Genomic DNA, 144,179 nt, shown 5'->3' with positions numbered 1-144,179 from the left:
ATCCTGATAATGTGAAAAGTCTCTTATAGCATATCCTTTTAAGCTCGATATGAGCTTTGGATTGGAGAAAACTTTAAATCGATGTTTGGCTTACCGTCTAGCGTCTGCTGTCTCCCTATTGCTTCAATGGAGCTTTAAATATTTGCCGGCTTATTCAGTCGCTCCATACAGCAAGCTGGTTTAAATTTCGCAGGAGTTCCAAAGATCGCAGGAGTTGCCACTCTGTTCCGCAATTTCCTTTGGTGCAGCTTTCGACGATAAGAATAGTTAATCCTTTACTGTAGAGATTTTCTTCTGTATGGCCATACAATATTATCGGAGGCTTTTCAATGCAGGTACATCACTTGTTTCACCATACCATTTTAATGATTATCACAAAATGTAATGAGATCTGAAAGCACGTGTTATAGAGCATGAAAAGCTGAGCAAATTGATACAGTATATAGTTTTGTGGGAAAAGATTCCGTAAAACTTGTAATTTATATAAAGCATCGGCACAGGGGGGATGTTTTCTCAATGATTGCTAGCATTGTGTGTATAAGTGTGCATAGAGACATAGCTGTCAGTCACCTCCTCCCTGTATCAATGCTGTTTACAGGGCTGTAAAAAAGCAGAGATGTACAGTAAATGTATAAATTACACATTTTACTGAATCTTTTCCCACTAACCTATATACCAATTTGCTCAGCTCCTCCTGCTCTATAACTTTATGCTTTTAGATTGCATTGCATTTTCGGGTGACAGGTTCTCTTTAAGCACATGTATGGCCTAATGGTCCTAACTTTCATTCTTTGGGTTACCAAAAAGAGTGTGCGGTACACTGTTGTTTTCTTGATATATATGCAGGACAGTTGATTGGTTGTTGTTGGTGTTCAACATGCCTGCTAGATGAAGATGTGCACCACTTGTGCAATTAGCGGACTTTGAAAAGGGTCAAATAGTGGGAGTTCGAGAAGCTGGATTGTTCATCTGTAAAACATTGGTGATATAAAACAGAAAATAGATACCCCTATATCTAGGCATAGATACACAAGATCTGTGTGATAGAGGTCATAAGACCATCCCCCAGAGGGGGAGATCTAGACAAAATGATCCTACAGAGAGAGACAAAATGGATATTTAGATTGAAAACTGTGAACCCCCTGGGTTTAAAAGAAGGGTGCATACAGTATGTTTCATGTACACTGGCGTAGCTATAGTGGTCGCAGCGGTCGCAATTTCCCCTAAGGCTACTTTCACACTTGCGGCAGAGTGATCCGGCAAAACGTATGCCAACTGATGGCATTTGTAAAACTGATCAGGATCCTGATCAGTTTTAAAAATGCCTGATCAGTCAGAAAAATGCATTGAAATGCCAGATCTGTCTTTCCTGTGTCACCCGGCAAAACGGATCCGGCATTTATTTTTTTCACCTTTTTTTTCAGTCAGACCGGAAGGATGCATCCGGCATTCCGGTATTTTGAATAACGGATCTGGCACTAAAACATTCCTATGGAAAAAAATGCCTCATCCGGCATTCAGGCAAGATGGAAGAAAACTGTTAAAATGGCTGTAAGTCAGCATTCTCCACGTGCTGCCGAACACTAGCCGTGCCACTCGCTCTGCTGACCTGCTTCAGACTTGATAAAGGGGTCAGTAGTGCCCCGAAACGTGTTGTCATCAAATAAACTGAAAACTACTAAACAACCGCTTGTAAAAGTGCGCCTCCTGCTGTCCATACGTTTGACCTATAAGGTCCAGTGTTCTTTCATTTCTACTACCTCCTGATAAAATGTATCATAGGGTACAGTCCCACCTGATAAAATCTATCATAGGGTACACCGCAGTACCAATATACCTTGCAATAAATGAAAGAACCAACTGGTCCTACCTCATCTAGCTTGTTGCTGGCGTGTTGTTATGATGTTCTCTGGATGCGGAACAAGGTCACTTTGGTGATAGAGAAAAAAAAAAAATTACATAAGGAAGGGATCGTAACTGTCCATGTTAAATTTCCAGCAGGGGACGTTGTGCTGCCCTGTAAGACCGAGCAATCCCAATGTATAACAGGGTATTCTATGGCATTTCCCCTTAGTACTACTACACATTACTAATGCCCACATTGTGCCCCCTCACAGTAGTTATGCCCACCTTTGTGCCCATCACAGTAGTTATGCCCACCTTTGTGCTCATCACAGTAGTTATGCCCACCTTTGTGCCCCTTCACAGTAGTTATGTCCTCCTTGTGGCCCCTCACTGTAGTTATGCCCAGATATATGCCCCTCACAGTAGTTGTGCTAGATTATATGCCCCTCTCAATAGTTATGCCAGATTTGGTGCCCCCTCACAGTAGTTATGTCAGATTATGTGTCCCTCACAGTAGTTATGCCAGAATATGTACCCCTCCCAGTAGTTATGCACAGATATGCCCCCTCACAGTAGTTTTGGCCAGATATGTGCCCCCTCAGTGTAGTTATTCCCACTTTTGTGCCACCTAACTCTAGTGATATTCTCCTTATGACCCCCCTTTGCCCCCCAATGCCCTCTCCAGACTCCAGTTACATGAAAAAACAAAACACAATACCTGCTTCCCTGATGCTGCGCTGCCACACAAATCACGCTGCTGGCTGTACAGGAGGCTGATTCCTGGGCTTTCAGTGCTCCTATCACAGCCAGCAGAGCAATGTGCAGCCTGAGGGGGGAGCACCAGAGCTCAGAGGAAATGTGAACCAGGGAGCAGAGGGCTCCCTGCCCCCCCCAGTGTCTGCACCTGGGGCAAATGCTGCTTCTGCCTCCCCTCGCTACATTCATATAGAGAATATGAGTTTGCATCAATGCTCTGTATGTTGCTCCTCCATTGAAATATTATATCTATCAATAGTTTTTTTGTTTAAAATAAGAAAAGATTAAATTCCTTTTTATGTGAGAGGACTTTAATAATGTAATAAACATTAGTATGGATAAACATAGTAGGAGTAATGAAAATAAGTCACAGCTAACTCAATTTGGGAAGCAGGAACTAGATTGGTGTGATGTTTGGAGGGGAAAACATTGGATCTGAAACAATATTCATCTTTTTCTAAAACTCATGTATAGATATGTTGATAGGGAATTCAACAACACTCCAAAAAGTGGACAAGGTTTACTATAGGATGACATGTGGTTTGTCACATCAGAAAATGTTGGCAGTCAAGGTAAACAAAGGGCTCAGTGAATTTCCTGAAATTCATTTCAGGTCCAATTTTAGAATAAATTCATTCTGGACTGAAAATTCTCTGAATGCTAAGACAGCATTGGTAATTTCAAAGTGACAGTATCATTGGCAGTGGCATCATTAGGCAGGTGATAACTAGCCAGCCACCGCTGTCAGCAATGGCAGATCTATTTCCAGTACCCTAGCCGTTGGGGCATCTGCAACATTTAAGAGGGATATTTAGGAACCAGATCCAGATCTCATGTGCTGCCAACACTCCAGAGAGACCATCAGAATTCACAACACTTCAAGAAAGCATTAGTGTGAGAAGACAGAGTGATTAGCAACCTTTACAAACACTGCTGCAAGGTGAGGGATTAAAACACAGACATCTTCACCTACCTAAACAACCTCCAGGCCAGACAAACATTATTATTATTATTATTATTTATTATTAAAGCGCCATTCATTCCATAGAGCTGTACATATGAGAAGAGGTATACATACATAATACAGACAATTGCACTAATCATAAACAAAACGAGTTACAAACTGGTACAGAAGGAGTATACAGTATTACAACTACTGTATATTCACAAGTGCCTGCTAGCACCAGTGAATTTCCACACAACCAGCTACCATACCTCCTTATCTGGAACTAGAATCTAAATATTCAACAAATGCAGTGCAACCACAATGTTTCTTCAACTGTCCCTAACTACGTTGGCTAGTTGGACCTGGCGGGGAAACATCCAGAGGGATATCGCTGCTTGATGCAGATTAGCAACTGATCCACTGTGTGGCATTTCTATGCCAGGTTCATTAGGTGCAAGACAGCCTGGTGGTGCTTCAGCTTACACATATGAAAGAAGGGAGGGGGAGTGGAAGCAATGTCCTACCCTGTTTCTGTTCAGAACTGTAGGATGTCCATTGAGGAGGCCTTGTTGTGGTGCATTGGTGCAAAACACTGACCCCATGAAAGACATGTACTGTCCCTGGTCATAACAACTGCTTTATGTGTTGATGATAACTTGCTACACAGTGACAATTCCAAGGAGTGGTCAGTGGTCTCTGGCAAGTGAGAGTACAAGGCAGGAACAACTGTCTTTGACAAATATTGTCAGCTAGGTATCCTCCATTGAGGCTGAGCACACACTGCCAGCTGCCTAAATGCAATGGAATCCACTAAGTGGTAGGGACATTACTACGAGTGCCACTACGACCACCACCAACACAGCTATGCATTTCAGTCATATCCTCAGCTATGCCTGATCATCCTCTACATTTCAGTCCAAAAGCTGACAGTTCTCATACATCTGATCAACATGAATGCTATTTTGAATTTCTTCCTTTGACCCAGGGTGTGTTCTCTTAGGAGAAAAGAAGGCACCCTACTATGAGAGGTCAATGAAGACAGAGATGACGGAAAGATATTGCTTTTATCGGCCCTCAAATTAACTGTTATGGAGTGGGAGCAGGAAGATGTACAAAACACTGGATCAAAAGCACTGCGAGTGCTGATGCCTTCTCAAACAGCTGATCAGCAGGGGTCCTAGGTGTCGGACCGACACAGTTAAGATATTGATGACCTATCTGGAGGATAGGTCATTTGTATAAAAATCTTGGAAAACCCTTTTAACAGTTGTCCTCCTCTATATATTAATTAGAGACAACTGCAGGAGAAGGAGGGGGCAGAGTATGGCAGCCTGTGCTGGTCACCAAAGAGTCAGCTTTTGAGATGGTATTTTGTGCTTCTATTTGGTGCTACTGTGGCAGTATTTTGTGCTACACTGTGGTATTTGGTTTTCCTGTGGCTGTATTTTGTGTTGCACTGTGATATTTGGTTCTGCTGGGGCAGTATTTTATGCATCATTGTGGTATTGCTGACCTCTCCTATTTGTGTTGGTCAAATATTCTGTCAATTTGGCCTGTCTACATCCTAGGGCCACGTATAGGCCTTTTCCAAGGCCACTTTAAGTTCCCAATCTGCCCCTGTCCACAAGGACCAGACCGGTTGCATACGTATAAACAAAAATATCTCAGGAGTTTCCAATGAAAAAGAGGAACGAGACAGGGATATCCTCTGTCACCCCTGTTGTCCGCCTTAGCAGTTGAGCAATTAGCTGAAATGTTGCAAAGAAATAAGGAAATTAGAGGGGTTAAAAATAGAATGCACAATAAAAAATAATGTTATATGCAGATGACATTTGATATTTTTAGGATATACAGTGGGGTAAGGTCCAATAGACAATAACAAGATTTGGTAGTACTGTATATCAGTAAAAACTGTACTGATGCCTATGCATTAATTAGTTAGAAAATTTTAATATTCCTTTGGTAACTCTAGTTTTAAAAACTTAGGGTTACATGTATCTAAAACTATGGGATAAATTTAAACTTCAGCATATCTCATATTTAAAACTATAGAAGACCTATTCAGAGATCTTCTATTTAATAAAAAATAAGACCTAGAATCAGCCTCCAAGTAATGCAGAATAGTAGGCATCAAGGTGGGGTTTCTATTCCCTTTTTTTAAAAATGTTTCATCATTTATTGTGTCAACTATTAAACTAATGAGCAATATACTTTTTGCATTTACTAGAGAGGGACGCCAACACTTCATATAATGTAAAAATGTTGAAAAGTGTTCAGGAATACTTGTGGCTCATCTGAGCTCAGCATTATTGCTCCTATTTGGAGAAACTCTAGATTTAATAGACTGTACAAACTAAGAGTTTGAAATATGGGAGAAAGGAGGATAGAGGACATTATATCAACTATAACGTAATAACTCACTGATAAGTGCAATGCCATTCTGTGGACATCTTTATCTAGGCCAATCAAGATAACATCAGAGCTGTCATACCGTCATCCACATTATACACCTATTATTATACTAACGGATAACTTTTTCCCATCATAGCAGCAGTAAACAAACAATGGATTACAGGTCTACATAGGAGTTGTATTTCTCTGTTATTACTGCTACAGAGACAATATTTTAATATGCTATTTAGAGATGAGCGAATTGAAGCTGATGAAGTTGAATTCGTTCCGAATTTCAGGGAAAATGTGATTCTGAACGAATGCGAATTTCCTTTCGCTTCGTGGTAAAGAATCGCAATTTTTCATAACATGGCAGCTAGCCGGCTACAATGGCTGCTAAAATGGTGGCTTCACGTGTGAGGACGTGGGGCAAGGAACTCTGGGAAGGTGGGATGACCCATAATGCCATGCATGCAGCCAATCAGCAGCCAGCCAGCCCAGTGATGTCACATCACAGTGGCCATCTTAGAGTCTTCCATTCACTATCGTACTTTGTTCAGGGACAGACGTGTATGCAGGCGCTATGGAGAGTGAAAGAAAAACTAATTGTAAAAAAAAAAAGGAAAGAAGCGATTTACTAGTGCAGGGAAAGGATAGTGAGAGGAATCATTTCACAGGCAGGGAGAAACGTGTGCAGATGCTAGGGAGAGTCATAGGAAAATCCTCATTGTCAAAAAAGCGATTTACAAGTGCAGGGAAACATTACTTGGGGATCCAGATGGTCTCATAACACAGCTCTGTCATTCCAGCAATTAGTTATTGGGATGCAAGTGCTATGTTGAAAAGCCTTTAGTGGCTTTTATCTGTGGAAAAAGATAAATATATACGCAGGTAACTTTTGCTGTTAACTGCGCTGATATCATTTAGTGGCCTATTTAAAAAAATTGACTAAGTTCATATTTGCTGTTATTTGTTTTAAAAGCATTTCTTGTCATATTTCAGTACAATACGAGAAAAATAAACGCAGTTCACATTTGGTGTTATTTGCACTAAAAGAGTTTATTGCCATATTTCTAGAGAAAAAGAGACTAAGTTCATATTTGCTGTTATTTGCGCTAAAAGCGTTTCTTCTCATATTTTATTCCAGTATGAGAAAAATAGACTAAGTTTACATTTGGTTTTATTTGCGCTAAAAGTGTTTATTGTCATATTTCTAGAGAAAAAGAGAAAAATAGACTTAGTTCATATCTGGTGTTATTTGCGCTAAAAGCGTTTCTTGTCATATTTCACCACAATACGAGAAAAATAAACGCAGTTCACATATGGTGTTATTTGCGCTAAAAGCGTTTCTTGTCATATTTCACTCCAATACGATAAAAATAGACTTAGTTCATATTTGGTGTTCTTTGCGCTAAAAGCGTTTATTGCCATATTTCAGTAGAAAAAGAGAAAAATATGCGCAGTTCACTTTTTCTGTTATTTACTCTGAAATATTTTAGTGGCCTATTTTAGTCCAATACGAGAAATATATACGCAAGTCACGTTTGCTTGTATTTGTTTAGCAGTGGGAGGTCGGGAGCCAAACGTGCCCGGGGTAGACACCTGCTTCGCAGCAGCCTACCTGCCTGGGAAGTAGTGGTGCAGGGGTTCACGGAGGCAGTGGTGGTAGCAATCAGTCAGTCTGGACTGTTGGGGGGGAAAATCACCTACTCAGCGGTGTGGCAGTTTTTTTCAAAGCGCCAGAGGAGGTGAATGTGGCCATAGGTCGCATCTGAGGGCAGAAGGTGAAGCATGGCCAGGGTGCCAATGTTGGCACTATGGCCCTGCGTCAACATATGCAGCGTCGCCATACAGTGGCCTGGGAGAACCGTTGCTCCAATGTAGTGGTCCAGCCTGCCGCACCAACCGCTACATCACCCAATGGCACGCACCCAGTTTCAGCAAGTCAAGGCTCCAACACCTCAGCCGAAGGGAGCTGTCTGTCAATCCCATCTTCTGCTGGTCCAAATGCTCCTGCTCCTACTCCTCGTCAGTCAGTCCATCAGCAATCGATCACAGAAGCGATTGCCAAGAGACAACAGTATTCGTGCACGCATCCAACGGCGAAGAAGCTGAACGTGCTCCTGTCCAAGTTGCTGGTGCTTCAGTCCCTCCCTTTCCAAGTGGTGAACTCTGCACCTTTTAGAGAACTGATGGCTTGTGTCAAGCCGAGGTGGAGAGTCCCAAGCCGTCATTTCTTAGCGAAAAATGCAGTACTATCCCTGCACACACATGTAGAACAGAAGGTGGGCCAGTCCTTGAGCCTGTCGGTGTCTGCCAAAGTGCACGGCAGCACCGACGCGTGGAGCTGTAACTACGGTCAGGGACAATACATGTCCTTTACGGCCCAATTGGTAAATGTGGTTCCTGCACAGCCATACCAGCAACTTGGACAGGTCATGCGCTTCCAACTCCACGTTGTCACTCCGTTGGTCCTGCGACAATGTCCGCCTCTGCATCCTCATCCTCCAACATGTCCTCAGCCTCCACTGGAGGGACAAGTCATAGTGCCCCTCCAGCATACCAAATGTGCAGGGCTCGGTGGTGTCACGCTGATCTGCACCTGGCTTGCCTTGGCGAACGGAGTCACACAGGGGAGCAATTGCTCCGTGTGATGCATCAAGAAATCAAATCCTGGCCTTCTCCCTGACAACTTAAAATCAGAACTATGGTGACCAACAACAGGAAGAACATTGTGTCGGCGCTACATCAAGGAAGGCTGAACCATGTGCCCTGCGTGGCACACATGTTCAATCTGGTTGTCCATCGGTTCCTGAAGTCTTTCACCCATCTGCAAGACATCGTAAAAATGGCCAGGAAACTTTGCATGCACTTCAGCTAATCGTATACCACAAAGCACACCCTCCTTGAATTGCAGCGGCAGAACGGCATCCCCCTAAATAGGCTGATCTGTGACGTTTCCACCCTCCATATGTTGGACCGACTATATGAACAGAGAGAGGCCATCAACGATTTATTGATGATGCAAGCGGATAGGAGTACTCCCCTGTGTAACTTTGATGTCAGCCACTGGCAGCTCATGCGTGACACCTGCCATTTGCTCAGGCCCTTTGTGGACGCCACTTTATTTGTCAGTCGCCAGGACTACGGTATGAACGTCGTCATTCCACTGCTTCATGTCCGGGAACAGATGGGGTAACAATGGCTGGTCAGGGGACAGGAGCATTGCGCCTCGATCTCACGGTCACATGATGTCACTACCAGAGCTTTGGGACGTTCTCACAGCTCTGTTTCTCCACCCCTGTGATGATGTCACTACTAGAGCTGGGAGGAGTTTTCTGTTTCCTTCCTCCCAGCTGCGTTTGATTTCCCTGCCTTTATATTCCCCCTCCTCCTATTGTGGATTATATTTCTCATTTGGGTTGTAGCTCTTGCTTGAGTATCTTCCCTTGCATGCTATCCTTTCACTGGACCTGTGTTCTGCTGCAGCAAGTACTCCGGATATTGCCAGCCTGTCTTTGGATCCGTCTTCACTGCGGCTGCAGCCCCTTCAGCTAAGTGTGCAGACATTGTTGTGTATCTGTGTGTTTTCTGACTGGATCCGAGGCGACCACGGTTCCCTCCATATACTGATCAGGGCACCGGTGGCCGTGCCCCTTCCACTATTGTAGGGGTTACAGTGGTCATCAGTCTTAGGTACGCGGGCATGCCTCCTTCCACCATTTGGATCCGGGCATGGGCTTAGCAGCATAGGGAGAGCTTTCGAGGGTCTGACAGGGGTAACCCTTTATCCTCCCTAGCTTGGGTCCGGTCAGTAGCTCTATTTTCTGTGCATGCTCTTGTTGCTCACATACAGCCGTGACATTATAATCCACCAAAACCGTATTTTTTTACATGGATCCGCTTTCTGGCCTGGTTGACCGCATGCAGGGTCTTTCTTTGGAGGTAGCGGATCTCCGTCAATCTATGACTCAGCTTCAAGCATTGGGCTCTGCTCCGGCCCATGGAGTCTGTTGCGAGCCAAAGGTCTCACTTCCGGAAACGTTCTCCGGGGGCAGTGAGAGTTTTGTTCGCTTCAGAGAGGCATGCAAACTCCATTTTTGCTTGTGTCCACATTCCTCTGGTAATCAGGAGCAGAGGGTGAGGATTGTCATCTCCCTGCTCAGGGGTAATGCTCAGACTTGGGCTTTTTCGCTGCCATCAGGGGATCCCTCCCTTCGATCCGTGGAAGGATTTTTTGTGGCCCTGGGGCAGATATATGATGACCCGGATCGTGTTGCTCTGGCCGAATCTAACTTACGTTTTTTATGCCAGAGCAAACTGTCTGCGGAGCTTTATTGTTCTGAATTTCGGAGATGGGCAGCTGATTCAGGTTGGAATGATGCTGCACTCCGGAGTCAGTTCTGTCATGGTCTCTCAGAGAGATTGAAAGATGCGTTTGCTTTCCATGAGAGACCAACGTCCTTAGAGTCTGCCATGTCATTGGCGGTACGCCTTGACAGGCGTCTAAGAGAAAGAGACGAGACCTCTCTGTCCAGCCATTGTCAGTCTAGGGGCAGTGGTGCGGACTCATTCAGTGTGCAGGGGCCTCATCCTGTCTCGCTCCCCTCTGAGGAGGAGCCCATGCAGCTAGGTCGACTTGCCCCTGATAAAAGAGGATTTAGTCCTCAGAGTATGGTGTGTTTTTGTTGTAGGGGCATAGGTCATTTGGCAAATGTTTGTCTGTCTAGGAGATTCTTGAACTGTACTAAGAGCGATAATAAGAGAAAAACCTCAAAAGGTAAATCATCAAACTCTGCTTCATCTGCTACTTTGGGCAAAGTTGATGTAGGAATTGATGCTTTTCCTCTGACCTGCAGTTCCCGTTTTCTCCTGTCTGCCAGGGTGGCGCTAGAGAGCAAAGTAATTTCTTGTGAGATTTTTGTTGATAGTGGAGCGGCCTTCAATCTTATTGACACTCAATTTGTAGCCATGCATGGTTTTCAGGTTTGCACATTAGAAAAGGATATACCTGTTTTTGCTATTGACTCTGCTCCACTCTCACAGAGATCTCTGAAGGGCATTGTTCACTATATCCGGTTAGCTGTAGGTGACACTCATGTAGAGGATATATCTTGTTTTGTCCTTAACGGATTGCCTTCTCCTCTAGTTTTGGGGTTACCCTGGCTCACTAGACATAACCCCACTATTGATTGGCAAGGAAGGCAAATAAATGAGTGGAGTGACTTTTGTAGAGAGAATTGTCTTACAGCGACTTTTGCAGAGGTGTCTACTAAAACTGTGCCATCATTTCTCTCTGATTTCTCGGACGTGTTTTCCGAGAGCGGTGCTCAGGAGCTACCTCCTCACCGGGAGTTTGACTGTCCCATTAACCTCATTCCCGGCGCCAAGCTGCCAAAAGCTCGCCTCTACAATCTCTCACAACCAGAAAGAATCGCAATGCAAACCTATATCTCCGAGAGTCTCGATAAGGGGCATATTCGTCCCTCAAAATCACCTGTTGCCGCTGGTTTTTTTTTTGTTAAAAAAAAAGATGGCTCTCTGAGACCTTGCCTAGATTTTAGGGAGCTGAACCGTATCACGATTCGCGATCCCTATCCCCTTCCTCTGATCCCGGACCTCTTCAACCAAATTGTTGGGGCCAAGGTTTTTTCCAAATTGGATTTGAGAGGCGCGTACAACCTGGTCAGGGTCAGAGAGGGGGGTGAATGGAAAACGGCCTTTAATACCCCTAACGGGCATTTCGAGAATCTCGTTATGCCTTTCGGCCTGATGAATGCTCCAGCCGTCTTTCAGCATTTTGTTAACAGTATTTTCTACCATTTAATGGGGAAATTTGTATTGGTGTATCTTTTGATGATATTTTGATTTTTTTCCCCTGATGTTCAGACCCATCAGGATCATCTTTTTCAGGTTCTGCAGATTCTGCGGGAAAATAAATTGTACGCCAAGCTGGAGAAATGTGTTTTTATGGTATCGGAGATTCAATTTCTGGGTTTTCTCCTCTCTGCTTCTGGTTTTCGCATGGATCCGGAGAAGGTCCGTGCTGTACTTGAGTGGGAGCTTCCTGAGAATCAGAAGGCATTGATGCGCTTTCTGGGTTTTGCGAACTATTACAGAAAGTTCATTTTGAATTATTCCTCTGTTGTCAAACCCCTCACTGACATGACAAAAAAGGGGGCGGATTTTTCCTCTTGGTCGGAGGAGGCGCTTGCAGCTTTTTCTAAGATTAAAGAGAGTTTTGCATCTGCTCCCGTTTTGGTGCATCCCGATGTTTCCTTACCTTTTATTGTTGAGGTGGATGCTTCCGAGGTGGGTGTGGGTGCGGTTTTGTCCCAGGGCCCTTCTCCTGCCAAATGGCGACCCTGTGCCTTTTTCTCTAAAAAACTCTCCCCGGCAGAGAAAAACTATGATGTGGGAGATAGGGAGTTGTTGGCCATCAAGTTGGCTTTCGAGGAATGGCGCCATTGGTTGGAGGGGGCCAGGCACCCTATCACCGTTTTTACCGACCATAAGAATCTGGCATACTTGGAGTCGGCCAGGCATATGAATCCGAGACAGGCCAGATGGTCTCTGTTCTTCTCCAGATTCAATTTTGTCGTCACATTCCGCCCTGGGATCAAAAATGTGAAGGCTGATGCTCTCTCTCGCTGTTTTCCGGGAGGAGGAAACTCCGAGGACCCGGGTCCCATTTTGGAGGAGGGGGTAGTTGTTTCTGCTCTATATTCGGATTTGGAGGCCGAGGTCCAGGCTGCCCAGACTGAGGCACCTGCCCGTTGTCCTTCTGGGAAGTTGTTTGTGCCTCCTGAGCTACGTCACAAACTCTTCAAGGAGCATCATGATACTGTTCTTGCTGGTCACCCCGGGAGTAGAGCCACGGTAGATCTCATTGCTCTGAGATTTTGGTGGCCGGCTCTTCGTAAGTCGGTGGAGGGTTTTGTGGATGCTTGTGAGACGTGCGCTCGCGCTAAGGTCCCTCGTTCACGGCCTTCAGGTTCCCTTCTCCCGTTACCCATACCTTCCCGTCCTTGGACACACCTGTCCATGGACTTTATCACGGATCTTCCTCGTTCCTCAGGGAAGTCGGTGATCCTGGTGGTGGTGGACCGTTTTAGCAAGATGGCTCATTTCGTACCTTTCCCTGGTTTACCCAATGCTAAAACGTTGGCGCAAGCTTTTGTCGACCATATTGTTAAATTGCATGGCATTCCCTCTGATATTGTTTCTGATAGAGGCACGCAGTTTGTGTCCAGGTTCTGGAAGGCTTTCTGTTCTCGCCTGGGGGTTCGGCTGTCCTTCTCTTCTGCTTTTCACCCGCAGTCGAATGGTCAGACTGAGCGTCTCAATCAGAATCTGGAGACATATTTGCGCTGTTTCGTGGCAGAGAACCAGGAGGATTGGTGTTCATTTCTCCCTCTTGCTGAGTTTGCTCTGAACAACCGTCATCAGGAATCTTCTGATAAGTCGCCATTCTTTGGTGCATATGGGTTCCATCCGCAGTTTGGGACATTCTTGGGAGGGGCTCTTTCTGGTTTACCTGAGGAGGAGAGATTTTCCTCGTCTTTGTCTACCATTTGGCAAAAGATTCAGAGTAATCTTAAAAAGATGAGTGAGAAGTATAAGCGTGTGGCTGATAAGAGACGTGTGCCTGGTCCGGACCTGAGTGTGGGTGATCTGGTGTGGTTGTCTACAAGAAATATTAAACTGAAGGTTCCCTCCTGGAAATTGGGTCCCAAGTTTATTGGGCCTTATAAAATCTTGTCAGTCATCAATCCTGTTGCCTTCCGTCTTGATCTTCCACGGGTTTGGAAGATACATAATGTATTTCACAGATCTCTCTTAAAACCATATGTCCAGCCCACGGTACCCTCCTCTTTGCCTCCTCCTCCGATTTTGGTTGATGGCAATCTGGAGTTTGAGGTTTCCAGAATTGTGGACTCTCGCATTGTCCGCAGTTCTCTCCAGTACCTCGTTCATTGGAAGGGTTATGGTCCTGAGGAGAGGATGTGGGTTCCGGTGTTGGACATTAAAGCCACTCGCCTCATCAGGGCATTTCATAGGGCTCATCCTGAGAAGGTGGGTCCTGGGTGTCCGGAGTCCACCTGTAGAGGGGGGGGTACTGTCACTACCAGAGCTTTGGGACGTTCTCGCAGCTCTGTTTCTCCACCCCTGTGATGATGTCACTACTAGAGCTGGGAGGAGTTTTCTGTTTCCTTCCTCCCAGCTGCGTTTGATTTCCCTGCCTTTATATTCCCCCTCCTCCTATTGTAGGTGTGGATTATATTTCTCATTTGGGTTGTAGCTCTTGCTTGAGTATCTTCCCTTGCATGCTATCCTTTCACTGGACCTGTGTTCTGCTGCAGCAAGTACTCCGGATATTGCCAGCCTGTCTTTGGATCCGTCTTCACTGCGGCTGCAGCCCCTTCAGCTAAGTGTGCAGACATTGTTGTGTGTCTGTGTGTTTTCTGACTGGATCCGAGGCGACCACGGTTCCCTCCATATACTGAACAGGGCACCGGTGGCCGAGCCCCTTCCACTATTGTAGGGGTTACAGTGGTCATCAGTCTTAGGTACGCGGGCATGCCTCCTTCCACCATTTGGATCCGGGCATGGGCTTAGCAGCATAGGGAGAGCTTTGTCCTCCCTAGCTTGGGTCCGGTCAGTAGCTCTATTTTCTGTGCATGCTCTTGTTGCTCACATACAGCCGTGACACATGAGCCCTGTGGGGGCTGAACTGGAAGAGGAGGGGGAGGAGGACATTGGAGCACAGGCAATGTGTAGCTAAATAGGTGTTTTTTCTACTCAACTGGCAGGACAGGAGGAGCAGGAGCAGACAGAGGAGCTACAGGACGATGAGGAAGATGAGACAGAAAACCCAGACACACTGTGGCAGTATGTAGTGGAGATGGAGACAGGGAATCCCTCCGAGTCACTTGCACGAATGACCCACTGCATGCTCACTTGCTTGCATAGTGACAGGGATGACTTCTGGTTTTCAACCTTCTTGGACTCTCGCTACCGGTCCAGAATGGGGGCCTTTTTTACACCCATCGAGAGGGAGGACAAACTAAACTACTACAAAGACATCCAATATATACAGATGGCCACTGTCTATTGGCTTCATCGTCCATCCTCTCGCAGGTCTGACCGGGGGGGCCCTCTGTGCTCATGTTCCACTGCCATGGCTGCTGGGGAGGGGTGGGGTGGCAGGAGCAGTACCAGCTCTATCAGCAGCAGCCTGAGTCTAGAGTCGCCGATGAGTAGCTTTATTCACCCGCATAGTGAAGAAACTACTCCCCAGCAGCAGCAGCTAGACCTGGAGCAGGACCTGAACCAGCAGGTGGTGGCATACTTGGACAGCACCCTGCCACCCCACATTGAAGATCCACTGGACTACTGGGTAGCCAAACTGGATTTGTGGCCACAACTAGCAGAGTTTGCCCTAGAAAATCTGTCCTGCCCAGCCAGTAGTGTGGCATCAGAGCGGGTGTTTAGTGCGGCGGGGGCCATAGTTACCCCAAGGAGAACTCGCCTGTCCACCCAAAATGTGGAGAGACTGACCTTTGTCAAGATGAATCAGGCGTGGATCAGCCAGGATTTCCAACCACCAATTCCTGATGCATCAGACTAGATCATCCATGGTGCCACACCAACACTTTGATACAAGAAACTGTTTTCTTCCTACTACCTGCCTCAGCTACTACTTTGATGCTGAAACCCGCCTGATGCCACACATCTGATGCCAAGAGCTCCAGCTCCTTATTTCACCCACCTTTTTCAGCGGGTACTGGTATTGCCACCAACCGCCTCACTCTGTTACCGGGTCACTTTCAGGTCTCCTGATGCAGCTGCTACTGCCATCTCCAAACTATGTCACCTTGCCACTCTGTGGTCACCTGCTGCTGCCATCTCCACACTGTCACCTTGCCACTCTATGGTATGCTCCTGATGCTGCTGCCATCTACACACTATTTCACCTTGACACTCTGTGGTCTCCTCCTGCTGCTGCCATCTCCACAATATGTCACTTTGCCACTCTGTGGGATCCTGCTGCTGCCATTTCCACACTATGTCACCTTGCCACTCTATGGTATCCTCCTGATGCTGCTGCTGCTACTGCCATCTCCACACTATGTCACCTTGCCACTTTGTGGGATCCTGCTGCTGCCATCTGCATGCTATGTCACCTTGCCACTCTGTGGTCTCCTCCTGCTGCTGCCATATCCACACTGTCACCATGCCACTCGCTGGCCTCATCATACTGCTGCCATCTACAGACTCTGTCATTGTGTCACTCGGTGGCCTCCTCATACTGCTTCCACCTCCAGACCCTGTCATTGGGCCACTCTGTGGTCTCCTCATGCTGCTTCCACCTCCCCACTACTGTATGTCATAGGTCCACTCTGTGGACTTCTCATGCTGTTCCCACCCTCCCCACTTCATGACTGGTCCACTATTTTGGCTTTCGGCCTGGCTGACATCATCATTTATTTGACCTTTCTTCTGATCTGTCAGAAGGAAGGAAAAATGAGACGCACAACGGATCCTGTCTGTGTAGCAGCTGTAAGGCCTGTATGGTCCCATCAGAACTGGCTTATGATTTGGTAGCCAAAAGCAGAAGTGGGTATAAAACACAGAAGACATGCAAATATTCCATTCACGTGTCATCTCTGTGTTAGATCCACTCCTTTTTCTTATTTTTTTTTTGGCATTAGCAATACTGATGGATTATTGAGCAAATGCTGATCGAGTGAAGGCGTATGCTCCACAGACAGGATCCATTTTTTGTGGGTTATTGTTCTGACGGATCATAGGAAGGACAAATTAATCAGTGACGTCAACCAGTGATGAGCGGCAGTGTTCATATTCGAATTCGCAATATTTCGCGAATATTTCGTAGAATATTCGAATATTCGTTATATTCTCAGATATTTTTTTTTTACTATAAAAATCGGCAAGGTAATGATCGTGTAATATGCAAATTTTCGTATTTTCGAATATTCGTAATATTCTAAAACAAGAATATATAGCAATATAGCGAATATTCGAAAAAAACGAATATAGAGCAATTTAGCTAATATAGTGCTATAATCTTCTTTGTCTAATAGTTGTAATTTTTTTCTCATCTGAAGTTCAGATTTGCAACTATAAAAAAAGATTATAGCACTATATTAGCTAGATTGCTCTATATTATTTTTTTTTCGAATATTCGCTATATTGCTAAAACAAGAATATATAGCAATATAGCGAATATTCGAAAAAAAAAGAATATAGAGCAAAATTCGCAAACACTACTCCTAAAGTCAGGTATATTGCAGCCTTCTTATTGGCCCACAAGCTAGAAGCAGGGAGGGACCATGTGTACTGATAAAAAATAAAAAAAATCGAATATAAAAAAAAAATCTAATATTCGAAATTACGAATATATATCACTATATTCGAAATATTCGCAAATTTTGGAAGTACCTATATTTGCGATAAAAATTTGAATATTCGTGATCAACACTAACTTCAACACAAACTTACTGCTGATACCCTCTCCACTCTGTCGGGGGGGGGCTCTACTTGTATAATAGTTTAATAGAACAGGTTCTGTTAAATCAGCTGACGAGGGTGTAAAAGGAGTGTGCTTCTTCTTTACACTAACATCGACTTGTAAGGCTGAGTTAAAGGGAACCTGTCATAAACTTTATGCTGACCTTACTGAGGGCAGCATGAAATAGTGACAGAAATGGTGATTTCAGCGGTGTGTCACTGATGGGCTAAAAGTAAGTGGTTGCTGAGAACCAGCATCATAATCATTGCAGCACAGGCCTGGAAAAGAGTCACATCTACCTGAGAAGAGTCCTGGTTATACATAATCTCCTGCACTCCCTGCCCATCTGCTGATGATTGGCAGTTCTCTCCTGGAGAGAAAGGGAGAAAACTAAGTAGAAGACTGTCAGTCACCAGCAGGTGGGCAGGAGAGCAGGAATTGATGAATAACCATGATTGTTCTCAGGTGGCCATGACTCTTTTCCAGGCCCAGTCTGCAATGATTGTGATGTCGGTTCTCGGCAACCACTTACTTTTAACTTTGAAATGACAGACCGCTGAAATCAACTCGCCTGTCTGTACTTTATACTGCTGTTAGTATGGGCTGCATAAAGTTGATGACAGGTTCCCTTTAATACTTGAGTTATTTGGATGGTTTTGGCCCCATGACTTCCCAAATAAGTGAAGTGTGCAGTGTGATTCTAATAGCAACGCCTGTCATCTGCATGTCATACTGACTGACCGTATTATTTCACTACCCCAGCACACACCCTATGCGTGTTACTGCAAGGCACAGTGTTCTACACCCATATAAAGGCTCTATGCAGCCCGGAAATAGCCTTTTTTTAATCGGGATTCGCTGTGAATATATTCGGATTGGAGCAAATTTTTATTTCTGGAAATTCGGCAAACCGGCCAAATCGAATTTTGGAAAAATTTGCTCATCTCTAATGCTATTGTACTGCTGAAAGAAAAACAGTTACAAATTCAAAAAATATATATATATATAAATATTGGGGGAGATTTATTAAACTGGTGTAAAGTAGAACTGGCTTAGTTGCCCATAGCAACCAATCAGATTCCACCTTTTATTTTTCACAGCTCGGTTGGAAAATGAAAGGTGGAATCTGATTGGTTGCTATGGGCAACTAAGCCAGTTTTACTTTACACCAGTTTGATACATCTCTCCAATTGAGTATAAAAATACACCTTTCTGACAGAAGTGACACTTTAAATTTAGAGATTCACAAAATTGCCTAAGATGTCTGGTAAATACCAGTTTACTTATTAATTAACCCCTTAGGGACTTAGGACGTACCGGTACGCCATGTTTGCCGAGTCCTTAAGGACTCAGGACGTACCGGTACGTCCTAAGTTTAAAAGTAGATTGTGGCGCGGCGGGGGTTAATAGGAACAGGATGCCCACTGAAATCATTCAGCGGGCATCCTGTCACAACGCCGGGGGGGTCATGTGACCCCCCCCGTATCGGCGATCGCCGCAAACCGCAGGTCAATTCAGACCTGCGGTTTGAGGCTTTTACCTGCAGTTGCGGCGGGCAGTGCCATCGTTTCCCCATGCGGCTGTGGGGGGGACCCGATGGCATGGAAGGCAGCGCAATGTCTAAGAAAGGCATCGCGCTGCCTTCCGGTGACGAGCCTGTGGGATCCAGCCCCCTGGATCTCACAGTCCGGAAGCTGTATGAGTAATACACACAGTATTACTCATACAGCCAATGCATTCCAATACAGAAGTATTGGAATGCATTGTAAAGGATTAGACCCCCAAAAGTGGGACAAAAAATAAAGTGAAAAAAAAAGTTGGAAAAATAAAGTTTTCCCCCCAAAAAATGTATAGTTTCAAGTAAAAATAAACAAAAACGTCATTTTCCCCAAATAAAGTAAAAAAAATTGTGAAAGACTAGGGGAAAAAAAAAGTATACATATTAGGTATCTCTGAACCCGTATCGACCGGCTCTATAAACATATCACATGACCTAGCCCCTCAGATGAACACTGTAAAAAATAAAAAATAAAAACTGTGCTAAATAAAGCATTTTTTTGGTTTTCACCTTACATCACAAAAAGTGTAATAGCAAGCGATCAAAAAGTCATATGCACCCAAAAATAGTGCCAATAAAACCGTCATCTCATCCCACAAAAATCATACTCTACCCAAGGTATTCGCCCAAAAACTGAAAAAATTATGGCTCTCAGACTATGAAAACACTAAAACATAATTTTTTTTTGCTTCAAAAATGAAATCATTGTGTAAAACTTACATAAATAAAAAAAAGTATACATATTAGGTATCGCCGCATCCGTGAAAACCTGGTCTATAAAAATACCACATGATCTAACCTGTCAGATGAATGTTGTAAATAACAAAAAATTAAAACGGTGCCAAAACAGCTATTTCTTGTTATCTTGCCTCACAAAAAGTGTAATATAGAGCAACCAAAAATCATATGTACCCTAAACTAGTACCAACAATACTGCCATCCTATCCCGTAGTTTCTAAAATGGGGCCATTTTTTTGGAGTTTCTAATCTAGGTGTGCATCAGGGGGGCTTCAAATGGGACATGGTGTCAAAAAAAACAGTCCAGCAAAATCTGCCTTCCAAAAACCGTATGGCATTCCTTTCCTCTGCGCCCTGCCGTGTGCCGGTACAGCTGTTTACGACCACATATGGGGTGTTTCTGTAAACTACAGAATCAGGGCCATAAATATTGAGTTTTGTTTGGCTGTTAACCCTTGCTTTGTTACTGGGAAAAATGGATTAAAATGGAAAATTTGCCAAAAAATTGAAATTCGGAAATTTCATCTCCATATGCCAATAACTCTTGTGGAACACCTAAAGGGTTAACGACGTTTGTAAAATCAGTTTTGAATACCTTGAGGGGTGTAGTTTCTAGAATGGGGTCATTTTTGGGTGGTTTCTATTATGTAAGCCTCGCTAAGTGACTTCAGACCTGAACTGGTCCCTAAAAATTGGGTTTTTGAAAATTTCTGAAAAATTTCAAGATTTGCTTCTAAACTTCTAAGCCTTGTAACATCCCCAAAAAATAAAATATCATTCCCAAAATGATCCAAACATGAAGTAGACATATGGGGAATGTAAAGTAATAACTATTTTTGGAGGTATTACTATGTATTATAGTGACTGCCACTACAGTGACGGGAGGCTCGTTATTTGCTGCACGCACGCTATCTGAGGCGTGCAGCGTCTTTAGTCAGTAGATCAAAGAGTGTTTGGCGAGATTATTGCGCACCCACCATCAAGGTCGCAATACACAGTGTTGGCCAAACATTCTGATCAATGCTCCTGATGAATTACCGACAGTAGTCAGAAGGGAAACGCGTCAAGCATTAGACTGCAGTATAGATTACACGTGCAGACTGACTCTCGTCCCTTTGCTGAGCCCCAACAGGGAATACTCCTTCTATTTTCTTGTCCTATACAGCACTGTCCAATGGGTCCACAGCCCTGGGGGTTTAGTGCAGAAATATTTTTAGGACTGTAATAGGAGATACCCTTTACAATTCACACTCCTATACATATTAGGAGTTCTTGTGGTAGGGTGCACTTAAGAACCAGCATATTATTGGTCTGTACAAAGTTCCAGTTCACCCTATCAGCCTAAATGTAGAGACAACTTTTTAATATAATAAAATAAAGTGTTTTTTAACATACTTTAGTTAGGCAGTAAATAATATGTATTATAGAAGTAGAGAAATTGAAACTTGGAAATTTGCTTTTTTTTTGGTAAATTTTTTATTTTTTTTTATAAATAAAAATTATTATTTTTTACTTCATTTTACCAGTGTCATGAAGTACAATATGTGACGAAAAAACAATCTCAGAATGGCCTGGATAAGTCAAAGCATTTTAAAGTTATCAGCACTTAAAGTGACACTGGTCAGATTTGCAAAAAATGGTCAATTCCGTAAGGTGAAATAGGGCTGAGTCCTTAAGGGGTTAAAGGTGGCTTCACGGCAGCATAAATCAGATCCCTATATTGGAGTTAAAGAGTGAAAACCAGCGGGCCACCAGGATAGCGCCCTCAGGACTAACCCAAAGCCAACCGATGTTGGCACAGTGGTTCCACAACAGCGGAATAGGAAGCAGAGCGACACCAAGCCAACCTGAGAGACCGTGTGTCAGTTGAAATAAAATGCACCAAATGAGATAAGTCCTATAAGTGACAGTCCAATATATACAGTAAAAACACAAAATAAAATGGATATGAAACCTGGTGTTCGGGCATACAGCCTTGTCAGAATCAAATATACAACACAGGAAACATAAGATATAACATAAAATATGCATAAACAAAATCCTTTAGCTGAAATAAAAGGGATAAAGGCAGGCAACAGTGAAACAGTTTCACCCTGGGTGAGAAATGAGTTCCAACATCTTACAGCAGCGTGCACCTCACTAGCATTAACAGAATTGGGACAAAACTTTAAAGGTAACCTGTCACCGGGATTTTGGGTATAGAGCTGAGGACTTGGGTTGCTAGATGGCCACTAGCACATCCGCAATACCCATTCCCCATAGCTCTGTGTGCTTTTATTGTGCAAAAAAACCTATTTGATATACAGGGAGTGCAGAATTATTAGGCAAATGAGTATTTTGACCACATCATCCTCTTTATGCATGTTGTCTTACTCCAAGCTGTATAGGCTCGAAAGCCTACTACCAATTAAGCATATTAGGTGATGTGCATCTCTGTAATGAGAAGGGGTGTGGTCTAATGACATCAACACCCTATATTAGGTGTGCATAATTATTAGGCAACTTCCTTTCCTTTGGCAAAATGGGTCAAAAGAAGGACTTGACAGGCTCAGAAAAGTCAAAAATAGTGAGATATCTTGCAGAGGGATGCAGCACTCTTAAAATTGCAAAGCTTCTGAAGCGTGATCATCGAACAATCAAGCGTTTCATTCAAAATAGTCAACAGGGTCGCAAGAAGCGTGTGGAAAAACCAAGGCGCAAAATAACTGCCCATGAACTGAGAAAAGTCAAGCGTGCAGCTGCCAAGATGCCACTTGCCACCAGTTTGGCCATATTTCAGAGCTGCAACATCACTGGAGTGCCCAAAAGCACAAGGTGTGCAATACTCAAAGACATGGTCAAGGTAAGAAAGGCTGAAAGACGACCACCACTGAACAAGACACACAAGCTGAAACGTCAAGACTGGGCCAAGAAATATCTCAAGACTGATTTTTCTAAGGTTTTATGGACTGATGAAATGAGTGAGTCTTGATGGGCCAGATGGATGGGCCCGTGGCTGGATTGGTAAAGGGCAGAGAGCTCCAGTCCGACTCAGACGGCAGCAAGGTGGAGGTGGAGTACTGGTTTGGGCTGGTATCATCAAAGATGAGCTTGTGGGGCCTTTTCGGGTTGAGGATGGAGTCAAGCTCAACTCCCAGTCCTACTGCCAGTTTCTGGAAGACACCTTCTTCAAGCAGTGGTACAGGAAGAAGTCTGCATCCTTCAAGAAAAACATGATTTTCATGCAGGACAATGCTCCATCACACGCGTCCAAGTACTCCACAGCGTGGCTGGCAAGAAAGGGTATAAAAGAAGAAAATCTAACGACATGGCCTCCTTGTTCACCTGATATGAACCCCATTGAGAACCTGTGGTCCATCATCAAATGTGAGATTTACAAGGAGGGAAAACAGTACACCTCTCTAAACAGTGTCTGGGAGGCTGTGGTTGCTGCTGCACGCAATGTTGATGGTGAACAGATCAAAACACTGACAGAATCCATGGATGGCAGGCTTTTGAGTGTTCTTGCAAAGAAAGGTGGCTATATTGGTCACTGATTTGTTTTTGTTTTGTTTTTGAATGTCAGAAATGTATATTTGTGAATGTTGAGATGTTATATTGGTTTCACTGGTAAAAATAAATAATTGAAATGGGTATATATTTGTTTTTTGTTAAGTTGCCTAATAATTATGCACAGTAATAGTCACCTGCACACACAGATATCCCCCTAAAATAGCTAAAACTAAAAACAAACTAAAAACTACTTCCAAAAATATTCAGCTTTGATATTAATGAGTTTTTTGGGTTCATTGAGAACATGGTTGTTGTTCAATAATAAAATGAATCCTCAAAAATACAACTTGCCTAATAATTCTGCACTCCCTGTATATGCAAATTAACATAAAAGAGTCATATCTTACTTGTGTGACCAGAGAAGAGTCATATTTTCAAGCTCTGACTCATCTCGGGTTAATTTGCATATGTATCAAATCGGTTTTTATTCACAATAAAAGCACACAGAGCTATGGGGACTGGGTATTGCGGATGTGCTAGTGGCCATCTAGCAACCCATGTCCTCAGCTCTATACCCAAAATCCCGGTAACAGGTTCCCTTTAAGTAAACATCAGATTATACGCTTCCTTACGTCCTAGCAACAGCACAATAAAATACACTTACCGGGAATTGGGTTTCCAGGAAGTCTCCACGACAGCACACTCCGCCTTGCAAGAACAGGAAAAACACACCCAGAGAACTTAAAAAGACCCTCACCAGTATCAACTTTCAGTGGTTTACCAAAAATTGAAAAAGACAGAAGATGTATAAGCCAAACACAGAGGGATGTACGTCAAAGCTAATAGGATGTAAGCCAAAGATCAGAGACTAAGCAAAAGCTCAGTGACTCTTATCCAAAGCTTAGAGGCTCTAAGCCAAAGATCAGAGGCTGTAAGCCAAACACAGAGGCAGTAAGTAGGTCAAAGCTCAGAGGCAGCAGGCCAAAACCCACCTGTGGTAGCTACCTTACATGTAGTCATCCCAGCTCACTGGTAACCCGCAACAATCTTCGCATTAAAGATAACAATTTCCTGAACTAAAAGTAAAGTTTTAAGTCAAATAGTCAGTCTGCCAAAACAAAAGCAGGTGGCAGCTTACAAACAGAAGGCTCCTACAGAACTATAGACAGAATGCCAGGACAGAAAAGAATAGCCAAATCAGCAGCATAGGCCATGTGCCAATCCAGAAGCATAGACAGTGTGTAGGGGGATACAGTGGAAGCATAGAAGCGGCTACTATGGTCCCAACTCAGAAGGGGCCCACCTAGGAGGAGGACTGAAAAATTCAGGGTCCCCTCAACAGTATTATACAATGACATTATTTATAGTGGCAGTATTTACAGTGACATGACATACAGTATACAGTGGATATAAAAAATCTACACACCCCTGTTAAAATGTCAGGTTTCTGTGATGTAAAAAAATGAGACAAAGATAAATCATTTCAGAACTTTTTACACCTTTTAATGTGACCTATGAACTGTGCAACTCAATTGAAAAACAAACTGAAATCTTTTAGGTAGAGGGGAGAAAAAATATATAAATAAAATAATATGATTGCATAAGTGTCCACACCCTTAAACTAATACTTGGTTGAAGCACCTTTTGATTTTATTACAGCACTCAGTATTTTTGGGTATGAGTCTATCAACATGGCACGTTTTGACTTGGTAAGATTTGCCCACTCTTCTTTGCAAAAACACTCCAAATCTGTCAGATTGCGAGGGCATCTCCTGTGCACAGCCCTCTTCAGATCACCCCACAGATTTTCAATCGTATTCAGTTCTGGGCTCAGGCTGGGACATTCCAAAACTTTAATCTTCTTCTGGTGAAGCCATTCCTTTGTTGATTTGGATGTATGCTTTGGGTCGTTGCCATGCTGAAAGATGAAGTTCCTCTTCATGTTCAGCTTTCTAGCAGAAGCCTGAAGGTTTTGGCCAATATTGACTGGTATTTGGAACTGTTCATAATTCCCTCTAGCTTAACTAAAGCCCCAGTTCCAGCTGAAGAAAAACAGCCCCAAAGTATGAGGCTGCCACCACCATGCTTCACTGTGGGTATGGTGTTCTTTTGGTGATGTGCAGTGTTGTTTTTGCGCCAAACATATCTTTTAGAATTATGGCCAAAAAGTTCAACCTTGGTTTCATCAGACCATAACACCTTTTCCCACATGCTTTTGGGAGACTTCAGATGTGTTTTTGCAAAATGTAGCCTGGCCTGGATGTTTTTCTTCGTAAGAAAAGGCTTTCATCTTGTCTCTCTACCCCATAGCCCAGACATATGAAGAATACGGGAGATTGTTGTCGCATGTACAACACAGCCAGTACTTGACAGATATTCCTGCAGCTCCTTTAATGTTGCTGTAGGCCTCTTGGTAGCCTCCCAGACCAGTTTTCTTCTCAACTTTTCTACAATTTTGGAGGAACGTCCAGTTCTTGGAAATGTCACTGTTGTGCCATATTTTCTCCACTTGATGATGACTGTCTTCACTGTGTTCCATGGTATATCTAATGCCTTGGAAATTCTTTTGTACCCTTCTCCTGACTTATACCTTTTAACAATGATATCCCTCTGATGCTTTGGAAGCTCTATGTGGACCATGGCTTTTGCTGTGGGATGCGACTGAGAAAATTTCAGGAAAGACCTAGAGCAGCTGAACTTTATTTGGGGTTAATCAGAGGCACTTTAATTGATGGCAGGTGTATGCTGACTCCTATTTAACATGATTTTGAAGGTGATTGCTTAATTCTGAACACAGCTACATCCCCAGTTATAAGAGGGTGTGCACACCTATGCAACCAAATTATTTTAGTTTTTTTTTTTGTTTCTTCCCTCCACCTAAAAGATTTCAGTTTGTTTTTCAATTGAGTGGTACAGTCTATAGGTCACATTAAAGGTGGAAAAAGTTCTGAAATGATTTATCTTTCTCATTTTTTTACATCACAGAAACCTGACATTTTAACAGTGGTGTGTAGACTTTTTATATCCACTGTATACATGTAGGAAACAGATTAGGCTGTTGCCTGGCTGGTCTGAGAGAGCGAATTTGACAAGCCACAGAAGTCAGGGTTGCTGCGGAGGGAGGTGATAGCTGTTCAAAAATGTTCTGTGGGGCCCAGTAAGTTCTAATTACGCTATTGCGTGGCCAAGCCAGTAGCATAGGCAGTGTATCAGGTCAGAAGCAAAGACAGTACGCCAAGTCAGAGGGATAGGCAGTGCATCCAGTCAGAAACACAGGCAGAGTGCCAGGATGAAAGCATAGGCGGTGTGCCAGGTCAGAACCATAGACTGAGTGACAAGTCAGAAATCATTTTGGTTAAAACACACATACAAACTGACTCATGCTCTTTTGCTTCCTCCATGAGCCCAGGTGATGCACCCCTAACAATTATATGTGTATCTACGTGTGTGATTTCACCTATGGGTCCAATTATTTTAGTTAAGGCCTGGATTATACCTACTCGGACTCCCATCTCTTTTGAAAATACCCAAATATAGAAAGGCTTTATACTTCCAATGGGAGTGCAATTAATGTGCTATAGTCTCAAAAAACTGTATAACAGAGGCGATATCTACAAAAAAAACTTTCCGCCAGTCGCCTGCCGTGGTTCTGGCTGTGATTAAAGGGGTTGTCTCATCTGAGACAATGGGGGCATATTGCTAGGATATGCCACCATTGTCTGAAAGGTGCGGGTCCCACCTCTGGGACCTGCATCTATATCAAGAATAGAGCCTGGAAAGTGGTGGTTAGAGGACTCCGGTCTGGCCACCCCCAAGTGCTCTCCCCATAGAAGTGATTGGCTTTTAGCGCTAGGCTATTTTTGGTGGCCCCATAGAAATGATTGGAGCTCGGCTGATCAAGCGCAGTGCACCCTCCACCACTTTCAAGACTCTATTTGGGAGATAGGTGCGGGTCTCACTGCTGGGACCCACACATATCAGACAATGGGGGCATATCCTAGCAATATGCCCCCATTGTCTCAGATAAGACAACCCCTTTAAAGGCTATGTACACCTTCGGGGGCAATTTTTTTTTATGATCTCATTTTACTTATTTTGGGCTAAAATAATTTTTTCAATTGGTCTTTATTAAAAATATTGAGTCGTTCTGTCACAAAGGGGTTAACAGTTTTTTTTAGGTGTGTGAATCGTACTTTTTACTTTCACTTTATGCCTATCATCTAATAACCCTTATCTCTAAATTACTAAAAGGTCATAAGTAGGGATGAGCGAACCCGAACTGTATAGTTCGGGTTCGTACCGAATTTTGGGGTGTCCGTGACACGGACCCGAACCCGAACATTTTCGTAAAAGTCTGGGTTCGGGTTCGGTGTTCGGCGCTTTCTTGGCGCTTTTTGAAAGGCTGCAAAGCAGCCAATCAACAAGCGTCATACTACTTGGCCCAAGAGGCCATCACAGCCATGCCTACTATTGGCATGGCTGTGATTGGCCAGTGCACCATGTGACCCAGCCTCTATTTAAGCTGGAGTCACATAGCGCCGCACGTCACTCTGCTATGATCAGTATAGGGAGAGGTTGCAGCTGCGACGTTAGGGCGAGATTAGGCAGATTAACTCCTCCAAAAGACTTCATTCTGTGATCGATCTGCAGCTGTGGATCATTGAAGTGCTATTATTGACTTGCTCACTTTTTTGAGGCTGCCCAGAGCGTTTTTAGATCACTTTTTTTCTGGGGTGATCGGCGGCCATTTTGTGACTTGTGGTGCACCAGCACGAGCTATCACCAAGTGTATTTAACCATCGATAGTGTGCTTATTTTGTGCTATATCCTACATCAGCTGCAGGCTGAGCCTGTGTCACCGAAGTGCATTTAACCATCAACAGTCTGGTTATTTTTTGGCCATATACTACATCAGCTGCAGGCTGAGCCTGTGTCACCCAAGTGCATTTAACCATCAACAGTCTGATTATTTTTTGGCCATATACTACATCTGGTGCAGGCTGAGCCTGTGTCACCCAAGTGCATTTAACCATCAACAGTCTGATTATTTTTTGGCCATATACTACATCTGGTGCAGGCTGAGCCTGTGTCACCCAAGTGCATTTAACCATCAACAGTGTGGTTATTTTTTGGCCATATATTACATCAGGGGCAAGTTGAGCCTGTCACCCAGCGCCTAAAAAATAGACCTAACATTTCTAGTCAACCAAATCTGCACAGTTTTAGCTGGTCAAGTTATTTGTAGTGACCGTAAAAGCAGACTTTTTGTTCTGGGTTGAAAAAGCATTCCCAAATTTGCCATTCTGAAAATAACTAGTTTGTGGTATTTGAGGCCTACTTGAAATCTATCCCAAAAAGAAAATCTTACATTGAAGGTATTGATAGTGTCATTCAGAAAAACCTAAGACACACGCTAGCGTGCTGATAGAAGTGTCATTCTGTGATTAAACCTATAACTGTCACACAGCGCAAAAAAAAACAGGTCTCACATCTCTATTCAACCAAATCTGCACAGTTTTAGCTGGTCAAGTTATTTGTAGTGACCGTAAAAGCAGACTTTTTGTTCTGGGTTGAAAAAGCATTCCCAAATTTGCCATTCTGAAAATAACTAGTTTGTGGTATTTGAGGCCTACTTGAAATCTATCCCAAAAAGAAAATCTTACATTGAAGGTATTGATAGTGTCATTCAGAAAAACCTAAGACACACGCTAGCGTGCTGATAGAAGTGTCATTCTGTGATTAAACCTATAACTGTCACACAGCGCAAAAAAAAACAGGTCTCACATCTCTATTCAACCAAATCTGCACAGTTTTAGCTGGTCAAGTTATTTGTAGTGACCGTAAAAGCAGACTTTTTGTTCTGGGTTGAAAAAGCATTCCCAAATTTGCCATTCTGAAAATAACTAGTTTGTGGTATTTCAGGCCTACTTGAAATCTATCCCAAAAAGAAAATCTTACATTGAAGGTATTGATAGTGTCATTCAGAAAAACCTAAGACACACGCTAGCGTGCTGATAGAAGTGTCATTCTGTGATTAAACCTATAACTGTCACACAGCGCAAAAAAAAAACAGGTCTCACATCTCTATTCAACCAAATCTGCACAGTTTTAGCTGGTCAAGTTATTTGTAGTGACCGTAAAAGCAGACTTTTTGTTCTGGGTTGAAAAAGCATTCCCAAATTTGCCATTCTCAAAATTGTGGTGAACCGGAACAATGAGGAAAACATCTAATAAGGGACGCGGACGCGGACGTGGACATGGTCGTGGTGGTGTTAGTGGACCCTCTGGTGCTGGGAGAGGACGTGGCCGTTCTGCCACAGCCACACGTCCTAGTGAACCAACTACCTCAGGTCCCAGTAGCCAGCAGAATTTACAGCGATATTTGGTGGGGCCCAATGCCGTTCTAAGGATGGTAAGGCCTGAGCAGGTACAGGCATTAGTCAATTGGGTGGCCGACAGTGGATCCAGCACGTTCACATTATCTCCCACCCAGTCTTCTGCAGAAAGCGCACAGATGGCGCATGAAAACCAAGCCCATCGGTCTGTCACATCACCCCCATGCATATCAGGGAAACTGTCTGAGCCTCAAGTTATGCAGCAGTCTCTTATGCTGTTTGAAGACTCTGCTGCCCGGGTTTCCCAAGGGCATCCACCTAGCCCATCCCCAGGGGTGGAAGAGATAGAATGCACTAACGCACAACCACTTATTTTTCCTGATGATGAGGACATGGGAATACCACCTCAGCACGTCTCTGATGATGACGAAACACAGGTGCCAACTGCTGCGTCTTTCTGCAGTGTGCAGACTGAACAGGAGGTCAGGGATCAAGACTGGGTGGAAGACGATGCAGGGGACGATGAGGTCCTAGACCCCACATGGAATGAAGGTCGTGCCACTGACTTTCACAGTTCGGAGGAAGAGGCAGTGGTGAGACCGAGCCAACAGCGTAGCAAAAGAGGGAGCAGTGGGCAAAATCAGAACACCCGCCGCCAAGAGACTCCGCCTGCTACTGACCTCCGCCATCTGGGACCGAGCACCCCAAAGGCAGCTTCAAGGAGTTCCCTGGCATGGCACTTCTTCAAACAATGTGCTGACGACAAGACCCGAGTGGTTTGCACGCTGTGCCATCAGAGCCTGAAGCGAGGCATTAACGTTCTGAACCTTAGCACAACCTGCATGACCAGGCACCTGCATGCAAAGCATGAACTGCAGTGAAGTAAACACCTTAAAAACAAGGAAGTCACTCAGGCTCCCCCTGCTACCTCTTCTGCTGCTGCCGCCTCGGCCTCTTCTGCTGCTGCTGCCGCCGCCTCGGCCTCTTCCTCCGCCTCTGGAGGAACGTTGGCACTTGCCGCCCAGCAAACATGGGATGTACCACTAACACCACCACCTGCGTCACCAAGCATCTCAACCATGTCACACGGCAGCGTTCAGCTCTCCATCTCACAAACATTTGAGAGAAAGCGTAAATTCTCACCTAGCCACCCTCGATCCCTGGCCCTGAATGCCAGCATTTCTAAACTACTGGCCTATGAAATGCTATCATTTAGGTTGGTGGACACACACAGCTTCAAACAGCTCATGTCACTTGCTGTCCCACAGTATGTTGTTCCCAGCCGCCACTACTTCTCCAAGAGAGCCGTGCCTTCCCTGCACAAACAAGTGTCAGATAAAATCAAGTGTGCACTGCGCAACGCCATCTGTGGCAAGGTCCACCTAACCACAGATACGTGGACCAGTAAGCACGGCCAGGGACGCTATATCTCCCTAACTGCACACTGGGTAAATGTAGTGGCGGCTGGGCCCCAGGCGGAGAGCTATTTGGCGCACGTCCTTCCGCCGCCAAGGATCGCAGGGCAACATTCTTTGCCTCCTGTCTCCTCCTCCTCCTACTCAGCTTCCTCCTCCTCTTCTTCCACCTGCTCATCCAGTCAGCCACACACCTTCACCACCAACTTCAGCACAGCACGGGGTAAACGTCAGCAGGCCATTCTGAAACTCATATGTTTGGGGGACAGGCCTCACACCGCACAGGAGTTGTGGCGGGGTATAGAACAACAGACCGACGAGTGGTTGCTGCCGGTGAGCCTCAAGCCCGGCCTGGTGGTGTGCGATAATGGGCGAAATCTCGTTGCAGCTCTGGGACTAGCCGGTTTGACGCACATCCCTTGCCTGGCGCATGTGCTGAATTTGGTGGTGCAGAAGTTCATTCGCAACTACCCCGACATGTCAGAGCTGCTGCATAAAGTGCGGGCCGTCTGTTCGCGCTTCCGGCGTTCACACCCTGCCGCTGCTCGCCTGTCTGCGCTACAGCGTAACTTCGGCCTTCCCGCTCAACGCCTCATATGCGACGTGCCCACCAGGTGGAACTCTACCTTGCATACGCTGGACAGACTGTGCGAGCAGCAGCAGGCCATAGTGGAGTTTCAGCTGCAGCACGCACGGGTCAGTCGCACTGCGGATCAGACCCACTTCACCACCAATGACTGGGCCTCCATGCGAGACCTGTGTGCCCTGTTGCGCGGTTTTGAGTACTCCACCAACATGGCCAGTGGCGATGACGCCGTTATCAGCGTTACAATACCACTTCTATGTCTCCTTGAGAAAACACTTAGGGCGATGATGGAAGAGGAGGTGGCCCAGGAGGAAGAGGAGGAAGAGGGGTCATTTTTAGCACTTTCAGGCCAGTCTCTTCGAAGTGACTCAGAGGGAGGTTTTTTGCAACACCAGAGGCCAGGTACAAATGTGGCCAGACAGGGCCCACTACTGGAGGACGAGGAGGACGAGGATGAGGAGGAGGTGGAGGAGGATGAGGATGAAGCATGTTCACAGCGGGGTGGCACCCAAAGCAGCTCGGGCCCATCACTGGTGCGTGGCTGGGGGGAAACACAGGACGATGACGATACGCCTCCCACAGAGGACAGCTTGTCCTTACTTCTGGGCAGCCTGGCACACATGAGCGACTACATGCTGCAGTGCCTGCGCAACGACAGCAGAGTTGCCCACATTTTAACGTGTGCGGACTACTGGGTTGCCACCCTGCTGGATCCCCGATACAAAGACAATGTGCCCACCTTACTTCCTACACTGGAGCGTGATAGGAATATGCGCGAGTACAAGCGCACGTTGGTAGACGCGCTACTGAGAGCATTCCCAAATGTCACAGGGGAACCAGTGGAAGCCCAAGGCGAAGGCAGAGGAGGAGCAAGAGGTCGCCAACGCAGCTGTGTCACGCCCAGCTCCTCTGAGGGCAGGGTTAGCATGGCAGAGATGTGGAAAAGTTTTGTCAACACGCCACAGCTAAGTGCACCACCACCTGATACGGAACGTGTTAGCAGGAGGCAACATTTCACTAACATGGTGGAACAGTACCTGTGCACACCCCTCCACGTACTGACTGATGGTTCGGCCCCATTCAACTTCTGGGTCTCCAAATTGTCCACGTGGCCAGAGCTAGCCTTTTATGCCTTGGAGGTGCTGGCCTGCCCGGCGGCCAGCGTTTTGTCTGAACGTGTATTCAGCACGGCAGGGGGCGTCATTACAGACAAACGCAGCCGCCTGTCTACAGCCAATGTGGACAAGCTGACGTTCATAAAAATGAACCAGGCATGGATCCCACAGGACCTGTCCATCCCTTGTGCAGATTAGATATTAACTACCTCCCCTTAACAATATATTATTCTACTCCAGGGCACTTCCTCATTCAATACTATTTTTAATTTCATTTTACCATTATATTGCGGGGCAACCCAAAGTTGAATGAACCTCTCCTCTGTCTGGGGGCCGGTGCATAAATGTGTAACAGTGGCCTGTTCCAGTGGTGGGTGACGTGAAGCCTGATTCTCTGCTATGACATGAATACAGATTCTGCGCTGACATAAGGCCAGATTCTCTGTTACGGGACCGCTCTCCTCTGCCTGGGTGCCTGGGCCTAAATGTGTGACAGTGGCCTGTTCCAGTGGTGGCTGACGTGAAGCCTGATTCTCTGCTATGACATGAAGACAGATTCTGCGCTGACATAAGGCCAGATTCTCTGTTACGGGACCGCTCTCCTCTGTCTGGGTGCCGGGGCCTAAATGTGTGACAGTGGCCTGTTCCAGTGGTGGGTGACGTGAAGCCTGATTCTCTGCTATGACATGAATACAGATTCTGCGCTGACATAAGGCCAGATTCTCTGTTACGGGACCTCTCTCCTCTGCCTGGGTGCCTGGGCCTAAATGTGTGACAGTGGCCTGTTCCAGTGGTGGCTGACGTGAAGCCTGATTCTCTGCTATGACATGAAGACAGATTCTGCGCTGACATAAGGCCAGATTCTCTGTTACGGGACCGCTCTCCTCTGTCTGGGTGCCGGGGCCTAAATGTGTGACAGTGGCCTGTTCCAGTGGTGGGTGACGTGAAGCCTGATTCTCTGCTATGACATGAATACAGATTCTGCGCTGACATAAGGCCAGATTCTCTGTTACGGGACCTCTCTCCTCTGCCTGGGTGCCTGGGCCTAAATGTGTGACAGTGGCCTGTTCCAGTGGTGGGTGACGTGATGCCTGATTCTCTGCTATGACATGAATACAGATTCTGCGCTGACATAAGGCCAGATTCTCTGTTACGGGACCGCTCTCCTCTGTCTGGGTGCCGGGGCCTAAATGTGTGACAGTGGCCTGTTCCAGTGGTGGGTGACGTGAAGCCTGATTCTCTGCTATGACATGAAGACAGATTCTGCGCTGACATAAGGCCAGATTCTCTGTTACGGGACCTCTCTCCTCTGCCTGGGTGCCTGGGCCTAAATGTGTGACAGTGGCCTGTTCCAGTGGTGGGTGACGTGAAGCCTGATTCTCTGCTATGACATGAAGACAGATTCTGCGCTGACATAAGGCCAGATTCTCTGTTACGGGACCTCTCTCCTCTGCCTGGGTGCCTGGGCCTAAATGTGTGACAGTGGCCTGTTCCAGTGGTGGGTGACGTGAAGCCTGATTCTCTGCTATGACATGAAGACAGATTCTGCGCTGACATAAGGCCAGATTCTCTGTTACGGGACCTCTCTCCTCTGCCTGGGTGCCTGGGCCTAAATGTGTGACAGTGGCCTGTTCCAGTGGTGGGTGACGTGAAGCCTGATTCTCTGCTATGACATGAAGACAGATTCTGCGCTGACATAAGGCCAGATTCTCTGTTACGGGACTGCTCTCCTCTGTCTGGGTGCCGGGGCCTAAATGTGTGACAGTGGCCTGTTCCAGTGGTGGGTGACGTGAAGCCTGATTCTCTGCTATGACATGAAGACTGATTCTGCGCTGACATGAAGCCAGATTCTCTGCTATGGCATGAAGAGACTGATTCTCTGCTGACATGAAGCCAGATTCTTTGCTATGGCATGAAGAAACTGATTCTCTGCTGACGTGAAGCCAGATTCTCTGCTATGGGACCTCTGTCCAATTGATATTGGTTCATTTTTATTTTTTTTATTTTAATTTTAATTCATTTCCCTATCCACATTTGTTTGCAGGGGATTTACCTACATGTTGCTGCCTTTTGCAGCCCTCTAGCTCTTTCCTGGGCTGTTTTACAGCCTTTTTAGTGCCCAAAAGTTCGGGTCCCCATTGACTTCAATGGGGTTCGGGTTCGGGACGAAGTTCGGTTCGGGTTCGGGTCCCGAACCCGAACATTTACGGGAAGTTCGGCCGAACTTCTCGAACCCGAACATCCAGGTGTTCGCTCAACTCTAGTCATAAGCACTTAATTAAGCCATATTCTTATCAGTAAGATAAGAATTTAGCTTTTTTTTTTTTTTTATTTTTTTTTTTTTTTTAAAATAGTTAAAAAAAATTTCTGACAAAACAAAGAGAACTTACAGACATAGATAATAGATATTAATACAATCCTTACACCAACACAGACAATAGCATTATATCTTAACCACCTCAGCTCCCTTAGCTTAAACCCCCTTAATGACCAGACCACTTTTTACAATTCTGCACTACACTACTTTCACGGTTTATTGCTCGATCATACAACTTACCACCCAAATGAATTTTACCTCCTTTTCTTCTCACTAATAGAGCTTTCATTTGGTGGTATTTCATTACTGCTGACATTTTTACTTTTTTTGATATTAATCGAAATTGACCGAAATATTTGCAAAAAAATGACATTTTTCAAATATAACTACATTTCTATATAAATTTTTCTCAAAATTTATTGTTCTACATGTCTTTGATAAAAAAAAAAATGCAATAAGTGTATATTTATTGGTTTGGGTAAAAGTTATAGCGTTTACAAACTATGGTGCAAAAATGTGACTTTTACTTTCTGAGCACCTGTCATGTTTCCTGAGGTTCTACAATGCCCAGACAGTAGAAACACCCCAAAAATTACCCCATTTCGGAAAGTAGACACCCTAAGGTATTCGCTGATGGGCATAGTGAGTTCATGGAAGTTTTTATTTTTTGTCACAAGTTAGCGGAAAATGATTATTATTATTTTTTTTCTTACAAAGTCTCATATTCCACTAACTTGTGACAAAAAATAAAAAATGGGAAAAGTTGTCTTTTACAGAGATATTTATCTCACACAGTATGGGTATATGTAAAAATACACCCCAAAACACATTGCCCTACTTCTCCTGAGTACGGAGATACCACATGTGTGACAATTTTTGCAGCCTAGGTGCACAAAGGGGCCTAAATTCCAATGAGAATCTTTACGATTTCACAGAGCCTTTTTTACGCATTTGGATTCCAAACTACTTCTCATGCTTTAGGGCCCCTAAAATGCCAGGGCAGTATAAATACCCTACAAGTGACCCCATTTTGGAAAGAAGACACCCCAAGGTATTCTGTGAGGGGCATGGCGAGTTCCTAGATTATAATTTTTTTGGCACAAGTTAGCGGAAAATTATTTTATTTTTTTTCTCTTTCAAAGTCTCATATTCCACTAACTTGTGACAAAAAATTTAATTTTACATGAACTCGCCATGCCCCTCACGAAATACCTTGGGGTGTCTTCTTTCCAAAATGGGGTCACATGTGGGGTATTTATACTGCCCTGGAATTTTAGGGGACCTAAAGCGTGAGAAGAAGTCTGGAATATAAATGTCAAAATTTTTTTACGCATTTGGATTCCATGAGGGGAATGGTGAGTTCATGTGAGATTTTATTTTTTGTCACAAGTTAGTGGAATATGAGACTTTGTAAGAAAAAACAAAAATAAATAAAAAAAATCAATTTCCGCTAACTTGTGGCAAAAAAAAAAATCTTCTATGAACTCGCCATGCCCCTCAAAAGTGATCTTTATAGCGCCGTAGCGATTTTATGGTGTTTTTGCAGTGATCAGAAAAAAATAATTCTGTCACTGCAGTGGGGCGGACTGATCGCAAGTGTGCGCACAAGATCAGGCCTGATCGGGCGAACATTGCGTTTTTTGTAGAGCCTATAGAACATGTCCTATTCTTGTCCGCAATTGCGGACAAGAAAAGGCATTTTCTATATAGTTCTGGCAATGTGCAGATCCGCAAAATGCCGTGTTTTGTGGATCCGCGGTGTCCGTGTTTTGCGGATCCGCAAAACACATATGGATGTCTGAATGGAGCCTTACAAAGGGGTGATCAATGACAGCGGGGTGATCAGGGAGTCTATATGGGGTGATCAGGGGTTAATAAGGGGTTAATAAGTGACAGGGGGGGGTGTAGTGTAGTGTGGTGATTGGTGCTACTTTACAGAGCTGCCTGTGTCCTCTGGTGGTCGATCCAAGCAAAAGGGACCACCAGAGGACCAGGTATCAGGTATTTCAGACGCTGTTAACAAAATAGCGTCTGATATACCTTTCAGGGGTTAAAAAAAATCGCATCTACAGCCTGCCAGCGAATGATCGCCGCTGGCAGGCTGTAGATGAGCTTGTTTACCTTCCGATCCTGTGAACGCGCGCTCCTGTGTGCGCGCGTTCACAGGAAATCTCGCGTCTCGCGCCGACCGCCTAACGTCCCTGCATTAGCGGCCGGGAGGTGGTTAATCTCTACACTCTAACCTAATAAATTTAATCCCACCTGAACCCTTTTTTTTTTTTTTATTAAATTTATAACTACCACCCCCCTCCCTTCCACTCTAGGCTGCCGTCGCTGATAACCCAAACCCCGCCCCCCCCGACCGGTCCGCGGAATCCACCTGCTACAATGGAATAAACAGTCCGCTCCAATTCTAAAAGAAAAAAAGCGTGTTCACGTACCTCCCCTCATCCGTGTCTCAACTTCCTCATAGGACTTTATTTGGGACATAATCAGTCTCCACTCCACAAACGCGGGAGAGATGGGGGAGCCCCATTTCTTAATTATCAAGACCTTTGCAATCAAACAGCCCTTCAACCAAATTAGTTGGTCACCAGGAGAGTAAGAATTTTCTGGTGTATATACAGACCCAAAATCGCAGAAATCCTGTCCGGGGCAAAAGATTGGGGAAGATCCCCTTGCAGCGCTGTAAATACCTGCTCCCAAAACCGCCTTATCGCACTACACTCCCATAGAAGATGAATATTTCCAACATTGGGGCTACAACACTTCTGGCAAAACAGTTCGCGACCTCAATTCTTCGGAAACTTAGCCTGCATTTGCGGTGTATAGTATAATCTGTGCCAAATCTTAAACTGAATAAGTCTATAACTGGTTGCAGATACTACCTTTTTAATATTTTTTTTATATCTGTGACCAGGGAAGTGGGGGGATCTCAGTTCCTGTTCCCATTTATGTGTACTTTTAAAAGGAGTAACCGTGGACAGTGAATCTCGCTGTCACGAGGGTGTCAAGAGCCACGCCTGACTCCGTTATACCCGGGGTCAGGAAGTCGCAGTGGGTGGCTGCGCGCTCTATGTAGAAACATAGTGCTGTTTCTTTATGGTAGCTTTCTGGGTTTGCCTTGCAACCCTTTTTGGCTCACTCAGGGATCCGTAGCTCCTTCTCCTCAGCTGTTTCTTGTCCAGCACTCCCAACCTCCTTATATTCCCCTCTCACACTTCTCTGGTTGCCAGATATAGAGCTTCCTGCCTGGACTTCTATACTGACCCACTGGAGCTGTGTAATTGTGTTCCATGGTTGTTGTTCCAGAGTGTTACCCTCCGGATCCCTGTGGGCCTTGGTGGTCTGCTGTTGTCGCTCACCTGGGATTATATGTTTTGTCTGTATTGTCTGTCCTCTCCTTGGTGTTTTCCTTTAGTGTCAGTGGTGCGGACTAGTGATCCCACCGCCCCGTTCACTACACAGGGCTCATCTTAGGGAAAGCCAGGGTTTAGGCACGTGATCGGCGTACGGGTGAGGAACCCGTCTAGGGACGTCAGGGCAGTCAGGTGCCAGCCGCAAGGTGAGTCAGGGGTCACCACCTTTCCATCTCCCTTGGACAGGGCCTTCCCATTTCCCTCCCTTTGCGTGATGCCGGTCATTACATTATATCTGGCCCTACTACTTAGAATCCAGTATGGATCCAGTTGCTGCTTTGTCAGAGCAACTTCAAGGCCTGTCTTTGGAGGTGGCAGGATTGAAGGCGTCGGCCCTCCAGCAACAGCAGCAATTACAACAGACCGCAAGCCCAGCGGTTGCTACAGGTAACCAGGTTGTTGCGGAACCCAAGGTTGTTCTTCCTGACAGATTTTTTGGGGGAAGGGACAAATTTGTGACGTTCCGTGAGGCCTGTAAATTATATTTTAAGCTGTGCCCTTACTCCTCTGGTAATGAAGAACAGCGGGTGGGGGTTGTTATTTCCCTGCTGCAGGGGGACCCGCAATCCTGGGCGTTCTCTTTACCTGCTGATTCCCAGGCTCTCCGGTCAGTGGATGAATTTTTTGGGGCCTTGGGTCTCATATATGACGACCCTGACCGAGTCGCACTGGCTGAATCAAAATTACGGAGACTCCTACAGAGAGAGCGGCCAGTAGAGGAGTATTGCTCAGAGTTCGTAGGTGGGCTACGGATACCCAGTGGAAAGACCCGGCTCTCAGGAGTCAGTTCTGCTCTGGGTTATCCGAAAGGATTAAGGATGCGCTTGCGCTGTATGAGACTCCCTTTTCCCTTGATGCGGTTATGTCCCTTGCTATCAGAATAGATAGACGTCTTAGGGACAGATTGAAAAAACCGGAGCAATTGGTAACCCCTCCCAAGCAGCAGCTAGTCTGTACGGACTTAGACGAGCCTATGCAGCTAGGAGGAACTACTCGTCAGGTCCGTCCTCCTGAGGCTCGCCGTAGGCGTGGGGTTTGTTTTTTCTGTGGGAAAAGGGGTCATTTTATTCATGTCTGTCCTTCCTCAAGCAAAAAACCGTCGGAAAACTACTAACCCCAGGCTGTGTGGAGGATATCAGCCGGGGGGTATACGTTTCCTCCATACGAATATCGCAATTTGTGTTGCCAGCGGTTGTTGTTTTTGGCGTTAAGATGGAAACTATTTCTTTTTTTCTAGACAGTGGAGCAGGAGTAAATTTGATAGATGCCCATTTTGCCCTCACTATGGGTTTGTCTCTCTGTACGCTACAGAGACCTATTCCCATATTCGCTATTGATTCTGCTCCTCTGTCTCAGAGAAACCTCACTCACATTGTCCATAACTTACACCTTCGGGTAGGGGACCACCATAACGAGTTGCTTTCATGTTATGTTCTGGAGGGGCTTCCCACTCCGGTGGTGTTGGGTCTTCCCTGGTTGGTAGCGCACAATCCAGTGGTGGATTGGCAGGCCAGGGATATATTGGGGTGGAGTGAGCATTGCAGAGAAAATTGCTTAAATAGCAATTGCTTAGTCGCCTCCATAGCTACCCTACCTACATTTATTTCGGACTTTGAGGACGTTTTTTCTGAAAAGGGTTGTCAGAAGTTACCACCTCACCGTCCTTATGATTGCCCGGTTAACCTGATTCCCGGTGCAAAATTACCCAAGACCAGGTTATATAATCTTTCAGGTCCGGAGAGACAAGCCATGAAAGATTATATCTCCGAGAGCTTGGCTAAGGGACACATCAGACCCTCTTTTTCACCTGTGGCTGCAGGGTTTTTCTTCGTTAAAAAGAAAGATGGGGGCCTGTGTCCTTGCCTAGATTTCCGCGAACTAAACCGGATAACCATCCGAGACCCATACCCTCTTCCTCTCATTCCTGACCTGTTTAATCAGATTGCGGGTGCTAGGTGGTTCTCCAAACTTGATCTTAGGGGGGCCTACAATCTGATTCGTATTAAGGAAGGGGATGAGTGGAAGACAGCTTTTAACACCCCTGAGGGGCATTATGAAAATCTAGTCATGCCTTTCGGTCTGACCAATGCTCCTGCTGTCTTCCAACATTTCGTTAATGACATTTTTAGTCATCTTATCGGCAGGTTTGTGGTGATATACCTAGATGATATTTTAATTTATTCGTCTGATCTGAAAACACATGAGTTGCATGTCAGACAGGTACTGCAGGTCCTACGGATGAATAAATTATATGCTAAAATTGAAAAGTGTGTCTTCGCCGTTCAGGAAATACAGTTCCTAGGTTATTTATTATCTGCTTCAGGTTTCCGTATGGATCCTAGGAAGGTCCAGGAAATTTTAGATTGGGATCTTCCTGAGAACCTCAAAGCACTGCAACGGTTCTTGGGCTTCGCTAATTTCTATAGAAAATTCATTAAAAATTATTCGGTGATTGTAAAACCCCTTACTGACATGACTAGGAAGGGGACTGATTTTTCTAAATGGTCTGACGCCGCTAAAATTGCTTTTTCCTCTCTAAAAGAGAGGTTTACCTCGGCACCTGTACTATTCCAACCTGATGTCTCCCAGCCTTTTATTGTTGAAGTCGATGCGTCAGAGGTGGGAGTGGGGCTGTGCTGTCTCAGGGTCCGTCTACTGGCAAATGGCGTCCTTGTGCTTTCTTTTCTAAAAAACTATTTGCAGCAGAAAAGAACTATGATATTGGCAATAGGGAACTATTAGCTATTAAACTATCGTTTGAAGAATGGCGTCACTTTTTAGAGGGGGCAATCCACCCCGTCACTGTGATTACGGACAACAAAAACCTTCTGTACCTCGAATCAGCTAAGCGTCTCACCCCTAGACAAGCTAGGTGTCACGAGGGTATCAAGAGCCACGTCTGACTCCGTTATACCCGGGGTCAGGAAGTCGCAGCGGGTGGCTGCGCGCTCTATATCTAAAGATCATGGTGTTTCTTAGTTACTGTTTTCTGTGTTTGCCTTGCTATCCTTTTTGTCTCTCTCAGGGATCCGTAGCTTCTCCTCCTCAGCTGTTTCGTGTCTGCCACTCCCTACCTCCTTATATTCTCCCCTCACACTTCTCTAGTTGCCAGTTATAGAGCTTCCTGCCTGGACATCTATACTGACCCACTGGAGTGGTTAATCCTGGTTGTTGTTCCTGTGTGCTACCCTCCGGATCCCTGTTTGGCTTATTGTTGTCTCCTGTTGTCGCCCACCTGGGAATATATGTTGAGTCTGTGTTGTCTGTCCTCCCCTTGGTGTTTTCCCTTAGAGTTAGTGGTGCGGACTAGTGTTCCCATCGCCCTGTTCACTACCTAGGGCTCAGCTCAGGGAAAGCCAGGGCTTTAGGCACGTGATCGGCGTACGGGTGAGGAACCCGTCTAGGGACGTCAGGGCAGCCAGGTGCCAGCCGCCAGGTGAGTCAGGGGTCACCATCTTCCCTCTCACTTGGGCAGGGCCTTCCTCGTTCCCTCCCTCTGTGTCACGTATGTGATAGCCACGCCGACCGTGATATTATAACTGGCCCTTACTTTTTGAGAAAAAATAAAAAAAATTTATTTTTTATTTTTTGTTTGTTGTTTTTTTTTCTCTCTCTACTTAGAATCCAATATGGATCCTATTGATGCCTTGGCAGAACAGCTTCAAAGCCTGTCTTTGGAGGTGGCAGGATTGAAGGCGTCTGTTCTCCAACAACAGCAGCAAATGCAGCAGACCGCACCCCCAGCGGTTGCTATGGGTAACCAGGTTGTCACTGAACCCAAGGTTGCTCTTCCCGACAGATTTTCTGGGGGAAGGGACAAATTTGCAACGTTCCGTGAGGCCTGCAAATTATATTTTAAGTTGCGCCCTTACTCCTCAGGTCATGAAGAACAGCGGGTTGGGATTGTCATTTCCCTGCTTCAGGGGGATCCGCAATCCTGGGCGTTCTCGTTACCCCCTGGTTCTCAGGCTCTTCGGTCAGTGGAGGGATTTTTTGGGGCTTTGGGTCTCATATATGATGACCCTGACCGAGTCGCCCTGGCTGAGTCGAAGTTACGGAGACTTCTACAGGGAGATCGGTCAGCAGAGGAATATTGCTCAGAGTTCCGTAGGTGGGCTACGGATACTCAGTGGAACGACCCGGCTCTCAGGAGTCAGTTCTGCTCTGGGTTATCTGAAAGGGTTAAGGATGCACTGGCGCTGTATGAGACCCCCCTTTCCCTTGATGCTGTTATGTCCCTCTCTATCAGAATAGATAGACGTCTTAGGGAGAGATCGAAAATTCCGGAGCAATTGGTTACCTCTCCCAAGCAACAGTCAGCCTGTACTGACTTAGATGAGCCTATGCAGCTAGGCGGAACTTCTCGTCAGGTCCGTCCTCCCGAGATTCGCCGTAGGGGGGGGGCTTGTTTTTTCTGTGGGGGGAGGGGTCATTTCATTAATGTCTGTCCCTCCTTTCTCAAAAACAAAAGACCGTCGGAAAACTACTAACCCCGGGCTGTGCGGAGGATGTCAGCCGGGGGGTATACGTTTCCTCCATACGAACATCTCAATTTGTGTTACCAGCGGTCATTGTTTTTGGTGTTAAGACGGAGTCTATTTCTGTTTTTCTAGACAGTGGAGCAGGGGTAAACTTGATTGATGCCCATTTTGCCCGCACTTTGGGTTTGTCTCTCTGTACGCTGCAGAGACCTATTCCCGTATTCGCTATAGATTCTGCTCCTCTGTCTCAGAGAAACCTCACCCACATTGTTCGTAATTTACACCTTCGGGTAGGGGACCACCATAATGAGTGTCTTTCATGTTACGTTCTGGAGGGCCTTCCCTCTCCGGTGGTATTGGGTCTTCCCTGGTTGGTAGCGCACAATCCAGTGGTGGATTGGCAGGCCAGGGAGATATTGGAGTGGAGTGAGCATTGCAGAGAGAATTGCTTAAATAACAATTGCTTAATCGCCTCCATAGCTTCCCTACCTACATTTATTTCGGACTTTGAGGACGTTTTTTCTGAAAAGGGTTGTCAGAAACTACCACCTCATCGTCCTTATGATTGCCCGGTTAACCTGATTCCCGGGGCAAAATTACCCAAGTCCAGGTTGTATAATCTTTCGGGTCCCGAGAGACAAGCCATGAAAGATTATATCTCCGAGAGTCTGGCTAAGGGACACATCAGACCCTCTTCTTCACCCGTGGCTGCAGAGTTTTTCTTTGTTAAAAAGAAAGATGGGGGCCTGCGTCCTTGCTTAGATTTCCGTGAGTTAAACCAGATAACCATCCGTGACCCATACCCTCTTCCTCTCATTCCTGACCTTTTTAATCAGATTGCGGGTGCTAAGTGGTTCTCCAAACTTGATCTTAGGGGGGCCTACAATCTGATTCGTATCAGGGAAGGGGATGAGTGGAAGACAGCTTTTAACACCCCTGAGGGGCATTATGAAAATCTTGTTATGCCTTTCGGTCTGACCCATGCCCCTGCTGTCTTCCAACATTTCGTTAATGATATTTTTAGTCATCTCATCGGCAGGTTTATAGTCATATACCTAGATGATATCTTAATTTATTCAGCTGATCTGAAAACACATGAGGTGCATGTCAGGCAAGTACTGCAGGTCCTACGGACGAATAAATTATATGCGAAAATTGAAAAATGTGTCTTCGCTGTTCAGGAATTACAGTTCCTGGGATATCTATTATCTGCTTCAGGTTTCCGCATGGATCCTGGGAAGGTCCAGGCAATTTTAGATTGGGATCTTCCTGAGAACCTTAAAGCCCTACAACGGTTTTTGGGTTTCGCTAATTTCTATAGAAAGTTCATTAAAAGTTATTCAGTGATCGTTAAACCCCTTACCGACATGACTAGGAAGGGGACGGATTTTTCCAAATGGTCTGACGCCGCTAAAGATGCATTTTCCTCTCTAAAGGAGAGGTTTACCTCGGCACCTGTTCTAATTCAACCTGATGTCTCCCAGCCTTTTATTGTCGAGGTAGATGCGTCAGAGGTGGGAGTGGGAGCTGTATTGTCTCAGGGTCCGTCTCCTGGCAAATGGCGTCCTTGCGCTTTCTTTTCCAAAAAATTATCTTCTGCAGAGAAGAATTATGATATTGGAAATAGGGAACTGTTGGCGATTAAACTGGCGCTTGAAGAGTGGCGTCACTTCTTAGAGGGAGCAATCCACCCCGTCACGGTGATTACGGATCACAAGAACCTTCTGTACCTAGAATCGGCTAAACGTCTCACCCCTAGACAAGCTAGGTGGTCGCTATTCTTTACCAGATTTAACTTTGTAATCACCTATCGTCCTGGGGCAAAAAATACCAAGGCAGACGCATTATCTCGTAGTTTCCCTGGAGGGGGTAATGTTTGTGATCCGGTACCTATTTTACAAAGAGGAGTGGTTGTCTCTGCTGTGCACTCTGTTCTAGAGGGAAAGGTGTTAGAGGCTCAGGGGGACGCTCCGGCCTCTTGCCCCTCAGAGAAATTGTTTGTACCGTTAAACCTGCGTCTTGAATTATTAAAAGAACATCATAATTCGGCACTTGCTGGACACCCGGGTAGTAAAGCAACCTTGGAGCTTTTATCTCGTCGTTTTTGGTGGCCAAGGTTGCATCAGGATGTAATGGATTTCGTGTCTACTTGTTCTACTTGTGCACGCGCGAAAGTCTCTCATACACGTCCAGCAGGGTCTTTATTGCCACTTTTCATTCCCAATAGGCCATGGACACATCTGTCTATGGATTTCATCACTGACTTACCGTTGTCGGCGGGTAAAACAGTTATCTTGGTAGTAGTAGACAGGTTTAGCAAAATGGTACACTTTATTGCGCTACCCGCACTTCCTAATGCTAAAACTCTCGCTCAGGTGTTTATCAGTGAAATCGTGAAGCTTCACGGGGTCCCTTCCGATGTGGTTTCGGATCGGGGAACCCAGTTTATTTCTAAGTTTTGGAAAGCTTTTTGTTCCCGTTTGGGGGTTCACTTGTCCTTTTCCTCAGCTTTCCATCCTCAGTCGAATGGACAGACTGAGCGTACCAACCAAAACCTAGAAACATATTTAAGGTGTTTTGTGTCTGAAAACCAAGAGTTGTGGTCATCATACTTACCGTTAGCTGAGTTTGCCATAAATAATCATTATCAGGAGTCCACTGGCAAGTCACCATTCCTTGGTGCATACGGTTTTCATCCCCAATTTTGTACTTTCAAAGAGGGGGGGTCTTCTGGGGTTCCCGAAGAGGAAAGGTTTTCTTCATCTCTTTCATCGGTATGGCAGAAGGTGCAAGTTAACTTGAAAAAGATGAGTGGTAAATATAAATGCATGGCTGATAAGAAACGGTCGCCAGGTCCGGACCTAGGAGTGAATGACTATGTGTGGTTGTCTACTAGGAATATTAAGTTGAAGGTTCCTTCTTGGAAACTGGGTCCTAGGTTCATTGGTCCCTATAAAATAGTAGCCGTCATTAACCCTGTGGCTTTTCGCCTGGAGCTACCTCAGACTTTTAAGATCCATAACGTCTTCCATAAATCGTTACTCAAGAAGTATGTTCCACCTCTAGAACCATCGCCGCTGCCACCTCCTCCTGTTATTGTGGATGGTAATCTGGAGTTTCAAATAGCCAGAATTGTTGATTCTCGTCGGGTCCGCCGCTCTCTTCAGTATCTTGTGCATTGGAGGGGTTACGGTCCCGAGGAAAGAATGTGGGTTCCAGCGTCAGAGGTAAACGCCAACAGGTTAATTCAGACTTTCCATGCCTCTCATCCGGAGAGACCTGGTCCTGAGTGTCCGGAGGCCCCTCGTGAAAGGGGGGGTACTGTCACGAGGGTATCAAGAGCCACGTCTGACTCCGTTATACCCGGGGTCAGGAAGTCGCAGCGGGTGGCTGCGCGCTCTATATCTAAAGATTATGGTGTTTCTTAGTTATTGTTTTCTGTGTTTGCCTTGCTATCCTTTTTGTCTCTCTCAGGGATCCGTAGCTTCTCCTCCTCAGCTGTTTCGTGTCTGCCACTCCCTACCTCCTTATATTCTCCCCTCACACTTCTCTAGTTGCCAGTTATAGAGCTTCCTGCCTGGACATCTATACTGACCCACTGGAGTGGTTAATCCTGGTTGTTGTTCCTGTGTGCTACCCTCCGGATCCCTGTTTGGCTTATTGTTGTCTCCTGTTGTCGCCCACCTGGGAATATATGTTGAGTCTGTGTTGTCTGTCCTCCCCTTGGTGTTTTCCCTTAGAGTTAGTGGTGCGGACTAGTGTTCCCATCGCCCTGTTCACTACCTAGGGCTCAGCTCAGGGAAAGCCAGGGCTTTAGGCACGTGATCGGCGTACGGGTGAGGAACCCGTCTAGGGACGTCAGGGCAGCCAGGTGCCAGCCGCCAGGTGAGTCAGGGGTCACCATCTTCCCTCTCACTTGGGCAGGGCCTTCCTCGTTCCCTCCCTCTGTGTCACGTATGTGATAGCCACGCCGACCGTGATACTAGGTGGTCGCTATGTTTTACCAGGTTTAACTTTGTTATTACCTATCGTCCTGGGGCAAAAAATACCAAGGCAGATGCACTATCTCGTTGTTTCCCTGGAGGGGGTAATGTGAGTGATCCGGTACCCATTCTACAAAGAGGAGTGGTTGTCTCTGCGGTACACTCTGTTCTGGAGGGGAAGGTGTTAGAGGCCCAGGGGGACGCCCCGGTCTCTTGCCCCTCAGAGAAATTGTTTGTACCGTTGAACCTGCGTCTCGAATTATTAAAGGAACATTATAATTCGGCACTTGCTGGGCACCCGGGTAGTAAAGCAACCTTGGAGCTATTGTCTCGTCGTAATGGATTTTGTGTCTTCCTGTTCTACTTGTGCGCGCGCGAAAGTCTCTCATACACGTCCTGCAGGGTCTTTATTGCCACTTGTCATTCCCAATAAACCATGGACACATCTGTCAATGGATTTTATCACTGACTTACCTTTGTCTGCGGGTAAAACAGTTATCTTGGTAGTAGTGGACAGGTTTAGCAAAATGGTACACTTTATTGCGTTACCCGCACTACCTAATGCTAAGACTCTTGCTCAGGTATTCATCAGTGAAATCGTGAAGCTTCACGGGGTCCCTTCCGATGTTGTTTCGGATCGGGGAACCCAGTTTATTTCTAAGTTTTGGAAAGCTTTTTGTTCCCATTTGGGGGTACACTTGTCCTTTTCCTCAGCTTTCCATCCTCAGTCGAATGGACAGACTGAGCGTACCAACCAAAACCTTGAGACATATCTAAGATGTTTTGTGTCTGAAAACCAAGAGGTGTGGTCATCATATTTGCCGTTAGCCGAGTTTGCCATAAATAATCGCCGTCAGGAATCTACTGGCAAGTCACCATTTCTTGGTGCATATGATTTTCATCCCCAATTCTGTACTTTCAAAGAGGGGGGGTCTTCTGAGGTTCCCGAAGAGGAACGGTTTTCATAATCTCTTTCATCGGTATGGCAGAAGGTGCAAGCTAACTTGAAAAATATGGGAGGTAAATATAAATGCATGGCTGATAAGAGACGGTCGCCAGGTCCGGACCTAGGAGTGAATGACTATGTGTGGTTGTCTACTAGGAATATTAAATTAAAGGTTCCCTCTTGGAAACTGGGTCCTAGGTTCATTGGCCCTTACAAAATGGTAGCCATCATTAACCCCGTGGCTTTTCGCCTGGAGCTACCTCAGACTTTTAAAATCCATAACGTCTTCCATAAGTCGTTACTCAAGAAATATGTTCCACCTCTAGAACCGTCACCGCTGCCACCCCCTCCTGTTGTTGTGGATGGTAATCTAGAGTTTCAAATATCCAAAATTGTTGATTCTCGTCGGGTCCGCCGCTCTCTTCAATATCTGGTGCATTGGAGGGGTTACGGTCCCGAGGAAAGAATGTGGGTTCCAGCGTCTGAGGTAAACGCCGACAGGTTAGTTCGGGCTTTTCATGCCTCTCATCCTGAGAGACCTAATCCTGAGTGTCCGGAGGCCCCTCGTAGAGAGGGGGGTACTGTCACGAGGGTGTCAAGAGCCATGCCTGACTCCGTTATACCCGGGGTCAGGAAGTCGCAGCGGGTGGCTGCGCGCTCTATGTAGAAACATAGTGCTGTTTCTTTATGGTAGCTTTCTGGGTTTGCCTTGCAACCCTTTTTGGCACACTCAGGGATCCGTAGCTCCTTCTCCTCAGCTGTTTCTTGTCCAGCACTCCCAACCTCCTTATATTCCCCTCACACTTCTCTGGTTGCCAGATATAGAGCTTCCTGCCTGGACTTCTATACTGACCCACTGGAGCTGTGTAACTGTGTTCCCTGGTTGTTGTTCCAGAGTGTTACCCTCCGGATCCCTGTGGGCCTTGGTGGTCTGCTGTTGTCGCTCACCTGGGATTATATGTTTTGTCTGTATTGTCTGTCCTCTCCTTGGTGTTTTCCTTTAGTGTCAGTGGTGCGGACTAGTGATCCCACCGCCCCGTTCACTACACAGGGCTCATCTTAGGGAAAGCCAGGGTTTAGGCACGTGATCGGCGTACGGGTGAGGAACCCGTCTAGGGACGTCAGGGCAGTCAGGTGCCAGCCGCAAGGTGAGTCAGAGGTCACCACCTTTCCCTCTCCCTTGGACAGGGCCTTCCCATTTCCCTCCCTTTGCGTGACGCCGGTCATTACACTCGCAGTTTAGAATAAATCTGTGCGATTTTAATACTTTTCCCTGAGTGAACAAAACAATAATCAAAAAATAAATGTTGTTGAGTGATCATGTATTTTTTATTGGATGTAACTTCATACGCGTGTTTTAAACGTGCATACATAAACAAATCTAAAAAAGTGATGTTTGTAAAGTTAAAGTCCCCCTGGGGCTTTAAACTGATCTACGACAAACAAATGTGCCACTCTAGTGATACCCCTACGACTCCAATAGGTATGATCTGTTATTTTCAGAAATTCCAATAGGTTCCAATTTTCCCACAACGGGGTAAAGAAAAAAGCGTATGAGACCTGCAAAATCATTTTCAATTTATCCCACACCCTCTGTAGAGTCCTAGGAATTAAACAACAGTGTCCAAAGTTCTAAACAGTCCTGTTTCTAAATGAGTGAAAATATTCTCAAGTGACCTACCTATTACCTTAGAAAGATACTGCCCAAGTGCATTCTCTCTAAAATTGCAGCACCTCTGTAGCTGCGCGGAAAAAAATAACCTTGAAAGAAAGGAAGTAAAAGTCCCCCTGCTGACTCAGCCAACCATAGATACCTTTGCTTTATACGGACCCTTTTCCTCCCCCAAATTAGATTATTTATTAAGGTTTCTAATCTATAAAAAAAAATATCCTCTATCCAAATGGGGAAGGCACAGATCGGGTACAAAATCTAAGGCAAAATGATCATTTTCACCAAGGCAAGTCGATCAGGTTGCGATATTGACAATTTTTGCCAGACTCTAATTTTCCCCTTCACTTTGTCTAGTACCGGGGAAAGATTTAAATCATAAAATCTACTTATAGGAACACCAAAGACAATATCCGGACCCCGGAGCCACCTTCGGGGGCATTTCGGTTTAGCGGGAGGAGCGAGGACTTAGCCCAATTGATTAAATAACCCGACAGTTGACTGAACTCCTCTATCACCTGCATGACATACGGGACAACTTTCCAGCCCTTGTCCAAAAACAGTATGACATCATCTGCGTATAGCCTAATTTTGTCACTCTCTCTCCTGCTACTCCGAACCCCCGAATTTGACTATCTAAGCGAACTTTACAGGCCAGCGGCTCCATAAATAATGCAAATAAAAGGGGGGAAAGAGGACACCCCTGTCTCGTGCCACAATGTAACTTAATAATGGAGGAGTTAACCCATCAATATTAATTCGAGCTATTGGTTGGGTATATAACAATTGGGTCATCGCAATAAAGGTAGTCCCCAGTCGAAAATGGGGCATGGTCTGCCATAAAAAGGACCACTCCACCCTGACAAATGCTTAAGCAGCATCCAAAGACAGGATGGAGCAGTCCAGACTCCCACCTTACCTTCAGATTCAGATAAGAATTGAGCTTTAATGAGTGTTTATAAGATCAGAGATAAGGAGCTCATCAGGTGAGTTGCCTGACAGAACACAGTAAAAATTCAGATCCTGCTAGTAGATAAACTTAAGGCTGTACAAAGACACTTGTTCAACATTTTTAATAAAGGACAATTGAAAAAATTGTAGTTCAAAATGAGTACAATGCAATAATTTAAAGAAATTGCCCCCAAAGGTGTACACAGCCTTTAAGCAAAGGGATGAGTCTATAAGGAATCGTAATCCCCTGTATCAGACACTATCCTGTTTAAGTGCCCCTGGAGTATCCCCCCCAGACTACATTCACTTCATTGCAATACTCATCACCTGACAACAGATAGTTTTAGAGCTGCTTTGCCAAGCAAAACACGTCCTCTGTGACACTGGTTCAACTATTCCATGCCCCCATCAACTCCCCATGGAGCAGCGCAGGACATCAACTAGAAAGAAACAAGATACTACCCCTGTAGTCTAGCAGCTTGGAAATAGAGCAAGGCTCTTTCCCCTTCCCATGACAATCCCCGATGTCTTCTTCCCAGGGGAAAACCTTGTTGCTCCAACCTCTCTGGTGTGTATCTCTGGTAAAACAGGAAAAACACTGAAAGTGGAGGCTGAAGAGGAGCTTTTTGGGCTTGTTTTTCCTGTCCCTGCAGGGCAGAAGAATCTCAGATCTGCTGTGTGAAGGACTTTTATGCAATTGCCTATATGCTTCAGTTTAATTTTCTCACTGCAATTTTAAGGTCTATATTGTTCGGTTCCAAATGTCAAGAATGAATGTATTCGTGTACCGAACAGGGATGTTGAGATTATGTTTGTATGTGGGATAGAAAGTACTTTTCTGAAATTGTTAAAAATTGTAAATGTTCTGGCCAGCAGATAATTGAGCTGTGTGTATTGTTAAAACTCAATTATCTAGCCTGGCCCAGAGGAGGAGTTTTAGGACAATTGAGCTGTGTGTATTGCTAAAACTCAATTATCTAGCCTGGCCCAGAGGAGGAGTTTTATGCTGCATAAATTGTGAGTTCTGTGTACCAGTAAATCAGTCTTGTTCCAGCATTAAGTTTTGACTCATGTGTGGATTATTCGGCGATTCCAGGGATATTCCTACTCGTGGAATATTGGGTGATTTTCTTTTATGAGAAGAAGGGAATGCTTGACGGGGATATTTTCTACTAGCGTCACATGCTGTCATGGAAATACTGGGTAAAATGGAGCATTTAGCAAGAAGTAACCCCATAGGAAGGGGCTTTTTATGTGGCAGAACTTAAAATTGACCACCCAAAAGTAGGGATGAGCGAACCCGAACTGTATAGTTCGGGTTCGTACCGAATTTTGGGGTGTCCGTGACACGGACCCGAACCCGAACATTTTCGTAAAAGTCTGTGTTCGGGTTCGGTGTTCGGCGCTTTCTTGGCGCTTTTTGAAAGGCTGCAAAGCAGCCAATCAACAAGCGTCATACTACTTGCCCCAAGAGGCCATCACAGCCTTGCCTACTATTGGCATGGCTGTGATTGGGCAGTGCAGCATGTGACCCAGCCTCTATATAAGCTTGGGTCACGTAGAACTGCACGTCACTCTGCTGATTCAAGCATAGGGAGAGGTTGCAGCTGCGACGTTAGGGCGAGATTAGGCAGTGATTAACTCCTCCAAAAGACTTCATTCTGTGATCGATCTGCAGCTGTGGATCATTGAAGTGCTAATATTGACTTGCTCACTTTTTTGAGGCTGCCCAGAGCGTTTTTAGATCACTTTTTTTCTGGGGTGATCGGCGGCCATTTTGTGACTTGTGGTGCGCCAGCACAAGCTATCACCAAGTGTATTTAACCATCGATAGTGTGGTTATTTTGTGCTATATCCTACATCAGCTGCAGGCTGAGCCTGTGTCACCGAAGTGCATTTAACCATCAACAGTCTGGTTATTTTTTGGCCATATACTACATCAGCTGCAGGCTGAGCCTGTGTCACCGAAGTGCATTTAACCATCAACAGTCTGATTATTTTTTGGCCATATACTACATCTGGTGCAGGCTGAGCCTGTGTCACCCAAGTGCATTTAACCATCAACAGTGTGGTTATTTTTTGGCCATACACTACATCAGGGGCAAGTTGAGCCTGTCACTCAGCGCCTAAAAAATAGACCTGACATTTCTATTCAACCAAATCTGTACTGTTTTAGCTGGTCAAGTTATTTGTAGTGACCGTAAAAGCACACTTTTTGTTCTGGGTTGAAAAACTATTCCCAAATTTGCCATTCTCAAAATAACTAGTTTCTGGTATTTGAGGCCTACTTGAAATCTATCCTAAAAGGATATCTTACATTGAAGGTACTGATAGTGTCATTCAGAAAAACCTAAGACACACGCTAGCGTGCAGATAGAAGTCTGATTCTGTGATTAAACCTATATCTGTCACACAGCGCAAAAAAAAACAGGCCTCACATCTCTATTCAACCAAATCTGTACTGTTTTAGCTGGTCAAGTTATTTGTAGTGACCGTAAAAGCACACTTTTATTTTCTGGATTGAAAAACTATTCGCAAATTTGCCATTCTCAAAATTGTGGTGAACGGGAACAATGAGGAAAACATCTAATAAGGGACGCGGACGTGGACATGGTCGTGGTGGTGTTAGTGGACCCTCTGGTGCTGGGAGAGGACGTGGCCGTTCTGCCACAGCCACACGTCCTAGTGTACCAACTACCTCAGGTCCCAGTAGCCGCCAGAATTTACAGGGATATTTGGTGGGGCCCAATGCCGTTCTAAGGATGGTAAGGCCTGAGCAGGTACAGGCATTAGTCAATTGGGTGGCCGACAGTGCATCCAGCACGTTCACATTATCTCCCACCCAGTCTTCTGCAGAAAACGCACAGATGGCGCATGAAAACCAAGCCCATCAGTCTGTCACATCACCCCCATGCATATCAGGGAAACTGTCTGAGCCTCAAGTTATGCAGCAGTCTCTTATGCTGTTTGAAGACTCTGCTGCCAGGGTTTCCCAAGGGCATCCACCTAGCCCTTCACCAGGGGTGGAAGAGATAGAATGCACTAACACACAACCACTTATATTTCCTGATGTTGAAGACATGTAAATACCACCTCAGCACGTCTCTGATGATGACGAAACACAGGTGCCAACTGCTGCGTCTTTCTGCAGTGTGCAGACTGAACAGGAGGTCAGGGGTCAAGACTGGGTGGAAGACGATGCAGGGGACGATGAGGTCCTAGACTCCACATGGAATGAAGGTCGTGCCACTGACTTTCACAGTTCGGAGGAAGAGGCAGTGGTGAGACCGAGCCAACAGCGTAGCAAAAGAGGGAGCAGTGGGCAAAATCAGAACACCCGCCGCCAAGAGACTCTGCCTGCTACTGACCGCCGCCATCTGGGACCGAGCACCCCAAAGGCAGCTTCAAGGAGTTCCCTGGCATGGCACTTCTTCAAACAATGTGCTGACGGCAAGACCTGAGTGGTTTGCACGCTGTGCCATCAGAGCCTGAAGCGAGGCATTAATGTTCTGAACCTTAGCACAACCTGCATGACCAGGCACCTGCATGCAAAGCATGAACTGCAGTGGAGTAAACACCTTAAAAACAAGGAAGTCACTCAGGCTCCCCCTGCTGCCTCTTCTGCTGCTGCCGCCTCGGCCTCTTCTGCTGCTGCCGCCGCCTCGGCCTCTTCTGCTGCTGCTGCCGCCGCCTCGGCCTCTTCCTCCGCCTCTGGAGGAACGTTGGCACCTGCCGCCCAGCAAACATGGGATGTACCACCAACACCACCACCTGCGTCACCAAGCATCTCAACCATGTCACACGGCAGCGTTCAGCTCTCCATCTCACAAACATTTGAGAGAAAGCGTAAATTCTCACCTAGCCACCCTCGATCCCTGGCCCTGAATGCCATCATTTCTAAACTACTGGCCTATGAAATGCTGTCATTTAGGTTGGTGGACACACACAGCTTCAAACAGCTCATGTCACTTGCTGTCCCACAGTATGTTGTTCCCAGCCGCCACTACTTCTCCAAGAGAGCCGTGCCTTCCCTGCACAAACAAGTGTCCGATAAAATCAAGTGTGCACTGCGCAACGCCATCTGTGGCAAGGTCCACCTAACCACAGATACGTGGACCAGTAAGCACGGCCAGGGACGCTATATCTCCCTAACTGCACACTGGGTAAATGTAGTGGCGGCTGGGCCCCAGGCGGAGAGCTATTTGGCGCAAGTCCTTCCGCCGCCAAGGATTGCAGGGCAACATTCTTTGCCTCCTGTCTCCTCCTCCTCCTACTCAGCTTCCTCCTCCTCTTCTTCCACCTGCTCATCCAGTCAGCCACACACCTTCACCACCAACTTCAGCACAGCACGGGGTAAACGTCAGCAGGCCATTCTGAAACTCATATGTTTGTGGGACAGGCCCCACACCGCACAGGAGTTGTGGCGGGGTATAGAACAACAGACCGACGAGTGGTTGCTGCCGGTGAGCCTCAAGCCCGGCCTGGTGGTGTGCGATAATGGGCGAAATCTCGTTGCAGCTCTGGGACTAGCCGGTTTGACGCACATCCCTTGCCTGGCGCATGTGCTGAATTTGGTGGTGCAGAAGTTCATTCGCAACTACCCCGACATGTCAGAGCTGCTGCATAAAGTGCGGGCCGTCTGTTCGCGCTTCCGGCGTTCACACCCTGCCACTGCTCACCTGTCTGCGCTCCACCAACATGGCCAGTTGCGATGACGCCGTTATCAGCGTTACAATACCACTTCTATGTCTCCTTGAGAAAACACTTAGGGCGATGATGGAAGAGGAGGTGGCCCGGGAGGAAGAGGAGGAAGAGGGGTCATTTTTAGCACTTTCAGGCCAGTCTCTTCAAAGTGACTCAGAGGGAGGTTTTTTGCAACACCAGAGGCCAGGTACAAATGTGGCCAGACAGGGCCCACTACTGGAGGACGAGGAGGACGAGGATGAGGAGGAGGTGGAGGAGGATGAGGATGAAGCATGTTCACAGCGGGGTGGCACCCAAAGCAGCACGGGCCCATCACTGGTGCGTGGCTGGGGGGAAACACAGGACGATGACGATACGCCTCCCACAGAGGACAGCTTGTCCTTACCTCTGGGCAGCCTGGCACACATGAGCGACTACATGCTGCAGTGCCTGCGCAACGACAGCAGAGTTGCCCACATTTTAACGTGTGCGGACTACTGGGTTGCCACCCTGCTGGATCCCCGGTACAAAGACAATGTGCCCACCTTACTTCCTACACTGGAGCGTGATAGGAAGATGCGCGAGTACAAGCGCACGTTGGTAGACGCGCTACTGAGAGCATTCCCAAATGTCACAGGGGAACCAGTGGAAGCCCAAGGCGAAGGCAGAGGAGGAGCAAGAGGTCGCCAACGCAGCTGTGTCACGCCCAGCTCCTCTGAGGGCAGGGTTAGCATGGCAGAGATGTGGAAAAGTTTTGTCAACACGCCACAGCTAAGTGCACCACCACCTGATACGGAACGTGTTAGCAGGAGGCAACATTTCACTAACATGGTGGAACAGTACCTGTGCACACCCCTCCACGTACTGACTGATGGTTCGGCCCCATTCAACTTCTGGGTCTCCAAATTGTCCACGTGGCCAGAGCTAGCCTTTTATGCCTTGGAGGTGCTGGCCTGCCCGGCGGCCAGCATTTTGTCTGAACGTGTATTCAGCACGGCAGGGGGCGTCATTACAGACAAACGCAGCCGCCTGTCTACAGCTAATGTGGACAAGCTAACGTTCATAAAAATAAACCAGGCATGGATCCCACAGGACCTGTCCATCCCTTGTGCAGATTAGATATTAACTACCTCCCCTTAACAATATATTATTCTACTCCAGGGCACTTCCTCATTCAATACTATTTTTAATTTCATTTTACCATTATATTGCGGGGCAACCCAAAGTTGAATGAACCTCTCCTCTGTCTGGGTGCCGGGGCCTAAATGTGTGACAGTGGCCTGTTCCAGTGGTGGGTTGCGTGAAGCCTGATTCTCTGCTATGACATGAAGACTTATTCTGTGCTGACATGAAGCCAGATTCTCTGTTACGCGACCTCTCTCCTCTGCCTGGGTGCCTGGGCCAAAATATGTGACAGTGGCCTGTTCCAGTGGTGGGTGACGTGAAGCCTGATTCTCTGCTATGACATGAAGACTTATTCTGTGCTGACTTGAAGCCAGATTCTCTGTTACGCGACCTCTCTCCTCTGCCTGGGTGCCTGGGCCTAAATATGTGACAGTGGCCTGTTCCAGTGGTGGGTGACGTGAAGCCTGATTCTCTGCTATGACATGAAGACAGATTCTGCGCTGACATAAGGCCAGATTCTCTGTTACGGGACCGCTCTCCTCTGTCTGGGTGCCTGGGCCTAAATGTGTGACAGTGGCCTGTTCCAGTGGTGGGTGACGTGAAGCCTGATTCTCTGCTATGACATGAAGACTGATTCTGCGCTGACATAAGGCCAGATTCTCTGTTACGGGACCTCTCTACTCTGCCTGGGTGCCTGGGCCTAAATGTGTGACAGTGGCCTGTTCCAGTGGTGGGTGACTGTCATGGTCTTACCTTCCTGCTGTTCTCCTTCGTTTGACATGTGCTGGCGGCCATCTTGGTTTCTGGGTTTCTTGTAGCCTTCCACCCTGCGGCTCCTCCTTCCCACTGGGAGGAGCTGGATGCCTAGCTCATATATATAGGAGGTCTGTGGCTTCAGTTCCTTGCTTGGTCCTCTTGTGTTCACATGCTTCTAAGACTGCTGCTGCTTCTGGTTCCTGATCCTGGCTTCGTCTGACTACCCTGCTGGTTCCTGATCCTGGCTTCGTCTGACTACCCTGCTGGTTCCTGATCCTGGCTTCGTCTGACTACCCTTCTGGTTCCTGACCTCTGGCTTCGCAAAGACTCTGCTCGGTTTCACCATCCGTTTGAACTTTTGCTTTACAGCTTTATTTTCAATAAAGCCTTCTTATTTTCACTTATCTCTTGTTGTACGTCTGGTTCATGGTTCCGTGACATTAGGACCTAGCCATGAATTCTGACGGTACAGGGCCATCCTCGCTACCCACGCTGGTTGCCAGACTTGATCAGCAGGATCACCTGTTGGGTCGGTTCGCTGTGGCGTTGCAAACCCTGCTTGAACGCACGGCTCATTTCGCTCCCGTTGCCGATGGGTCGGTTGTCGCTCCTGGGCTCGCTCCTACTGCCGCTCCGGTTGTTGCGCCAGAGTCTACCCCGACACCTGTTGTTGCGCCTGCGGTGTTTCGGGGTATGACCGGTTCTGCCCCTCTTCCACAGCGCTTTGGGGGAGAGCCAACTCAGTGCCGAGGTTTCCTTAACCAGGTGGGCATTTATTTCGAGTTGCTGCCACATGCCTTTCCTACTGAGAGATCAAAGGTGGGCTTCTTGATCTCGCTGCTCTCGGACAAGGCCTTGGCCTGGGCCAGCCCTTTATGGGAGAACAACAATCCGGTGGTTGCCGAGTTTTCCGGTTTTGTTGCTTCTCTTCGGAAGGTATTCGATGTGCCGGCTCGTGCTGCCTCTGCTGCGAAGCTCCTTATGTCCATCAGACAGGGTTCACGATCTGTAGCTGAATACGCCATTGAGTTTCGTACCCTGGCAGCAGAGGTGGGCTGGAATAATGAGGCTCTGGTCGCTGCTTTCTCTCATGGTCTCTCGGATGCCTTGAAGGATGAGGTTGCAGCTAAGGACCTACCAGTTGAGCTCGAGTCTCTTATTTCTTTCCTGATTTTGATTGACACCAGACTCAGGGAGAGACCTTCCTTTAAGGAGAACCTGCGGAGGTCTTCTAACAGATTGGTGCCTACGTTTGCTGTCCCACCCGTGCCTCCCTCTCCTCCCACGCCTCCTGGGGATGACTTGTCTGGGGGTGAACCCATGCAGCTGGGGTTTGCTCGCCTGTCCGAGGGGGAGAGGGCACTCCGGAGACGCGAGGGCCGATGCATGTACTGTGGTCTCGGTGGGCATTTTCGGTTGGCATGTCCGAACCGTCCGGGAAAACGCTCGTACCTGAGATCCTGTCGGGGGCAGATCTTGGGTGGAGTCTCCTCGTCCCCGGTTTCCCGTGTTGACAAACCACTGATCACTGTTGTCCTCTCCTGGGTCGGGGGCTCGGTGACGACCCAGGCGTTGGTGGACTCTGGTGCTGGTGGTTTGTTCATTGATAGTGTGTTCGCTGCCGCCAATTCCATTCCTCTGCAGGCTCGAGGTTCCCCACTGGCTCTTGAGGCGATAGACGGCAGACCCCTTCTGCCGCCACACGTGACTCATGAGACCCTTCCAGTGGGGATAGCCATTGGTGCCGTTCACAGAGAGTCGGTCTGCCTCCAGGTTATTTCGTCTCCCCACTACTCGGTGGTCTTGGGGTACCCCTGGCTCCAGAAGCATAATCCGACTTTCGATTGGAGATCGGTCGAGATCCTCTCGTGGTAACCGCAGTGTGGGGCTAGTTGCATCCATGGGTCTGTCAAGTTGCTGTGTACTTCCTCGGACTCTCTGTTGCCTCCTGAATACGAGGAGTACCGGGATGTATTCGATAAGGTGCGCGCGGTTGCCCTACCTCCGCACCGCCCATACGATTGTGCCATAGAGTTACAATCTGGTGCCGTTCCTCCTCGTGGCAAAGTCTATCCACTGTCGGTAGCGGAGAATGAGGCCATGGAGGAGTACGTGAGGGAGGCGCTTTCACGCGGACACATTCGCAAATCTTCGTCCCCGGCAGGGGCTGGATTTTTCTTTGTGAAAAAGAAGGGCGGTGAGTTGAGGCCTTGCATCGATTACAGGGGTCTCAATCGCATCACGATCAAGAACGCTTACCCGATACCCTTGATTTCCGAGCTGTTCGATCGCCTTTAAGGGGCCACGGTCTTTACCAAACTCGACCTGAGGGCGGCATATAACCTGGTAAGGATCAAGGCGGGCGATGAGTGGGAGACCGCGTTTAACACCAGGACCGGTCATTATGAATCCTTGGTTATGCCCTTTGGGTTGTGCAATGCGCCCGCAGTCTTTCAGGAATTCATCAACGATGTTTTCCGTGACCTGTTGCAGCAGTGTGTGGTGGTCTATTTGGATGACATCTTGGTATATTCTGAATCCATGGAGGCCCACATTCTGGATGTCAGACGAGTGTTGCAACGGTTACGAGAGAACAAGCTGTTCGGTAAGCTTGAGAAATGCGAATTTCACCGATCCCAGGTAACCTTCTTAGGTTACATCATTTCCGCTGAGGGGTTCTCCATGGATCCTGAGAAGGTTTCGGCTGTCTTACAGTGGCCCCAGCCCAGTGGTCTTCGTTCCCTGCAGCGCTTTTTGGGCTTCGCCAATTATTATCGGAAGTTCATCAGGGACTTTTCCATGCTGGCCAAGCCTCTCACGGATCTGACCAGGAAGGGCAGTAATTCCCAGGTCTGGCCGCTCGAGGCCATCCGAGCTTTTGAGGCCCTAAAGTCCGCCTTTGTGTCGGCTCCGATTCTGTCGCATCCCAACCCTGGGTTGCCCTTTGTCCTCGAGGTGGACGCGTCTGAGACGGGAGTAGGCGCCCTTCTGTCTCAGCGTAGAACACCAGAGGGTCCTCTGCTTCCCTGTGGGTTTTACTCCCGGAAACTGTCTTCCGCGGAGTGCAACTATCAGATTGGTGACAGGGAGTTATTGGCCATCGTGCAGGCCCTTAAAGAATGGAGGCACTTGCTCGAGGGTTCGGTGGTTCCGGTTCTCATCCTGACGGACCACAAGAATCTGACCTACCTTTCTGAGACCAAGAGATTGACACCACGTCAGGCCAGATGGGCTCTGTTCTTGTCACGTTTTAATTACGTGGTCTCCTACCTACCCGGTTCCAAGAACATCAGGGCGGATGCCTTATCACGGCAGTACTCCGAGCTGTCCAGGGAGGAGTCGATTCCGACTTCGGTCATACCTCCGAATCAGATCCTGGCCGCCATTCGCACCAGCCTGACCTCTCCCCTGGGTGAGCAGATTTTGGCGGCTCAATCTGGTGCTCCCTCTGGGAGACCCAACGGCAGATGTTTTGTGCCTGAGGAGTTGCGCACTCGGTTGTTGCGAACCTACCATAACTCCAAGACCGCGGGGCATCCTGGAAAGAATCAGCTGTCCTGGGCTGTTTCACGTCTGTTCTGGTGGCCTTCCCTACGTTCCGACATCGCCGCATATGTAGCGGCATGCTCCGTTTGTGCCCAGAGTAAGTCCCCTCGGCACCTTCCGTTGGGCCTTCTGCAACCCATAGCCACCGGGGAGCGCCCATGGTCACACCTGGGGATGGATTTCATTGTGGACCTCCCTGCATCCCGAGGCCATACGGTCATTCTCATGATTGTGGATCGGTTTTCCAAAATGTGCCACTGTGTTCCTCTCAAGAAGTTACCCTCTGCACAAGAGTTGGCCACGATTTTTGCCAGGGAGGTCTTCCGGTTGTACGGTTTGCCCAAGGAGATTGTGTCGGATCGGGGGAGTCAGTTTGTGTCCAGGTTCTGGCGCGCCTTTTGCTCCCAGTTGGGGATTCATCTCTCCTTCTCCTCGGCCTACCACCCTCAGTCCAATGGGGCCGCAGAACGATCCAATCAGGCCTTGGAGCAATTCCTTTGTTGCTATGTCTCCGATCACCAAGACAATTGGGTTGACCTCCTGCCTTGGGCTGAGTTTGCCAGGAACACGGCGGTGAACTCTTCCTCTGGGACGTCTCCCTTCATGGCCAATTATGGGTTCCAACCTGCCGTGTTACCGGAGGTATTCTCTCCCCAGGATATTCCGGCTGTGGAGGATCACCTTTCCGTCCTACGTGCTTCTTGGGTACAGATCCAGAAGTCCCTTAAAGGTCTCTGCACAGCGCCAGAGACTCCAGGCTGATCGCAGACGAGCGCCTGCTCCTTCCTACCAGGTCGGAGACCGTGTATGGTTGTCCACCCGCAACCTCAACCTTCGAGTGCCCACTCCCAAGTTGGCGCCTCGCTTTGTTGGTCCCTTCCGAGTGCTTCGCAGGGTAAACCCGGTAGCCTATGCCCTTGCGCTTCCTCCTGGCATGCGGATCTCCAACGTGTTTCATGTCTCCCTGTTGAAGCCACTGGTGTGTAATCGTTTCACTTCCTCGGTTCCTCGGCCTCGTCCGGTCCAAGTGGGCAATCGTGAGGAATATGAGGTGAGCAATATCCTGGACTCACGCCTGGTCCGCGGTCGGTTGCAGTTTTTGGTCCATTGGCGTGGTTATGGTCCAGAGGAGCGTTCCTGGGTTCCCTCCGCAGATGTCCATGCTCCTGCCTTGCTCCGAGCCTTCCACGCACGCTTCCCTCAGAAACCGTTTTGTGCTCCGCGGAGGAGGGGCCCTTGAGGGGGAGGTACTGTCATGGTCTTACCTTCCTGCTGTTCTCCTTCGTTTGACATGTGCTGGCGGCCATCTTGGTTTCTGGGTTTCTTGTAGCCTTCCACCCTGCGGCTCCTTCTTCCCACTGGGAGGAGCTGGATGCCTAGCTCATATATATAGGAGGTCTGTGGCTTCAGTTCCTTGCTTGGTCCTCTTGTGCTCACATGCTTCTAAGACTGCTGCTGCTTCTGGTTCCTGATCCTGGCTTCGTCTGACTACCCTGCTGGTTCCTGATCCTGGCTTCGTCTGACTACCCTGCTGGTTCCTGATCCTGGCTTCGTCTGACTACCCTTCTGGTTCCTGACCTCTGGCTTCGCAAAGACTCTGCTCGGTTTCACCATCCGTTTGGACTTTTGCTTTACAGCTTTATTTTCAATAAAGCCTTCTTATTTTCACTTATCTCTTGTTGTACGTCTGGTTCATGGTTCCGTGACAGTGACGTGATGCCTGATTCTCTGCTATGACATGAAGACAGATTCTGTGCTGACATAAGGCCAGATTCTCTGTTACAGGACCTCTCTCCTCTGTCTGGGTGCCGGGGCCTAAATGTGTGACAGTGGCATGTTCCAGTGGTGGGTGACGTGAAGCCTGATTCTCTGCTATGACATGAAGACTGATTCTGCGCTGACATAAGGCCAGATTCTCTGTTACGGGACCTCTCTCCTCTGCCTGGGTGCCTGGGCCTAAATGTGTGACAGTGGCCTGTTCCAGTGGTGGGTGACGTGATGCCTGATTCTCTGCTATGACATGAAGACAGATTCTGTGCTGACATAAGGCCAGATTCTCTGTTACAGGACCTCTCTCCTCTGTCTGGGTGCCGGGGCCTAAATGTGTAACAGTGGCCTGTTCCAGTGGTGGGTGACGTGAAGCCTGATTCTCTGCTATGACATGAAGACAGATTCTGTGCTGACATAAGGCCAGATTCTCTGTTACAGGACCTCTCTCCTCTGTCTGGGTGCCGGGGCCTAAATGTGTGACAGTGGCCTGTTCCAGTGGTGGGTGACGTGAAGCCTGATTCTCTGCTATGACATGAAGACAGATTCTGCGCTGACATAAGGCCAGATTCTCTGTTACGGGACCGCTCTCCTCTGTCTGGGTGCCGGGGCCTAAATGTGTGACAGTGGCCTGTTCCAGTGGTGGGTGACGTGAAGCCTGATTCTCTGCTATGACATGAAGACTGATTCTGCGCTGACATAAGGCCAGATTCTCTGTTACGGGACCTCTCTCCTCTGCCTGGGTGCCTGGGCCTAAATGTGTGACAGTGGCCTGTTCCAGTGGTGGGTGACGTGATGCCTGATTCTCTGCTATGACATGAAGACAGATTCTGTGCTGACATAAGGCCAGATTCTCTGTTACAGGACCTCTCTCCTCTGTCTGGGTGCCGGGGCCTAAATGTGTAACAGTGGCCTGTTCCAGTGGTGGGTGACGTGATTCCTGATTCTCTGCTATGACATGAAGACAGATTCTGTGCTGACATAAGGCCAGATTCTCTGTTACAGGACCTCTCTCCTCTGTCTGGGTGCCGGGGCCTAAATGTGTGACAGTGGCCTGTTCCAGTGGTGGTTGACGTGAAGCCTGATTCTCTGCTATGACATGAAGACAGATTCTGCGCTGACATAAGGCCAGATTCTCTGTTACGGGACCGCTCTCCTCTGTCTGGGTGCCTGGGCCTAAATGTGTGACAGTGGCCTGTTCCAGTGGTGGGTGACGTGAAGCCTGATTCTCTGCTATGACATGAAGACTGATTCTGCGCTGACATAAGGCAAGATTCTCTGTTACGGGACCTCTCTCCTCTGCCTGGGTGCCTGGGCCTAAATGTGTGACAGTGGCCTGTTCCAGTGGTGGGTGACGTGATGCCTGATTCTCTGCTATGACATGAAGACAGATTCTGTGCTGACATAAGGCCAGATTCTCTGTTACAGGACCTCTATCCTCTGTCTGGGTGCCTGGGCCTAAATGTGTGACAGTGGCCTGTTCCAGTGGTGGGTGACGTGAAGCCTGATTCTCTGCTATGACATGAAGACAGATTCTGCGCTGACATAAGGCCAGATTCTCTGTTACGGGAACGCTCTCCTCTGTCTGGGTGCCTGGGCCTAAATGTGTGACAGTGGCCTGTTCTAGTGGTGGGTGACGTGAAGCCTGATTCTCTGCTATGACATGAAGACAGATTCTGTGCTGACATAAGGCCAGATTCTCTGTTACAGGACCTCTCTCCTCTGTCTGGGTGCCGGGGCCTAAATGTGTAACAGTGGCCTGTTCCAGTGGTGGGTGACGTGAAGCCTGATTCTCTGCTATGACATGAAGACAGATTCTGTGCTGACATAAGGCCAGATTCTCTGTTACAGGACCTCTCTCCTCTGTCTGGGTGCCGGGGCCTAAATGTGTGACAGTGGCCTGTTCCAGTGGTGGGTGACGTGAAGCCTGATTCTCTGCTATGACATGAAGACAGATTCTGCGCTGACATAAGGCCAGATTCTCTGTTACGGGACCGCTCTCCTCTGTCTGGGTGCCGGGGCCTAAATGTGTGACAGTGGCCTGTTCCAGTGGTGGGTGACGTGAAGCCTGATTCTCTGCTATGACATGAAGACTGATTCTGCGCTGACATAAGGCCAGATTCTCTGTTACGGGACCTCTCTCCTCTGCCTGGGTGCCTGGGCCTAAATGTGTGACAGTGGCCTGTTCCAGTGGTGGGTGACGTGATGCCTGATTCTCTGCTATGACATGAAGACAGATTGTGTGCTGACATAAGGCCAGATTCTCTGTTACAGGACCTCTCTCCTCTGTCTGGGTGCCGGGGCCTAAATGTGTAACAGTGGCCTGTTCCAGTGGTGGGTGACGTGATTCCTGATTCTCTGCTATGACATGAAGACAGATTCTGTGCTGACATAAGGCCAGATTCTCTGTTACAGGACCTCTCTCCTCTGTCTGGGTGCCGGGGCCTAAATGTGTGACAGTGGCCTGTTCCAGTGGTGGTTGACGTGAAGCCTGATTCTCTGCTATGACATGAAGACAGATTCTGCGCTGACATAAGGCCAGATTCTCTGTTACGGGACCGCTCTCCTCTGTCTGGGTGCCGGGGCCTAAATGTGTGACAGTGGCCTGTTCCAGTGGTGGGTGACGTGAAGCCTGATTCTCTGCTATGACATGAAGACTGATTCTGCGCTGACATAAGGCAAGATTCTCTGTTACGGGACCTCTCTCCTCTGCCTGGGTGCCTGGGCCTAAATGTGTGACAGTGGCCTGTTCCAGTGGTGGGTGACGTGATGCCTGATTCTCTGCTATGACATGAAGACAGATTCTGTGCTGACATAAGGCCAGATTCTCTGTTACAGGACCTCTATCCTCTGTCTGGGTGCCTGGGCCTAAATGTGTGACAGTGGCCTGTTCCAGTGGTGGGTGACGTGAAGCCTGATTCTCTGCTATGACATGAAGACAGATTCTGCGCTGACATAAGGCCAGATTCTCTGTTACGGGAACGCTCTCCTCTGTCTGGGTGCCTGGGCCTAAATGTGTGACAGTGGCCTGTTCTAGTGGTGGGTGACGTGAAGCCTGATTCTCTGCTATGACATGAAGACTGATTCTGCGCTGACATAAGGCCAGATTCTCTGTTACGGGACCGCTCTCCTCTGTCTGGGTGCCTCGGCCTAAATGTGTGACAGTGGCCTGTTCCAGTGGTGGGTGACGTGAAGCCTGATTCTCTGCTATGACATGAAGACAGATTCTGCGCTGACATAAGGCCAGATTCTCTGTTACGGGACCGCTCTCCTCTGTCTGGGTGCCTGGGCCTAAATGTGTGACAGTGGCCTGTTCTAGTGGTGGGTGACGTGAAGCCTGATTCTCTGCTATGACATGAAGACTGATTCTGCGCTGATATAAGGCCAGATTCTCTGTTACGGGACCGCTCTCCTCTGTCTGGGTGCCTCGGCCTAAATGTGTGACAGTGGCCTGTTCCAGTGGTGGGTGACGTGAAGCCTGATTCTCTGCTATGACATGAAGACAGATTCTGCGCTGACATAAGGCCAGATTCTCTGTTACGGGACCTCTCTCCTCTGCCTGGGTGCCTGGGCCTAAATGTGTGACAGTGGCCTGTTCCAGTGGTGGGTGACGTGATGCCTGATTCTCTGCTATGACATGAAGACTGATTCTGTGCTGACATAAGGCCAGATTCTCTGTTACAGGACCTCTCTCCTCTGTCTGGGTGCCTGGGCCTAAATGTGTGACAGTGGCCTGTTCCAGTGGTGGGTGACGTGAAGCCTGATTCTCTGCTATGACATAAAGACAGATTCTGCGCTGACATAAGGCCAGATTCTCTGTTACGGGATAACTCTTCTCTGTCTGGGTGCCTGGGCCTAAATGTGTGACAGTGGCCTGTTCCAGTGGTGGGTGACGTGAAGCCTGATTCTCTGCTATGACATGAAGACTGATTCTGCGCTGACATAAGGCCAGATTCTCTGTTACGGGACCTCTCTCCTCTGCCTGGGTGCCTGGGCCTAAATGTGTGACAGTGGCCTGTTCCAGTGGTGGGTGACGTGATGCCTGATTCTCTGCTATGACATGAAGACAGATTCTGTGCTGACATAAGGCCAGATTCTCTGTTACAGGACCTCTCTCCTCTGTCTGGGTGCCGGGGCCTAAATGTGTAACAGTGGCCTGTTCCAGTGGTGGGTGACGTGAAGCCTGATTCTCTGCTATGACATGAAGACAGATTCTGTGCTGACATAAGGCCAGATTCTCTGTTACAGGACCTCTCTCCTCTGTCTGGGTGCCGGGGCCTAAATGTGTGACAGTGGCCTGTTCCAGTGGTGGGTGACGTGAAGCCTGATTCTCTGCTATGACATGAAGACAGATTCTGCGCTGACATAAGGCCAGATTCTCTGTTACGGGACCGCTCTCCTCTGTCTGGGTGCCGGGGCCTAAATGTGTGACAGTGGCCTGTTCCAGTGGTGGGTGACGTGAAGCCTGATTCTCTGCTATGACATGAAGACTGATTCTGCGCTGACATAAGGCCAGATTCTCTGTTACGGGACCTCTCTCCTCTGCCTGGGTGCCTGGGCCTAAATGTGTGACAGTGGCCTGTTCCAGTGGTGGGTGACGTGATGCCTGATTCTCTGCTATGACATGAAGACAGATTCTGTGCTGACATAAGGCCAGATTCTCTGTTACAGAACCTCTCTCCTCTGTCTGTGTGCCGGGGCCTAAATGTGTAACAGTGGCCTGTTCCAGTGGTGGGTGACGTGATTCCTGATTCTCTGCTATGACATGAAGACAGATTCTGTGCTGACATAAGGCCAGATTCTCTGTTACAGGACCTCTCTCCTCTGTCTGGGTGCCGGGGCCTAACTGTGTGACAGTGGCCTGTTCCAGTGGTGGTTGACGTGAAGCCTGATTCTCTGCTATGACATGAAGACAGATTCTGCGCTGACATAAGGCCAGATTCTCTGTTACGGGACCGCTCTCCTCTGTCTGGGTGCCGGGGCCTAAATGTGTGACAGTGGCCTGTTCCAGTGGTGGGTGATGTGAAGCCTGATTCTCTGCTATGACATGAAGACAGATTCTGTGCTGACATAAGGCCAGATTCTCTGTTACAGGACCTCTATCCTCTGTCTGGGTGCCTGGGCCTAAATGTGTGACAGTGGCCTGTTCCAGTGGTGGGTGACGTGATGCCTGATTCTCTGCTATGACATGAAGACTGATTCTGTACTGACATAAGGCCAGATTCTCTGTTACAGGACCTCTCTCCTCTGTCTGGGTGCCTGGGCCTAAATGTGTGACAGTGGCCTGTTCCAGTGGTGGGTGACGTGAAGCCTGATTCTCTGCTATGACATAAAGACAGATTCTGCGCTGACATAAGGCCAGATTCTCTGTTACGGGATAACTCTTCTCTGTCTGGGTGCCTGGGCCTAAATGTGTGACAGTGGCCTGTTCCAGTGGTGGGTGACGTGAAGCCTGATTCTCTGCTATGACATGAAGACTGATTCTGCGCTGACATAAGGCCAGATTCTCTGTTACGGGACCTCTCTCCTCTGCCTGGGTGCCTGGGCCTAAATGTGTGACAGTGGCCTGTTCCAGTGGTGGGTGACGTGATGCCTGTTTCTCTGCTATGACATGAAGACAGATTCTGTGCTGACATAAGGCCAGATTCTCTGTTACAGGACCTCTCTCCTCTGTCTGGGTGCCGGGGCCTAAATGTGTAACAGTGGCCTGTTCCAGTGGTGGGTGACGTGAAGCCTGATTCTCTGCTATGACATGAAGACAGATTCTGTGCTGACATAAGGCCAGATTCTCTGTTACAGGACCTCTCTCCTCTGTCTGGGTGCCGGGGCCTAAATGTGTGACAGTGGCCTGTTCCAGTGGTGGGTGACGTGAAGCCTGATTCTCTGCTATGACATGAAGACAGATTCTGCGCTGACATAAGGCCAGATTCTCTGTTACGGGACCGCTCTCCTCTGTCTGGGTGCCGGGGCCTAAATGTGTGACAGTGGCCTGTTCCAGTGGTGGGTGACGTGATGCCTGATTCTCTGCTATGACATGAAGACTGATTCTGCGCTGACATAAGGCCAGATTCTCTGTTACGGGACCTCTCTCCTCTGCCTGGGTGCCTGGGCCTAAATGTGTGACAGTGGCCTGTTCCAGTGGTGGGTGACGTGATGCCTGATTCTCTGCTATGACATGAAGACAGATTCTGTGCTGACATAAGGCCAGATTCTCTGTTACAGGACCTCTCTCCTCTGTCTGGGTGCCGGGGCCTAAATGTGTAACAGTGGCCTGTTCCAGTGGTGGGTGACGTGATTCCTGATTCTCTGCTATGACATGAAGACAGATTCTGTGCTGACATAAGGCCAGATTCTCTGTTACAGGACCTCTCTCCTCTGTCTGGGTGCCGGGGCCTAAATGTGTGACAGTGGCCTGTTCCAGTGGTGGTTGACGTGAAGCCTGATTCTCTGCTATGACATGAAGACAGATTCTGCGCTGACATAAGGCCAGATTCTCTGTTACGGGACCGCTCTCCTCTGTCTGGGTGCCGGGGCCTAAATGTGTGACAGTGGCCTGTTCCAGTGGTGGGTGACGTGAAGCCTGATTCTCTGCTATGACATGAAGACAGATTCTGTGCTGACATAAGGCCAGATTCTCTGTTACAGGACCTCTATCCTCTGTCTGGGTGCCTGGGCCTAAATGTGTGACAGTGGCCTGTTCCAGTGGTGGGTGACGTGAAGCCTGATTCTCTGCTATGACATGAAGACAGATTCTGCGCTGACATAAGGCCAGATTCTCTGTTACGGGAACGCTCTCCTCTGTCTGGGTGCCTGGGCCTAAATGTGTGACAGTGGCCTGTTCTAGTGGTGGGTGACGTGAAGCCTGATTCTCTGCTATGACATGAAGACAGATTCTGTGCTGACATAAGGCCAGATTCTCTGTTACAGGACCTCTCTCCTCTGTCCTGGTGCCGGGGCCTAAATGTGTAACAGTGGCCTGTTCCAGTGGTGGGTGACGTGAAGCCTGATTCTCTGCTATGACATGAAGACAGATTCTGTGCTGACATAAGGCCAGATTCTCTGTTACAGGACCTCTCTCCTCTGTCTGGGTGCCGGGGCCTAAATGTGTGACAGTGGCCTGTTCCAGTGGTGGGTGACGTGAAGCCTGATTCTCTGCTATGACATGAAGACTGATTCTGCGCTGACATAAGGCCAGATTCTCTGTTACGGGACCTCTCTCCTCTGCCTGGGTGCCGGGGCCTAAATGTGTGACAGTGGCCTGTTCCAGTGGTGGGTGACGTGATGCCTGATTCTCTGCTATGACATGAAGACAGATTCTGTGCTGACATAAGGCCAGATTCTCTGTTACAGGACCTCTCTCCTCTGTCTGGGTGCCGGGGCCTAAATGTGTAACAGTGGCCTGTTCCAGTGGTGGGTGACGTGATTCCTGATTCTCTGCTATGACATGAAGACAGATTCTGTGCTGACATAAGGCCAGATTCTCTGTTACAGGACCTCTCTCCTCTGTCTGGGTGCCGGGGCCTAAATGTGTGACAGTGGCCTGTTCCAGTGGTGGTTGACGTGAAGCCTGATTCTCTGCTATGACATGAAGACAGATTCTGCGCTGACATAAGGCCAGATTCTCTGTTACGGGACCGCTCTCCTCTGTCTGGGTGCCGGGGCCTAAATGTGTGACAGTGGCCTGTTCCAGTGGTGGGTGACGTGAAGCCTGATTCTCTGCTATGACATGAAGACTGATTCTGCGCTGACATAAGGCAAGACTCTCTGTTACGGGACCTCTCTCCTCTGCCTGGGTGCCTGGGCCTAAATGTGTGACAGTGGCCTGTTCCAGTGGTGGGTGACGTGATGCCTGATTCTCTGCTATGACATGAAGACAGATTCTGTGCTGACATAAGGCCACATTCTCTGTTACAGGACCTCTATCCTCTGTCTGGGTGCCTGGGCCTAAATGTGTGACAGTGGCCTGTTCCAGTGGTGGGTGACGTGAAGCCTGATTCTCTGCTATGACATGAAGACAGATTCTGCGCTGACATAAGGCCAGATTCTCTGTTACGGGAACGCTCTCCTCTGTCTGGGTGCCTGGGCCTAAATGTGTGACAGTGGCCTGTTCTAGTGGTGGGTGACGTGAAGCCTGATTCTCTGCTATGACATGAAGACTGATTCTGCGCTGACATAAGGCCAGATTCTCTGTTACGGGACCGCTCTCCTCTGTCTGGGTGCCTCGGCCTAAATGTGTGACAGTGGCCTGTTCCAGTGGTGGGTGACGTGAAGCCTGATTCTCTGCTATGACATGAAGACAGATTCTGCGCTGACATAAGGCCAGATTCTCTGTTACGGGACCGCTCTCCTCTGTCTGGGTGCCTGGGCCTAAATGTGTGACAGTGGCCTGTTCTAGTGGTGGGTGACGTGAAGCCTGATTCTCTGCTATGACATGAAGACTGATTCTGCGCTGATATAAGGCCAGATTCTCTGTTACGGGACCGCTCTCCTCTGTCTGGGTGCCACGGCCTAAATGTGTGACAGTGGCCTGTTCCAGTGGTGGGTGACGTGAAGCCTGATTCTCTGCTATGACATGAAGACAGATTCTGCGCTGACATAAGGCCAGATTCTCTGTTACGGGACCTCTCTCCTCTGCCTGGGTGCCTGGGCCTAAATGTGTGACAGTGGCCTGTTCCAGTGGTGGGTGACGTGATGCCTGATTCTCTGCTATGACATGAAGACTGATTCTGTGCTGACATAAGGCCAGATTCTCTGTTACAGGACCTCTCTCCTCTGTCTGGGTGCCTGGGCCTAAATGTGTGACAGTGGCCTGTTCCAGTGGTGGGTGACGTGAAGCCTGATTCTCTGCTATGACATAAAGACAGATTCTGCGCTGACATAAGGCCAGATTCTCTGTTACGGGATAACTCTTCTCTGTCTGGGTGCCTGGGCCTAAATGTGTGACAGTGGCCTGTTCCAGTGGTGGGTGACGTGAAGCCTGATTCTCTGCTATGACATGAAGACTGATTCTGCGCTGACATAAGGCCAGATTCTCTGTTACGGGACCTCTCTCCTCTGCCTGGGTGCCTGGGCCTAAATGTGTGACAGTGGCCTGTTCCAGTGGTGGGTGACGTGAAGCCTGATTCTCTGCTATGACATGAAGACAGATTCTGCGCTGACATAAGGCCAGATTCTCTGTTACGGGACCGCTCTCCTCTGTCTGGGTGCCTGGGCCTAAATGTGTGACAGTGGCCTGTTCCAGTGGTGGGTGACGTGAAGCCTGATTCTCTGCTATGACATGAAGACTGATTCTGCGCTGACATCAGGCCAGATTCTCTGTTACGGGACCTCTCTCCTCTGCCTGGGTGCCTGGGCCTAAATGTGTGACAGTGGCCTGTTCCAGTGGTGGGTGACGTGAAGCCTGATTCTCTGCTATGACATGAAGACTGATTCTGCGCTGACATAAGGCCAGATTCTCTGTTACGGGACCTCTCTCCTCTGCCTGGGTGCCTGGGCCTAAATGTGTGACAGTGGCCTGTTCCAGTGGTGGGTGACGTGAAGCCTGATTTTTTGCTATGACATGAAGACTGATTCTGCGCTGACATAAGGCCAGATTCTCTGTTACGGGACCGCTCTCCTCTGTCTGGGTGCCGGGGCCTAAATGTGTGACAATGGCCTGTTCCAGTGGTGGGTGACGTGAAGCCTGATTCTCTGCTATGACATGAAGACTGATTCTGCGCTGACATAAGGCCAGATTCTATGTTACGGGACCTCTCTCCTCTGCCTGGGTGCCTGGGCCTAAATGTGTGACAGTGGCCTGTTCCAGTGGTGGGTGACGTGATGCCTGATTCTCTGCTATGACATGAAGACAGATTCTGTGCTGACATAAGGCCAGATTCTCTGTTACAGGACCTCTCTCCTCTGTCTGGGTGCCGGCGCCTAAATGTGTAATAGTGGCCTGTTCCAGTGGTGGGTGACGTGATGCCTGATTCTCTGCTATGACATGAAGACAGATTCTGTGCTGACATAAGGCCAGATTCTCTGTTACATGACCTCTCTCCTCTGTCTGAGTGCCGGGGCCTAAATGTGTGACAGTGGCCTGTTCCAGTGGTGGTTGACGTGAAGCCTGATTCTCTGCTATGACATGAAGACAGATTCTGCGCTGACATAAGGCCAGATTCTCTGTTACGGGACCGCTCTCCTCTGTCTGGGTGCCGGGGTCTAAATGTGTGACAGTGGCCTGTTCCAGTGGTGGGTGACGTGATGCCTGATTCTCTGCTATGACATGAAGACTGATTCTGCGCTGACATAAGGCCAGATTCTCTGTTACAGGACCTCTCTCCTCTGTCTGGGTGCCGGGGCCTAAATGTGTGACAGTGGCCTGTTCCAGTGGTGGGTGACGTGATGCCTGATTCTCTGCTATGACATGAAGACAGATTCTGTGCTGACATAAGGCCAGATTCTCTGTTACAGGACCTCTCTCCTCTGTCTGGGTGCCGGGGCCTAAATGTGTGACAGTGGCCTGTTCCAGTGGTGGGTGACGTGAAGCCTGATTCTCTGCTATGACATGAAGACAGATTCTGCGCTGACATAAGGCCAGATTCTCTGTTACGGGACCGCTCTCCTCTGTCTGGGTGCCTGGGCCTCAATGTGTGACAGTGGCCTGTTCCAGTGGTGGGTGACGTGAAGCCTGATTCTCTGCTATGACATGAAGACTGATTCTGCGCTGACATAAGGCCAGATTCTCTGTTATGGGACCGCTCTCCTCTGTCTGGGTGCCTGGGCCTAAATGTGTGACAGTGGCCTGTTCCAGTGGTGGGTGACGTGAAGCCTGATTCTCTGCTATGACATGAAGACTGATTCTGCGCTGACATAAGGCCAGATTCTCTGTTACGGGACCTCTCTCCTCTGCCTGGGTGCCTGGGCCTAAATGTGTGACAGTGGCCTGTTCCAGTGGTGGGTGACGTGAAGCCTGATTCTCTGCTATGACATGAAGACAGATTCTGCGCTGACATCAGGCCAGATTCTCTGTTACGGGACCTCTCTCCTCTGCCTGGGTGCCTGGGCCTAAATGTGTGACAGTGGCCTGTTCCAGTGGTGGGTGACGTGAAGCCTGATTCTCTGCTATGACATGAAGACTGATTCTGCGCTGACATAAGGCCAGATTCTCTGTTACGGGACCTCTCTCCTCTGCCTGGGTGCCTGGGCCTAAATGTGTGACAGTGGCCTGTTCCAGTGGTGGGTGACGTGAAGCCTGATTCTCTGCTATGACATGAAGACTGATTCTGCGCTGACATAAGGCCAGATTCTCTGTTATGGGACCGCTCTCCTCTGTCTGGGTGCCTGGGCCTAAATGTGTGACAGTGGCCTGTTCCAGTGGTGGGTGACGTGAAGCCTGATTCTCTGCTATGACATGAAGACTGATTCTGCGCTGACATAAGGCCAGATTCTCTGTTACGGGACCTCTCTCCTCTGCCTGGGTGCCTGGGCCTAAATGTGTGACAGTGGCCTGTTCCAGTGGTGGGTGACGTGATGCCTGATTCTCTGCTATGACATGAAGACAGATTCTGTGCTGACATAAGGCCAGATTCTCTGTTACAGGACCTCTCTCCTCTGTCTGGGTGCCGGGGCCTAAATGTGTGACAGTGGCCTGTTCCAGTTGTGGGTGACGTGAAGCCTGATTCTCTGCTATGACATGAAGACAGATTCTGCGCTGACATAAGGCCAGATTCTCTGTTACGGGATCACTCTCCTCTGTCTGGGTGCCTGGGCCTAAATGTGTGACAGTGGCCTGTTCCAGTGGTGGGTGACGTGAAGCCTGATTCTCTGCTATGACATGAAGACTGATTCTGCGCTGACATAAGGCCAGATTCTCTGTTACGGGACCTCTCTCCTCTGCCTGGGTGCCTGGGCCTAAATGTGTGACAGTGGCCTGTTCCAGTGGTGGGTGACGTGAAGCCTGATTCTCTGCTATGACATGAAGACTGATTCTGCGCTGACATAAGGCCAGATTCTCTGTTACGGGACCGCTCTCCTCTGTCTGGGTGCCTGGGCCTAAATGTGTGACAGTGGCCTGTTCCAGTGGTGGGCGACGTGAAGCCTGATTCTCTGCTATGACATGAAGACTGATTCTGCGCTGACATAAGGCCAGATTCTCTGTTACGGGACCTCTCTCCTCTGCCTGGGTGCCTGGGCCTAAATGTGTGACAGTGGCCTGTTCCAGTGGTGGGTGACGTGATGCCTGATTCTCTGCTATGACATGAAGACAGATTCTGTGCTGACATAAGGCCAGATTCTCTGTTACAGGACCTCTCTCCTCTGTTTGGGTGCCGGGGCCTAAATGTGTGACAGTGGCCTGTTCCAGTGGTGGGCGACGTGAAGCCTGATTCTCTGCTATGACATGAAGACAGATTCTGCGCTGACATAAGGCCAGATTCTCTGTTACGGGATCACTCTCCTCTGTCTGGGTGCCTGGGCCTAAATGTGTGACAGTGGCCTGTTCCAGTGGTGGGTGACGTGAAGCCTGATTCTCTGCTATGACATGAAGACTGATTCTGCGCTGACATAAGGCCAGATTCTCTGTTACGGGACCTCTCTCCTCTGCCTGGGTGCCTGGGCCTAAATGTGTGAAAGTGGCCTGTTCCAGTGGTGGGTGACGTGAAGCCTGATTCTCTGCTATGACATGAAGACAGATTCTGCGCTGACATCAGGCCAGATTCTATGTTACGCGACCTCTCTCCTCTGCCTGGGTGCCTGGGCCTAAATGTGTGACAGTGGCCTGTTCCAGTGGTGGGTGACGTGAAGCCTGATTCTCTGCTATGACATGAAGACAGATTCTGCGCTGACATCAGGCCAGATTCTCTGTTACAGGACCTCTCTCCTCTGTCTGGGTGCCGGGGCCTAAATGTGTGACAGTGGCCTGTTCCAGTGGTGGGTGACGTGAAGCCTGATTCTCTGCTATGACATGAAGACAGATTCTGCGCTGACATAAGGCCAGATTCTCTGTTACGGGATCACTCTCCTCTGTCTGGGTGCCTGGGCCTAAATGTGTGACAGTGGCCTGTTCCAGTGGTGGGTGACGTGAAGCCTGATTCTCTGCTATGACATGAAGACTGATTCTGCGCTGACATAAGGCCAGATTCTCTGTTACGGGACCTCTCTCCTCTGCCTGGGTGCCTGGGCCTAAATGTGTGACAGTGGCCTGTTCCAGTGGTGGGTGACGTGAAGCCTGATTCTCTCCTATGACATGAAGACAGATTCTGCGCTGACATCAGGCCAGATTCTCTGTTACGCGACCTCTCTCCTCTGCCTGGGTGCCTGGGCCTAAATGTGTGACAGTGGCCTGTTCCAGTGGTGGGTGACGTGAAGCCTGATTCTCTGCTATGACATGAAGACTGATTCTGTGCTGACATAAGGCCAGATTCTCTGTTACGGGACCTCTCTCCTCTGCCTTGGTGCCTGGGCCTAAATGTGTGACAGTGGCCTGTTCCAGTGGTGGGTGACGTGAAGCCTGATTCTCTGCTATGACATGAAGACTGATTCTGCGCTGACATAAGGCCAGATTCTCTGTTACGGGACCTCTCTCCTCTGCCTGGGTGCCTGGGCCTAAATGTGTGACAGTGGCCTGTTCAAGTGGTGGGTGACGTGAAGCCTGATTCTCTGCTATGACATGAATACTGATTCTGCGCTGACATCAGGCCAGATTCTCTGTTACGGGACCTCTCTCCTCTGCCTGGGTGCCTGGGCCTAAATGTGTGACAGTGGCCTGTTCCAGTGGTGGGTGACGTGAAGCCTGATTCTCTGCTATGACATGAAGACTGATTCTGTGCTGACATAAGGCCAGATTCTCTGCCATGGCATGAAGAGACTGATTCTGTGCTGACATGAAGCCAGATTCTTTGCTATGGCATGAAGCGACTGATTCTGTGCTGACGTGAAGCCAGATTCTCTGCTATGGGACCTCTGTCAAATTGATTTTTGGTCATTTTTATTTTTTTTATTTTTATTTTAATTCATTTCCCTATCCACATTTGTTTGCAGGGGATTTACCTACATGTTGCTGCCTTTTGCAGCCCTCTAGCTCTTTCCTGGGCTGTTTTACAGCCTTTTTAGTGCCCAAAAGTTCGGGTCCCCATTGACTTCAATGGGGTTCGGGTTCGGGACGAAGTTCGGTTCGGGTTCGGATCCCGAACCCGAACATTTCCGTGAAGTTCGGCCGAACTTCTCGAACCCAAACATCCAGGTGTTCGCTCAACTTTACCCAAAAGCCATCTTCTTCTATAATGAACTCGGAAGTTCATTATACAATATGAGTTTGAAGTTGCTTGCCTAATCTGATCCAGCAGGATCAGACTTTAATCAACTCAAGAAGTGGAACTGTTGTAGCAAGGGGACCTCTAACAATATGAGGTGGATTGTTAGGTGGTTGTTTCTGACATTTATCCAGCTTTCTCTGCTACTACAGTTAAGCCCCATGGTGCTATGTTAGTCACTGTAGTGAAAGTCCCCTGAACAACGTAAGTGAGACTAACTGCAGCCTAAACTACCTAGGGTAGGTTTGGCGGCACTTAAAGCATAACTGTCATTTCGGTTTAAAGAGTCTAGTATCAAAGATGTAACTGAGTGTAGCTAAGTAGAGTCTGTCTTCAGTGTTTTTTACTGAGTGATAAAGATGCCTATGTGCAAAAAATAAGAAAGGCAGGGTGATGGACAGTGATAGTTACGACACATGTCCATAGACAGGGACTGAGGTAGTGACAAAAGGTGGTGGGAAGCCTCTGCATGTTACACAAAGGCAGCGATGGACTGGCCATCGGGAGTACCGGGAGAATCCCGGTGGGCCGATCGAATTATGGGCCGGCCAGGGCCGCCATCAGGGGGCCCTGGCCGCACGACCCCCCTGCACGCACAGTACACTCAGCGGCGGCATCACTACCAGACGGGGGCGGGGCGGTTATCAGCGAGGCCCTGATAGACTGAAGAGAGATGTTAGCCCCGCCCCCGGCTCAGCTGAATAGATGGATGTGAGCCCCGCCTCCTGCTTCGCCCTCCAGCGCAGCTGAATGAATGTGAGCCCCTCCCCTCCTGGTGCTCCGCCCCCGGCTCGCCTGAATAAATGGATATGAGCCCCGCCCCTACTGCTGCTCCGCCCCCCGTTTAGCAGAATGGATGGCTGTGAGCACCACCCCTCCTGCCGCTCCGCCCCCGGCTCTGCTGAATGGATGGATGTGAGCCACGCCTCTCTTGTTTCCCCGCCCCTCTATTTGCTCCGCCCCCGGCTCTGCTGAATGGATGTATGTGAGCCCCGCCCCTCTATTTGCTCCGCCCCCGGCTCTGATGAATGGATGGATGTGAGCCCCGCCCCTCTATTTGCTCCGCTGAATGGATGTATGTGAGCCCCGCCCCTTTATTTGCTCCGCCCCCGGTGGGCCGGTCAGTGGGCCGGTCTGGCTGAAGTCCAGGGCCACTTTATTGTCCCAGTCCATCCCTGCACAAAGGTGTCTTCTGCAGACTGAAGACAGATTCTCTTTAGCGACACTGTTAGAGATTCACCAAGAAGAAATTAAAAATAAAACAAAACAAAACTTTAAAGGGGCTCTCCAGGAATTAAGAAAATAAAAATACTTACATATTACTTTATTAATATATTCTAAAATACCTTTCATTAGTTATAATGGCTCGTTTTGTCTGGGGAGCAATCATCAGGGGAAACAAAATGGTCGCTGGTCCATTAGTTCACACAAAACCTGTCCTGATCACACATGAGGACAAGTTATTTTACAGCACTGAGGTAAAGAGCTGCCTCCTCCTCCTCTCTACTTGTCAGGGATTATTATCCTGAATCTCTGGGAAATTTAGTTCATGAAGAGACATGAAGTACAGAGAGGACGAACAGGACAGACTCTGGTAATGTGTTGCTGTGGTAATGCAGACTGTAAACAAGTGCTGCTGCTCATTAGCCACACCTCACCCTCCTCTCATGTCTCCATCTCCATTCCCACAGAGATTCACCTGTATTCAGGATCATGATTCCTGACAAGCAGAGCAGAGAATGATGAGGCAGCACTATGGCTCATTATGGGGAAGTAACTTGTCCTCCTGTGTGATTAGGACAGGTTTTGTGTGTACTGATAGGATGTCGGCCATTTTATTTCTCCTAATGATTGCTCCCTAGACAAAACAAGCCATTCTAAGTAAAAGGTATGAAAGGTATTTGTGACTATACAGTATTTAATATAAAATAGTATTTAAGTATTTTCATTTTTTTTTTAATTCCTGGAGAACCCCTTTAAGCCTTTGTTTCTTCCAAAAATTAAGTAATAAATTCTCAGAGTTCCTGATCTCTATACTCCAGGCTGAATAAATCTTGGATCTTGGGGGGAGATGACTTGATTACAGTTTACCAAAGAACAATCTTTAAAGTAAAGCCTGTATTCGTTTGTTAGCGATGATCTGCCTGTGTAATACTACCGCCGAAAAACCAATGAATGAGCAAATATTTCGGAATATCTCAGCATGCTTAATATTCTGCCAGCGGCAGATCATGCTGTCTAATCACGGCAAACAACTAGACAGCATGGGGATGAGCAATGGCATAATGAACGCTGCATGTAATGGCAAAAGTCTTCTCCGCTAGCAAGCAGGCAATTGCGGGGAAGGAACACTTCCCTACCAACAATCGTCTGCAGAATCAGGCTGTGTAATACAGCAATAAAACTTTGCAATAGCATTAGAAAAATAACTATCAGGGAGGAATCTGAAGTACAGGTCCACAGATAACAAGGTTAAGATCTCTCGTCTTCTCATTGCAGATGTTATGGCCAGGAGGAAATAACCTTTTAAGAGTAGGTATTTATGGGGGACCTGTTCCAAAGCTTCAAAGGGAGATAAGTTTAAACATTTTGGGACTAACTCTTGTTTTAAAACAAATCTGTGCATTTTTTATCATAATTTTATGAAATTTGATATATCTTTTATTTTCAATAAAGTGATTTTATGCAATTTATGCAAATATTACTGCATGGGAACATTTAAATATATGTTTATTAAGAATGTGAGATTAAGTGTTGGATTAATGGATCCAGTTCCAGGACTTTTGGATGACCTGTTACCCTAGATATGGCGGGATATATAAAGCCCTCACAAGTAGTCCAGTTTGATAGCCACTGATGAAGGGGTGTAGACCCTGAAACGCGTTTGGTGCTAATACTGGACTTTGTTTGCAAACTATTTATGGAAACCTGATGCTACATTCCCGTAGATACCTGCAACTCTACCAATTAATGAGAGCGGAGGGAAAGTAGGACCCAGGAGACTGGAGACGCTCTCCAGGAAGCGGCTACAGAGTCACGTGGGACGCTACGTCTGACTCTGCAACCACGCGGGACGCCGCGTTAGATAAAGCCACATTGAATGCCGTGCCGAGCGGACTGATAGAAGGAGTCTTCACAGGACACAGCCGGAGAACCCAGGAGCGGTAATGTACAACACCAGTACGATTAACACCGTGTATCTACATTGAGGGGAAATATATCCCTGATTCACTATACTAACATAACCCTGCCAATAACTATTTGTGCTGTCCGCCGATTACCATCTGGAGTGTATGGGACACAGCAGATCTGTGCAATTAGTGGAGTATACTTTACCATCTGACATTTTACAAGTGTGGACTTATCGGTTACACTATTCTGCATAAGTGTGGACTTTTATTTCAGTCGCATCTTAGTCAGCAGGTTGGCTATTAGCAGGCAGTGGATCCAAGCTTGCAGATATTATTGCTGTGCCACTATTGTTTTTATTGCTGTGTTATTATATTTATTTTATTTCCTGTATTTTACCTTATTGTTTTAAGTGGGGATTTTATAAAATAATTGTATTTTCCCATTTAGTGAGTGCCCTTCCATAATCCAATTTCATGATTTGGAAAAAGTAAAGCCAGCAAAAGATGAGGATGGTCATCATTAGACCTGGCCCCCCTAAGGGGTGCAGACTGGATGGTATTGGTTGGCACGCTGGCACTGGAATAATAAAGACTTCCATCTTATTGGTATTGAATTACATATCTTAGTTTACGGCTTATGTAGGAATAAGTAATTGTAGGAATAAATAAATAAAACTGATGCAGAATAAGTCTCCCTGCATTTTTCCTCTCCAACATTCTTCTATTAATCATTTTCAGCAACACTGTCCCTAGCAAATGAGCACTTGCCATGTCTCTCTCTGTGCTCAGCTCACAGGACAATGGTGGAGACCACGTGGGATGAGGGTGAGGATGAGGGCTGTGACATCACAGGGACTGGCTATCTGTGGATTAGCTGGCTACACAGCATTATGGATGCTCTATCATTCCTGGGCTTCTAACTTTCACTTTGTAACACGTGCAGCTGCCATTTTAGGAAAAGTCTTTAGTTACCACGAAGTGTGAGGAAATTCAGATTTGTTGCGAATCAAAGTTTTCCTAAACTTCGGACTGAATTCTGCTTTGAATGTTTCGCTTTGCACAACACTAGTTTCCATTACTCTCAAAGCAGTGAATGGGAGCTGTACAGCAAACTCTGTCAACTGTGGTGATTACTGAGTTATTACTGAGTTATTCCCATCTCATGGCCAACATTGGACAATCCCTTTAGGGTGGCTATAGCAATTAGATGAAATCATATATTGGCAGGACTATGGGGGTTTTATGGCTTTCACTAGAAGGCAGATGTCAATGGAAAAGGGACGGGCATGTTGGATTTCAACATGCCTGATGTTTGGTTTTCATGGAAATAATTTGATACCATAGGGTCCAGCAGTGGCCTAATACCCACTTCCTAATGAAAATGGGGGGAGTCAATAGTAATAGCCGTCAGGTTGAGCATAGACAAGGTCACTATGCTTTGCAAAGATCAGCAATTCTGGCTAGAAGAAACTCATGTTTTGAGCTTGGAGATTGTCGTGCACAAGACCGTCAAGCTTAGCAAAGATCATTGCCAGCCAAGGTTAGCAATACCTTGATAAAAGAAAGACACTTGTGGTTGGTGCTACTCACAATCTGAAAAAGCATATCATCGAGAAAAAGCATCTTGACATAGCGATATGGTATACATTTTAGACATACATAAAATGTAGAAAAGTAAAACAATAAGAACAATATCAAACATCAAATGGAGATCCAATAGCAATTATAGCTGGAAAATAAAGATCAAGTCAAAAGCGTCTGACATACGAACACACATGGTCAACAGGCCTAGAATATCCTTATACAATATTGCCATCATTATAATGACAGACTTCGTTGTAAGTTGGCGGAGTAGGAGGATGAAACCCAGGGTTCCCAAAGTTTTTCAAATGCTTCAAAAGTATCCATACGAATGGCTGAAAGCTTCTCATACAACAGAATCCTATTAATTCTATCCAAGACTGCTTGATAGCTTAATATATTAGTCTTCCATTTGAACGCTATATGGATTCCGGCGGCCATTAAGATATATTGAGACAGTCTGAACTTGGCAAATGTCAACAATCTGTTATTTTTAGACAGTGTCGCTTCCTGCGGCGTGCATTTCACATTTTCTACTAGAAGTATCTTTTTTTTGTCTGCAAAACTGATAAGAATAGGACATATTCTATATTTTACAGAATGGTAATGCAATGAGCAGGATACGGGGTATACACACTGACGATAAATTATGCAATGACTGGGTCAGGAGTAGATGATAGTCTATGTTTTGTAGTTGTTCGTGACACCAATTGCAGTGTGCGCAGGGTACTATCACAGGGCCCTCCCAAGGTGTTATAACGCAAGTCCTAGGTTAGGAATGCCAGAGTGGCGTGATTGCCTATAATGTGTCTATAGGTGATGATAATTGTGTCAACATTGTCTCCTACCTGGGTACGGCTGGACTCCTGGCTCACTTGCAATAAATTGAGTGTAGTGATAGTAGGAGTAATAGAGGGATTTTGCAGCAGAAATTCATATCCAGACCTTTAGATGAAGTTCAAATCTGGCTTTACTGAAGATAACTTTCATCCAAGCAATGTACAGCTTTGGTCTTAGGTCCCAGCAGGCTTTGGCAATGGTTGGCAGGAATGAATCTTTTGCTCTATCAATCTGGAGCTTGCAGGAAAGAACGTCTGCTTAGTAGCTCTAAAACTATGGCAGGAATTTGGCTTCTGCTCTTCTCTATATCGTCTGCTTTATAGGGACTGACTAGCTGAGGAGGAATATGGCTTCTCCTTGGTCTCTGGACTTGACTCAGTTATATTCTCAGGGGATGCTTTCTTCCTGGAACTGGAGTTTGTCTGCTTGCTTGTCATCCAGCTGAGGCTGCAGGGCTCAGTCTGGGTATATGATCAATGTCTCAGCCGAGACAAGATCCTGGCTTTCTTCCCTATGCAGGGGGACTCCTGAAGACTAACACACAGCTTTCCCCGACAGGGGTGGCTGGCACACACTCACCTAACTTCCTTCCCTCCCCATGCTGCAGGATGTGGGAGAAGTCCACACCTCCACAGAGGGGGGGCTAAGCTGGAATGAACCATTCCAGCCTAGATGTACTAAACTGAAACAAATTCCTTACCAATCCATTGCTGCCACCCGCTGGTGAACATAGAAAATTACAAGGAAATTCACATTTAACAAGGTTTTACATGCACAGTTGTGAAGACATGAGCAAAATCATATCAGATGACAATGTAAAGGCTCTTTCTTAGGACATAGTAGCAGGGTAGAGGAGTGTAGTAACACAACTCTGGGGTGTTACAGTTACATGGATGTATTGTTTGCAGACCCATAGAAATGAATGGGTCCGTTTTATGTGCACATAGTCTTATACAAAGACCAGTCATTAAGGGTAATGATTAAAGGGATTGTCGCCTAAAAACTTTCCTGTCCATATACCCTATTAGGACATACAGACATCTTGCTCTACTTTGCACCTCCTCTATAATGTTTACAGCCTGGTATTATTAAGGCCTATCCTCAGGATAGATCATCAATATCAGATTAGTGGGGGCAATCACCTTTTTGGGAAAGCCGCTGGCACCCGAGACATGATAGTAGATGAAGGAGGGCTCTATCCACTCTGGAGTGGCTGTGCGGGTATACTGGAGTTCCCATTCAAGTGGATTGTGGAAAATCCATTTTAAGGCTCTTTCTACACTTCATTTGAATTCCATGTATACATTCTATTATGTAACATGCCCATAGAGCTCTTTCGTCCGACATAAGTCAAAAGACTGTCCCATTTGGTAAGCAGCTGGCAGGTATACATTTTTTTAATTGAAAAAGTGTAGTTGACTAATGCAAGTAGAGTGAGTTCTTAGCAGTTATTTCGACAAGGTTGTAATCCACAATGGAATGATTCTCAGATATTTATTTTGGCTCTTATTGTGCATAATGAAGTTTATAGTATGAGTAGGAAGACTAATAATGAAAATGGAAGCAGATCAACATATCCCCTGGAGTAACCAGCGAAACTGCAAATCCCATGTGAGGGTGTATACTGTATATCGTTTTCTTAAAGGGGTTTTCCAGGATTTTATATTAAAGTCTTATGCATAGTGTGGCAATGTGAACATTGAGGTGTTGTTTCCCCAGGTTCCAGTCCGGGACTTAGGGCATGATCATGTCCAGGGATCCTATTTAATCCTGCTACTGGATCCTGGGTGTGTCTCACTCTGGAGTGTTTGGTGAAGCAGAGTCCTGGTGAGGCTCTGTGTTAGTGGTCTCAGCTGGGCTAGGCTGAGGGGCCACGAGGCTAGGCGATAGCCTGAACTTTGGGGGAGTGTGTTGCCTGTGGACAGAGGCCTGGAGGCTCTGTGTGGTCCAAGCCAGGAGGCTGTGGGACATTGGCTGAGAAAGCCGCTGGTGTTCACAGGGTGTGAACTGTGACTTTAGGTGAGTCAGGTTATTATACAGGGTGGGCCATTTATATGGATACACCTTAATAAAATGGGAATGGTTGGTGATATTAACTTCCTGTTTGTGGCACATTAGTATATGTGAGGGGGGAAACTTTTCAAGATGGGTGGTGACCATGGCGGCCATTTTGAAGTTGGCCATTTTGAATCCAACTTTTGTTTTTTCAATAGGAAGAGGGTCATTTGACACATCAAACTTATTGGGAATTTCACAAGAAAAACAATGGTGTGCTTTGTTTTAACGTAACTTTATTCTTTCATGAGTTATTTACAAGTTTCTGACCACTTATAAAATGTGTTCAATGTGCTGCCCATTGTGTTGGATTGTCAATGCAACCCTCTTCTCCCACTCTTTACACACTGATAGCAACAACGCAGGAGAAATGCTAGCACAGGCTTCCAGTATCCGTAGTTTCAGGTGCTGCACATCTCGTATCTTCACAGCATAGACGATTGCCTTCAGATGATACGAGATGTGCAGCACCTGAAACTACGGATACTGGAAGCCTGTGCTAGAATTTCTCCTGCAGTGTTGCTATCAGTGTGTGAAGAGTGGGAGAAGAGGGTTGCATTGACAATCCAACACAATGGGCAGCACATTGAACACATTTTGTAAGTGGTCAGAAACTTGTAAATAACTCATGAAAGAATAAAGTTACGTTAAAACCAAGCACACCATTGTTTTTCTTGTGAAATTCCCAATAAGTTTGATGTGTCAAATGACCCTCTTCCTATTGAAAAAACAAAAGTTGGATTCAAAATGGCCGACTTCAAAATGGCCGCCATGGTCACCACCCATCTTGAAAAGTTTCCCCCCCTCACATATACTAATGTGCCACAAACAGGAAGTTAATATCACCAACCATTCCCATTTTATTAAGGTGTATCCATATAAATGGCCCACCCTGTATGTTTAGTTAGAGCCCAGCCGGGCAGGTGTTTATTTTGTATAATTTATGTTTGGTTTGCTGAGGTGACAAATAAAGTGATGTTTGGACCTGAAACTTAGTGTCTGGTGACGATACTTGTGAGAATGACCCCCGAATAAGAGGCGATCCCTTACAATAGGCAGGGGCAGACTTCTCCGGTGTAGCTCATGACATCACTCTGCCACTAGCCACATATTATCATAGGACCGGGATGACAGGTAGGTGGAGGTGGGCACCTGCCTAGGGCTCCACCCTCATTTGGGGTAGGCGGGATGCTGTTTTCTTGGAATTAAAAAATATATATTTTATTTGTGGTTATCTGCGCACCAACCCTGTATTTTCAATCTCACTCAACATTCCCCTTCTGATTGCCAGCAGACCGAAGCGGTACAGTCAGAGGCTGTCCTGCGCTGTCTGTACATCTCTCCATCGGTGTTCTAGAAGCTGAATTTGCCAGTGTTCTTCTCCTTCATGGCCCTACCCCTTTTCCATGCATGCATGCTGAACCACGGTCCTAACAAAATTCATTCTTTACTAAAAATTTAATGTTTCCGCACTTCCCGTCACTTCCTTCTCTCCTGCCCGCACTGATCACACTGGTGTCTGGCACAATATATAGACATTTATTAGTAATATATCACATTATGACCTCACAGACACCGTTTTATCATGTATTATATCACTCAGTAATATATTGTGTTATATTGTGAGTAAAAATTAACTGATTTCAATAGATAGCCACCGCTGCCTATTAGAAGACAGATCGCAGTCACAACATGGACCTGCTTCTGGTGCTGAAGGGCAGTCTTTGCCTACAGACATGATCCACGTGACCCTCTGCATCCAACTGCGTTTTCATTGCTGTCTGCGCAGAGACCTGGGAGCAGCTAACAGACGGTTCAACGCTATCTGCTTCCCAGCCTTCTGTGGACTGTGCCTGTGCTGTACACACAACATTGCTCCGTCACTGATATAGTAAAATAATGTGCTACTCTGGCACAGCAGCCCAGGCCGCCGCATGGAATAGCCGTAGAGACCAATAAAAGGAACTTTCTGTTGGCGCTGCTGTCTCAGAAATGATCTCAGAGGGTTGACCTTTTATTAGTTCCATTTAATAAATGTGTTTAAAAATGACGCATTTCGGGACTGGACTGGTCACTTCCTCAGTTAATATACACTGAAATGCCAAGTGGAGTAGTAGACAAAAGTGTCCACATACAGGGCTCGTCTATAGGTGGGTCATTAATCAATCGGGTATAAAGGTCACATATTGCTTTTAAAAGTCATCATATAGCCATATGTCATGCATAAAACAAACTAATAAATAGATAACATATTAATGGTATATGAATGATTGATAGAAGTCCACAAACATCAAATTCACATTCATATATAATTGGTGACATACCTGTATTTATGTAAAAAAACATGAACTTCTGTAGGTGGATCATAATGAACCTTTTTAGGCAGTAGATGCTTTTTGCCAACCCTCAATCTATCTCTGGTGATGTGGCCACGAAAAAGGTAAGATTTCCACACGCTGTGGCTCATTCATTTTGGCTAGTTTTGAATTATCCTCGTGACTGCTCTTTCTGTTTACATCTACTCTCCTGGTAATAGACTCTGGCTTGTCTCTGGATTTAACCATTCATAGTGTTTGGCCCTCCTTGTTTTGACCCAACTTGCTGACTCCTCTTTTAACCTCCCTGGTCACTCTGAAAGATCTGCTACTTGTGTGCCCACACCAGCATTCTGTTACCAACTCTGCAGATGTATTCTGGAACCCTAGAAGCGAAGTCCACCCTGTCTGGAAACAGGCCTTGGTGAAGAACCTAGAGGCAGCCTTAGTCTCGCACTACCCAGGGTGGTTTTGGAAGTATGGTAGCAGTTCTAGGGTACATTGGAGGTGGCCCAAATGGTGACTTTGGTACTTCCTAACAGGACCCCCTTTGTCAGTAGAGTAAAGGGCCATAGGCACGTAATGGTGATCCATAGCCCCTTTATTGTGGTACTGAAACCGAGGCATCCACACATTTGTTTACTAGTGCAGCATGCCTGGGAGGGGACAGCAAGAGGACGTGAGTGGTGATAGTGGCAATGATAGAAGTAGTAGTAGTAGTCACAGTAGCAGTCCTCATTCTGGTGCTCCCATGGACATGCAGTGAAATTAGGGGCACAATCTTTCTTCCCCTCGGAGCACACCCTGGTTTGGGACCTCTTGCCTGGTGGTAGGTGGGTGCCCTTGCATCAGTGGGATTTGAGGTGCAAGGCGGAGCTCCCTTGAAGTACTGGTGAAAAGGGCAATGTCAATGGTTTAACTGTGCCAGTAGGTAACAGGTCCACTGTACTTTACTGAGGCAATTTGGGCAGATGACACACACTGACACCTGCAAAAGTAAGTCTAGTCTTTCCTGCTTACATGCACAGTTTTCCTAAGTCTGTATATGGGGATATAGGCTGTATATGTATATGAGTACCTCTCTGATTCTCTCTCCAGTTAATCCCTGCAAATGTCCCAGATTAACTTTAATTTTACTGCTATTGAGTTTTTACATTATAAATTTTGCATCATTCATTTTTTGCCGTAAATAACATTTACCGTTCACAGCCCAGGGTGAGCTAGAGGGAAGTTTGCCACCATGAACCGTAAATACTACTACCACCATCATAGCCACTACTACTCATCTCATCCTCATCTCCCCTCTGGGTCTCTGCATTAGCTCCAGGGGTGGGACTAGACCACACCCAGCAATTGTCTCTAAGTGGCCAGGTCATTAACCCTTCACTCCCCATACACAGCCCTCGGGACACAAAAAGTGCCCCATTAACCCCATTTAGCTGTGAAACACTGGGTCACTGCATTATTGCATCTTAGCCCTTCAAAGTAACAAAATAACAAAGACAGGTGCATTCTGCGGTCTTACTAAACCCTCAAACTGATTTTAAAATTGAGAGATTAGCCAACATGTCCTACGGTGTAGGATATGTCTGAGCCCAAGCACCGCGCCAAGGTTTCTCAAGTAGCTCGGGACCTAACACTCACCTACCTGTGCCATGTGGGCAATACCAGGGGCCAGTGGGCAAATTACAGGAGCATGAGGCCGACTCACAAACAACTCACCAGTTACCTCCAGCATGTAACCATGCTAGCAATGGGAGGAGGGAGGAGTCTGCGAGTCCCACTGAAAACTGGCTGATATAGCCCAGGCCTCACAGGTGCACCTAAATGTAGCCTGTAGATGGAAAGCAGGCACATTTAAATTGGAGTTTATAGACCTCCAGACATCTCTATATATACAAACTGAAAATAATGGCGTGGTATTAAACAGGCAGGAAGTGCTCAAACCCACATGCAGTTGTGCATATATATATACAGGGGAGCAAATCCTGCACTTGTGGCCCGTTGCTAATGACGATCCCCAGCAAAAATGCATACAGTGGAGGATGCCCGCACCGAACCAAAAGTACCACAACAGACATCCTACACAAGATAGAAATGATGTGGATGTGATAATCAATATAACAATATAACAAAATAACAAAGACAGGTGCACTCTGCGGTCTTACTAAACCCTCAAACTGATTTTAAAATTGAGAGATTAGCCAACATGTCCTACGGTGTAGGACATGTCTGAGCCCGAGCACCGCGCCAAGGTTTCTCAAGTAGCTCGGGACCTAACACTCACCTACCTGTGCCATGTGGGCAATACCAGGGACCAATGGGCAAATTACAGGAGCATGAGGCCGTCTCACAAACAACTTCAAAGCCTGTAATAGTAGAGCTGTAATACCAGACACAGCCAAACAGATGAATGTGGCTTTACCAGACACTTTGTTAAAGATGCTGAATCTCTGCTTCCCCTTCCTTATAATTGTTGAAGGGCTGCTGGTTGGTCCACCATCAATGATACATTCTAAGGATACGCCATCAATGTAAAGTAAAGTATTAAATTCTAGTTTCATTATTTATAGATGATAAATAATGTGTTTTTTTTGTTCTTTACATATTGTAGCCTTTGTAGATATATATATTTATTTCTAAAACCTTTCGTACCCTCAGAGGCATAACTTGAAGGTTCTGGACCCAAGTGCACAATCTCGCCCCCCCTCCTACCATGTGCTTTGAATAATATTGATGTTTTCCTAAGTGGAGAAGGGTTTTTGAGTCCCCTCAGGCAAAGTAGCAACTGCTCTTCACCCCTATAGCTACATCCTGCCTATACTTCCTTTCTCTATTTTCCGTATAGTTGGTATTGTAGTGTGAGTTAGGATGGACAAGGTAGCGCAGCGGTAAGGGGAGGCCGGTCATGAAGAGGGTTTGGGTGTGAGGTAGGGGTTAAGGTTAGGAGGCAGGGTTTTAGGAAAGGCGCGAGTCGCCATGTGAACGGGGGGGTGGCTGGCGGTTAGAGCGGAGGAGGAGGCGGGGACAGGGGCAGTCGGCCAGGGGAAAGCGAACGGAGCAGACAGGCTGTACAATGGCGGCGCAGGCTTTCAGTGGAGGAGTTATTGGAGCAGCTGCGTCGGGAGGCGGAGGTGCGGGGGCCTGGCTGGTTGCAGGAGCAGGTTGGTGCGTGCGTTCTTTTGCTTGCTCCTGTAGATACCCCCACTGAACGGGCTGCCCGGCCGCGGCGGGGGATCCCACCGGCGCGCCTGAGCCCTGAAAGCACCCCCCCGGGTCCGGCGCCGAGTAGGGAGCCCCTCAAGGGCGCTCTCGTCGCGGGAGGAATCCCACTGCACGGCGGGGCCCAGAGCAGAGTGGGACGCCCCTTCCCCCGCTCTCTGCTGCCAGACATGGGGATGCAGGACCTGGAAAAGTGGACCGGCCCAGTCCTGGCTCCAGCGGGCGGTCCACTCAGCGAAGTGAGGAAATCTGGGTGCCTCGGGCTGCACAGAGTGGTGGAGAAGAGCTGTGCAGGCTCAGTGAAGTTCAGTGCGGAGTGGAGGAGTATTCCCCTAGGGTGGCAGGTGGCCTGCCAGCGTCATCCAGAGGGCCATGCAAGTCGTCCGGGAGGATTTGCCGTCGACGTCCAGGAGCTACGCCGAGGGAGAGTCCGTTCAGCGGGAGTCAGGATCTGCGGCAGCGGGAGTCACAGCACCCGTGGTGCCTGGTGAGACTTCTTGGGGTCCCTTGTTAGCGCAGGGCTTCCCGGTGGGAAGTGTGTGGGGGGGGGTCATGGGTGAGTTAGGAAAAGGGTTGGGGCAGTTTTTGGGGGGTTTGGCGGGTTGGTTGTCTAGTTTGGGGTCAGCAGGGGGGTCGCCATTGCCGGCGTGGGGTGTGTTGCCAGCGCCGGTGGCTGGATCGAGTGGGGGGTCGGTGTCTGTGGAGACGCAGGTAGGGGGGGAGGAGAAGGGGCAGAGGCTGGATGACAGAGCGCGTGGGGAGGTGTTTGAGGGCCCGTTGGGGGCCCATTTAAAGCAGGAGGTAAAAGAGAAGATTTGGAAAGGGGAATATGTGGAGATATTTTCACTGCTCCCCTTAGAAAGGTTTAATTTGGATGGGGGTAAAAAGGATGTGGGCAAAAAGGAGGAGGAGGAGAAGCGGCGGCATAGGTTGATTCCCCGTACGTTTGCTAATTGGCTGCAAGCGTTTGCCATATTAGCAAGTGTCATTGGGGAGAGGTCCCCAGAATGTTGTTCGGCGTTGTTCTGTTACCAAGATGCCATAGGGGAGGCGTATCGGGTATACGGTGGGGTGGGATGGCTCCGATATGACGAGCAGTTCCGGCAGCGTAAGGCGGTTTAGTCTGATATCCGGTGGGACCACAAGGATATTGGGTTATGGTTGAAGGTAACGGCACCGCCGAGGGCGGGGCAGTCCTTTCGGGGTGAGCCCAGGGGGTCGTCTCCGGGAGCACTGGCGGCTGCGTCGGCGAAAGGGTTGTGTTTCCTCTTTAATGAGGGAAGCTGCAGATTCGGTGTTAAGTGCAAGTTCAAGCACGAATGCACAGTGTGTGGGGGGTCCCATGGAGCTAGCCGTTGCTTTAAAGGGGGTAGACAGAAGGGGGGCGATGGGGTTGGAAAGGGGTCGGACGCCGGTACGGGTTGAAAGGATGCAGGAGTTTCTAGATAGGTATCCGGACCGGGCGGCGGCCAGGTTGTTGGGGGATGGTTTTCGGTTTGGTTTTCGCATTCCTGCGGTGCTTACTGTGGGGCCTGTGGTTTATAGGAATCTTAGGTCTGCGCTTGAGCATGCGGAGGTGGTGACTGAGAAATTGAGAAAAGAGGTGGAATTGGGGCGGATGGCTGGCCCATTCAGGGATCCACCGCTTCCGAATCTTACGGTGTCTCCGTTGGGGGTGGTTCCTAAGAAAGAGCCGAACAAGTTTCGGCTCATTCATCATTTGTCTTACCCGAAAGGAGCGTCGGTCAATGATGGTATAGATCCCAAACTTTGTTCGGTGGTGTATACGTCATTTGATGCGGCTGTTAGGTGGGTAAGGCAGTTTGGGTGGGGGACGTTATTGGCAAAGGTGGATGTTGAAGCGGCTTTTCGGTTGCTTCCGGTGCACGTTGAGAGCATGGGTTTGTTGGGGTGTTGTTGGGAGGGGCAGTATTTTGTGGACAGGTGTTTACCTATGGGGTGCTCTCTCTCGTGTGCGTATTTTGAGACTTTTAGCTCGTTTTTGGAGTGGGTGGTGGTGGAGGTTTCGGGTTGTTCGTCGGTGATTCATTATTTAGACGATTTTTTGGTGTTTGGGGCCGGCGAATTCTCGGGTTTGTTCGTTGTTGTTGCACGCGGTGCAGTCGTTTTTTGCGCGTTTTGGGGTGCCGTTAGCGACAGAAAAGACGTTAGGTCCAGTGACGGAATTGTGTTTTCTGGGGATCGTCATAGACACCGAGAGGATGGAGTGTAGGCTTCCTGAGGACAAGTTGCTGGATCTTAGGCAGGACATTGATAGAGCCATAGGGCAGGAGAAGATTAGGTTGAGGGATCTACAGTCGTTGTTGGGGAAGCTTAATTTTGCATGTCAGATCATGCCGATGGGTAGAATTTTCTGTAGACGTTTGGCTGCGGCGACAGCGGGTGTGTCGGTGCCTTATCACTTCATTAGGTTGCGGAGCGAGTTGAAAGGGGATTTAAGGGTTTGGGCGGAATTTTTGGGGCAGTATAATGGGCGGACATTAGTCATGGGGGAGGTGTGTGATTCGGCGGATTTTGAGTTATATACGGATGCGTCGGGGGGAGTGGGTTTTGGAGCGTACTGTCAGGGGCAATGGTGTGCGGGCGGTTGGCCTGAGTCGTGGGTGGTTCGGGGTTGGGTGAAGAATTTTGCACTATTGGAGTTGTTTCCCATTGTCATGGCGGTTGTGTTGTGGGGAGAAAGATTCCAAAATAGTAAGGTGCGCTTCCATTGTGATAATTTGGGGGTAGTCCAGGCTATCAACAGTTTGTCAGCATCTTCCCCTCCGGTGGTCAGGCTTTTGCAGTTTTTGGTTTTGCGTTGCTTGTCAATTAACATGTGGTTGGTGGCAGAGCATGTCGCTGGAGTGTCTAATTCTGTGGCGGACTCTCTTTCTCGTTCACAGTGGGATCGGTTCCGGCTTCTAGCACCAGAAGCAGAGTTGGAGGGCCTGGAGTGTCCGTCATGGCTGTGGGGGATCTTGGAGGAGAGGTGATGGGGTTGCTGAGGAATTCACTGAGTCCGGGTACGTGGAGGGAGTATGGTAAGGCGTGGGAAATTTGGGAGAGGTGGATTGGTAACTGGGGTGCAGGGGGGGAGGAGGGGGGTGTTAAGTTGGTGATGCTGTTGGGGCCTTTAAAGAGTGAGGGTTGGTCGGTGTCTAGAGTGAATCATTTAGTTGCGGGGGTGGCGTTTGGTTTCAAGATGCGGGGACAGGTGGATTTGACAAAAGGTTTTTTAGTGCAGCAGGTTTTAAGGGGATGGCGGAGGGGGGCCGGGAAGGTGGCGGACTGGAGGAGGCCAGTGTCTTTTGAGTTATTGGTACATATGGGTGAGAAGTTGAGCGATGTGTGTAGCTCGGGAGGGGAGTTAAGGTTGTTTAGGGCAGCGTTTGCGTTAGCGTTCTTTGGGGCTTTTAGATTGGGGGAGTTGGTGAGTTGTAGTAGCAACCGTGTGGCGGGGTTGAGTAGTGGGGATGTGGAGGTGTGCGAGGATAGGGTTTTGGTGCGGATTAGCAAGTCTAAAACGGATCAGGAGGGCAGAGGGCAGCAGTTTGCATTGTTTGCTGTTCCGGGATGTGGCATGTGCCCGGTCTTGTGCGTGGGGCGGTATGGGTTGGGTATTGGGAGGGATTCATTGCCATTTTTCCGGCATGATGATGGTTCGTTTTTGTCTAGATTTCAGTTTTTGGCTGTGTTTAGGAAGTGTTTGAAGGTTTTGGGGGTTCCGGATAAGGAATATTCTGGACATTCTTTTCGGATTGGTGCTGCGACTGAGGCGGCTAGATTGGGGGTCAGTGAGGATGTTATTATGAGGATTGGGCGTTGGGAGTCGGTGCAATTTAAATCTTATGTTAGGCCGGGTTTGTTGCAGTAAGGTTGCGGTGGCAGGGGACGGAGTTAATTATGTCTTTGTTTATTTGCAGGTTTTCCGGCTGCCTTGGTGTGGATTTTAGGTCACTCCTATGTTTTTTGGGGGGCAATCAGAGCTGATGTTGGGCCGAACGAGCGGCAGCTTGGTTTGAGTTCGGAGGTGGCTACAGTTAGGTGGTTAGGGGTTAGAGGTATGTTGTGGGGAGGGGTGTTGCGGGAGGTGCAGCGGTTTGCGCGGTTGGATCGGTCTCCAGATGTGTTGGTGCTCCATGTTGGGGGCAATGACTTGGGGAGGCGTCCATTTAGGGAGTTGATTAGGGATGTGAAGTTTGACCTGCTGAGGATCTGGGCGTTGTATCCTGGTATGGTTACAGTCTGGTCAGACATTGTGCCCCGTAAGGCATGGAGGGAGGCAAGGTCTGTGGAGAGCATTAATAAGGCTCGGATAAAAGTGAATAGGACGGTGGGCCAGTTTATGGCAAAGAATGGGGCTGTGGTAGTGCGTCATGTAGACTTGGAGAAAGGGGTTGGTGCAATTTGGAGAATGGATGGGGTGCATCTGAACGCGGTGGGGACGGATTTGTGGTCTTTGGGGATTCAGAGTGGAGTGGAGATAGCGTTGAGGATGTGGAAGGACGCGCAGGCTTGAGGAGGTCAATCTGCGCGTTCTTGGAGGCGGGGGAGGTCCTTGAAGTGGGAAAATATGGTGGTATCTGAGGATGGGAGGGCCCCGCAGGAGGGGCTGGACTCTCATGGAGGAGCTGGTATTAACGAACTAGGCGTCCATCAGTTGCTGCCTCCGAGCTGGGTTCAACGGCTGGGGGCAAGTTGGAGTCGCAGGTTTGTTATGATGTTAAGGGACCGAACAGTTAGCCAATTCCCTCTTCAAGTTAGGACGGACAAGGTAGCGCAGCGGTAAGGGGAGGCCGGTCATGAAGAGGGTTTGGGTGTGAGGTAGGGGTTAAGGTTAGGAGGCAGGGTTTTCGGAAAGGCGCGAGTCGCCATGTGAACGGGGGGGTGGCTGGCGGTTAGAGCGGAGGAGGAGGCGGGGCCAGGGGCAGTCGGCCAGGGGAAAGCGAACGCCCACCCTCCCGTCCCTAGGGATCAGGTTTTGGTAAAAAAAAAAATAGCAAATGTTAATTTAAGGGGTAGTCGGGGGGGGGATACTGGGGGAGGGGTTTGGTTGAGTAGGGATAGGGGTGGGGTGTCGGTCGTGTTTTGTCGCAGCAGTCGTGGAGGCAGGGGAGGTCCTTGAAGTGGGAAAATATGGTGGTATCTGAGGATGGGAGGGCCCCGCGGGAGGGGCTGGACTCTCATGGAGGAGCTGGTATTAACGAACTAGGCGTGCATCAGTTGCTGCCTCCGAGCTGGGTTCAACGGCTGGGGGCAAGATGGAGTCGCAGGTTTGTTACCAGTGTTTATGAGGTTATTGGGGCTTCTAGGACCTCCCTCGTCATTGGTTAATTTATGTTAATTATGTTATGTATTTATTCAATAAACGGCTGCTGTGGCCAATTAAATCCAAGCAGTAGTGTCATGTATTTATTTTAGGAGGTTGGTGGTGAGGCAGGTAAGATATGATGTTAAGGGACCGAACAGTTAGCCAATTCCCTCTTCATGTGCTTTATGGCAGCTGAAATTAATGGGAATCTCCTTGAATGTTAGTCTCTCAAAGTATGGAGTACAGCACCCTCCCCCAGAGACCAAGAGAGATCCATACAAAGCCTTATCTGTGTATATAGTGTTAAGGTGCCCAAACATAAAAGAGCAAAGTCAGCAGACTATCTTATGTGTATGGGGATGTGCCGACTACCCTGACAGATGATGGCAGAAGAAAGAAGAATTAGAAAGGCTGTATTTCAACACTCCTGACTGTCTGTTCTCACAGGAGATAAACCACCACCAGATGTGTCTAGCAGCTTACTCCTCAGTTCTCACCATTACTCACTAAGAACACATGTACAGTATGTGTGTATAATGAATGGGGGGAGGATCACAAGGAAATGCTGTTCATCAGATGGCTATTAAGGCAATATGGGCTGTTTTGCTATCCCACCTTCTAAAGGCTCTTAGCAAAACAATACAGCTTTCATTAACGTACCTACCTCCTAATAACAAAGGAGATGATTTTCTTTTCTTGCATGAACAGTCACATAAAACAAATGAAAAAAAAAAGTAGAAATAAAGCTAATGTAAGGTAAAACATCACAACTTAAATTTTTAACTAGTACATCCGAAAATAATGTACTAAATACAGATACAATGAAGAACACAAATGTTCAGCACAGAAAAGTATATTTGCCTCTAGAGACCTGCTGTGCACCAAAACAGCAGGCTACAAGCACATATGGGGTGTTTGCAAAAAGGGGAGAAAAAGTTGAAAATACACTGGGGTGCATTTTTCCTTTAACCCTACTAGTAATTTTTCATTTTTACAAATGTGTGCTTTGAAATCCTTTCTCTTGTATTTTTGCCTTCTGTGAGACACTGTTGGGGTTTTTCATTTCTGGGGACCTCAGGAAATTAATTTAATGCGACATGGCACCTAAAATACATGTTTGCCAATTCAGGTCAGCAAAATCCATATTTAGCTGTTTAACTCTAGAGCCCTGCCATGCGCCCATACATCATTTGAGCACATATGGGGTGTTGGCGTATTCAAGGGGAAATGGGGATCAAAATGTGGGGTGCATTTTGTCCAGTTACCCCTTGTGAAAGTGAAAAATTTGTGTGTAAAGCAACTTTTTCAGAATTTTTTTTTTCATTTTCACAGCCAAGCGTTTCCTAATTCTGTGAAACGCCCGATGCGTCAAAGTGCTCACTACAGACCTTGAAATATTCCTTGAGGGGTGTAGTTTCCTGAATGGGGTCACTTTTTCGGGGGTTTCCACTGTAGGACCACCTCAGGGTGTCTTCACATGCGACATAGCTCCCAATTACCATTCCAGCTAAATGCGCTCTCAACGCCATATAGTGCTCCTTCCACTCTGAAGCCTGCTGTGCGCCCATACATTATTTTTTGAGCACATATGGGGTGTTGGCATATTCAGAGGGAAATGGGGAACAAAATGTGGAGTGCATTTTGTCCTGTTACCCCTTGTGAAAGTGAAAAATGTGTGTGTAAAACAACTTTTTGTAAAAAAAAAAATAATTTTTCATTTTCACAGCCAAGCATTTCCTAATTCTGTGAATCGCCCGATAGGTCAAAGTGCTTACTACACACCTTGAAATATTCCTTGAGGGGTGAAGTTTCTGGAATTGGGTCACTTTTTAGGGGTTACCACTCTAGGTGTATCTTAGAGTGTGTTCAATTGCAAGATGGCACCTGTCAATTATTCCGGTGAAATCTGCCTTCCAGAAGCCATTTGGTGCTCCTTTCCTTATGACCCCTGTGGCACGCCCATATAGCAGTATATAAGCACATATGGGGTATTGCTGTAATCAGGAGAAAATGGGCAATAAATTAGAGGGTACATTTTCTCCAGTCCCCCCTTTTGAAAGTAGAAAATTTGGGTGTAACTTCCATTTTTCTGAAAAAAATAGTAATTTTTCATTTTCACAACCAATTCCATGAATCACCTTTTGAGGACAAAGTTCTCACTACACATCTTGAAATATTCCTTGAGGGGTGTATTTTCCAGAATGGGGTCACTTTTTGGGCATTTCTGCAGTACGCAGCCCTGCAGGGTGAGCAAACGTGAGGTCACGGTTATTAGGCAGAACGAGGGTTGCTCTTGGTACTCATAGTTTTTATATACCCTGGGCAGGCATACAGCAGTGATGGAGAGGTTGGCACATGGATCCTCTGGGGCACTCTCTGTGTATAGGGACCAGGCCAGGTGGTAGGTGAGGTGCTCTAGGTGTTGTAGGTTTAGTGTGCCTGTGGCAAGAGCCCTTAAAGTTCGTGACGCCAGTGCCAGTAACGGTGGCACACCGTTTTCTTGTAGTAATAATTGAGGAACACACCTTGCAGTGAACCAAAACTTCCTTTTACTGAACAGTTTAACTATTTACAGTCTTTGGTCAGTTCCATATGTAAAAGGTGGTGACAGGCAGGCTTTACATCAAATAGCAGGCAATGTTCTTTGCAAGATACTCAGAGGGTTAAACACTTACAGATCAGGCTGCACTTTTCCTCAGGATCCTGTCTGTCTTTCTCCAAGGCCCGTATGCCCTATTGCTGGCTTTATCCTTGGTTAGGGGAAACTTTCTCTGGTATATGTCTCCTTGCTTTAAATATATCCTTCTGCCCTTAAGCTCTCTGTTTGGCTGGAATAAACTCGGCACTGCACTGTACTTTTATAGGAACTTGGTTTCTCAGGAGGCAGACTCTTCTCCTGGTGGCAAACTAGAAGCCTGGGCTATCTAGCTGCATGTCAGAGGCTGCTTCTCAGCTCTTTTCTGGCTGAAGTGACTCTTGGCTTCTGACTACACACCCTCTCCCTGGTCTGGACCTGGCTATTTATACTAGGGGGTTCCCTAGCTCCCTCTACTGTCTAGGAGGAGAAACTACACCCTAACAGGCCTGGTACATAGGAGATAACATAAATAACATGACAATTCACATTAAAATGCAATATAAAATACAATAACCATGTTCCACAGGAGGTGGAGAACAACGTGACCCAATTGACCCTTGAGTAGTGCCCACATTTACAGAGTGGGACACTACATTTCCACTCTAGGGGGACCTCAGGGTGTCTTCATATGCGACATATCTCCCAAAAGCCAATCCTGCAAAATCTGTCCTCCAAAAGCCCTATGGCGCTACTTCCCTTTTGAACCCTGTCATGCACCCATACATCATGTCATGCACCCATACGTATTCGTGGGGAAATGAGGAACAAAATTTGGGGCGCATTTTGTCCTGTTACCCATTCTGAAAGTGAAAAATGAGGGTGTAAAGCAACTTTTTCTGGAATTTTTTTTAATTTTTAATTTTCACAGCCAATCGTTTCCTAATTGTCACGGCCTATGGTGTGTTTTGTGACGCTTTCCTTCACTTGCGGTTGCCCGTGGCAATGTGTGATGTTGTGTGCATGTGGTGGCAGTGTCTCGGCCTTCTGGCTGTTTCCCAGGACATGGTTGCCTCGCATGCCGTTGCCGGCGGTAACAGGTGGCGTGTGATGTTTGTTTGTACACTTCCCCTTTAAGTGCCTTTCTTCCTTTGCCCGGTGTTGGAAGGGTTAATTCCCTTCCTAGTGAGTGAACACTGGGTGTGTCTGTGTGTGGGTGTGGCTACAGGGGCTATTTAGGTCCTGCTGGATGCCAGTTGCTGAGGGCTACTCCAGCCATGGTGTTTACTGGAGTCATCCTCCTGGTCTCATATACCATCTGCCCAGTGTGGGCCACCCTTGTGGTCATAAGTAATGTTTAGACATAGATGGTCTTATGTTATTATATGTCTAGTGGTGTCTCTATGTTTATTGCAGCTTATGGGTTCCTGTGTGCTTTGTGTGTGTGCTGTGTCCTTTTGTGTTTGGTTTGGACATTAGCACTTCTGCACGGGTTCCAGTCTGTGTGTCTGTGGCAGGTAGGTGTTGTACTAGTTTCACTACCTGCCATTGCCATCTGCTGTATATGTTCCCCATTCCTTGCAGCTTGGCCAGTGAGACTCCTGTTCATCCGTGCCTAGGAGGAACAGGTCGTCTTACCCTGCTCCTAGTTCCAGGGCTATCCTGAGGGCTAGTAGGGACCCTAGGTTCCGGAGTATGAGCCCTCCTACCATCAGGGTTGGCTCATACAGCTAGGAGTCAGGGTCAGATTTAGGGATGCTATAGGAGGTGACCTGCTCCCTGTTTCCTGTCCTGGCCCAGCAGCTACCCTTTATTATTGACACCGCACGGCTGAGGGTTTCCCCCACCCTCAGCCTTGACACTAATTCTGTGAAATGCTTAATGGGTCAAAGTGCTCATTACACACTGAAATATTCCTTGAGGGGTGTAGTTCCCGGAATGGGGTCACTTTTTGGGGGTTTTCACTGTAAGGCCACCTCAGGGTGTCTGCATATGCGACATAGCTCCCAATTACCATTCAAGCTAAATCCGCTCTCCAAAAGCCATTTGGTGCTCCTTCCACTCTGAAGAAAGCTGTGCGCCCATACATCAGTTTTTGAGCACACAAAGGGTGTTTCTGTAAACTCCTGATTCAGGGTAATATATTTTGAGTTTTGTTTGGCTGTTAACCCTTGATGTGTTGCAGAAAAAATAGATAAAAATTTTAAATCTGCTAAAAAAAGTGAAATTTTAAATTTTCATTCCCATTTTCTTTTAATTCTTGTGGGGCACCTAAAGGGTTAACCAAGTTTGTAAAAATCAGTTTTGAATACCTTGAGGGGTGTAGTTTCTAAAATGGGGGTATTTATGGGTGGTTTTAATATGTAAGCCCCAGAAAGTGACTTCATAACTGAACTGGTCCTGAACAAATTGGGGTTTGGATATGTTTTTAAAAATTTTAAGATTTGCTTCTTAATGTCTAAGCCTTCTAACGTCCCAAAAAAATAAAATTTCATTTTCAAAATGATCCAAACATGAAGTAGACATATGTGGAATGTAAAGTAATAACTATTTTTTGAGTTATTACTATCTATTATAAAAGTAGAGAAATTGAAATTTGCTAATTTTTCAAGATTTTTGGTAAATTTCGTATTTTTTTCAAAATAAAAATGATTTTTTTTTACTCAATTTTATCACTGTTATGAAGTACAATATGTGACGAGAAAACATTCTCAGAATGGCCTGGATAAGTAAAAGTGTTTTAAAGTTATTACCACATAATGTGACACATGTCAGATTTGCAAAAAATGGCCTGGTCCTTAAAGTGAACAATGGCAGGGTCCTTAAGGGGTTAAAGGTGTTCTCTGGGAATTAAGAAAATAAATTTACAGAGAATACTTAAATATTACTTTATTATTAATATATTCACAAATACCTTTCATTAGTTATGATGGCTTGTTTTGACTGGGGAGCAATCATTAAGAGAAATAAAATGGCCACCGTCCTATTAGTACATACAAAACCTGTCCTAATCACACAGCAGGACAATAAGCTAAAGAGCTGCCTCATCCTCCTCTCCGCTGTGCTTGTCAGGGATTATGATCCTGAATACAGATGATAAGATCTACAGCTGAATCTCTGTAGGAATGGAGCTCAATAGGACAGCGGCCATTTTATTTTCTGTGATTGCTCATCAGACAAAACGAGTCATTATAACTAACGAAAGGTATTTGGTATTATATTCATAATTAAGTAATATTCAAGTATTTTCATTTTCTTAATTCCTGGAGAACCCTTCTAAATATCATGGTGCAGAGCACATGCAATGGACACGCCATAACCAAACATTTCAAGGAACACCATCTGGGAGACATCTTTACCTTTTCGGTAGAGTCACATTATAATGACAACTGGCTAATATGGAGAGTAACCGATGTGTGCAGTACAGATAACAGCTGGACGGGCTAGGAGTGACTCAAAAAGGTCCCAGTAGGTTGTCACAGATATGTGGAGCCATGCTGAGTGCATCCCAAAGCTGCTGGAGGGTGGGTGGGGGAGCATACATAGAGCGAACACAATGATTGAGGTGGTCCCACAGATGCTCAATTGGGTTCAAGTCTGGGGAATTAGGGGGCCAGGGTAGTACATGGAAGTCTTGGTCATGCTCTTCCAACCAATGTCAGACATTTCTAGCAATGTGACATGTCTCATTGTCTTGCTGTAAGATCCCACCTGCCCCAAGAGAGACAACCAGCATGTATTGGTATATGTGACATGTAAAGATGGATTCATACCTAAATCAATTGAGAGTGCCTTCCACATGGATGAGTGGCCACAGAGAATTCTATGAAAACGTCCCCCAGATTATAACGCTACCACCACCCGCTTGTGTTCTTCCAGAAGTGGTTGCTGGGTGTTAGTTCTCTGATGTTTCTCACCTGTCATGCCAACATCCATCCATTTGCTGAAGCACAAAATGTGACTCATCAGAGAAGGCAATCCTTTGCCAATTAGTGGGTGTCCAATTCTGATACTGCCGTGAAAATTGAAGCCTTCTCTGCCGATGCAAAATGTTAGCAGAGGTGCAGTGACCATCTGTCTGCTTTGACCATATGCATATATATAACCTACATAGAGAAATGCCAGACTGCTGGTACTAATTAATTCTTTATTACAAAATCACATTATAATTTAACAACATACATGATTAAAAGAATCAGTGCAGGAGATAAAAACTGTATGGGTAATTGTCCTGGTTCCTACAATGTATGATTTCATGCATGTAAAATATATATTTTTTGATTAATCATGTTTAAGGATAGGGACTCCGTCCACTCTATGTCTCCTCCAGCGATGTTGCGTTTTTATCTCCTGCACTGATTCTTTTAATCATGTACAGTATGTTGTTAAATTATAATGTGATTTTGTAATAAAGAATTAATTAGTACCAGCGGTCTGGCATTTCTCTATGTAGGTTATATATATGTATTTTACTGCCAAAGGCTAGGGCAATACTTGAATGAGGATTCATTCGATGGTTGAGGTATATATTTCGGTTGGTTTGACCATATGCAGTAGGGTTCGCTGAACTGTAGCATGTTGGTCTTCTGTCACTCACCTTCATAGCTGACGTTCACCTCTCACATCAATGGCATGTGGGGATCCAGTGTGTCGAAGTCACTTATTCACAATGGTGCCATTTGTCCACACATGATACACTTTCACTGCACAATTTCAGAAGTACTGCCACCCTTGGCCCGAAAGTCAGTAATCATCACCTTTTGAACTCTGATAATTTGCCCCTTTTACTCATGACAGAAGCGAGGGATATGTGTGCAGACAGCCTATCACACACCTTATGTACCCACCAAACCAGCTCATGACTTCCTATATAAGCTACGCAATGCTGACATGAAAAGTAGGAAGTGGTCATAATAATGTGACTCGACTGTAAATCACAATCACTGATGTAAAACACATTGACTATGTGAATAAGGCCTTAAACCTCATGCATATGATCATATTTTTGCCGATAGCACACTAACTCATTCGTTTCTGTGGGGCAATGCATCCATATTTTTTATGGATCCATGTAGCCGTTGCTTAAATTATAGAACATCTTATTCCTTTCTGTATTGTGGACTAGAGTAGCCCTGTCTGTTGATTGGAGTGAGAAAAATATGGTGTCTGTATTTTGCGATCCGCTGTTTGAGTACAGAAATACGTACATGGCCATGTGCATGTGGTCTAATGCCTTTATTCACAAATCAGTGATTTAGGCCTCTTGCCCACGACCGTAGGCCCTCCGAGATATACGGTCCATAGATTGTAATCTATGATGCTGTGCGCTCCCATGCGTACGATCAATGCCGCTTTGGGACATATAGCCAGCTCACGGACCGTATATCTCGGAGGGCATACGGTCGTGGGCAAGAGGCCTTAGTCACTGTTTGATCAGTGATTGACAGTGAGCCAAAACCAGATGAAGGTCAAAAACAGAACAGTTGCAAATCTTTCCCTTATACCTGTGTAGGCTTCGTTCCTGTTTTTGGTTCACAATCACTGATGGAAATCACTGACCAAACACTGATCAAACCACTGACTTGCAAATTAGGCCTAGCAGTAACCATTGATGACCAGTATGTTACAAATACTTTAGACTTCAAATGGTCAAAATTGATAACCGGAAGACATAGCAATTGCTATCATCGGTCTGGATAAACTTATTCATCATCACTTCTGGATCACCCCATGTACTTTAGACAGCTAAATTACACTGCCTGTCCAAAAAAAAGTTGCCACCAAAAAAAAGCCTTTAGCTTTGATTACGGCATGCATTCGCTGTGGCATTGTTTCGATAAGCTTCTGCAATGTCACAAGATTTATTTCCATCCAGTGTTGCATTAATTTTTCAACAAGATCTTGCATTGATGATGGTAGAGTCTGACTGCTGCGCAAAGCCTTCTCCAGCACATCCCAAAGATTCTCAATGGGGTTAAGGTCTCGACTCTGTGGTGGCCAATCCATGTGTGAAAAGGATGTCTTATGCTCCCTGAACCACTCTTTCACAATTTGAGCCCTTTGAATCCTGGCATTGTCATCTTGGAATATGCCCGTGCCATCAGGGAAGAAAAAAATCCATTGATGGAATAACCTGGTCATTCAGTATGTTCAGGTAGTCAGCTGACCTCATTCTTGGAGCACATACTGTTGCTGAACCTAGACCTAACCAACTGCAGCAACCCCAGATCATAGCACTGCCCCCACAGGCTTGTACAGTAGGCACTAGGCATGATGGGTGCATCACTTCATCTGCCTCTCTTCTTACCCTGATGCGCCCATCACTCTGGAACAGGGTAAATCTGGACTCATCAGACCACACAAACTTCTTCCATTGCTCCAGAGTCCAATCTTTATGCTCCCTAGCAAATTGAAGCCTTTTTTTTATGGTTTGCCTCACTGATTAGTGGTTTTCTTATGGCTACACAGCTGTTCAGTCCCAATCCCTTGAGTTCCCTTTGCTTTGTGCGTGTGGAAATGCTCTTACTTTCACTATTAAATATATCCCTGAGTTCTACTGTTTTTATTCGATTTGATTTCACCAAACGTTTAAGTGATCGCCGATCACGATCATTCAGGATTTTTTCCCCGCCACATTTCTTCCTCGAATACGATGGGTCCCCACTATCCTTCCAGTTTTTAATAATGCGTTGGACAGTTCTTAACCCAATTTTAGTAGTTTCGGCAATCTCCTTAGATGTTTTCTCTTCTTGATGCATGCCAATGATTTGACCCTTCTCAAACAGACTAGCATCTTTTCCACGACCACGAGATGTGTCTTTCGACTTGGTTGTTTAAGAAAAGAGAATCAACTCATTTCACCAGTTAGGGTTAAATAACTTGTTGCAAGATGAAATATAATCACCCATGCAGTAATTATCCAATAGGAGGTTCATACCTATTTGCTTAGTTAAATCCAGGTGGCGACTTTTTTTTTTTTTTAGACAGGCAGTGTAGTTTACCCTCAGGGAACATACATTACATACGGTATACTATTTGGTTTCTCTGCTAATGCTGAGACTTTGACATTTTTGAAAGTTCATCAAGAATATAATTGCATGGTATGTATTTTCATTAGCTTACATGTATGTAATAAAGAAATTGCCTTAAAAGGAATATATCACCAGTTTTGTGCTGCCCTATATGGCGCACATCGACCATGAAGAAAATGCTGGGTCACTTTCTTGCATTGCTTCAGACATTTTCTTGAAATCACTAATGAGCAACTCCCCAGCTCATGATCTGTACTGAGCAGACTCTAGAGTTGGAACTGGTCAATACAAATAAATGACCCAGCATTTTTATCAGTGTCTTTGTCGCCTGTTTATGCTGCCCTCAGATAGGACAGCATGACACTGCGGACAGATTCCTTTTAACAAATCTCTCCTGTGTGAACATATCCTTAGAACGTTGGCTGATGCTTTTTTTCTGTTTCAATGGTTTTTATTGGTTTATCATCAATAAAAGGCAATATTCTTTGCAGGTAAAGAAGGTTGCAGGCTTGTCTTTACAACATGAGACAAGCAACAAAAGTAATATTAATATGACAGCAATAAACACGTTATCAAAATTGCTAACAATCTTCCTCAGATATATCGTGTTATGTATAAATAATGTGTTATGAATGAGGGATAGTGAGAATCCCATATAAAGGATAGTAAGAGGAGTTGTCCGGTATTTAGAAAAAAAAAGAACAACTAAATAAAAGAGAACGAAACAGCAAATTAAAAATGTAAACATAAAAAGAACAGGGTTATGATTCCACTTACGGTAGATGATGCTTTTTTTCAATGCATGTAGCATGAACATCAAATTTTAGAACACGGGTTCAACCAGATTCCTCTCTTCTCTACACATCCTGTATTACATTGCTTTTACCTTTCTCTCATCTGTCCTGACATGTTTGTGGTTAATGATGTCATTGAAAATGTTACAAAAGCAATCCATCCATAATCCGGTCAATGAAGCTTGACAGGTATGTCTTTTAAGTACCATATTTCCTCATATCTTTAAAGGTAAAGAACCGTGAATAAAATAAAAAGTGTATGCCGAGTGCACCATAATGAATCCTTTATGCCTGCTGGATTAAATATATCTTATTCATGTTTTTAAACAAGTTTTCTAGGCTCCTATACGTTGTAAATATCCAATCAGAGAGGATCTAACAACTCCACCCACACCGATCAGCTGTTCCCTACAGCCTCTGGCCCTGTAAGTAGCTCTGTGAATGGAACCAGAAGCAGTGGCTGTGTCGGGTTACTGCAGCTTAGCTTCCGTTCACTTGAATGGGAGATGAACTGCAGTAAGCTAGCGTGGCCACTACTCTTTGAATGGAGCTCTTCTTCCTGTTCCATTCACATCACCAGAGTCTGCAGAGAACAGCTGATCAGTGGGGGTGGAGCTGTTGGACCCTCTCTGATCAGATATTAATGACCTATCCAAAGGCAAAAGTCATCAATATCAGGAGCCCAGAAAACCCCTTTAGGATGCATTATGGAGGAAATTGGCTTTTGGTTAAAAAAATATTTAGCAAAAGGTTTCAGAATTGATACAATCCTTTATATATTATAAAACATATTTGATAATACATTAATAACTCCAATGCAATTGCTTGGTAATAAAAAAAAAAAAATTGAAATTAAAGTTCAAAGTGATTAAAAAAAACTTGGGCAGCCACTTTAAATGTGATAAAATAACAAAAGCTTTGTTACTCACCCCTATTTCTTCCAGTGTAGCACTCTGATCCTCCTTGCAGCTAATTGGCTGCAGTTTTACACCAAAATTGGTTACCATTTTAGCCCTCCCTCGCCACTTTTGACAAGTGATATTGAAAATGGGTTTGTTAAGTATCTTATTTAGTTTTATGCCATATCTATCACTGCGCTTTGCAGTGTTTCATATACAGAAAAGTATTTTGCATGTCTAGGAAATATTAAATGCAGGACAAGCCAGCCTTTTTGTAGTGGTGTTTTCCCAACCATGAGGAGCATTTTTTGGGTCAAAACTATATATATATATTTTTTATATCAGTATGCTGTGAGTGTGACCTTTTATTTCAGGCATTTTTGTCTATAGAGGAAAAAAATCTGAATAAACATTTAAGAAAAATGTGTGAATAGAAATACAAAACCCCTAAAATCATATGTAGAAGTTGCCAGAATTTCCTATCATTTTTACAAGACACCCCCCTCCCCCCCAAAAAAATGCTAAAGAAGACTGTGTATGGCAGCACACTTTGGTGGGGGAGGACTATGAAAACTGGGGTAGAATTTCTAGACAAAAGTGTTATGTTTAGTGCCAAATGTATCAAACAGCATGTGACATGTAAATTTGGTGTTCCTTTTACTGACTTCAAAAAGTCCCATCTTGATACATTATCACCTCTGTGTGAAAACAGCAGACATGAGCAATTTGATTGTAAACCAATCGGAGTCAACCAGAAATTTGCATGAGACCTCAGTGCCATACACAAATTTTCAAGCTAATTGGAGAACCTTCAATTTGGGTGCAATCAATTTAGACCAAAAGTCAACCTAATCGAACACGAATTAAATTTTAAGTGATACGCTCATCTCTATTACAAAGTCTAAAGTCTGTATTACACAGACCGATGGAGGAATTGTAGGGATGGAAGCGTTCCCTCGCAGCAATCGCCTGCTTACTAGTGGAAGAGACCGCTGTTATTACATGCAGCGATCTCCCCCACGGCATGGAGAGGAGCGATCACTATGCCACTGCTAGTCCCCCTACCGTCTAGTCCCCCTGCCGCCAGCAAGCGCTGATTTTTAAGCGTGCTTAAAAATTTTAATTGCCCGATGAACAAGCATGAATCATTATCAGGCAATCGGCAGCAGTATTACACTGCAAGATGATCGCTAACGAGCGTTCATGAGAACGTTCGTTAGCGATTATCGGCCTGAAAATCAGCCAGTGTAATATAGCCTTAGGCTACATTCACACGACCATAGTGTTTTACGGATCCACAAACTGCGGATCTGAAAAACACGGATACCGGCCCATGTGCGTACATACAGTGGTGTGACTGTTGCCTTAAGGCTAGGTTCGCATGTAATTTTTTTAGTGCCATTTTCCTGAACGTATGTGTTTTAGCTGCATCTTTTGCACCTGAATTTTTTTGCTGAAGTTCTATGCAAAATATGAAACTCAGGACACATAAGTGTTTTTGCTACTAGCATTTTTGTTCATTAAGTGGATTATTTTATTTTTTGTCTTGCTTCTTTTAAGAAATACAGCATACTGTTTTTTTTGCGTTTTGATCGTACCTTCCCTAAGAGGTCAAAACACAATGAAGAAACCGCTGTGTGCAAAAGACAACAAAAAATGCCCCAAAAACAGTCAAAAATGCAGATGCTCAAAAAAAATGTATTGGTTATTTTGAATATTTTTTTTATTGGGAAACGAATGGAAGAGCCAAATTCATGTGTGCAAGGTTTGTAAAGGTGCACCAGATTTATCATCCAGCATCAGCTACTGTGAAAAATGTGGTGCAATTGCCTAGTCTAAGGGGGTATTGTATCAATTATGCAACTATTTGCGCTCATTTCTTTTAGATTGTCTGTCATAGGTTGTTTTTTTTTGTTGTTTTTTGGGTGACAAATTTACAAAATGTTGCACACCATTTGTTTAATTTATCACATAAAAAACTGATGGATTTTTCAATCTAATCCTATTTATTACAAGGACTCTGTAAGTTTGTATGCCACTCGGTCATTGAAGTACACTTTTGTGACTTTTTTAGTAATTTTTGAAAAAGCCACAATGATAAAGCTGGTTAAAATGTAACTCTGCTCACAAACATCTGGCCACCCCTTAGTAAAAGCCAAATGCTGCATAAATGCCTCATGAATTTGACATAAATGTCTACCCCATCGACAACAGACAAAATCACTCCACATTCCTATTGCAGTGTACTTGATACATTATTCTCTACGTTTGCACTGTCTATTTATTAGTATATCTGCCCTGCAGTATATTAGAGAGTGGTATACTGTAATTTATTTTACAGTGATTATGTTTTATTAACCTAAATTGTAAACGAAAGGAAAATTGTATTGATTCCTTCTGGCATACAGAATCAGATAAGTGATAAAACAGACTACAAAACTATACATTAAATACATAATTATTTTCATTAGTAATTCTGAAGTGTATGGGGCACATAAAGAGAAAATAAAATATCCTGTTTTGGGATAAAAATCTGCCAAACACGCGACTGGAGTGTTTCCTTAGGTTGGGATTCCCCCAAAGCAATTGCATTAGCAGCAGGACACTCTTACTGATTCTGTTTGGAAGGGTTTGGAAATTCCTATGATGCAATCTCTCTCCGGTCTCCACAGAATAAAAGAGCTCAGTAGCAGGTTTATGAGACAGAGTTAAAAGCCACAGCTCATACGAAAGGAAGAACATTCCTAACCATGAGAGCAAGCATGAACGTCCTTTGTTTCCTGACTGTCTGCCTGACATACATAGCGCTTTCAGAAGGTAAGAGCTGACTCACAAAGATAAGAACAGTCAGAACTTGACCTAAAATGAAAAATTTTAATGACTTCAATATAAATTGCTAATAGTTTATATACTGTAGGATTCATCGGTGTTGTGGAATGCATATTAACTCCTCTCTCTTTTCATTACAGGAATGGCATTAAAGAGGGCTGGAGAGCTAAGATGTCAGTGCGTGAAATTGGAGAGCACAGAGATACCTAGAAGGCAAATTCTGAACTTTGAAATTATCCTTAAAGGCCCACACTGCAAGAATTTGGAAGTCATGTAAGTACAGGTTATTGCTATGTTCATTTATCTATGTGATGCCCATAGAAATAAATTAGGCTATATTCACAGGGTCGAGACATGCACTAAACAAAACTCTTATTTCTGGATTTGCATGGGGATTTGCACACAGACTATCTCCATTGTAAATCAATAGCGCTAATCCACTCTTTAATCTAGGTGTGTTATACCATGCAAAATATGTAAATGTGAATTGTTTTAAGAATCTCTATGCTGTATAGATAGATTTGTATTTGCACCGATTATTCCTTTCCGTATCTTTATTTTAATTCTTGTCTCCATCCATAGTGCCACTGTGAAAACTGGTAAAACAACTAGTCAAGAAATATGTTTAGATCCCACTGCCCCATGGGTCAAGCGGAGGATTGACAGAATTTTGGATTCGTAAGTATGAATTTTTACAAAATTACATAAATGATTACCTTTGTCTAAAAAATGTATAAATTGCAAAGACCATGAAACTCAGTACCAGGTACAGACCTCTAAGGGGGCACAGCGCATGTTCTTCTGATTGATGGGTGGACCAAGGATCAGACTCTCAGCAATCAAATGTTAATGCATTTTTTTTGGAATAGGCTATCAATATGTACTGTATTCCCATGTTATAAATGTGGAACCAATATTTACCATTATTTTCATTTTCAAATTCAGATCCAAGACTTCAGCATCTACCAGATGAGCTCAGCAATAGGTCTACTGGTGAATGGAGTGAAGGCTGAAAAGAAAGCTGAAATATGGCCTGGACAGAGACATTTATCTTAAGAACTGACTCAACTGTCCACATCAAAACCCTTTTACACAATTGGGAAAACTGAAATGGAAAGACATATGATAATAGCAACCTACCTTACATAGTCTTGTGGCTTCCACAGTGCTAAATATACATACTACCTTCTTTGGTGTATTATGGTAGGAATTATGTAATTCATTGAAACCAGGTCTTATCTTTCAAGAGTATATCACAGAAATGTTTTAATTTCTTCCAATGGAAATATGAAGTATTTTTATATGCTACATATAGTAACATGTCAGTATTTTTGTATTGTTATTTTTTGTAACATTGCAATATTAAAATGACTGTAAATGTAAAATATCTGTACATTGAGATGTATTCTGTATATTATAATTGCCTAATCTTTTGTAATTTGTAAATATTTTGAAATCGAATCCAGTAATTATTTAAAATTGTAATTTATTTATATTATTTATTCATTATGATCTCCTGAATATTTGTTTAATAAAATATTTCAAATTAAAATTGTTATCTGAGATTGATTTTTAAATCTACTTCCAAATAAACCTGAGAAATGGAAAAATAGCCTAAAGAAAATCTTGAACGATATCACAAAAAATAATTATTAATCATAATTGATAAGCTGTATTATTCACTTTGGTTTTAGTAAAATGCTAATTGAGTTTTATTAACTGAAAACAACTAAAGTTTTTTTTATTAAATGGGATGTATCATTAGAAAATGATATATAATGTTTTAAATTCAATTTTTACTGTTATTTTTATGTGTCTATCCATATTTAAAAAATCAAAAATATTGTAGTTTCACACTAATACACAATGCAGATCACTTCTCAGTTTTGCTGCGTAGATTGGCAAAAGATCACATAGTAAGTCTGGAAAAAAGATAAAAGCTTATCTAGTTACATCTCATCACCACTAGTAGATGGCAGCTATATTGTCCTGCTGGAAACCAAGATAAGGTACAATATAAATATAAACACTATACACTACACCAGGGCTTTTAAATGTATTTATTTTTTACTGGGGTCTCACTTTAGAGACAGGGCGTAACTACCATAGCGGCTATGAGGCCCATGGCAAGAGGGGGCCCAGTTGGGATCGCCATCTTTTTTACTGGGGTGAAAACTTGGTTAGGACCCTACCCTCTAAAGGAACTACTTTTAGCAAATGAGGCAGTGGAAAAATGGCCCAAGGGTCATTGAAAAGGGTTTAGACTGAAACCTTCTGTCCTGTGTGGGGGGCCTGGTTAGTTCCATTACCATGGTAATACTTAGGCTTTGTCAATGATTAAAGTATGAGCCAAAAAAAAAAAAAATTTTAGATTTTGTCTGTGTGATCACTCCTGTCAAGACCTCTTCCACAGCTGCTTCTCACTACCAAGCTCACCAGTGAGACACACCTCACAGCTAATGAAGAACGGCACTATACATTCTGATAAGAGTCTGTATGGTTCTCCTGTGCAGGGCAAGACTGGTAATTAAAATTAACCCTGGCACACAAACCCCACCAGACCATCACTACCATACATATAAAAAAAAAATACATATATATATATATATAAAAAAATATAGCAGTGCACACTGTGGCAAATTGTTGTTTCCTAAATCACATGCCTAAAGGGCTGCAAGACCCTATAACAGGGACCAGCAATCTCTGGCCCTCCAGCTGTTCAGAAACTACAACTCCCAGAATGCTTCATTCACTTTTGTGGGATTTAGAAGAGCAGCCGAGCATGTTTGCATACTGGGAGTTGTAGTTTCACAGCAGCAGGAGTGCCGAAGGTTGCTGATCCCTGCCCTATAATATCAGCCCCTCACAATCTATCCTAATAAAACATTATTTTTAATGCGGCCAAAATTCATGAAACACTTGTACTGAAGGTGTGTGTATTCATTTTCCCAGCCAGGGCTGGGACAAGGTATTTTTGTGCCCTATTTATTTATTTTATGCACTTATATAGTGCTGTTATATTCAGCAGCACTTTACAGACATTAGCATCAATCTTTCCCCAATGGAGCTCACAATCTAAGGTCCCTATCAGTATGTCTTTGGAGTGTAGGAGGAAACTGGAGTATCCAGAGGAAACCCATCCAAACACCCTAGGCTAAGTAAGAAAATTGCACCCCCCCCCCCTTCCATAATTTAAACTGACACTTTTTAATAAAGAGATTTAAACATATTTTATAAGAGGTAGTCACAGGTATAACAAATTTATATTTAAAGACTCACAGATAACATCTCCACAGATTTGAGTTATCTTTCCTTATCTTCTCCATTTGGTTGAGACCATCATGGTAATTTCTCCTGAAGACTGCCAAGTTTCCTGTGCAGAAATCTTTAGTCAGGGTAGTGCAGCCCCCTCTGCCATAGAAGACATCAGTATTAATAAATGGCACACTGTAGATGGGACTGTTACAGATTTTGCATGAGGGCCCAGGAGATTAGGTGACACCTCTGCCTTCACAAATTGCTTCTGCAGTCTATCCCCATCCTCTATAGCTGGGGTGCACAACCTGTGGCCCAGGGGGCACTTGCAGCCTCCAACATCTGGTAACAGACATGTATGCCTATGCCTTGTGGCTGCTCAAATTTATTTTTCATGTATTCTCCCATTAGATGGGGGTCCTGGAACTGTAACTAGAGATTAATGGTATACTGTAAGTTCAATATGCCATAAATACAATATTTCAGCTGTTAATACCCTTTTACATTTTACTTTCGGCCCTTGATGTTAGTTCAGTCTAACAATGTGGCCTCAACCCAAAAAATGCTGTGCACCCCTCCTCTAGAGCAAAGAACCCCCCAGGGGCAGACTGACCATTCGGGCACTCTGGCACTAGAGGGCCCGCTCACTCCTGGAGTCAGAGGTCGCAATAACTTTTACTCAGTGGCGTACTAAGGATGGGGGGGGGGGTGGTCCGCTCAGCTCCCCGCCCTCCTCCCCTCCTTCAGGCCGGTGGCGCTCTGAATGGTGGAGCAGGAAGACTTCTCACCACTCCACCATTCAGCCTGCAGGCACGGATCGCACTGCCGGCCTGTGTGGGCGGAGCCTGCAGTCCGAGAGTCTGCATAAGCTATGCCCACACAGTGCTGCAAAGTAATCTGTGTCTGCAGGGGAGAGAGGACTGTGAGCTTCAGGAACCGGACAAGGTGAGTAGTTACTGTGTTTTTTGTTGTTTTTTTAACACAAAGAGGGCACAATGGTCATTGCTAATGTGAAGGGGGCACAATGGGCATTTCTACTCTGGAGGGGGCACAATGGGCATTGCTGTGAAGTGGGCACATTGGGCATTTCTACTCTGGAGGGGGCACAATGGGCATTGCTAATGGGAAGAGGGCACAATGGGCATTTCTACTCTGAAGGGGGCACAATGGACATTGCTGTGAAGTGCGCACAATGGGCATTTCTACTGTGGAGAGGGCACAATGGTCATTGCTAATGTGAAGGGGGCACAATGGGTATTTCTACTCTGGAGGGGGCACAATGGACATTGCTGTGAAGTGGGCACAATGGGCATTTCTACTCTGGAGGGGGCACAATGGGCATTGCTAATGTGAAGGGGGCACAATGGGCATTTCTACTCTGGAGGGGGCACAATTGGCATTTCTTCTCTAGAGAGGGCACAATGGAATTGCTAATGTGAAGGGGCACAATGGGCATTTCTACGATGGAGGGGGCACAATGGGCATTTCTACGATGGAGGGGGCACAGAAGGCACAGCTAATGTGAAGGGGACACAATGGGCATTTCTACTATGGAGGGTGAACAGTGCACAGAGGGCATTACTACTCTGAAGGGTGCACAGAGGGCATTACTACTATGAAGGGGCAGAGAGGGCATTATTACTGTGAAAGGGGGCACAATCAGCATTACTAGCACAGAGGGCTGTCACGGATGGTGTACAGGAAACAAGACAATACCATATAAACAATGTCTCTCTGGATCCACAACTAAGGAACAAAGGGAGACCCCTGCAATAGACCTGCCGCTCTCCCTCACTGCTCAGCCTATGCGAACACCCCAAAGGTGGATGGCCGCATATCCACGTTCCTCGGCTTTCTATTACCTGAAGACCCTACAATAGTGAAGGGACACGACCACCGGCTCCCTACACTGACACGGAGGGAGTCAGGGTCACCTGGATCCAGAAAAGACAATATCATAAATACATAAACAGCACTTATCTTGCAGACGACTGACGACTGAGGACTGAGGACTGGGAACTGGGAACAGCATGCACACAGACTCCAGGAAGTTGTATCAGCCGCACACTACTGCATTATGGGGAGGAACTTAAAGGGTAGCAATCAGTCCAACTGCATGACAGCTGAGATAGACTAACGAGATGAGAAACTAAACCAAAACAAAGAAATTCAAGGAGGAGGATCTGAGAAGCTCCTGTGAGCGCTTCTCAGCTGTCTGGCTGTGACAGTACCCCTCCCTCTAGGAGTGGACTCCGGACACTCAGAGCCCACCTTCTCAGGATGGGACCTATGGAAAGCCCTGATGAGACGAGAGGCCTTAATGTCCGTCACTGGGACCCACATCCTCTCCTCATGACCATAACCCTCCCAATAAACGAGGTACTGGAGGGAACCGCGGACAAGACGAGAATCCACAATCCTAGAGACCTGAAATTCAAGATTTCCATGAACCAGGGTACAATAGGTTGAACATAAGGTTTCAATAAGGACTTATGAAAAACATTATGGATCTTCCAAGTCTGAGGAAGATCAAGACGGTAGGCAACAGGATTGATGACAGACAGGTTCTTGTAAGGCCCAATAAACCTAGGACCCAACTTCCAGGAGGGAACCTTCAATTTTATATTCTTGGTAGAGAACCACACCAGATCACCAACATTCAGGTCCGGACCAGGCACACGTTTCTTATCCACCACACGCTTATATCTCTCACTCATGCTCTTTAGATTATCCTGAATCTTTTGCCAAATAGATGACAAAGACGAGGAGAATCTGTCCTCATCAGGCAAACCAGAAGAGCCCTCTCCCGAGAAAGTCCCAAACTGCGGATGGAACCCATATGCACCAAAAAATGGTGACTTATCAGAGGACTCCTGACGACGGTTATTTAAAGCAAACTCAGCAAGGGACAAAAAAGAACACCAATCCTCCTGATTCTCCGCCACAAAACAGCGCAGATATGTCTCCAGATTCTGATTGACGCGCTCTGTCTGGCCATTCGACTGCGGATGGAAAGCAGAAGAGAATGACAACCGAACCCCCAAGCGAGAACAGAAAGCCTTCCAGAATCTGGAAACAAACTGCGTGCCCCTATCAGAGACTATGTCTGAAGGAATCCCATGCAATTTGACAATGTGGTCAATAAATGCCTGCGCCAGCGTCTTAGCATTGGGCAAACCAGGAAAAGGGATAAAATGGACCATTTTGCTAAAACGGTCCACCACCACCAGAATCACAGACTTCCCCGAGGAACGAGGCAAGTCCGTTATGAAGTCCATGGACAGATGTGTCCAAGGACGGGAAGGAATGGGCAAAGGAAGGAGAGGACCTGATGGCCGTGAATGAGGGACCTTGGCACGAGCGCAAGTCTCGCAAGCTGCCACAAAACCCTCAACCGACTTACGAAGCGCAGGCCACCAGAATCTCCGAGCGATGAGATCCAGTGTGGCTCTTGCCCCCGGGTGCCCAGCAAGGACCGTGTCGTGGTGTTCTTTAAAAATCTTGTGTCTCAAAGCGAGAGGCACAAACAACCTCCCAGGAGGACAGAGATCAGGAGCTTCTGACTGGGCTGCCTGCACCTCTGCCTCCAATTCAGGAAAAAGAGCAGAGACCACCACACCTTCAGCCAAAATGGGACCCGGGTGTTCAAAATTCCCACCCCCCGGAAAACAACGTGACAGGGCATCTGCCTTCACATTCTTAACCCCAGGGCGGAACGTAACAACAAAATTAAACCTTGAAAAGAACAAAGACCATCTGGCCTGTCTCGGGTTCAGACGCTTGGCTGACTCCAAGTAGGCCAGATTTTTATGGTCAGTAAACACGGTAATAGGGTGTCTGGCTCCCTCTAGCCAATGGCGCCATTCCTCAAAAGCCAACTTGATGGCCAACAATTCCCTATCTCCCGCATCATAATTTCTCTCTGCGGAGGGGAGTTTCTTTGAGAAAAAGGCACACGGTTGCCATTTGGCAGGAGAGGAACCCTGAGACAAGACCGCACCCACCCCTACCTCAGAAGCATCAACCTCAACTATGAAGGGTAACGAAATATCAGGTTGTACTAGGATGGGAGCGGAAGCAAAACTCTCCTTGATATTAGAAAAGGCCTTACGCGCCTCTACCGACCAGGAAGAAAAATCTACCCCCTTTCTGGTCATATCAGTGAGTGGTTTAACAGAGGAATAATTCAAAATAAATTTCCTGTAATAATTGGCAAAGCCCAAAAAACGCATCAGCGCCTTCTGATTCTCAGGAAGCTCCCACTCAAGCACAGCGCGGACCTTCTCGGGGTCCATGCGAAAACCAGAAGCGGAGACAAGAAACCCCAGAAATTGGATTTCTGGAACCGCAAACACACATTTTTCCAGTTTTGCGTATAATTTATTCTCCCGCAGGATGAGCAAGACCTGACGTAAGTGTTCCTTATGAGTCTTGAAATCAGGAGAAAAAATCAAAATGTCATCCAAATACACTAATACAAATTTTCCCATTAAATAATAAAAAATGCTGTTGACGAAATGCTGAAAAACGGCTGGGGCATTCATCAAACCAAAAGGCATAACCAAATTCTCAAAATGGCCCTCAGGGGTATTGAAAGCCGCCTTCCATTCGTCTCCTTCTCTGACCCTAACCAGGTTGTATGCCCCTCTTAGGTCTAATTTGGAAAAGACTTTAGCCCCAACAACCTGGTTAAACAGGTCCGGGATCAGAGGAAGCGGATAAGGATCACGAATAGTGATACTGTTCAGCTCCCTGAAATCCAGACAAGGTCTTAAAGAACCATCTTTTTTCTTAACAAAGAAAAAACCAGCGGCAACAGGTGACTTCGAGGGTCGTATGTGTCCTTTTCTCAGACTCTCAGAGATATAAGCCCGCATAGCGACCCTCTCAGGTTGGGAGAGATTGTATAAACGAGATTTAGGCAGCTTGGCGCCTGGGATGAGATTAATAGGGCAATCATACTCCCTGTGCGGAGGTAAACCCTGAACTCCACTCTCAGAGAAGACATCCAAAAATTCAGAGAGGAAAGGTGGTACAGTCTTAGTAGAAACCTCAGAAACAGATGTTATGAGGCAATTCTCTCTGCAAAAGTTACTCCAACCATTTATTTGCCTCGCTTGCCAATCAATGGTGGGGTTATGTTTAGTGAGCCAGGGTAGCCCCAACACTAGAGGAGTAGGCAAACCGCTAAGGACGAAACATGACACATCCTGAACATGAGCATCACTCACAATTAAATGGATATTGTGAACTATGCCCTTTAATGATTTCTGAGAAAGTGGAGCTGAATTAATAGCAAAAACAGGAATATCCTTTCCCAAAGTGCATACCTGGAAACCATGAGTTATTGCAAATTGATTATCAATGAGGTTGACAGCTGCTCCACTATCCACAAAAATCTCACAAAAAATACTCTTGCTCTCTAGCGCCACCCTAGCAGGCAGGACAAAACGGGAACTACAAGCAAACGGAAAACCTTCAATTTCCGCCTCAACCCTGCCAATAGTAACAGACGGGACTTTTTTAAAAGATTTTTTCCTTTTTGTCTCTTTATTACTCCCAGAAAACTGCCTGAATCTCCTAGAGGGACAAACATTTGCCAGATGATTTATACCTCCACAACAAAAAAAAACCCTCCCCTGCGGGCTGAATCTTCTATTGTCAGAGGCAATCAACCCCAGCTGCATGGACTCCTGCTCAGAAGGGGCTGACAGCGACTGAGACCCCTGTGCACAGAATGAGACCGCTGCACTGTCCCGGGACTGAGTATGACAGGAAGGAGAGATCTCTCCTCTCTCTCTAAGACGCCTGTCAATACGAACAGCCTGAGACATAGCAGAATCCAAGGAGGTAGGTCTTTCATGAAAGGCAAATGCATCTTTCAATCCCTCTGAAAGACCATAGCAAAATTGACTTCGGAGTGCAGCATCATTCCAACCCGTATCTGCTGCCCATCTCCGAAATTCTGAACAGTATATCTCTGCGGATTGTTTACCCTGGCATAACAGACGTAGTCTAGACTCAGCCAGAGCAATACGATCCGGATCATCATATATCTGACCCAGGGCTAAAAAGAATTCATCCACTGAACGAAGGGGCCGTGCCCCCTCCGGCAGCGAAAAGGCCCAGGACTGAGCGTTACCCCTGAGCAGCGATATAATGATCCCCACCCTCCGTTCTTCATCACCAGAAGAATGGGGAAGAAGGCGAAAATGGAGTTTGCAAGCCTCTCTAAAACGCACAAAATTCTCACTACCCCCGGAGAACGTATCCGGGAGCGAGATCTTAGGCTCAGCACAAACTCCATGAACGCAAGGACCGGTCACTTGAAACTGAGAAAAAGTCTTACGGAGATCAGCTACCTCCAAAGAAAGACCCTGAAAGCGTTCAGCCAAAAGTTAAACCGGATCCATGCTTGAGACGGTTTTGGCGGCTGATAATGTCACGGATGGTGTACAGGAAACAAGACAATACCATATAAACAATGTCTCTCTGGATCCACAACTAAGGAACAAAGGGAGACCCCTGCAATAGACCTGCCGCTCTCCCTCACTGCTCAGCCTATGCGAACACCCCAAAGGTGGATGGCCGCATATCCACGTTCCTCGGCTATCTATTACCTGAAGACCCTACAATAGTGAAGGGACACGACCACCGGCTCCCTACACTGACACGGAGGGAGTCAGGGTCACCTGGATCCAGAAAAGACAAAATCATAAATACATAAACAGCACTTATCTTGCAGACGACTGAGGACTGAGGACTGGGAACTGGGAACTGGGAACAGCATGCACACACACTCCAGGAAGTTGTATCAGCCGCACACTACTGCATTATGGGGAGGAACTTAAAGGGTAGCAATCAGTCCAACTGCATGACAGCTGAGATAGACTAACGAGATGAGAAACTAAACCAAAACAAAGAAATTCAAGGAGGAGGATCTGAGAAGCTCCTGTGAGCGCTTCTCAGCTGTCTGGCTGTGACAAGGGCATTACTACTATTAATGGGGCACAATGGGGATTTCTACTATGGAGGGGACACAGAGGGCATTATTACTCTGAAGGGGGCACAATGGGCATTATTACTGTGAAGTGGCACAATGGGCATTATTACTGTGAAGGGGCACAATGGGCATTATTACTGTGAAGGGGCACAATGGGCATTATTACTGTGAAGGGGCACAATGGGCATTGTTACTATTAAGGGGGCACAATAGGCATTATTACTGTTAAGGGGGCACAATGGACATTATTACTGTAAATGGGGACAATGGGCATTACTACTATTAAGGGGCATTATTACTGTGAAGGAGGCACAATGGGAATTATTACTGTGAGGGGGGCACAAAGAGGGCATTACAACTGTGAAGGGGCACAGATAGGGCATTACTACTGTGAAAGGGCCACAGTGAGGGTATAACTACTGTGAGAGGGGCCCAATGATGGCAAAACTACTATGAAGGGGGCACAATGAAGGGATAAGTACTTTAAGGGGGCACAATGTCAGCATAACGGGGCACAATGTGTGTGTGTGTGTCTGTCCCTGTGTGTGTGTGTCTGTCCGTGTGTGTGTGTCTGTCCCTGTGTGTGTGTATCTGTCTCTATGTGTGTGTGTGTCCCTGTGTGTGTGTCTGTCCCTGTGTGTGTGTGTCTGTCCCTATGTGTGTGTGTGTCCCTGTGTGTTTGTCTGTCCCTGTGTGTGTGTGTGTGTCTGCCCCTGTGTGTTTCGCCCTGTGTGTGTCACCATCACCATGCCCACAGTGTTCCTATGTCTTGACGCAGCTGCATCAGGACGTTCTGTTCGGGGCAAGCAGAAGAAGATGGAAGAGTAGGCAGCGCCACCAGCATGGAGTCCGTGGTAGAGACACAGGGAGGCATACTAAGGACGTAGGTAACACTATCACATTATCAGGACTAGTGTTATCTGTGTTTATACATAGGTCTGCAGTTAACACTACCACATTATCAGCACTAGTGTTATCTGTGGTTTTAAATAGGACTGCAGGTAACACTACATTTTCTGTACTCAGATAGCCATTACTGTGTTATCTGTGTTGTTACATAGGACTGCACCTCATCCTGTCACCCCACTAGTGACCCTGCTCCCCCTCCTCCTGTCACCCCACTAGTGACCCTGCTCCCCCCTCCTCCTGTCAACCCATAAGTGACCTTGCTCCCCCTCCTCCTGTCACCCCACTAGTGACCCTGCTCCCCTCCTCCTCCTGTCACTCCACTTGTAACTCTGCTCCCCTCCACTAGTGACCCTGTGTGTTCCTGTATGGAGAGGAGCCTGGGTGGAGTGTGGTGAGGCCTAGCTGTGTGTCTATCCCTGTGTGTGTGTGTGTGTGTCTCTCCCTGTGTGTGTGTGTGTCTCTCCCTGTGTGTGTGTCTGTCACTGTGTGTGTGTGTGTGTGTGTCTGTCCCTGTGTGTGTGTCTGTCCTTGTGTGTGTGTCTGTCCCTGTGTGTGTGTTTGTCCTTGTGTGTGTCTGTCCCTGTGTGTGTGTGTCTCTCCCTGTGTGTGTGTGTATCTCTTCCTGTGTGTGTGTCTGTCACTGTGTGTGTCTGTCCCTGTGTGTGTGTCTGTCCTTGTGTGTGTGTCTGTCCCTGTGTGTGTGTGTGTTTGTCCCTGTGTGTGTGTGTGTGTGTGTCTGTCCCTGTGTCTCTCCCTGTGTGTGTTACCATCACCATGCCCACAGTGTTCTTATGTCTTGACGCAGCTGCATCAGGACGTTCTGTGCGGGTCAAGAAGAAGAAGATAGAAAAGGAGGCAGCGCTGCCAGCATGGAGTCCATGGGAGAGACACAGGGAGGCACACTAAGGATGTAGGTAACACCACCACATTATCAGGACTAGTTTTATCTGTGTTTTTACATAGGACTGCAGGTAACACCACCACATTATCAGGACTAGTGTTATCTGTGGTTTTACATAGAACTGCAGGTAACACTACCATATTATCAGCACTAGTGTTATCTGTGGTTTTACATAGAACTGAGAGAGTTATCACTGTATAGGGGGCTCACTGAGACTTTATCGTCCAAGGGCCCACATGAGCCTGGAGTCGGCACAACGCGATATGTGTGTGGGTGTGGTTTGAGGGTGGGCAGGGACCCCATAATCTCCTATTGTTCGAGGGACCCATGAGTTGTCAGTCCGCCCCTGGAACCCCCACTATACAGCTGACCCTTTTACACTGCCATCCTGTAGCTTTCACCAGTACTGTGCCTGCTGCTACCTCATGTGCCCACATTAGTTTTTGTTTAAACTTCTGATAATGATAAAATAATAAAAGAAGTGATCCCTTACTGATCCCCCACCAGTTGCTTCAGAATCACTGGCTGCAGAGAATAGTGGGAGATCAGAAAGGTATCACTAATAGTCTAATTTTATTATTTTCTGACATTCCATCCGCCTTTCAAGTACATTATCCATGCCTGGAAAACTCCTTAATACAGGCCCCAAAATTACTAAAGACCTCCAGATCGCCAAAATTAATATAGACCCCTAGACAAACTCCAAAATTAATATAGAAATCCAGACAGGTCCCAGAATGAATACAGACCTCAAGCCCAAAATGATAAAAAAAAAAAAACAACCTCCAGACAGACCCCCTAGGTCCCATAATTAATACAGATCCCCAGAACTCAAAATGAATACAGACTTCAGACACACCCCAAAATTAAAAGACTCCCAGATCAGACCCCCAAATTAATAGAGACCTCCAGACAGACTCAAAAATTAACATATGCCAAAATTAAAGAAGACCTCCAGATCGAACCTCGGATAATTCCAAACATTTATACAGACCATAGATTGGACCCCCAAATCAGACCACCAATTTTTACAGACGCCCCCCAAAAAAACTAAATTTATACAGACCCCAAATCAGCCCCAAATTCATACAGACCTCATATCTGACAACAAATTAATTTAAACCCCTGTTGCTTGCTATGACCTCCACTATCATGTCACTTCCAAAGGCTAGTTTCAAACTAGTGCTTAGGATCTCTCAGCATTTCAGTATTGCTGAAAGCTTAAACATCTCCATTTGGTCCCATTAACTATAATGAGGACCGGCGGAGATCTGGCCTCAACATGGCAAATATACTGAGAATTGGCTGGAAGAAAAACATTGTGCGCATAGTTAATGGCGCCAGATGAAGCCATTTAAGCTTCTGGCAATGTTGGAATGCTGAGAGATCCGGCAGGCTCTTCCTTGCCCAAACAGGCTGCCGGATCCTAAGCACTAGTGTGAAACTAGCCAAACAAAACATTTGCTAGACGACAGACAGTAATCCACCGGGTTAAAAACCGCTCCTCTCTGACAGAAAAAATATGGAAACAGTCTCTCACTGTTCTACAGACATAGCAAGCAGTTCTTTGAGCAAGTAACCATGTTCGCAGATGCAGGGCAGTAAGCCAAACCGTTGGTGTATTGTCACAGATGGTTAATTAACTCTGTGGATAATGTTTTGCCCTTATGCTGCCTGATATGTCTGAGCATGGTGCTCAGTCTAATGATGCAGGACAGCAAGATAGAGTTTCCATATTATCATTGCCACAGTTAACCCTGTGCATTACTGTCTATGCTTGGAATTTTTGCTGCTACAAATAACCCCCTCAAACCTTTATTACTTAGTTGTCCTCCCCACCATCCCATGTAGACCTGAGACCAGACTAAAACAAAAAAAATTACTCACCTCTAATCTTCAGTTCTGTTGCGCCTGGTCCACTGCACTCTTCCTCCACGCGACCGTGCTACACTGGGACCTTACATCGTACAGCCTGGGGAAGAGGAAGACCATGGATCGATGAATACTTCTAGTGCTAGGAGCGACATATTCACCGCTCCCTGGGCCTCCTGTACTTATGAGAGCTTCCCAACTAATAATTCTGCACTCCCTGTATAGCAGTGCTAAGTTGAAATCGCAATTCGATTATTATAACTTGAATTAATCGAATTGCGATTTCAACTTAGACCTGGTTTACTATGGTTGGCTTGGTAGAATTAGCAAATATGACGAATGTATTCGTCATATTCCTCAAAACGAAGATAACGAAGTATTCTCCATCTTCGTTTTAGCTACCTATTCGTCAACTTCGCTAATTCTAGCAATCAAATAGGAAGGTTGACTATAGAGACAGCTGTGTTTAATTCGCAATGTGATTATATTACTTTTCTTTTTTTTTTTTATAAATAGAATCATTATAATAATCAAGTATTTAACTATTCAATAAAAAATAAAGAAAGCTAAGTAATATAATCGCATCGCGAATTAAACTTAGCTGTCTCTATAGTCAACTTTCCTATTTGATTGCTAGAATTAGCGAAGTTGACGAATAGGTAGCTAAAACGAAGATGGAGAATACTTTGTTATCTTCGTTTTGAGGAATATGATGAATACATTCGTCATATTCGTCATCTTCGCTAATTCTTGATATCAAACCAATAGGAAAGTAGCCTTAAGTTAAAATCGCAATACGCGATTATTTAAATCGCATATTAATCGCGATAACTAGAATAATGACGAATATTTGATTTCGACGAATATGAAACGAATATTCTATCGAATATTCTCAAATTTCGTCGAAATCAAATATGGCACCTGCCGCTCATCACTAATTATTACTTCCTATCACATGACATACCACATCACGTGCTTATGTAGTGCCTTGGGCCAGGGGTATTTTGAAGTCTGGACGTTTGTTGATATTTGTCCCTTTTTCCCCTATGAAAAGTCATCAACTCCTTACTTTATTTAACATTAAAGGGTTACTTTTCACTGACTTATACTGTTCAATACTGTGTAACTGCATTTTATATGTTTGTTGTGATATATACAGGTATATCCTGTTAATTTGCACTGTATTTGCACAGCACTGTGGAAAGGATTAATGAATATTGAGATACTTTTCAGACGTCCTAGCTAATAATAAGCTAATAATTTTCCACAGTTACCAGAAGGGTTAAAGACGAACAAGTTTTGGAGGGAAAAAGACAGTTTGTTTACCACCAAAACCAGACAGACTGACCTTTTGAATGTCAGGTTTAGCTATGTTATTATGTCTGAAGACTTGTTTTTGTCTGGAAAAACTGCTTTGTCATTCCTATTGGATATTATTGAAGTTCTAATGCAAATCTATGAGAGATGAAAAGTGTAACATTATATTTGTTTGTGCTGAGGTTCTCCACTCCACTCCTCCCACTAAAAGGTTCTAGTTCAGCTAAAACCATATATAAGTAGAGCAGTCAGAGCCCCTAGTACTCTGCAATTAGGAATCAGTGCTTAGAAAAAGAGACTCTGCTAGACTACTTGAGTGACTAGAAGAAGACGCTGAGATGGGGATACACTGCCACAGACCATGGGCCACCAGTCTGAGGCCAGGGTACAAGCCTACTTAGAGAGAGGGAGGGACAGATAGCTCAGGCCTTTCCTCAGCACCAAACCTTCTTCTGCCAGGGAGGAGATTGAAGAAGCCAGCCCAGTTCCTTGCCTGTATTGTTTTGCACTTGAATTCCTCCAGTAAAGAAGCACACTGGTTTACTGCAGACCCTCACAATCTGGACTTATTTCCCATTAGGGTGCACCATGCTTACCATCCCCTCTGGAGAGCAGCAAAACATGGTGACACCACGACAGTGCCCGGGGGACCCGTCCACTTACTCCAGAGGGATTTCAGACAAAGGAGAAGACCCATACTGGATCACTCCAGAAAGAAGTATATATGTTATAGGTGGACATTTATGCTTATGGATCTCTCCATTGTAGTTTATGGTAGTTGTTAAATGCTAAGCAGTTATAGAGATGTAGAGAGCCACACCCATGCCTGGTCTCATAATCTCTGGAGTACTATTTGGAGGCGAAGGAACCCCCCATCATCCCAATAGCTACCAGTAGGTGTCCTGGAAGGGGAACCTGCTGCTCGTATTATACATATACTTTATATATGCCATAAATGTCTCAGATGATAATGCCCCTTTATGTTTTAGGTTACTCTACATAGCAAAATTAGGTTTGAAGACTGTGATGTTACATTGCATGGAGTCGAGAAGTGACATGTGACTTACTGTGACAGATCGTCACAAAAATCCAACACTGGATTTTTGGTCTCAAGCTGCATGCAATTTTGTCATCATAAACCAGCAACAGACAACTATGCAAGTTATGTGAGACTACAATTTGCTTACAACCTTTCTACAATTTGGTAATATTTTTTTAATGGCTAAATCACAGCTTTAAAACATCCACTGAACCGGGGCCGGTTCTAAGTGAAATGGGGCCCTTGGGCGAAAAACAATAAGGCGTGGCTAGGTGGGAATTTACGCTTTCTCTCAAATGTTTGTGAGATGGAGAGCTGAACACTGTCGTGTGACATGGTTGAGATGCTTGGTGACGCAGGTGGTGGTGTTGGTGGTACATCCCATGTTTGCTGGGCGGCAGGTGCCAACGTTCCTCCAGAGGCAGAGGAAGAGGCCGAGGCGGCGGCAGCAGAAGCAGAAGAGGCCGAGGCGGCGGCAGCAGCAGAAGAGGCCGAGGCGGCAGCAGCAGAAGAGGCAGCAGGGGGAGCCTGAGTGACTTCCTTGTTTTTAAGGTGTTTACTCCACTGCAGTTCATGCTTTGCATGCAGGTGCTTGGTCATGCAGGTTGTGCTAAGGTTCAGAACGTTAATGCCTCGCTTCAGGCTCTGATGGCACAGCGTGCAAACCACTCGGGTCTTGTCGTCAGCACATTGTTTGAAGAAGTGCCATGCCAGGGAACTCCTTGAAGCTGCCTTTAGGGTGCTCGGTCCCAGATGGCGGCGGTCAGTAGCAGGCGGAGTCTCTTGGCGGTGTTCTGATTTTGCCCACTGCTCCCTCTTTTGCTACGCTGTTGGCTCGGTCTCACCACTGCCTCTTCCTCCGAACTGTGAAAGTCAGTGGCACGACCTTCATTCCATGTGGGGTCTAGGACCTCATCGTCCCCTGCATCGTCTTCCACCCAGTCTTGATCCCTGACCTCCTGTTCAGTCTGCACACTGCAGAAAGACGCAGCAGTTGGCACCTGTGTTTCGTCATCATCAGAGACGTGCTGAGGTGGTATTCCCATGTCCTCATCATCAGGAAACATAAGTGGTTGTGCGTTAGTGCATTCTATCTCTTCCACCCCTGGTGAAGAGCTAGGTGGATGCCCTTGGGAAACCCTGGCAGCAGAGTCTTCAAACAGCATAAGAGACTGCTGCATAACTTGAGGCTCAGACAGTTTCCCTGATATGCATGGGGGTGATGCGACAGACTGATGGGCTTGGTTTTTATGCGCCATCTGTGCGCTTTCTGCAGAAGACTGGGTGGGAGATAATGTGAACGTGCTGGATGCACTGTCGGCCACCCAATTGACTAATGCCTGTACCTGCTCAGGCCTTACCATCCTTAGAACGGCATTGGGCCCCACCAAATATCCCTGTAAATTCTGGCGGCTACTGGGACCTGAGGTAGTTGGTACACTAGGACGTGTGGCTGTGGCAGAACGGCCACGTCCTCTCCCAGCACCAGAGGGTCCACTAACACCACCACGACCATGTCCACGTCCGCGTCCCTTATTAGATGTTTTCCTCATTGTTCCCGTTCACCACAATTTTGAGAATGGCAAATTTGGGAATAGTTTTTCAACCCAGAAAAAAAAATGTGCTTTTACGGTCACTACAAATAACTTGACCAGCTAAAACAGTACAGATTTGCTTGAATAGAAATGTGAGACCTGTTTTTTTTTTGCACTGTGTGACAAGTTAAGGTTTAATCACAGAATCAGACTTCTATCTGCACGGTAGCGTGTGTCTTAGGTTTTTCTGAATGACACTATCAGTACCTTCAATGTAAGATATCCTTTTTGGGATAGATTTCAAGTAGGCCTCAAATACCAGAAACTAGTTATTTTGAGAATGGCAAATTTGGGAATAGTTTTTCAACCCAGAAAAAAATAATGTGCTTTTACGGTCGCTACAAATAACTTGACCAGCTAAAACAGTACAGATTTGCTTGAATAGAAATGTGAGACCTGTTTTTTTTTTGCACTGTGTGACAGGTTAAGGTTTAATCACAGAATCAGACTTCTATCTGCACGGTAGCGTGTGTCTTAGGTTTTTCTGAATGACACTATCAGTACCTTCAATGTAAGATATCCTTTTTGGGATAGATTTCAAGTAGGCCTCAAATACCAGAAACTAGTTATTTTGAGAATGGCAAATTTGGGAATAGTTTTTCAACCCAGAAAAAAAAATGTGCTTTTACGGTCACTACAAATAACTTGACCAGCTAAAACAGTACAGATTTGCTTGAATAGAAATGTGAGACCTGTTTTTTTTTGCACTGTGTGACAGGTTAAGTTTTAATCTCAGAATCAGACTTCTATCTGCACGGTAGCGTGTGTCTTAGGTTTTTCTGAATGACACTATCAGTACCTTCAATGTAAGATATCCTTTTTGGGATAGATTTCAAGTAGGCCTCAAATACCAGAAACTAGTTATTTTGAGAATGGCAAATTTGGGAATAGTTTTTCAACCCAGAAAAAAAAATGTGCTTTTACGGTCACTACAAATAACTTGACCAGCTAAAACAGTACAGATTTGCTTGAATAGAAATGTGAGACCTGTTTTTTTTTGCACTGTGTGACAGGTTAAGGTTTAATCTCAGAATCAGACTTCTATCTGCACGGTAGCGTGTGTCTTAGGTTTTTCTGAATGACACTATCAGTACCTTCAATGTAAGATATCCTTTTTGGGATAGATTTCAAGTAGGCCTCAAATACCAGAAACTAGTTATTTTGAGAATGGCAAATTTGGGAATAGTTTTTCAAACCAGAAAAAAAAATGTGCTTTTGTTGTTGCTACAAATAACTTGACCAGCTAAAACAGTACAAATTTGCTTGAATAGAAATGTGAGACCTGTTTTTTTTTGCACTGTGTGACAGGTTAAGGTTTAATCTCAGAATCAGACTTCTATCTGCACGGTAGCGTGTGTCTTAGGTTTTTCTGAATGACACTATCAGTACCTTCAATGTAAGATATCCTTTTTGGGATAGATTTCAAGTAGGCCTCAAATACCAGAAACTAGTAATTTTGAGAATGGCAAATTTGGGAATCGTTTTTCAACCCAGAAAAAAAAATGTGCTTTTACGGTCACTACAAATAACTTGACCAGCTAAAACAGTACAGATTTGCTTGAATAGAAATGTGAGACCTGTTTTTTTTTTGCACTGTGTGACAGGTTAAGGTTTAATCTCAGAATCAGACTTCTATCTGCACGGTAGCGTGTGTCTTAGGTTTTTCTGAATGACACTATCAGTACCTTCAATGTAAGATATCCTTTTTGGGATAGATTTCAAGTAGGCCTCATATACCAGAAACTAGTTATTTTGAGAATGGCAAATTTGGGAATAGTTTTTCAACCCAGAACAAAAAGTGTGCTTTTACGGTCACTACAAATAACTTGACCAGCTAAAACAGTACAGATTTGGTTGAATAGAAATGTCAGGTCTATTTTTTAGGCGCTGGGTGACAGGCTCAACTTGCCCCTGATGTAGTATATGGCCAAAAAATAACCACACTTTTGATGGTTAAATGCACTTGGGTGACACAGGCTCAGCCTGCACTAGATGTAGTATATGGCCAAAAAATAATCAGACTGTTGATGGTTAAATGCACTTCGGTGACACAGGCTCATCCTGCAGCTGATGTAGTATATGGCCAAAAAATAACCAGACTGTTGATGGTTAAATGCACTTCGGTGACACAGGCTCAGCCTGCAGCTGATGTAGGATATAGCACAAAATAACCACACTATTGATGGTTAAATACACTTGGTGATAGCTTGTGCTGGCGCACCACAAGTCACAGAATGGCCGCCGATCACCCCAGAAAAAAAGTGATCTAAAAACGCTCTGGGCAGCCTCAAAAAAGTGAGCAAGTCAATATAAGCACTTCAATGATCCACAGCTGCAGATCGATCACAGAATGAAGTCTTTTGGAGGAGTTAATCACTGCCTAATCTCGCCCTAACGTCGCAGCTGCAACCTCTCCCTATGCTTCAATCAGCAGAGTGACGTGCAGCGCAACGTGACCCAAGCTTATATAGAGGCTGGGTCACATGCTGCACTGGCCAATCACAGCCATGCCAATAGTAGGCAAGGCTGTGATGGCCTCTTGGGGCAAGTAGTATGACGCTTGTTGATTGGCTGCTTTGCAGCCTTTCAAAAAGCACCAAGAAAGCGCCGAACACCGAACCCGAACACAGACTTTTACGAAAATGTTCGGGTTCGGGTCCGTGTCACGGACACCCCAAAATTCGGTACGAACCCGAACTATACAGTTCGGGTTCGCTCATCCCTAATGGTAAGTATAGAATATATCGGGTACTTTGTCCCTCACTGCATGCAACCTGTGGCTACCTATGCCGCTTGTAATGCTCCTAGATCTGCTCACTGACTCTGTCTAAAACTTTGCGCTATACTAATACACCCCTCCCGACATGTTTCGCCACATGCGTGGCTTCATCAGGGGAAGTCATAGGCGACGAAACGCGCGTCGAGGAGTGGCACCCCTATTCATAACACCCACCTATATCGGTAATGACGAACTTCTGATGAGGTTCTTCTACATGCATTAGCCACTTTATTACTAATAGTTACATCGATAGACATCAGTGCGGTTGAACTTAGCTGGGACTTCCATCCCACTGTTCCACACAGTCAGGCACATAGTATGTCTTCATGATATTAACTCATGGTTTTTACAGTCTCTATTGCATAGCTATTGGGTGTTATAGATGTGGATAACTTTGGATATTCTCACCATATAAGCAGTTTGTATTCGTGTTTTGTACACCTTTTAAACGAATTTCAATAAATATATATATTTTTATTCAAGGAATTATATACTCCTTTCTTGTTGTTGTTGAATTACTAGGGGATACTTATATCCCTCAGCAGGTAGTGGGATATCTCCCATGTGTCCCACCGAGTCACTGTTAGTAGAGATTTGTTTAGCTGGCACTATAAGTTCACTATAGTTGGGGGTTTTATGATATGGGGTGGGGCAGAGGGGAGGGCAGATGGGGGCTACAGTAGGCTTTTGTTCTTCACCATCTGTAGATGGTATACATGAAGCCTCTTGCTGTTCCCTATGTTTTATTTTTATTTATTTATTTTTCATTTTTCAGCAACTGTATTTGTAGTTGCTGGTCTATCACTTATGTGGTGGCTTCAATATACGTAGGCAAATGATTCAAATGGACCTTACAGAAGCTTACTGCCTCTGGCCAGGAGACAGTAAGCGATAACGTCCCTTTGTGCCACTTCCCACATCACTTCTCTAACTCCATTTTATCTTCAGGGTATTCCTGACACATGACTGTTAATGGAGAGGTCATAGTCTGATCACAATTCCAAATCGTAAAAGATATTAGTAATAGATGTCTCTAATGGAGGAGTAACTCAAGGTCACAAACACTCCAGCAGAACGATGAACATTGCTCTGCTAGGTACCAATCCTAGTAATACGGCACCAGTTAGTACAATAGTTAGTTTATATCACCTCACTTGCCTTGCTCAGGGTAAAGTCTCCTAACACCATTCACTACACAGCAAGTGTCCCCTTACCTTAATGCAAGCTGAGGGAACAACACAGTCGCGGATTCTACTCCTCCACAGTGCTCACAGTAAAGTCCAAAACACCACACCAAAGGTGTGTCTGCTTATCAAAATGTGGAGTTTCAATCAGTCAGCGTATGCAACAAATGGTTAGTACAGACAGTTAACACAGCAATCACAACACAATTACAATGACATACAAAAGAATACATCCCCCAAGGGATTATGTGCGCACTTTCTGGGTCTTGCATCGGTTTAAGTAACCAATGAGCCGTGCCGCGAACCGTAACTGACCCCTTCCTACTTTGGCCCGAATCCGAGTGTTGGTCCGTAACCAATAGGGTATCACTTTCTCTTATACAGGTCTTTTGCACTGGTTTATGTAACCAATGAGCTGTGCCTCGAACCGTAACTGACCACTACTGTCCCAGGGCCCGGGACAGTAGTGGATCACCCTATCTGTTACCTGTGTCTTCTTTCATTAGGGATTTAGAACCAAATCAAATCAAAATTGGACCAAAATTATATATTTTTTTAAATCAATTAATCATTAATTAATTAATTAAAAATATATATAATCCAATTTTAGATTTGGACAGCAGTGACGCGAACCTGACTGTTACCCTTTACTCATAAATATTAAATATTCTATTAATAAACGTTACTCTTTTGTGTGTCTTCTCCCGAACTAACCCCCCTACTTACTGGACTATGGTGGCCACTGGAAAAAACTGTGCGGACAGACTTTAGCAAAGCAGGCCTGCATTGCTGAGATTTTCCTAATGGTCACACTGCCAGCACGTAGGGTTCGAGTATCTGGGATCACGTTGGGGTCACCAATAAATGTTGTGGAAAACCATTCAGGAAACGCATTCTTCAGGAAGAATAAGGTTTATTGCGGCTAGCCGGGAGCATTAACAGCTTCAATCGCACAAAGGAAAATGCTCAAAGGGGCAGAGGCCCACACTCATCTTATACACATAACCACCCTAAACTTTACATACTTGTCTTATCCTCATTGGATAGGTTAAACTCTCTCTACAACCCCATTGGACATCTCCATATATGGATAATGCGCTCGCTTCATGTTCTTCTTGGCCAACATCTGTTATTCATTACAAATGCTTGCTTCATCTAATATTATAGCCCCTCACCCAAGTGAGTCTATCCCCCACTTCAGGAATGTGTACACACACATAAAATTTGGGAATGTATTGCCTGGTACAATCAGACGGCATTATACTATATATTTCTCATTTTCTCCTTCATTCCCCCCTGTTGTTGGTTTTCCCAACACACACACACACACACACAGATACTGACATTTATACTACACACACAATGTCTCTGGCTTTCTGCAATTCAATATATGATGTTCTCATCGAATGAACGAAGTTCACACTTCGGATCCGTATTTTACAACACGAAAACAACAATAGGCCTACAAGACACAATAACAGTATTGGAGCACAAGCAAGCATGACAGTCTTCAGTAATGGCAAGAACCAAGATGGAAGATTCAAAGACCACCCTGAGAACCAGTCACCTGTGACTCCAGCTTCCTCAATCATTTGCTTATTCAAGGAATGGAGGTGCTCGATGGCCCTAACAAGAGTCACATTTTGCTCATCATCATTCGCTGGGATGAAAGTACAATGGTATTCATTACCAATGCTTGCTTCATCTAATCTGTAGCCCCTCACCCAAGTGAGTCTATCCCCCACTTCAGGAATGTGTACACACACATAAAATTTGGGAATGTATTGTCTGGTATAATCAGGCGGCATTATACTATATATTTCTCATTTTATCCTTTACCTGAATCAAACCCCTGTATTTAAAGGGTGTATCTCACACGGCCTGAACCAGACTAGGCCTAAATTAAAGATTTGTTTGCCCAAAATGGCTGTATTTCAAATACCTGAATCAAACCCCTGTATATACAGGGTGTATCTTACATGGCCTGACCCACACTAGGCCTCAATTAAAGATTTGTGCACCAAATGGCGGTATTTCAAATATCTGAATATAACCCAAATATATAAAGGGTGTATCTCACAATGACATATGCAGCAAAGGCTGCCAAATAAACTTTTTTTTGCCTAAACGGGTGTTTGTTTAATAACTGAATATGGCAGCAGTATATAACCCTGGAATTTAAAACGTCTTGATGCTGCAAGGCTTGAAATATTGTGTATTTTGCCCCAAAAAGGGTTTTTTAAAAATAGAAGAATATAAGCCCTGTATATACAGGGTGTATCTCACACGGCCTGACACACACTAGGACTCAATTAAAGATTTGTGCACCAAATGGCGGTATTTCATTTATATATGAATATAATCCAAATATATAAAGGGTGTATCTCACAATGACATATGCAGCAAAGGCCTGTATTTAAAAGGGTGTATCTCACACGGCCTGAACCAGACTAGGCCTCAATTAAAGATTTGTTTGCCCAAAATGGCTGTATTTCAAATACCTGAATCAAACCCCTGTATTTAAAGGGTGTATCTCACATGGCCTGAACCATACTAGGCCTCAATTAAAGATTTGTTTGCCCAAAATGGCTGTATTTCAAATACCTGAATCAAACCCCTGTATTTAAAGGGTGTATCTCACATGGCCTGAACCATACTAGGCCTCAATTAAAGATTTGTTTGCCCAAAATGGCTGTATTTCAAATACCTGAATCAAACCCCTGTATTTAAAGGGTGTATCTCACATGGCCTGAACCAGACTGGGCCTCAATTAAATTAGTTTGCCCAAAATGGCTGTATTTCAAATACCTGAATCAAACCCCTGTATTTAAAGAGTGTATTTCACACGGCCTGAACCGGACTATGCCTCATTTAAAGATTTGCTTGTCCAAAATGGCTGTATTTCAAATACCTGAATCAAACCCCTGTATATACAGGGTGTATCTCACACGGCCTGACCCACACTAGGCCTCAATTAAAGATTTGTGCACCAAATGGCGGTATTTCAAATATATGAATATAACCCAAATATATAAAGGGTGTATCTCACAATGACATAGGCAGCAAAGGCTGCCAAATAAACTTTTTTTGCCCAAATGGGTGTTTGTTTAATAACTGAATATGGCAGCAGTATATAACCCTGGCATTTCAAACGTCTTGATGCTGCAAGGCCTGAAATATTGTGTATTTTGCCCCAAAAAGGGTGTTTTATTAATGGAAGAATATAAGCCCTGTATATACAGGTTGTATCTCACACGGCCTGACCCACACTAGGCCTCAATTAAAGATTTGTGCACCAAATGGCGGTATTTCAAATATATGAATATAACCCAAATAAATAAAGGGTGTATCTCACAATGACATAGGCAGCAAAGGCTGCCAAATAAATTTTTTTTGCCCAAATGGGTGTTTGTTTAATAACTGAATATGGCAGCAGTATATAACCCTGGAATTTCAAACGTCAAGATGCTGCAAGGCCTGAAAAATTGTGTATTTTGCACAAAAAAAGGTGTTTTATTAATAAAAGAATCAAACCCCTGTATTTACCCCTTAAGGACTCGGCCCTATTTCACCTTAAGGGCTTGGCCATTTTTTGCAAGCCTGACCAGTGTCACTTTAAGTGCTGATAACTTTAAAACGCTTTGACTTATCCAGGCCATTCTGAGATTGTTTTTTCGTCACATATTGTACTTCATGACACTGATAAAATGAAGTCAAAAAAATTTCATTTTTATTTATAAAAAAATACCAAATTTTCCCAATTTCTTTTAAAAATTGCTAATTTCCAAGTTTCAATTTCTCTACTTCTATAATACATAGTAATACCTCCCAAAATAGTTATTAATTTACATTCCCCATATGTCTACTTCATGTTTGGATCATTTTGGGAATGATATTTTATTTTTTGATGATGTTACAAGGCTTAGAAGTTTAGAAGCAAATCTTGAAATTTTTCAGAAATTTTTAGAGACCAGTTCAGGTCTGAAGTCGCTTTGCGAGGCTTACATAATAGAAACCACCCCATTCTATAAACTACACCCTCAAGGTAGTCAAAACTGATTTTACAATCGTTGTTAACGCTTTAGGTGTTCCACAAGAATTTATGGAAAATAGAGATACAATTTCAAAATTTCACTTTTTTGGCAGATTTTCAATTTTAATAATTTTTTTCCAGTTACAAAGCAAGGGTTAACAGCCAAACAAAACTCAACATTTATGGCCCTGATTCTGTAGTTTACAGAAACACCCCATATGGGGTTGTAAACTACTGTACGGGCACACGGCAGGGCGCAGAAGGAAAGGAATGCCATACGGTTTTTGGAAGGCTGATTTTGCTGGACTGTTTTTTTTTACACCATGTCCCATTTGAAGCCCCCCTGATGCACCCCTAGAGTAGAAACTCCATAAAAGTGACCCCATCTAAGAAACTACACCCCTCAAGGTATTCAAAAATGATTTTACAAATGTCTTAAACCCTTTAGGTGTTCCACAAGAATTAATGGAAAATAGAGATACAATTTCAAAATTTCACTTTTTTGGCAGATTTTCAATTTTAATAATTTTTTTCCAGTTACAAAGCAAGGGTTAACAGCCAAACAAAACTCAATATTTATGGCCCTGATTCTGTTGTTTACAGAAACACCCCATATGTGGTCGTAAACTACTGTACGGGCACACGGCAGGGCGCAGAAGGAAAGAAATGCCATACGGTTTTTGGAAGGCAGATTTTGCTGGACTGTTTTTTTTGACACCATGTCTAATTTGAAGCCCCCCTGATGCACCCCTAGAGTAGAAACTCCAAAAAAGTGGCCCCATTTTAGAAACTACGGGATAGGGTGGCAGTATTGTTGGTACTAGTTTAGGGTACATATGATTTTTGGTTGCTCCATATTACACTTTTTGTGAGGCAAGATAACAAGAAATGGCTGTTTTGGCACCGTTTTTATTTTTTGTTATTTACAACATTCATCTGACAGGTTAGATCACGTGGTATTTTTATAGAGCAGCTTGTCATGGATGCATCGATACCTAATATGTATACTTTTTTTTTTATTTATGTATGTTTTGCACAATGATTTATTTTTTGAAGCAAAAGAATCATGTTTTAGTGTTTCCATAGTCTGAGAGCCATAATATTTTCAGTTTTTTAGGCGACTACCTTGGGTAGGGTATGATTTTTGCAGGATGAGATGACGGTTTTATTGGCAAAATTTTGGGGAGCATGTGACTTTTTGATCGCTTGCTATTACACTTTTTGTGATGTAAGGTGACAAAAAATTGTTTATTTAGCACAGTTTTTATTTTAATTTTTTACGGTGTTCATCTGAGGGGTTAGGTCATGTGATATTTTTATAGAGCCGGTCGATACAGATGCGGCGATACCTAATATGTATACTTTTTATTTATTTATGTAAGTTTTACACAGTAATATCATTTTTGAAACAAAAAAAAAATCATGTTTTAGTGTCTCCATATTCTGAGAGCCATAGTTTTTTCAGTTTTTGGGCGATTATCTTAGGTAGGGTGTCATTTTTTTTCGGGATGAGATGTCGGTTTGATTGGCACTATTTTTGGGTGCATATGACTTTTTGATCGCTTGCTATTACACTTTTTGTGATGTAAGGTGACAAAAAATGGTTTATTTAGCACAGTTTTTATTTTTTACGGTGTTCATCTGAGGGATTAGGTCATGTGATATTTTTATAGAGCCAGTCGATACGAACGCGGCGATACCAAATATGTATACTTTTTTTTTTAATGTAAGTTTTACACAATAACAGCTTTTTTAAAACAAAAAAAATTATGTTTTAGTGTCTCCATATTCTGAGGCATAGTTTTTTTATTTTTTGGGCGATTGTCTTAGGTAGGGGCTCATTTTTTGCGGGATGACGTGACGGTTAGATTGGTACTATTTTGGTGGGCAAACGCCTTTTTGATCGCTTGCTGTTGCACTTTTTGTGATGTAAGGTGACAAAAAAATGGTTTATTTAGCAGTTTTTATTTTTTATTTTTTACGGTGTTCATCTGAGGGGTTAGGTCATGTGATATGTTGATACGGACGCGGAAATACCTAATATGTATTCTTTTTTTTTTTCCCTATTTTTAACCAATTTTTTTTTTACTTTATTTGGGGAAAATGACATTTTTGTTTATTTTTACTTGAAACTTTTAATTTTTTGGTGGGAAAACTTTATATTTTCAGCTTTTTTTTTCACTTTATTTTTTGTCCCACTTTGCGACTTGAACTTTTGGGGGTCTAATCCTTTACAATGCATTCCAATACTTCTGTATTGGAATGCATTGGCTGTATGAGTAATACTGTGTGTTTTACTCATACAGCTTCCGGCCTGTGAGATCCAGGGGGGGGGGGTCAATTCAGACTTGCGGTTTGCGGCTTTTACCTGGTGCGGCGGCGGTGATGCCATCGGGTCCCCCCTACAGCCCCATGGGGACCCGATGGCACCACCGCCGCCGCACCAGGTAAAAGCCGCAAACCGCAAGTCTGAATTGACCCCCCCGCGCATTTAGCCAAGGTGCCTGCTCAATGATTTGAGCAGGCACCGTGTTCCGATCACCGCCCACCGGGCGGCGGTGATCAGAACTATACATGACGTACCGGTACGTCATGGGTCCTTAAGGTCTCGGGAACCATGCCGTACCGGTAAATCATGGGTCCCTAAGGGGTTAAAGGGTGTATCTCACATGCCCTGATCCACACTAGGCCGCAATTAAATTTGTTGGCCCAAAATGGCTGTATTTCAAATACCTGAATAGAACCCCTGTATTTAAAGGGTGTATCTCACACGCCCTGATCCACACTAGGACGCTATCAAAGAATTGTGCCCAAAATGGCTTTATTTAAAATAACTGAATAGAAAGACAGTATGTAAAGGCGGTATCTCACAATGACATCTGCAGAAAAGGCTGCCAACTAATTATTTTTTGCCCAAATGGGTGTTTGTTTAATAACTGAATTTGACAGCAGTATATAACCCTGGAATTTCACACGTTGTGATTCTGCAAGGCCAGAAAAATAGTGGAATCTGGCAAAAAAATGTGTTTTTAAAAATCAAGAAAATGATGGCTGTATTTCTAGCTTAAATTGCACACTGACTAATCCAGATGTTGTATATTGCCAAAAAGGTGTTTTTTTGGTAACAGAATATGAAAGCTGTATATATTAAACTTGAATTTAACACTTGCAGATCAGGAAAATAGTGCTTTTTGACAATAAAGTGTGTTTTTAAAAACCCAGAAAATGAGAAGAACAGGTGACATCCCTAACGAAGAAAATACAAGCTTTAGAAACCTCCCACAAAAAAATACGATCTGAGGAAGTTCTGACACAATTGAATCAATCACGCTCCTCCCTCAAAAATATCCTGAACCAAAGAACAGCTAGGCTTTTTCTTTCTGCGCGCTTTAAATATTATGCGCATGGAGATAAAGCTTCGAAGTTCTTACTCGCTCAGATTAAAAAGAGAAAAGCTAAATCATACATACAAAAGATACATACAACAACATCCTCACTAGCTAGGAACAGGGAAGAGATAGCACTACGGTTCAAAGAATTCTACGAATCACTATATAATATTCTCTCAAACGATACACCACAGGATAGAGAAAAAAGATCTAAAAGGATTGATGATTGGTTAGCATCTCTGAATCTTCCCACACTTAGAGATCAACAGGCCGCCTCTCTACTGAAACCATTTACAATACAGGAATTAATAGACGTGGTTAAATCAATCCCGATGCATAAGAGTCCAGGCCCTGATGGCCTGCCAATGGTTTATTACCGTAAGTTTCTAACAGTCTTACTTCCACAGTTCCTAGCATTATGTAATGATACGCTCAAAGGGAAATCTCTGCCGGAACAGATGTTGATGGCTCACATTACTATAATCCCTAAAGAAGGGAAAGATGAAACGTTCTGTACCAGTTATAGGCCCATCTCTCTCTTAAACAATGATTTGAAAATATTTGCCAAACTCTTGGCGCTTCGTCTAAAACCACTATTGCCAAACCTTATAAGCAGTGAACAAGTTGGGTTTGTAGCGGGGAGAGAGGGTAGAATGAACACCACTCGTCTTATAAACATCATTCATTACGTACGTAGTCGTTCTGTGCCTTTAGTACTGCTGGGGACAGACGCAGAGAAAGCGTTTGATCGCATTGATTGGTTGTTTATGCAAAAGTCCTTGATGAGATTTAGAATACCTGCAGATTTCGTCAATGCTATCATGGCTATGTATTCCAAGCCCTCTGCTAAAGTGGTGGTCAATGGCACTCTCTCTCCCCCTCTGCAGATTTCCAATGGGACACGACAGGGGTGTCCTTTGTCACCCTTACTATTTGTCCTGACAGTTGAGTGTCTATTTCAGGCTATAAGACAGGATGACAGAAAACGGGGTATTGAGCTTCAGGGGGTTCACCACCAACTAGCTGCATTTGCTGATGACCTATTGGTATTAATTACAAACCCAGATGTAGCCTTCAAGGCTATACAATGCTTATTTGATCTTTTCTGCAGATGTCATTGTGAGATACCGCCTTTACATACTGTCTTTCTATTCAGTTATTTTAAATAAAGCCATTTTGGGCACAATTCTTTGATAGCGTCCTAGTGTGGATCAGGGCGTGTGAGATACACCCTTTAAATACAGGGGTTCTATTCAGGTATTCAGGATATGATAGAAACTTTTAAATACATAAAGGGAATCAACTCGGTAAAGGAAGAGAGCATATTTAAAAGAAGAAAAACTACCACAAGAGGACACAGTTTTAAATTAGAGGGGCAAAGGTTTAAAAGTAATATAAGGAAGTATTACTTTACTGAGAGAGTAGTGGATGCATGGAATAGCCTTCCTGCAGAAGTGGTAGCTGCAAATACAGTGAAGGGGTTTAAGCATGCATGGGATAGGCATAAGGCCATCCTTCATATAAGATAGGGCCGGGGGCTATCCATAGTATTCAGTATATTGGGCAGACTAGATGGGCCAAATGGTTCTTATCTGCCGACACATTCTATGTTTCTATGTTTCTATGTTTGGGGATCTATCTAACTTCCTGATTAACCCCACAAAGTCTCAAGTCTTAAATGTGAAATTGGACACCCAGTGGCAGAAAAGACTGGAGCTCAATACCCTGTATCAGTGGTCGGCTTCAAGCTTGAAGTTTTTGGGCATCAAGCTTACATCTGATCCTACCCGGATATATAAAGACAATTATCAAGGCAAATGATGACATTAGACATACATTGGACTCTTGGGAAATACCATTCACATCCTGGTTCGGCAGACGTTCATTAATTAAAACCATTATATTACCCAAAGTTTTATATTTTCTCCAAACTCTCCCTATTCATTTACCCCGTTATTTTTTTGTCAAATTAGAGTCAACTCTCTCTAAGTTTCTATGGAATAAGAAGAGACCTAGACTTACTAAACAATACACTACTCTACCTGTCAAGCAAGGAGGTATGGGGGTACCGGACTTTTATGGATATTATTTAGCGGTACATGGGATGAGATGTCTTGAATGGCTATGCTATCAGGGAGTTAGACTTGATATTCAATCCGAGTTTGCCATTAGTCACTTCACATTGCGACCATTACTTTTGCATGGAAAATATGTCACCGGAGCACATATTGGAAACCCCATTACTAAAAACACGATACAACTATGGAAACAAAAATTGAATACTCACTTTCTCACTACCACAATTTCCCCTTTGACTCAACTGAGAGATATTCTACAGGATGCACCCCTACAATTTATACAAACTCTACCCGAGAAGGCTAAAACATGTACTATACTAGTGGTGGACTTATTAGACTCATGGGGTACACTGAGCAATGAGTGGGATAAGGGAGACAATATTTCCTCTTTGTCATTTTTACAGAGATCATATATAAGGGACTATCTGAAAACAATCACACCAATAAAGAAAACAGACCCAACAAGGTTTGAAAAAATAGCTCTCCAGAAACAGGAACCTGTTAAAAAGATCTCTACACTGTACTCTATGATACTTACACATACGAGCACGGAAATTAACCCTTATTTAGTGAAATGGGAATCAGATTTGAGTTTAGATAGAGATCAAAACTCTTTGCATAGATGTCTTTCACTGACCCCGAAGATCTCTACTTGCGTAAGACTGCAAGAAAACTACTTTAAAATACTAACCAGATGGTATTACACACCAGATGTTTTGCACAAGATGTATCCCGAGGTCAGTGAGAGATGCTGGAGATGCAAAAGAGAAACAGGCACCTTTTTTCACATTTGGTGGCAGTGTGATATAATTAAAAAATTCTGGGCACAGATCTGTTCAGCCATCACAAAGGTCTGTAAGATTCAGGTACAAACCTCTCCACAGATTTGTCTATTAAATTTATTAGATCAGATAAAATGCCCAGCTACCACCAAACATCTTATTACGCAGCTACTTGCAGCTGCTCGGGTGTTAGTTGCAGTCAAGTGGCGGGAAAGCTCCCCTCCTTCAATGGAAAAATGGGAACTCAGTTGTGATGATGATATATATAGGATGGAACAGATAGCAGTTTGGGAGAATAGATCCAGCCTTGTGTTCCAAAAAATTTGGGGCCCTTGGGTAGCTTTTAGAGGTTTTCAACCCACATAAGGGAATTTCTCTATCTTCCTCTTTGGCCTAGGAGGTCAATGTGAACCACTTTTAATATGAAATGTCGAAACGTGTGCTGCAATCATCCCCTCATCCCCCACCCCTTTTCCTTCCCTCTCCTTTCCATTTGTTTCCCCATTATTGTGTTGAGATATTGCTTCTTCACTTTTGACTGCAAGTGTTGAAAAATGTATCATAATATTCAAGATATTGTTAACATTGACAATTGCAAAACTATTTGTCAAATACTTGCATTTTTGAGACAAATATGAACAATAAAAATTGTTTAAAAAAAAACAAATAAAAAAACAGAAAATGATGGCTGTATTTCTAGCTTAAATTGCACACTGACTAATCCAGATGTTGTATATTGCCCAAAAAGTTTTTTTTTGGTAACAGAATATGAAACCTGTATATATTAAACTTGAATTTAACACTTGCAGATCAGGAAAATAGTGTTTTTTGGCAAAAAAGTGTGTTTTAAAAAACCCAGAAAATGATGGCTGTATGGTCTCTTTCACACGGGCGTTGCGGAAGAATGTGTGGGTGCGTTCCGGGAACACCCGCGATTTTTCCGCGCAAGTGCAAAACATTGTAATGCGTTTTGCACTCGCGTGAGAAAAATTGCGCGTGTTTGGTACCCAAACCCAAAGTTCTTCACAGAAGTTCGGGCTTGGGATCGGTGTTCTGTAAATAGTATTATTTTCCCTTATAACATGGTTATAAGGGAAAATAATAGCATTCTGAATACAGAATGCATAGTAAAACATCGCTGGAGGGGTTAAAAAAAAAATAAAAAAATGTAACTAACCTTAGTCCACTTGTTCGCGGCCCGGCATCTCCTTCTGGCTTCATCTGATCTCTGTGCAGCAACAGGACCTGTGGTGACGTCATTCCGGTCATCACATGGTACGTCACATGATGATTCACCATGGTAAAAGATCATGTGATGTACCATGTGATGACCGGAGTGACGTCATCAAAGGTCCTTGACCTATAATTAATGCTCACCACAGGTCCTATTCAGTAAAGGGGACAGAAGGAGATGCCGGCATCGCGAACAAGTGGACTAAAGTGAGTTAAATGATTTTTTATTTTTTTTAACCCCTCCAGCGCTGTTTTACTATGCATCCTGTATTCAGAATGCTATTATTTTCCCTTATAACCATGTTATAAGGGAAAATAATAATGATCGGGTCTCCATCCCGATCGTCTCCTAGCAACCATGCGTGAAAATCGCACCGCATCCGCACTTGCTTGCGGATGCTTACGATTTTCACGCAACCCCATTCATTTCTATGGGGCTTGCGTTACGTGAAAAACGCACAAAGAGGAGCATGCTGCGATGTTCACGCAACGCACAAGTGATGCGTGAAAATCACCACTCATGTGAACAGCCCCATAGAAATGAATGGGTCAGGATTCCGTGCGGATGCTGTGTGTTCACCTCCCGCAACGCATCCACGCGGAAAACTCGCTCGTGTGAAAGGGGCCTATTTTTAGATTCAATTGTACAATGACTAATCCAGATGTTGTATATTGCCAAAAAAGTGTTTTTTGGTAACAGAATATGAAAGCTGTATATATTAAATTTGAATTTAACACTTGCAGATCTGGAAAATAGTGTTTTTTGGCAAAAAAGTGTGTTTTTAAAAACCCAGAAAATGATGGCTGTATTTCTAGCTTAAATTGCACACCGACTATTCCAGATGTTGTATATTGCCCAAAAAGTTTTTTTTTGGTTTGTTAACAGAGTATGAAAGCTGTATATATTAAATGTGAATTTATGGTCAGGGCTAGGACAACGTCGGCGTACGCAGGGAAACCAGCCCTGAACATAGTGGCTGAATTGTGCCGGGAGCCACGGGCGCGGGTACACCAATGAAAAAGGGGGCATACCTGATGGCAGCTGAGAAAAAAAAAGGGGCGGGAGGGAGGGGCGGGAGGCTCGGGCGCCTGGCTGAGCGGTAGCTGGGGGAATAAGTAGCCAGACGCCCCTCCCACAAATGCAGGCTGGTAACAGCCTTATTATTTATGGTCAGGGCTTGGACAACGTCGGCGTACGCAGAGAAACCTGCCCTGAACATAGTGGCTGAATTGTGCCGGGAGCCACGGGCGCGGGTACACCAATGAAAAAGGGGGCATACCTGATGGAAGCTGAGAAAAAAAAAGGGGCGGGAGGGAGGGGGGTGAGGCTCGGGCGCCTGGCTGAGCGGTAGCTGGGGGAATAAGTAGCCAGACGCCCCTCCCACAAATGCAGGCTGGTAACAGCCTTATTATTTATGGTCAGGGCTAGGACAACGTCGGCGTACGCAGAGAAACCTGCCCTGAACATAGTGGCTGAATTGTGCCGGGAGCCACGGGCGCGGGTACACCAATGAAAAAGGGGGCAAAAAACAATAGTTAGGTACAACACTTTATTATAAGAATTACAAAGCCAGTGA

At 45.6% G+C, this 144,179-nt stretch overlaps 1 protein-coding gene across 1 annotated transcript; it reads left to right on the top strand.

Moving 5' to 3' along the window:
* The first annotated feature begins 109,062 nt into the window (after positions 1 to 109,062).
* LOC120991658 (alveolar macrophage chemotactic factor-like) lies at positions 109,063 to 110,244 on the top strand. Its single transcript, XM_040420452.1, has 4 exons — positions 109,063 to 109,221; positions 109,374 to 109,506; positions 109,816 to 109,911; positions 110,179 to 110,244. The coding sequence occupies exons 1-4, from the start codon at positions 109,155 to 109,157 to the stop codon at positions 110,204 to 110,206; spliced, it is 324 nt and encodes a 107-aa protein (XP_040276386.1). The 5' UTR covers positions 109,063 to 109,154; the 3' UTR covers positions 110,207 to 110,244.
* The last annotated feature ends 33,935 nt before the right edge of the window (positions 110,245 to 144,179 follow it).

This window comes from Bufo bufo, chromosome 2 (assembly GCF_905171765.1).
Source record: "Bufo bufo chromosome 2, aBufBuf1.1, whole genome shotgun sequence".
Taxonomy (NCBI): Eukaryota; Metazoa; Chordata; class Amphibia; order Anura; family Bufonidae; genus Bufo; species Bufo bufo.
Note: the sequence above shows the minus strand (reverse complement) of the source record. Positions and strands in the feature narration are given on the sequence as shown.

Bases quoted from the DNA above. Each gene is read 5' to 3' on its own strand.
- LOC120991658 (XM_040420452.1), top strand. From the start codon at position 109,155: ATGAGAGCAAGCATGAACGTCCTTTGTTTCCTGACTGTCTGCCTGACA. The intron at 109,222-109,373 runs GTAAGAGCTGAC...TTTTCATTACAG, and splicing joins ATACATAGCGCTTTCAGAAG to GAATGGCATTAAAGAGGGCT. The intron at 109,507-109,815 runs GTAAGTACAGGT...CTCCATCCATAG, and splicing joins TGCAAGAATTTGGAAGTCAT to TGCCACTGTGAAAACTGGTA.